This window comes from Ailuropoda melanoleuca, chromosome 1, assembly GCF_002007445.2.
Source record: "Ailuropoda melanoleuca isolate Jingjing chromosome 1, ASM200744v2, whole genome shotgun sequence".
NCBI classification, from domain to species: Eukaryota; Metazoa; Chordata; class Mammalia; order Carnivora; family Ursidae; genus Ailuropoda; species Ailuropoda melanoleuca.
This window is the reverse complement of record NC_048218.1, coordinates 85111140-85255318: the sequence shown is the minus strand read 5'-3', so window position 1 is coordinate 85255318 and position 144179 is coordinate 85111140. Positions and strand designations below refer to the sequence as shown.

Genomic DNA, 144179 nt, shown 5'->3' with positions numbered 1-144179 from the left:
AATACAAGGATTGTATTAACCAATTGCTATGGGAGCACAGGATCAGACAAAATTTCACAAGGGAATCTTGGAAAAACATGGAGGGCTTTGTGAGTTTGCAAGTGCTCCATGCACAGGGCTGTGTAAATCTTCCAATTTTGCCACATATGCTGTAGCACCTGCTCTTTCTATGTTGTTAAGATTGATCCTGAGGTGGGAAGAGATTCTAATTTCCTCTCATCAACTCCTCTTTCTAATATTCCTTGTGCATATAGATGTACATATAACCATGCATCTTACAGAGAAAGAATAATTATAATAAATTTCTAGGTATGTGCTGGATAAGAAAAGAAAGGGACTCATTTTCCTCAACAGGCAAAGTTCAATGTGTGTCAAGTTTGACCGCTCAGCAGGTTATCAGTGTAACTAGGCCCAGTTTAGCAAGTGTTGATTAAATAAACACTTATCTGAAAGTTTTGTTTTTCTTTTCTTTCTTTTCCCCTTCCCTTCCTTTCCCCTCCCTTCCCCTCCTTTCTCTTCCCTTCCCTCCCCTCCCCTTTCCTTTTCCTTCCTTCCTTCCTTCTTTCCTTCCTTCCTTCCTTCCTTCCTTCCTTCCTTCCTTCCTTCCTTCCTTCCTTCTTTCCTTCCTTCCTTCCTTCCTTCCATTTTTTTTTTTTGGCCAAGATTAGAGGCAAAAATGTTTGATTCCCAAAGCACTGTGATACTGATTTCTATCTTAAAAAGTCTGGGATCTACAGTGTTAATTTGTTTACTGATGACTTGGATATGGATAGGGCCATAGATTACTTCTGAAATCACCCTAAAGACTAAGAGACTATTTCTCCAATTGAATCTTTATGCTGTATTTGAGTGTCCTAACTAAGTGGGTGTTTTTCTTGCAGTATAAATGGAACCGTCTAGCTACCAGTAGGATATTGCTGTGGTACTCAAATAATTAGACCAATAGGGAGATTAACAGAAAATATACTTAAGTGGTTGAGTAAATGGCTCCCTTATGATCCTTTTTATCTAGTTGTCCAATCTATTTTTCTATGAGAAATAATGAATCAACTCTTTTCTAGCCTTCATGGATTTCTTTATTAATTTTTACTGCCCTCTAGTTCTCATTTTCCCAGCAATCAGTTTTTTTGTGCCAGAAACTGCTGCCAGCTAACCCCAAATCTATCCATCCTTTTTAAATACAACCCCAGTTTTGTTCATGGTGTCAATGTATGCGGTTGGCATGCACATCTGTCCCCCAGCTTCCCTTACCATAAAGAGTGCTGATGCAGCACTGTCATGGTGAGTAAGTGAAGTCACCAGGTGACCCTGCTGGGACAGCTATTATTATTTTTTTTATATAAAACAGGATAGATTCAGCTAGCATGAGCCTCTTGCTATCACCTTTCATCCCTTCTTCTTGTCCCTAGTGAGGGGCTGGTGACCAGTAGAAGGCAGCACAACTGCGATCATGGGAATTGAGGCCACATTCTAAAAGAGTGGATCAGAAGTGATTTGAAACCTCATTCCCTGATGACTTCTTTGAGCCACTTTGCTAGTGCTGGCCTGCTCAACCCTGGACTTGGTCTTTGGAAACAAGTCACTATTGGTTGGGTCACTGTAGATGTGTTTCTGTTCCCTTTAGCTGAAGGCACTGCTCACTGATTTACTGCTTTTCCCTCTTATTTGGATAGGCCATTTAATATTACAGAATGAGAACTTTGGAGTTAGACAAGTTGCATTCAATGTCCAATTCTGCCACTTATTCGCTGGATGATCTTGGACAAGTTATTGTACCAATGAGTTAGTTTTCTTATGAGTAAAACAAATAGTAATACCTTGCTCTTAAAATTATTATAACATTAAAAGAGTATATAGCAAAACATTTAAAATAATGTATGTATTCAATAACTGTCATTCCTGGTATCCTTTCATAAAACGTCATTACTATCATCATCCACAAATACTTGTTAATTCTGGACTTGTTACAAAGGGCTCTTTGCTTGGAAACACATTTATGGTAAGTTCCTAGAATTCCACCTCATTGCACAATGTAAAACACAAAAGCTAAACTGTGAAGAAATGAACCATTGCCTTCTCATAAACAAAAGCCATAAAAAAGGGAGTGCAGATCTTAAAAAATTTTTTCATTGAAGTGGAGTTAGTTGATTTATATTCTAGCCTTAATCTCTATTTCCTTGAAATTGATGTCAGAAAAATGTCCATGGAAAAAGAAATGGGTATCAGCTACAATAAACCACCATATAATAGATCTCTTTAAAATGAAATGAAATAATTCCTTTTAGAATAGGGTAAAATTTCCTTCACCATAGGAAGCAAGAAGCCCAGAAGAGATGTAGGGAGTTTAGATTCCAGTACGCCCGGGTTCTAAACTCAGATCTATCACTTACTATGTGATCTTGGCCAGGTTCTAGGTCCATTAGGATCAGTTTCTCTTCAGTGAGGCTATATGAGTATTTTAAAAGTTCACACATGTTAAGTGTCTGATATAGTTCCTAAGCACAAGATAGGTTTTTCAGAATCTATTATTTGAAACAAAGGCAGTAGGAGGAACAGATATTTATACCATCATGTGCTGTGAGCCATTCTGAAGCAACTGCCCTTCTGGCCATAAAACCTTCTGTTACAGTGGACTGTGAAACGAGTAGCTTTCAGAGTCATTTTATTCTATCGTGAAAATCTAAGAATCCAGAAAACCCATGCCTGTCTTTGAGGCTACAATCAGCTGCTGGTCGATACTCTTTAAACATCTCAGATTGTTTCTAAATCCCTAGCCACTAGGAGAAATTCACTCCATGGAAACTTCATGGAATGTTCTTTCCTGCCTACAGATTGATGAGAAATCAGAAAATGGGTTTTAGTCATTTTAAACATAGTTTAATTTTTAATTCCCTAGATATTTCTTTTTGGTTTAAAAAGAAGAAGGGAGGAAGGAAGAAAGGAAGAGGAAGGAAGGAAGAAAGGGAGGGAGGGAGGGAGAAAGACAAACACAACACTTTATTAAGATGCTATTTGATGGGAAAAGTGTCTAGAGTGGAAGTGCTCTAAACCGTCCTCCTGCTTGCTTGGTGGCTCACAGGGCAATAGTCCTGCGTATCACTCACGTCTACTGGTTTCCTGCAGGTGATCCCCCATCCACCGGTACAGGTGGAAGGAACAACAGCACCATATATCGCATGTATCCACTGCTACAGATACCATACAACCAAACAGAATGTTTGTCCACGATTATTATCAATTACCTGTGAGCAATGATTTTATAGAAGAGTTTATTGAGTCCGAGCTGTGTTATTAATGCCAGATTATGACAACATGCCACCAAAATGAGAAAAAAAATTAATGGAAATGCTGACACATTACCATTACCCAGAATCTGTGCCTATGAAGGATGCTGTTAATAGTCCCCATTTCCCGCAGGAAAAGCATCTGTCAGTGTGATATGACAGGATGTGGTTTTATCAGGCATAACACTTTTTTTTTTTTTTAAAGATTTTATTTATTTATTTGACACAGAGAGAGACAGCCAGTGAGAGAGGGAACACAAGCAGGGGGAGTGGGAGAGGAAGAAGCAGGCTCCTAGCGGAGGAGCCTGATGTGGGGCTTCGATCCCATAACGCCGGGATCACGCCCTGAGCCGAAGGCAGACGCTTAACCGCTGTGCCACCCAGGCGCCCCAGGCATAACACTTTTTAATGATCTAAATAGGATATAGAACATTGCCATGCAATATTTGTAGAGTAACTATTTATTGATGAATCAGATTCCAGGACACTGGATAGATCCCCAAAAGAAACTGCAGTGAGGAGAATTGATTTTGGAGCTCCAGTAAAAATAATAAAAATATTTCAGACCTGCTCATTATTTTTCTTAGAGGTTTTTATTCTCCTCAATTGCAACAGATATTATTGCAATTCTAGACAGTATTTATTTGTGAAATTATTATGTTTCTTACCACTTACAGAGTTTACTTAATTTAGTCTTTGATGAAATAAGCATCTCCGACAACCCCACACTCGGTCCTTATACCTATAACAGAAAGATGAGCTGAATGCTATTATAAAGGGAGGGACAAGCTAAAAGGGCTTCTGAAGAGATGCTATTTGAGGCAACTCTCCAAGATGCATTGGACTTTGCTGCCCAGAGAATGTTAGAAAGGGGAAACACGGGCAGAGATAATGACTTGTGCAGAGGCACAGAGTAGAGCAGGATTCAGAAAATCATGGGAAGTCCTAGATGACTGGAGTACGGGGCACAGGCAGAATGTAGAGAGACGCAGGACTACAGGGGTGGCCAGGTGGAAAGGGAGGCCAGAAGAGATAAATAGGAGATGATAGATGATGTTACCGCACCTGATCTTAACAGCATCCATGACAATGTGTCATTGTTTGTTCAGCATTTACTCTGTGTATGATAAACACCATATATAATTTAGTATTCTCCAGTGGTCTGTGAGGACATTTTAATGTCTCCATTGTACGATTGAGGAAACCGAGCCGTAGAAAAATGACTTCCCCAAGATCACAAAGCTAGTCACTGATGAAGTAGTAATGCAGCCCAACTCCCAGGGATTTCAAAGCCGATTTCCTTAACTGCTTAGCACATTGCTCCCCAGTATGCTGCAGAGACCTTTCTGGTCCGGACTGAGTTATTTGCACATAATCCTGCAGGTATAGAGAAGGCAACGGAGGGCTTCAAGCAGGAGGGCTTCAAGTGATGTCATATAGAGGACACTGTGGCAAGTGAAGTTGTCCCTAAATATGTTATACATGAAATAGGTACATATATGTATTGTGCTAACTGCTTAGTCATGATAGAATTCTGATGGAAAGCAACCACATGGTGTCAAGAATCCACTGTGGATTTGTAATAAGTGCTGCTGTCCTGTATGCATCTTTGCCAACATATTATAAAGGAAGCATTTGTTCAAAGTCTGCTAGGTACTGGACACCATGCTGAGGGCTCGGGATACAAGAGTGGAGTAACACACGGTCTCTCTGCCCTGGAGGAATTAAACAAGTTTCACTTCTCACTGGCTTTTATTCTCTCCATAATTTTGTACCCTAAAGGGGTCTTTTTCTTCTGTGTCTCATGTGACAGTCCTGCCAGGGAAAGGCTTGAGGTGTTTTAACTAAATTAATCCCCTGATCACCCTATCTATCTATCTATCTATCTATCTATCTATCTATCTATCTAATCCTCCCACCACCTACATCATTGCACTTATGGCTCATTCTTGGCTCCTGCCCCCAATTTCAAGCCCAAGACACCCCTAAAAGGAAATTAGGGATAATAACAAGGCATAATAAAACCACATTGGAAACGCTTGATGAGATATAATTCCAAAAAACGAATATTGGTGCCAATCAAAGTCAAAATCAGGCCAAGTAGCTAAATTTGTATGAGCGACCAAGAAGCAGCAGGATTATGTGAGGAAAAACTAGGGAATCAAGATCTAGTGAGGCATAGTAAACCAGACACACAGGTGAAGGAGACAGGCCCTGTAATCACCTAATGAAGCCTGAGGATAGAGTCCATGGGCAGGGAAGACTGAAAAGGCCCTGACACTTTCTCTATTTGTAGTTTGATGCAAATGTTCAGCTTTGATAAGATAGAGCAATTGAGTAAAGCTAGAATGCCAAATTAGAAAGAGAGGATCCCCTGAAAAATACCCTGCAAAACTGGATATTTCAAATAAAAATGACCGAATGACAGCCCAAATTGCCTCTCAATGCAAGGCAAATTTTGGCTAAGTTATTTGCCCTTAATTAACTCTCTGGGGGGATAAATTGTTTTGAAAGTTTTGTGATAAGAAATAATTAAGCTTTTTCTATTATGGAAATAGGGACCGAATAGGAGAGTGCCTTAGAAAAATAGATTTTATCTCCATATAGTTATAATAATCATCTTAATATAATAGCTACATTTATTAATTAAAAATATTGATTAAGTACGTACTACAGTGCAGATCCTATTCTAAGTGTGATGGTTACAGCAATTAATATGATGAGCAAACCTGTTTCGTAGAGTTTACATTCTAGTGGGGCAAAGCAGAAAATAAACTCAGCAGATAAGAAATTGCTAGAGTGTTTTGAAGGCTGAATAAGTGAGATGGCAAAAGTAAAGCAGGCTAAGGAGGGTGGGAAGTATTGAGGGCAAGAAGTGATTGCAATTAGAATAGTCACAGGAGAGAGGTCTTTTCCTAAAAAAACCTTTCCAAAGGAAGGGGGCTTCAGGCAGAAGTATGTCTGGTGTGCTTGATGATGATTTAGGGGATCAGGGTAGCTGGCAGAGAAGGGGGTGGGTAGTAAGAGTGGAAGTTGGGAAACAGGAGGTGGGTGGAGAGAGGGTAGACCATGGGGCTGTGTGTTTCCAAGAAGTTCGAGAAGAGATGGGGAAACATTGGAGAGTTAGAAGCAGAGGAATAGTGTGATTCAGCTTCTCTTTTAACACACTAGCTGTGAAAATAGATTGCGGGAAGCAAGGGTGGCAGCAGGAAGGCCGGATGATCATCCCTGAGTGATTTTTGTTAATCACCTTCCCAGTGCTGTGAATTTAGCCTAAGATTCCATCATAAGACTTTAAGGAACGTGATTCCATTTTACTGACAAGGAAGCTGAGGCTCATGGAAGTAACAGCCCCAGGTCCACAGCTGGTAATAACTGTAGAACTCTAAACACCATTCGTTTAGATGTTTTCCACACACTGAATTCATAGATACAATTTTTAAAAAAAATAAGTATGCTCCCAAGTCCATAGGGATACAGCAGTAAGCCAGACAGCCATGGTCCATGCAAGCCTATTGGAGGAGGTCAACATTTAGAACTCGATCAAACCAAAAATATATAATGATAAATTATGACTAATGTTCCAGAGAGAATACAAAGTGTTATGGAAATTCATAAAATGTAATTTAGGTGGAGAGGTCAGGAAAGTGACAATGAAGCTGACACCCGATGGAGAAAAAGGAGTTAGGGAAAGAGGTAGTGCAAGATGATTTCAGGCAGATACTTTGCAGTAGCAAGGAGATTAAACTTTGCAGAAACTGAAAAAAGGTCAGTGATGTGCACAGGAGGAGAGAGTGGTGAGTGATGAGTGGGAACAGGAGGCAGAGGACAGACTATGCAGGGTCTGGTTGGCCATGCTGTGGAATTTGGATACTACCCTAAATATGAGATGTGATGAGTATGGTTTAAACAGGAGGTGACAGGATTTGATTTGGATTTTTCAAGATCATTTGTGGTTTGTCAAAGGAGGGTTTTTTAATATCTTAGCATCATTCTTTTCTTCATACCACTTTTTGAGGCCTGGCATACACTAAAGCTAGGACAACAAAATCATGGAGGCAGAGATACTTCTAGAACAGTAAGGGAAAGCCCAGTTTGACAGTGGAAGAGGTCTTCTAATTGGTGTTCATCTGCCCTCCACACTTCTATCTCCCAGCCTTGCCTGGGAAGAGAATGGAACCCAGATGGGAACCCAGTGGAACCAAATGACCATCTCCCATATAAGGAAATGAGGAGAAAAGATGGGAGAGGTTGGAAGGATAGAGGTTAAAAGGAAGAGAATTTATCCATTCATAATGAATGGGAAAGACATGCCCCCAGAACCAAATAAAAAACAGAAACAAAAAGACTCAAACTTACTAAGGAGCCATGGAGGAGGATGGGTTCAAAGAGCAGAGGAACCATTCTGGCCTCCACTCTACAGTAGACCTTCCTTGTGCTGGAACTTGTAGAAGACGATTAAACTAAATTAAATTGAAGGCATCTTAGGGACATAACAACCACCACAACAAAAATAGCACTTACTGATAGTTGCCATGTGGCCAAAGCAATTTTCCTGTCTTAACACATTAATCCCCACAGCAACACTCTGAGGTAGGATTATTATCACTCCCACTCTGCAGAGGAGTAACGAAGGTACAAAGAGATTAGGGAATTTGGCTAAGGTCATTAATTAGCAGGTGGTGTTTATGTAAATACCATGTTTTCTATTCTCTTTGTACCACATCCCCTGCATTTCTCCCCGTCATTTTACTTTCAGGATTAATGTCCATTAATGGGCTGATTTTTCCAAGTGCCACAGCTTCATTCACAACAGAATCTGGATATAGTCAAACAATGTAAAACTACTGGAACGGTGTGTCCTTCACAGCCCTCCTTCTGATTCGCCTCCCCTGCACTTCAATCAGCTCTGAGAGCACTCCGGTAGAATTCCTCAGGGCTAATGACGAATCACTAATGTAATTGATCCTTCCTCTCAGTGACCAGTAATAGTTCTAGTGCCGGGCACATGGTACAGCTCTTACAGATGATTGTTTTAGTTTTGATTACTGTTTCACCCTATTTTTCAAAGTTTTCAGGAAATGTATTTTAGTTTTTATATTTCCAAGGAACTGTACAACTACTCAAGATCAACTGATGAAATCGTAGAAAACAGCTGCCATGAAGACAGTCATTACTGCTGCCAGAAAATGTAGGGCATGGATCTGAAAGGAAGATTAAGTTCGTCTCTCCCTATTGAGGCATGATTTTCTGCATTAGTTGAATGCTTCCCTGAGTCACTGCAAAATTGAGCCACTTAATCAGTGATACAGAAATATTGGGAACATTCAAAAAAGACACATATTACAAGAGGCATCAGCCCTTAGAAAAATGCATATCTTTAATTCTACAATTACAATTTTTATAATTATAGTTTCTTTGTAATGAACTCACAGCCAACTGAATTTTTCTTGTTAGGAATCTGCATACTTACTCAGGTATTAGAGGGCTTACCATGGATCTCTAATCAATATAATTCTACCAACAAACACAGACTCAACTGTTTGCAAAACAAACTATGCTTGGCATAAGGAAAATGGAGATACAGTACTCCACATCTTTAAAGATGGGAGCAAGGGGGCAGCTATACCAAGAAGTAGTTAGAATTCAAAACAAATGAAGTAATTCTTATGAAATAGGTTGAAGGAAAGATCTGAGAGGCTGCCAAAGAGGTAGGATTAAGAGACAGGATGTCTTGGAGGAGATGCTATTGTATAAAATCTTCAATAATCATCTGGCTTCAAGTATGTAATATCTGGCAAATATTAAGTCCTCAAGAAATATTGGATCTATGGGTAAGGTTAAAAAATTCTAATAGGTGGTACAGTCACTTTGGAAGATTTTTGGTTTCTTACAAAACTAAATGTACTCCTGCCATATGATCCTGCAATCGTGCTCCTTAGTATTTTCCCCAAATTGATAATTTATGTCCGCACAAAAACCTGCGTGTGGATATCTCTGGCAGCTTTATTCATAACTGCCAAACCTTGGAAGGAACCAAGATGTCCTATCATAGGTGAATACATTAAAAAATGGTGGTACATCCAGAAAATGGAATCTTCTTCAATACTAAAAAGAAATGAGTTATCAAGCTGTAAACAGAAACGGAAGAGCCTTAAATGCATATTGCTAAGTGAAAGAAGCTAATCTAAAAATGCTACATACCGTATGATTCCCAATTCTATGGCATTCTGGAAAAAGCAAAAACCATGGAGATCGTAAAAAGATCAAGTGGTTGCCATAAGTGAGGGGAGGGATGAACAGGTGAAGCACAGAGAGTTTTTAGGGTGGTGAAAATTCTTTGTATGATACTATAATAATGGACCCTGTCATCACATACTCATCCAAACCTGTAGAGTGCACAACACTAAGAGTTAATCCTAATGAAAACTACGGACCTCGGGCAATAATGGTTTATCGGTGTAGGTTCATCTATTGTACGAATATACCACTCTGGTGAAGAATGATGATCATGGGGGAAGTCGTGCATATGTGGGGCCAAGACCTATATGGGAAATCTCTGTACTTAGTATGCATCAAAAACTACTCGAAAAAAAATAAAGTGTTTTTTTCTTAATAAGAAAAATCAGTGGGGAAGTTTCAGGGTTCAGGAAGGGACAAATGGGGACAGTATTTCAGACTGAGAGAGATCATTCCCTGCATCATTCAAGTAAAAACATAGGCCTACAGTGAGCCTGTAAAGAAGGCTTAATGGAAATACATGTCAGAAAGTGAGGAAACAATTGACTACAATTTGACGCTCTGTATTATTAGGGAGGGTGCCTGGGTGGCTCAGTGAGCAGGGAGTCTGCTTAAGGATTCTCTCCCTCTCCCTCTGCACCCCCTCCACTCGTGCATGCTGTCTCTCTAAAATAAATGAATAAATCTTAAAAGAACAGAAGTGTAGTATTAGGAAGAGTTTGTAGGCATATTTAGAAGATGATTCTTTCTCAGGGAATGGTTTTACCATCCATTCAGCTAGGCAAGTCAGATTCTTAGAATTTGTCCTTGACATATTCCTCTCTCTTAACCTTCCATGAGTTCTTTTAATATTATGTCCTAAGCTGCTAAATGGTCCACCTCTCCCATCTCCACCACCTTCACTGCAGCATTTTTTCACAGTGGCTTCTTAAAACTCCTTCTGAATGGTCTCTCCACATCCACCCGTGCTCTTTTCAATGCTCTTCTCCATGTTGCAACCAAAGTGATCTTTTAAAAGAGCCCATGTCTTTTTGGTTAAAACTCTTTAAGTGGCTCCCACTTAACATGGTACAAAAAAGCCTTCATGATTAGTTCCCTGTCTACATATCTGGTCTTATTTCATACCTTTCTCAAATGTCATTATACATTTTCTTTTATAGAACAAATTATCATTTACATTTACATATTTTTTGTGCAATTACTTTGTCTTTTTCTTACTAGAGGAGTCCATATGCTATATGGACTCTGCCTCTGATTTTGCATCCCAGTTCTGTGATTATGAGAAGTCATTTAACCTAAAGCCATCTCAGTTTTCTCATCACTAAAGCAAAAAATAAGAATAAATCTATCTCATTGAATAGTTATGCAGATTAAATGGAAGTGATTGTCATAAGAGTTTTTAGAACAGTGCCTAGCACATTGTACATGTAGAGTGGATGAGAACTCCAAGTTAAAAAATGTACATTCCATCCCATCACACCAAAATCTATTTGGCATACCAGTGCTTTTGCATGATGCCTGATAAAATTGTTTAATTTCTCAATAAATATTTCTTGAGTAAACAAAGAATAAATAATATAAAAACAAAAATGAATACAATTATATCATGGAATACCATTTCATACTTATAAAATTAAAGGCATAATGTAAATATCTATTGACAAGAAATCCAACGATTTCTGTATTTGGGTTTTACAAGATGATGATGCAGGTACAAATCCTAGGACTTATAGCCCAAGAAACACAAATTTTGTTAGTGTTCTGATTCAGCTCATTTGGTGATCTTCGTTTTCCATAACTAGACTCAAAAGATATGGCTGTAAAAACAAGACTACCAGTTTATTGATTTAGAATGAGATATTTAATTACACAATGTACAAGAAAATTTATGTTTTGGTTAGCACATCCCCTGCTTTCTAGGAAAGTATATAGAAAGCCAAATTATAATAGGAAATAGGAAAGTATATAGAAAGCCAAATTATTATAGGAAATGTATTTGTTAGGCATGGAATCAGAGCGAAGGGAGAGGTTGGATGACATTTGTAGTTACATCAGGCTGTGAAACTGTGACACAACCATCTTCCTCTGGATCCAGACCACCTCCCCCTGGGTTGTTCTGACCCAGTTTTCCTCTTAGTGAAAGTGTATCTTTTGCTAGACATTATAATAGAGGCCATTTTTTTGTGTATATATTTTTCTTCTTTTTCAGATCATTGTTTAGATTGAATTGCTATGGCTATATTCTATTCTTAAGGGAACGATTTAATCTTCCTTTTATTAGACTTAGGTATTTCTTGACTCTCCTTGGTAATAGTTCTATAGTTCTACAGATTCATTTTAAGGTATTTTTTGTTGTTGTTGTCACTTGTTTGCTTTTTTTTTTTTTTTTTTTTTAAGTCTTTTAACCAAGAGCTAGTCTCATTTTTTGTGTCAAGATTGCATTGCTTTCATTCTGGAGCCAACTATTGATGTCTACAATATGCCAAATAACTGATGTTTTTAAAATGACTTTTATTTTTAAGTTTGTACTATTTTGTATATAAGAAGGACAATTGAGTTATTTCTATAGTTGTTGTTTTTAATGTTTACTTATTATGATAATCAAAAAGCAACCTGCCAAAATTCAATTTAGGGAGTCTTGTAGAATAAGTGAGAAAAGAAAGGAACAATGTGCAGACTTGGTGGCAGCATTTTGTACACACCTAAACCTGAGACTTACTCACACAGAAACTAGGAGGTAAGCAAGGATGCTGCTTTCTCCAATTTATGAGCATAGAACTGACTTTTATTTAAAACGATGTAAACCGGGGCACCTGGGTGGCTCAGTCAGTCAATTGCCTGACTCTTAATTTTAACTCAGGTCATGATGCCAGGGTCCAGGGGATCCAGCCCTGTCCAGCTCAGCACTCAGTGGGGTGTCTGCTTCAGGATTCCCTCTGCCCCCTTCCCCCCATGCTCTCCCTCTTTCTCTCTCTCTTACCTAAATAGATAAATATTTTAAAAATAAAATAAAAACTTAAACATTCCTTCCTAATGAATAAATCTTCACAAATTATTGAAACTTTAAATTTTTCTTCTTGTTGGATTACAGAAAGAAATATCATTTTATAGTTTTAACAAATATTCATGTGAGAGATGACTTTAAAACTATTGTTAGGTACAGTAAAATTTCCATTTACTTGGATAATCAGGGAGAAGAAGTTAGTTGGAATGTGATGAAAAGTCTGAAGTGATTTTTATTATCTTCAAAGCTAGTGATAAATAAAACAGGTTAACTCCAGCCTCAATTAATGAGACATTGCAAAGAATTCATAGTTAACATATTGGTTGCTTTAAAATACAATTCATATCCAAACAAGATCTCAGGAGAAATGTTACAAATACTTAAGGGAACAAACAGGACTCCTACTGTTAATTTTTCCAACTTATTTTCCAAAATTATACAAAATGGTATTCTAAGAACCATTTCAAATCACTACAAGGTTGAGGGGCGCCTGGGTGGCACAGCGGTTAAGCGTCTGCCTTCGGCTCAGGGCGTGATCCCGGCGTTATGGGATCGAGCCCCACATCAGGCTCCTCCGCTATGAGCCTGCTTCTTCCTCTCCCACTCTCCCTGCTTCTGTTCCCTCTCTCGCTGGCTGTCTCTATCTCTGTTGAATAAATAAATAAAATCTTAAAAAAAAAATCATTACAAGGTTGAAGTCTGTAAGGCACAGCTAAGGACTTTAAACTACATTGCAAACTTCATAGGTGGAAAGTTGAAGCAGTTATTTTTTTAAATAGTAGCTTCATGTGTTTTATGATCTTTGGAGTTCTTAATGCCTGCGCATTCCTAATTATGATTACAATTACTGGCTCAGTTAAAGTTGAAAGCGTGATTACATGGGAGCATTTCAGGTAATAAGTTAGATATTTTAACTCAGTAATTGCCAGTGATTAATTTTATTTTTCTAGATTGTTTTTTGTTTGAATTTGAAAAGTTGGCTTATTATTTCCTTGAACTCTAATTGCCTCTAAATTATGCACAAGGCTGTAAGTTCTGAGTTAATTATATCCTTGTGAGCTCTTTTAAATCAAACTCAGAAATTTCAAGGTGCACACATCATAAGAACCCGTTAAACCCTTTCACATGTGTCTGGGTGAAGAACCACCATGCATGATTGATGACAGAGGTTTTTTGAAGTCCTTTCAGTTCTGTGATGCCAATCACTAAAGGCATTGAAATTCTTCTCTATTGAAGAATTTATAGAGATTCACAAAATTACAATTATGCCGGTGAATCTCTGGCCAATGCTTCTGGTCTGGATTATGGAAAAAATGTAGGCAAAGAAAGTGTCCGCTTACAGCCGTTTTATTTAACCTATATTCATTATACATCCAAAAATTGAAAAACAAAGTGGCATAATAAAAAGCAGAATGAAAAATCCTGAAGGCAAAGTATGGATATGTCTCAATGATGTTACAATTGATTCTTAAAATAAGTAAGTGGCTGTAATGAAATATTCCTTCACTTACCTGCTCATTTATTTCAAAAGTGACATGGAGTTCTGACTTGAGAGTAATGCAGAAAACTCATTCACTTTTCATTCCTCTGATACTGTATGGAAATAAAACTTTTTTTTTTAAGTATAAACCCTAAACAATGAAGTGAACTGTGAGATAGGGTTAAAGAGTGAAAAAGGAGAAAGATAAACATACTTCTGGAAGACTAAAGCAGTTGGAAATACATTGATGTGTTGAAAGGTATCATAAAGCAAAAAGAGCAACATTTCATAATATGTACAACAAAACTTCAGTGGAGTCAGGACTCTAACTTCCTGGGTAAAGGAGAGAGACTAAGGGCTTGAAAATATGGCACGAATTAATTATATCTTTTTGGACAGCTACTCCAGGTAGCCCCCCACACATATCCTTCCTTCATCTACAAATGAAAAAGAACAAAGAAACAAACTGGTATCATACTTACTATTAGCAACATTGGATGTGAAAAAATAGAACCATTCATGTAGAAAATATTTTTGAAGACTTTTTTGAGGTTCAACTGAATTATTGATCAAGAGTAAGAGCAAGAGTTATTTTTAGACATGAAAGAATTCATAAACTTAACTTTTCATTCACTCTTCCTGAGAAAGGCATTTGAGGATGTACATCAGAAAAACTGGGGATAAAACCAAGAAAGAGAAGTAGTCTTCAAATGAAATGATCATGATGCTAGAAGGAGAGCTTTGAAGCAGACCCGGAAAAGCAAAAACTGAAAATTAAAATAAATAAATAAATCAATAAATGTGATTAAAAGAAATTAAATGAAAAGGTGGAGAATTTGGGCAGATAAGCAGAAATTATTTTAAAAAATCAAGAGGAAATTCTAAATTGGGAAACATCACTGAAATTAAGAATCAAATGGATGTGTTTAGCAACAGGATGGAAATAACAAAAGAGAGAATTAATGATAGAATTAGTAATCATGCATATATCAGAAGAAAATATCCAGACTAAAGCATAGAGTAATCAAAGGATGCGGCATAAGACAGAGTGCCTATGAAGTTTTTAAAAGGCCTAACATATGTGTAAATAGTGTCCAAAAAGTAGAAGAGAAAGAAAATAGTGTAAATACAATATTTGAACAGATAAGGGCTGAGAATTTTCCAAAACCTTGCAAAGACAATTAAATCACAGATTGAAGAAATTCTGAATCCTAAATAATTTTTTTAAAAAAAACAAACAATAAAATACTTAAACTGGTGAAGTCATAGTAGTGAAAAACAAACACATAAAGAAAAGGAAAATGACATATTACATTCAGAGGAACAATTAGAATGAGAGCTGACCTTGAGTACAAAAAATAAAGTCAAGGGACAATGGAATGATATCTTCAAGTATTGAGGAGAGAGGGGCTCTCGCTTAAAATCGCTCTGGCTTGGGATCCTGTATTCATTGATAATATTGTTTAAAAAATGAGAGAAAATAAAGAAGATTTAGATAATGGAATAAAAGGAAATACTGATAAAATTCAGCAGCAGCAGAATCCTGTTAAAGAAACTACTAAGGAGAATTCTTCATACAGAGAAATTATGGAGATTCTGGAAGAAAACAAGAGCAATAGGAAAAGTAAATATGTGGGTAAATATGAATGTTGATTTATAAAATCAACAATAAAATTTATGGGGATATATATTATATATGATATGTTATATATAATCTATGTACTATATAATAATATTTGATATATATAATACCCAAGATTAAAGCATAAAAATTAGAGAGGAGGATATAAAAGCAGTTATAATATTCTAAGGTCTTTGAAAATTGTAACAGTACTAATTTTCATATAGACTTTAAGTCAAGAATATATGTGACATTTGCAGGAACACAACTAACAGAAAAAAAAAAAACCCACATAATTAACAAGCGAATATATACAAAGAGATACGAGCAGAAAGAACTTTAAGCTGATTTGGGATTGTAGAACTGGAGTAGAGGAGAGATGGGATGGAATACTGTTGCTTTCATTATATAAGCTCTTTTGACCTATTTTTTAATATATTAAAATTATTTTAAAATTACATATCAGTGTAGCTGAAAGTTGCATGTCTTTGAATCAGGTAGCTCTGAGTCTAAATTCTGGTTTTCCACTAATTAATCTGTGACATTTGCTACATTACTTAAGCTTCTGAACAGAATATTGTGTATATAAAGGTTATTTACAATAAATATTCAGAGTCTGTTTGTATTTCTCATATATGTTTCATAATTTTTTCACTTAACAGTACTTTATATATGATTTGTCAATAAAACCAATTTTATAATATTGTTTTTAAATGTCAAAAGAATATATTTGTATATAACAAATCACAATTTGTTTTTCAATGCCCTAATTTTAGCAACTTAGTTTCCATTTTTTTTGCAATTATAAACAATGCTATCCATGATAAGCATTCTGAAAACTAAATTTTTGGGGGTTTTTTTGTTGTTTTTTTAATAATATTTTTTATTATATTATGTTAGTCACCATATAGTACATCCCTAGTTTTTGATGTAAAGTTCCATGATTCATTACTTGCGTATAACACCCAGTGCGCCGTGCAATAAGTGCCCTCCTTAATACATATCACCAGCCTATCCCACCCCCCCCACCCCGAAGCCATCAGTTAGATCGGTAGGAGAAGAAAGGGAAGAAGAAAGGGGAGGGGGTAAACAGAAGGGGGAATGAACCACGAGAGACTATGGACTCTGGGAATGAAAACTAAATTTTTATGTATATCATAAGAATATTACTTTAGGATTAAGCACTAGAAGTGGAATTCCTAGGACATATAACATGTGCATTATTAAGGAGTTTATTTCATATTGCCAAATTACCCTCAAAAATTTTTGTAAAACTTTTCATTGTTTATGTTTAAAATAGAAGTGTCTATATCTCTATAATCTTAACAAACAATATTTCTTTATATATTTTGTCAATATCATGTGCTTAAAAGTATTTTCTCCCATCCTCAGTATATCTGTTTGTGTATTTGTGTATTTCTGCACTTTTTAATTTTTGTATTATACCTTAATATATAGTCCTCATTTTGATAAATATTTCTCAAGATATTCATGACTATTCTCAGTAACACACAAAAAAATAATATTAAATGTGTCAAGCACATTTAATTCATTAATTTATTCACCTACTCCCTCATTATGTGTGGTTTGACAAGACGATGTAGTGATGGTGTGGGGTAGTTGTGGTATTTTCTGAAAATGAATTAAATTTCTCTAATTATTGCATGAGTGCATATGGGAGGGTTGAATAGACTAAACAATAGAAGTCTAGTACAAAATGTATATGGGGATTATATTTTTCTAGATCTTGTCCATTATAAAATGTGTTTTCTGTCTCTTTTACACACTTCGGATTTATTGTGCATAAAATTCTTGAGTCACTAACATTTTCACTCAGTCCTCACCATGATGATTGTCTTCTAGCATTTAGTAAAGTGTTAGTCTATATCCTCCGAAAAGCAGATGATGAGACAGAGGGAAGAGAACAAGGGCTTTATTGGTAGATTAGACTCTGAAGATAAAGGGAAAGAAACAGGAGTGAGCAGAGAACATATAGACTGGGACATGGATCAGAAACTTGTGCAAGGGAAGAAGGAAGGAAAGCTAGCTGGGCAGCAAAAGGCTCCGATCGATCAGTTGATGCTGAGTCATCTGATGAACTCTTGGCCAACTCAGCAGGAAATGCCAGAGCGAACAATTTGCTTTCAGGAGTCCCGAGCTGGGTAGAAATAGGGTTTCTGTTTTGTTTTGTTTTTCTCATTCTGTGACTTGTCTTCTCATTGTCTTAACAAAGTCTTTTGTGCAGCAATACTTTTTATTTTGGTAAAGATTTTTATGGACCATGCTTTTGGTGTTATATCCAAGAACTCTTTGCTTGACCTAAAGACTTCAATGATTTTTGACTATGTTTTCTTACAGAAATTTTGTTGTTTTTTTTTTTTTCTTTCACTTTTAGGTCTATGATCCATTTTTTTTTAAAAGATTTTATTTATTTATTCGACAGAGATAGAGACAGCCAGCGAGAGAGGGAACACAAGCAGGGGGAGTGGGAGAGGAAGAAGCAGGCTCATTGCAGAAGAGCCTGATGTGGGGCTTGATCCCATAACGCCTGGATCACGCCCTGAGCCGAAGGCAGACACTTAACTGCTGTGCCACCCAGGCGCCCCCTATGATCCATTTTTAATTAACTTTTATATAAGGTATGAAATAGAGGTTGAGGTTCATTTTTTTGTTTCTTTTTGGCATGTGGATGTTCAGTTGTTCTAGCAATCAGCCAACTTTCCCCCAATAAAATTTTTCTGTCTTATACCAGCTTCGTATATGTGTGGATCTGTTTCTAAATACTTCTCTCAATTTCGTCAGCCTGTTTGTCTATCTTTATGCCAGTAAAACACTTTTAATTATCAAAACTTTAAGATGTTTTGATTTTGTAGGGTGGCACCTATCTCATATTTTTTTCTTCAAAATTTTTTTTAATTCTTTTAGAATCTTTACTTTACTTTTTGAATTTTAGAACCATTTTGTCACATTCCATAAAAATGTCCTATAGAAATTTTTGTTAGTCTTGACCCAAAGATCTCACCATTTTTAATGATTTATCACCACATAACTGGTTTTATTGGAAATTTTTCCTGATATGGGGCAGAACTGCTTGGATGTCTTTTCCATGTAGCTTAAGCATAACAATAAAATAAAGTAATAGTTGGAAAAAATAATTGAATTATAGTTTAATTAGTAGAATTGAATTAACAGATAATGTGGCAAAATTGATATCACTATGATAATGAGTTTGCCCATTCAATAATTTTATATATTTTCCATTTATTCAGGTCTGTTTTATGACCTTCAAAAGTTTACGAATACTTTCCTGAAAGGTCTTACACCTTCTGGTAGATTTATCTCCAGATACTTTATGGTTCTGTTTGCTTTTATAAATCAAATCTTTTGTAAAGTCTTATTTCCTAGATGATCATTGCTACCGTATATAAACAGTATTTAATTTTTCTTTTTACCTTGTATTCAACGATACTGGAAAACATCCTAACTGATTCTAATTATTTACTCTAGAGTTCTTTTGATTTTCTTAGCTGATAATCTTATTTTCATGAACATCTGTATTTTGTGTTTCTCACCTTTTATCTCTTACTTCTATCTTTCTCCTGTTCTTCCTCCTCCTGCTGTCAAGTATTCCAGTGAGATGTTACATAATAGTGACAGTGAATGCCCCAGTTTTGTCCTTGACATTAGAGGGAAAGTTTTTAAAGTTTCAAAATAAGCATTTTCTTTACAATATAATTGATTTATACCCTTAATAAGTTAAGAAAGTTCTTATCTATTACTTGTTAAGAGTTTGTTGGTTTATTGTAAAAAATATTAAATATCAAAAATGGAATCATTATATTAAAGCAAAATTTAATTATGTGTATTGTGGTTACTGATAAACTTACTTCTATAATGTGTTTTTCCATTTTCTTTTTAATGGGAATTTTTTTCTTTGTCAGTGATACATTCCAGACCCCATCCTGGGTCTACTGAATTAGTAACTGTTTAAAGGGTAAGGGGCAGGGTAGGAGTCTGTGTCAAGAAAGAAAACATTTCCAGGTCAAGTGAACGATACGATAGTTTTTGAAGCTATATCTGCGGAACAAAGTGCAAGCTCCTTGCTCCTCAACAAAGAAAACAGTCCCGTCATAAAGACTTTTCCCTATTTCTCCAAGCCATATCTCTTGTCTTTCCCTCTCATGTTTTGTGTTCCTGTGATGCTGAACTTCTTGGGTTATACTGTACTCTTTTTTTTTATAATAATTTTTTTCATTATATTATGTTAGTCATCATACAGTACATCCCTAGTTTTTGATATAAAGTTCCATGATTCATTACTTGCATATAACACCCAGTGCACTATGTAATATGTGCCCTTCTTAATACCCATCACCGGCCTATCCCATTCCCCCACCCCTCTCCCCTCTGAAGCCCTCAGTTTGTTTCCCAGAGTCCATACTCATTCATGGTTCATTCCCCCTTCTGTTTAACCCCCCTTTCTTCTTCCCTTTCTTCTCCTACTGATCTTCCTACTTCTTATGTTCCATAAATGAGTGAAACCGTATGATAATTATCTTTCTCTGCTTGACTTATTTCGCTTAGCATTATCTCCTCATCTGAATGCCTTTCCTTTTTCAGGGTTCCCCAGGTATGGCCGATATCTACTCACCATTTAACAGTCACTCAGTTGTATCAGCTTGGGTTAGGCTGAAGATGTAATTTGTCACTGTCTCTCTGTCACCTCAGAGGGCATTAGAAATCTCTGCTCAGGGCCTCTGTCAGTTCTTTGAGTTTGGGACTTGTGTCTTATTCACCAGTAAGCTTCCAGTGTCTCGCGTAGCGCAAACACATGGTCACTGCACAACACAAGCTTCTGAAATGAAACTAATCTTTTCATATAGAAAGCTCAAAATTGAACTCTCAGGGTTTTTTGGGGTTTTTGTTTGTTTGTTTGTTTTTCCTGATCTCTCATCTGTACTACTTGAGGCAGGTTTCAAACTCCAGCTATGACATGGGGTCTTTTCCAGAGCTCTTCTATAATGCCAAATGAATATTTGATGCACCAGCACTGCTCTTCCCTCAGAGGGAGTTTAAAGTTCATCACTCAAGTCAGTTAACTATTTCACAACAACAAAGTCTTTGAGTGGGAACACATTCACAAGTCAACACACAACTTCTCCATGGGGTGGGGGGGGTGACAGAATATATCTCTGTGTTTCTATAGATAGAGGCACGAAAAACTATGGGGCTTTATTTTTTCCTTTTATATCTTAGCGACATCCATTGACAAGTGTTTTGAAAAATAGGCATATATGAAAGAAGTGACTTTAGAAAAGTAGGAAAAGGAAAAGTTTGAGGGAAGAATTTTAAAATGTATTAAAAATCATCAATAGTTGGTGACAGATAACCAATTTCTATTAGGGAAAAAATACAATGGCATCCTTATTATTTCCTGGCTTTTAGTCTTAGTTACTGAGCCTTCCTGTTCCATTCCTATCATGGACTGAGGTTCGCACAAGCAGGACGTAGAGTTTTCTTTGTCCCAGGGAATAGGCTTTATTTAGACCTTCACCTACAACATCATAGGAACAGGTAATGATTAGTTATATTTGGTTATTATAGTTTATTAAGTCCCAGCAAGCCATTAATGTAGCACACCTGCTCTTTAAAAGGATTCATATTACTTGGTCAAGCACTTTTAAGAATTACACAGGACTAAAACTGTTAAATAAATAGCTATCTTGACTGATAAAAAGATTTCCCAAAATAGAACCCAGAAAGATTCTCTCATACTCACTGTTGGCCCTGCTCGCTGGAGCAGCTTTGACCTCTGCCTGCTCTTACCCAGTGATAAAAAAATCTTTAAAGTTATACAGATCTTCACAATTTACAGATTGTTCTCATGTATGCTTTCTTGGATAATTCACTGAACAACTCTTTGATGGAGGCGCTTTACATCATTTCCATTTTGTTCAGGAATAGCCAAGGCCCCAAGAAGGTAACATGGCCGACTTCACTCAAAAGCTTTCATGCTAACATGCAGACTCAGGCCAAGGGATCCCAGCACCGCTGAACCCAAGCAAGTCATGCTGTGGCAGTGACAGCAAACTCTAAAAGACTGTTTACGTTTTAGATACTATAATATAATATATTCAAAACCATTGTCGAGAGGGTGGGCTCATGACTCTTCCAAATGTCTCTTGCCTTATCATTTGTCATGGAATTTTCACAGGCTGTCAGTGGTAGGAGACAAACAACATGCTTCTACCAAACTTAATTTGTAAGGGGAGAACCAGACGACACTAAGGGCCTTTCCCCTAAATGGAGACTCTGTGACCAGGATGAGAGCCTTATATTACTCTGTACCATAACAGGAAAAGAGATTTACTTAGTTTCTGATCTCACCTAAACAAACAAACAGGGGCACCTGGGTGGCTCAGTCGGTTAAGCATCTGCCTTCGGCTCAGGTCATGATCCCAAGGTCCTGGAATCGAGTCCCGCATCTGGATCCTTGCTCAGTGGGGAGCCTGCTTTTCTCTCTCCCTCTGCCTGCCACTCCTGCATGTGCTCTGTCTCTCTGTCAAATAAATAAAATCTTAAAAAAAAATACTAAAAAAAATAAATCAAACAAACAAAAAGAAACAAATTGTACTCCCCCAAAAGACAACATTCTTCTCTGTGTACCAGCTCTCTCTCACATTTATTTTATTGGCAATGCTTGCAACTTCTAATGGGAACATTTATTTCTAGAATTAGTTTGACCAAATTGTAAATGCCTCCAATGGAACAGCTTGTACTAATAAATAGATCTTCAAAACCTACTACTACATGATTTTTAAAGAGCATTTATCAAAAACCCCTAGACAATCCTCTAACTTCAATTGAACCAATTAATTTTATGCAATGAAAAATCTAAAGGAAGTCTCTTGACTGCCTCCCTGACACTTTATATCCTGTGATATTTCATTTTTAGCAAGAAGTGATTGAGAGCAATAGACATGACTGTTTTTTAAAATGGTATGTGGGACTTCAATCTACATTTTTTTTTAATTTGTTAGCAGTACTCTCTGCCTGACACCCACTCGCACTTTGAAGTCTTACCTCATTGTGTCATAACAATGATGTGTCGTTTCTTAATTTGGAAGATCTGAGAAAGAAATTAGGTTATTTGGAGAAAGGAATTAGAAATATATATTACATAGTAGAGTCCTTGAAGATTTTTACTAACATGCTTTATTATGACCATCTTATTTGATTGGGTGAGCAAGCTTTAAAACCTGGGATAAAACGTAGATTCCTTTGCTTCTTTGTTTGTTTTTGCATCATGATGTTGAACCACAAGCATATAAGACTGCTTTTTTTTCAAGATTTTTTTTAACTACAAAAATGCATTGGCTAATTGAACGTAATAAAAAAATGAAATTAAAAAATGCATTTCTTCAAGTAAAACCTTATATTCCTGGTTATGGTAAGTGTGAGATGCTGTAAAGAGTACTTACTCATCTCCCTTAGATTTTTGCCATCTGAGAATGAAATGCCTGTTATTATTTCTATTATTATATTATTATACAATTGTTACTCAGCAAGTTTTCCATTTTGCTCTAGCAATTCAGAACTTATAAAATCTATGGAACATTTAAAATCAAAACCTTGAGAGGCAGCAGGATACTATCTGAATATTCAGCCCTATAAAACTATTTAGCCAGACTTACCAACACAGAAAAGGTGAGAGTGAGAGAAGAAAGAACAAAGAATCAGTATCAAGAATAAAGAAGGGGACATCACTACATATCTTGTAGGAATTAAAAGAATAGTAAGGGAATATTATGAACAAAGTTATGCCAGTAAATTCGATAGCTAAGATAAAATAGACAAATTCCTTGAAAAACACAAATTACCAAAAATTTCTCGAGAAGACGCTGTAACCATGTGCTGCAGTTGGTTGGGCAGCCAACTCTTGGTTTCTGCTCCGGGTGGTGGTCTCAGGGTCGTGAGACGGAGCCCTGTCAGGCTCTGTGCTTAGCACAGTATCTGCTTGGAACTCTTTTCTTCCTCTCCTTCTGCCTCTCCCCTCCCTACACCTCCTGCTTGGCCCCTCTCTCTCAATAAATAAAATCTTAAAAAAAGAAGATGAAACTGCAGCCTACATAGCTCTATCTGTATTAAAGATTCTGAATTCAGAGCTAAACCCTTCCTACCAGAAACCTCTAGGCCTAGGTGGTTTCTTTTCTTTTTTTTTTTTTTTTTTAAGATTTTTTTTTATTGATTTGGGGGGGGGCAAAGGGAGAGAGAGAATCCTGAAGCAGACTCTCCCTGGGGGTGGAGCCCAACCCTGAGATCATGACCTGAGTCAAAATCAAGAGTTGGACGCTTAACCGACTGAGCCACCCGGGTGCCCCAGGCCTCGATGGTTTAAATGGAAAATTCTGTCAAACCCTTAAGGTAGCAACATTACAAAGATAATATATAATCTATATTAAATATATACTATAATATTGTAATATATAATATTGTAATAAATAATGTATAATATATAATTATATTAGATAATTTATTGTAGATAGCATATAGTTGGAAAGAAATATTCTTTGTATTCAACTTGGTAATAGCTGCTTTTTCATTGTAGTTTACAGAATTTTTAAAAAGTTTTTATCTTAATTCCAGTTAGTTAACATAAAGTGTAATATTAGTTTCCTGTGTACAATATAGTGGTTCAGCACTTCCATACATTACCTAGTGCTCATCTCAAGTGCCCTCTTAATCCCCATCACCTATTTCGCCCCTCTCCCCAACCCCTCTCCTCTAGTAACCATCAGTTTGTTCTCTATAACTGAGTCTGTTTCTTTCTCTCTCTCTCTCTCTCTGTCTCTTTTTTCCCTTTGCTTGTCTGTTTTATTTCTTAAATTCCACATATGAGTAAAATTATATGTTTGTCTTTTTCTGACTGACTTATTTTGCTAAGCATTATACTCTCTAGCTCCATCTGTGTCATTGCAAATGGCAAGATTTTATTCTTTTTATGACTGAATAATGTTCTATTGTGTATATATACCACCTCTTCTTTATCCATTCATCAATCGATGGACACTTGGGCTGCTTCCATATCTTGGCTATTATAAATAGTGCTGCAATAAGCATAGAGGTGCATGTGTGCCCCTTTGAATTAGTGTTTTTGTATTCTTTGAGTAAATACATAGTAGTGTGATTGCTGGATCACAAGGTAGTTCAATTTTTAACTTTTTGAGGACCCTCCATACTGTTTTCCACAGAGCTGAACCAGTTTGCATTCCCACCAATGGTGTACAAGAGTTCCTTTTCTCCACATCCTCACCAGCACATGTTATTTCTTGTGTTGTTGGTTTTAGCCATTCTGACAGGTATGAGGTGGTATCTTATTGGGGTTTTTTTTTTTTTTTTAAGATTTTATTTATTTATTTGACAGAGATAGAGACAGCCAGCGAGAGAGGGAACACAAGCAGGGGGAGTGGGAGAGGAAGAAGCAGGCTCATAGCAGAGGAGCCTGATGTGGGACTCGATCCCAGAACGCCGGGATCACGCCCTGAGCTGAAGGCAGACGCTTCACCGCTGTGCCACCCAGGCGCCCCTCTTATTGGGGTTTTGATTTGCATTTCCTGATGATAAGTGATGCTGAGCATCTTTTCATGTGTCTGTTAGCCATTTAGATGTCTTCTTTGGAGAAATGTCTGTTCATGTCTTCTGCCCATTTTTAAATTAGATTATTTGTTTTTTGAATGTTGAGCTTGATAATTTCTTTATATATTTTGGATACTAACCAGAAAATTTTATTTAGTGTAATTATTGGTATAATTGATTTGAATCTATCACTTTAATACTATTTTCTATTGTTTCATCTATTCTTTGTATTTCCTTTTTTTCTGTCTTCTTTTGGCCTGAGTTTTTTAATTCCATTTTGCTTTCACTTATAACAAGGCTTTCAAACTATATGTATTATATGTGTGTATGTGTATCTGTTTGTGTGTATATATATACATATATATATTATGATTGTTTTAGGGTTTATAATAAACATCTTTATCTTATTATTCTCTACATTTAAATAATATTGTACTATTTTATGTAAGTATAAGAACCTTACAACAGTATAATTCTATTTCCTTTTTCCATCTTATTTGTTATAATTGATATACTTTTACTTCTTAATATGTTAAAAAAATCATAATTATCATTTCTATTTCTGCTTTAGTCAGTCAACTATCTTCTAAAATGAATAAGAGAAATATATTTATATTCATTTTTATTATTTTTAGTACTCCTTCTTACTCTGTACAAATCTAAATTTATCTAGTACCAAAGCTTCTGCCTGAAGAACTTCCTTTAATACTTCTAGCACATATCTTCTGTGCCAAAGAATTCTCTCCACAATTGTTGGTATAAAAAGAAAAATTATGGTTTTGTCTTTATTTTTGAAAACATAGTTTTGGTGGGGATACAATACTGGGTTGACAATTTCTATTTCTTTTCTTTTTTTTTTTTTTTAAAGATTTTATTTATTTATTTGACAGAGATAGAGACAGCCAGCGAGAGAGGGAACACAAGCAGGGGGAGTGGGAGAGGAAGAAGCAGGCTCACAGCAGAGGAGCCTGACGTGGGGCTCGATCCCATAACTCCGGGATCACGCCCTGAGCCGAAGGCAGACGCTTAACCGCTCTGCCACCCAGGCGCCCCAACAATTTCTATTTCTTTATACACTTCAAAAGATGTCACTCCATTGCTTTCTGGCTTGCTGTATCCTTATCCTTGTTTCTTTGTGTGTAGTGTTCCTATGTTCTGTCTGCCTTCAAGATAAAATCTTTTTATTTGATTTTAAGTGGTGTGACTATGATATATATGTGTGTGTGTTTCCTCTGGGCTTTTTAGGTCTGTGGTTTGTTTTCTTCATTTGATTTTGAAAAATTCTCAAAAATTACATCTTTAAATGTGTCTTATGCTTCATTCTGTTTTTATTCTCCTTTTGGGACCCCAATAACATTCATATTAGGCCTCTTAACATTGTCCCAAGGCTCTTGAATATATTGTTCTCTTTCTTCCTTCCTTCCTCCCTGCTTTCTTCCCTTCCTCCCTTCCTTCCTCCCTCCCTCTCTTTCTCTCCCTTTCTGTCTCTTTCCTTTTCTCTTTCTTTCTTTCTTTCTTTCTTTCTCTCTGTCTCTCTTTCTTTTTCTTTCTTTCTTTTTCTTCTATTTATATTTTATTTTGGATAATTTTTATTTACCTATCTTTTAATTCACTGGTTATTTCCCCAGTAGTATCCCATCTGCTGATAAGCTCACTCAAGGAAATCTTCCTCTTTGATAGTATTTTCTTTTTTACTACACATATTTGACTTTTTAAAAATAGTTTCTTTCCTCTACTATAATTCTCATCTGTTCCTATATGTAATTAACCTTTTCCACTAGAAACTTTAACATATTAATCATTGCTATTTAAAAAACCCATCTGATTGTTCTAACATCTGGGTCATTTCTTTAAGTTTTGTTAATCAACTATTGACAGTGGATCTTCTTCTTTTTTTTCCCCTTGCTTCATTGTGTGTCCTGTACTGTTCGGCTGAATGATATTGTGTGGAAAAGAACTATCGACTCTGATGTATGTAGCATTTATGCCAGTAAATGGTAAAGCCTCCACCTCTTGCCTCTTCTTCAGTGAAGCTCTTAGTGTAACGAGTGAATTCCATTATATCAACAGTTGAGCTGGGCTTGGTTTTTTCTTGGAACAGCTGTTTCTGGTGTAGCACAGGTTTTAGGTCTTCCAGTGTTTGGCTTCTATCTGCCTGTGTTTGTTGTGGTGTTTGAGGAGCTGGAGGATTTTTCTCGGTTCACATTCTACTCTCAGATTTTGGTAGCACCTGCAGAGCTGTGCCACAGAGTGTTTCTCTCCTAGCTCTTGTCCAGTGGGACATTGTTTGTCCTTCTCATTTAATGCTAGATTTGTCACACAAATAAGGCAGATTTGGGGGGTTTTTGGTCCATTTTAGGCAAAATTTATGTGTCTGGGCTTCAGGATTGGGGCTTTCTTTCCATTCCTGATTTTCTTTCTTGCAGCAGCCAAACTCTGGGTAGTTGTAGGGAGAGATTTCCTGCCTTTTCCCCAGTAATATCAGATCTCTTTTTGTCTAGAGGGTAGAATGCCAGGTTCAAGTAGAAGGAGTTTTGCTTCTACCTCTAGCTCAGCAAGGATGGATCTCTGGCTGTGTCCTCAGGATGAGAGGCTTCCCTTCCCCTTACAGGGTCACACAGGTTTTATTTCTACTCCTACACCGGAAGCAATGCACATTTACCCGTGCTGACTTCCCCTTCTTAACATATTAAAACGTCTGTTTTGTAGAAGGGAACCATTCAGAGAAGTAGCACAGCTTTAGCTTGGTCACTAACAGCGGCCAAGTCCCCTCCTTTGTGCCTGTGCCACTGAATAGAACCATTACCTTGTCACTTGTCCTGTCTCTGATTTTCGTAGGCGCCTGATGGAGGTCTGTGGGAAAGGTATGAGAGAGTGTGAACTCCTCTTGTGTCTGGCTCTACCAGCTAGCTATTCTAAACTAAGATGCTACACTTGGTCTTTAAAAATTTGTTAGACCTCAGCTCATTTCTTTTTATCATCTTTGTTGTATGTTCTATGCTCTGCAAAGGTGAGTAAGTTTGTATATCTATTTTACTTTATTTTATTTTATTTTAAGATTTTATTTATTTATTTGACAGAGAGAGACAGCCAGCAAGAGAGGGAACACAAGCAGGGGGAGTGGGAGAGGAAGAAGCAGGCTCCCAGCGGAGGAGCCTGATGTGGGGCTCGATCCCAGGACTCTGGGATTACACCCTGAACCGAAGGCAGACGCTTAATGACTGAGCCACCCAGGTGACCCTGTCCTGGCTATTTTTAGATGAGGCATGTCCTTGCGTGGAATTCAGTTGACTTGATTGCCTTATGACTTCAGCTCTTTGCTGGGCTCAAGAAAATGATCATTTTGTAGATTATGTGGCTTTTCCCCAGATTAAGGAGGGACCTCTGCTTTGTATCTTTCAACATTTTAAAGAAAAGTAAGCTTTCGGCTAATTCCATTACAGTGCAAGGTATATAACAAGCTTTTGAAACCATGTTTTTACTATTACCTTAGTCTCCTTAAGCCTCTCTCCTCAAGCTTCTGCTCCCCTTCTATTTTAATATCTTGCCAGAAGCTAGAAGCTATGGAACCACTTCTAGATGGTGTACAGTTAAGTGTAGAGGCAACCTCTATGCCCTTGCACAGACAGTGGGCTTGAAAAGACACAAAGGATCTCTGGTCAGGTGTGCCCTTCTGCTGTCCTCGGGCTTCCCCTCACTGAGCATTGGTTGCTGCCGTGGAAATAGTCATTTCCCTGCCACCCTGGGCTTCTGCAGTGATCAGGATTTTCCTTGCTATCTTGCAAGTTCAATTAAAGTTATATCAACATCATTAACAGCCTACAGCATAAACTCCTTAGTATCCTAAAGTCATTACGTTATTAAATTTCACCTGATTGTCTCAGAAATGTCTTTAATATATTAGGTTTGTTCCTTTTGGGACCAAAGCAAGGAACACCCATTTCATTTGGTTGAAATGTCTCTTAAATTTCTTCTAGTCTGTAATAGTCTCATCTCCTTTTATGATATTTATTTGTTGAAGAAATAGGGTCATTTGCCCCATAGAATATACCATATCCTGGATTTAATAAAAAAAAAGTTTGTAATTACTTAAATCTACTTTATTAAAAATTTAAAAATATAATGTTTTCCTTCTCTTTTTAACAATATGGTAACTAGCCAGAGTATCAGTCAAATGATAAATTAGGCAAGTGTGAAAAAAGAACAGATGGAAGAAAGCAGGGAAGATAGATGCTGACCCAGACTCACTTAGATGAGGTAGAAAACTTGGGGAAGTGAAATTTCATCAGGTTAGGCAACTTTCTCTCTCTGTCATCACCTTGGCCAGAGTAAGAGAAAGGAGTGGTTTGATAGAATGCGTCTCCAACCACAAAATATAACAGTTTTGAAGAATTGGGTATCTGATATCTAACTCCACAAACGTGGTGATAAATATAAGTGACATTTAGCCCTCTTAATAACTTAAATAGCAGTCACAAACATGGAGCCAGATTTTCTGCCACAAAATACAATTTGGGGTTTTACATGGACTTGTTAACTCTTTCCAACTAGACACAGAGGGCACTTACTTGGCTTTTCCAAATGATATGTTGAAAATGAGAATCTTATGTCTACCAGACCTGTTTGAAATAGGTGCTGTTTATGGATCTCCCTGCTAGATCACTTGGCATCTCCTCCACAATTTTTTAATGTTATAATGAGAGATTCAGGTAAATGTTAAGCTCCGCCTGCAACCAGAAATTTTGAATTGCAGCAATAAACCTAACAGAGCCAAGCAGAGGGAAAAAGAGGACAGTCCTAAGATTGTACATATCCAAACTTCAGGTCACTTTTCACGCTGGCTGGGGCAACTCCTCAGCTTCTGTTTCTGTTGCCGTGCTCCATTACTGCCCCATCAGATGTTCTATTGACTTACAACCTCTTCCATTTGAAACCCCGGGCCTTTGTTCTCATCACAATTTCTGTATGCTCACTTAAGTTATGCCCGTAATAGCAAAACGACTTCCGTAGAAGAATCGTCAATCCGAGAATATAGGTATGAGCAAATTTTTTCTTGGCAAAGTAATTTCTAATCATCTAAATGTTCCAGATAAGTGATTCCTTTTCTAGGAATGTTCTGAATGTAGGCTTATGTGAAGAGTTCTATATTTTTAAAGTAGGAGGGGTATTAGTGATCACCTAGTCAATCCAATGGCTGAGTGTCCTTAGGAATGTTTATTCAAGCTTTATTTTGATATCTCTTATTAGAAACTGACCTAAACCAATTTGGATATACAAATTTTTAGGCTCCTTTGAATAGAAATCAATAGCCGATAGTTATACATAGGAGAGGATTAGAAACTGCTGTTATAACATCTTCTTAAGTAAAGAAAGCAGACTTTCTAAGTAATGAAAAATAAAATTCTTCTGGGGCACCTGGCTGACTCAGTCAGATAAGCATGTGACTCTTGATCTCAGTGTCATGAGTTCAAGCCTCATGTTGGGTGTAGAGGTTACTAAAAAAAATAAACTCAAAAAAAAATTCTTCTGCAAATACAGACATTTATTAGCATGCATATACAAAATAGTACTATAAGCACTCTACCGATTTTTGGCTTTATTTATTTTTTTTAGGGTGCCAAGAATATACCTGGGATGAAAGAGTCACTCAAGATAAATATAACAAATGCGATACTATAGAAGTAGGACTCAGATGACTCCTAGTCAGACTTGGATAACCAACATTCTACCAATCCAGTACTCTCAGACAGAGCCCCTGGGAATCAAATCCAGGGTGCCATTCTTAAAGGTAAAGGTCTGGTTAGATTCTTAAACCATAGTCTTGTGACAGAGTAAATATTTCTAAAATATTTTAGCTTCTATTTTAAAATCATTAATTTCAACAGTAATAATATGTAACATTATTTTGCTAATATGTAAATGCTATGATTTTGACCAGCCAATAAAGTCACTGAAAGCACTCCTAGTAGCCACTTCTGATATGTGTCCCTTTTATTATGCTTTTAACTTGTTCCCATTCCAAATTATTCATCCCTCTGTTTCAACAAATATCTGTCAGTGAGAGTAGGGAAGGTGGTAAATGGTACATAAAGGGAAGGTTGATAGGTGGCAGTCTTGGCAAAGGGGGATCAAGGTCAACTGTTCAGAGTGGGGATTTTACCGGTTTTCTGTGGGAAAACTGCACTTTTAATATTCTTCCTAATGAATAAGTTTACAGATTTTATTTTCTCCAAACAATCCCATAAAAACATATTTTCCTTGATATAAAGGAATACTCTACATAAGCAAAAAAAAAAAGTGGTAATAATACCTCAACCTAAAACTCCATTTGGAGGGGGAAGGACCTAAAGTATTGTTCAATTGTGTCGTCTTCTACAGACCAAGTTCCTTGAATCAGTCTCAAAGAAACAAAATGAAACAACCAGACCTGGACATGTTTTTGTTTTATTTTAAGGAAAGAGATTATATGAGATCCTACTATCCACTTGATCAAAAGACCCACATTTAATTTTTTTCCTGTCCTCCATGAAAATGTAAATCAATTTTCCTATATGATCTAAATCTGTAAGGATATACAGAAGTTGGAAAAAAAACAAAGCAAGATTTAATTGTGTTCATTACACTAAACTTATATGAACCAGAATGTGGCTCCATCTATTTTGAAAGGATTTTTACCATTAAAGGTTAAAACAAAAAGAAGCCTCTAGTTAACCTTCAATTAGCCATAGCTGCCTGGCACTTTCTTATTAATCAAGATTTTACTCCTCACATTATATTTATGACATTCAATTTTATTTGGTTTCTTCAATATATTTCTCAGAGGTGAAATAGCTCTATTTTATGGATGCAAATCAAATCAAAACGTGGAAGGCTTTCTGTGTGACCTTCATAAAGTCATCTCCCTGAGGTTCTTTTCTTATTTTTAAAGGGACAATAATGAGGTCAACTCTACTGTGCTATGGAAGAATAGAATGAAATTGTGCAGAAAAGCAGGGTAGTATTCGTTTTGGAGCCAAGTAGACATAGTTTTGACCAATTACGGGCTGTGTGACATTGGGCAAGGTGTTAACATCTCTGAGCCTTTATTTCTTCATCAATAAAATGAAATTGTCAATCCTAATTGGGACATTGTAAAGGTCTTGATATACAAAAGGTAAAGAAAAAAAACAAAAAGGTAAGTTCCTTGGACCGAACAGTTGCATCCCCCCAAATTCCTATGTTCAGTCTTAATCCCAAATATAATGTCAATAATATTTGAAGGTGGGGCTTCTGGAAGGTTATTAGGTCATGAGGGCAGAGCCCTCGTGAATGGGATTTGTGCCTTGATAAGAGACTCTGGAGAGCTCCATTACCCCCTCCACCATATGATGTTAGGGAGAAAAGATTTGGTTTAGAAAGCTGATGCTCACCAGACGTCAAATCCTTCAGCACCGTGATTTTGGTCTCCTGGTCTCCGGAACTATGGGAAGTAAATTTCTGTTGTTTGTAAACCACCTGGCATTTTGTTATAACACCCCAAATGGACTAATACAGTAGCTTTTCTTTTTTTTTTTTTTCAAATAAGAGAAGACCTGGACTATGACTACAAAGAAGTAGGAGAACCAGCATTAGACCTTGTGCGTTTTACTTCTATTTTTTTGTCTCTTCTGGAAAAGTGCCTTTCTCTGTCCTCAATGTCCATATCTATAAACATGTACTCTAAGACTAGTTTTCCATTCGAAAAATTCTTGATCATTTTATCAAGGGTAAAGTTAGGCTTCTGCAAGATCTCACCCCATATGTGTGTGTTTGTTGCTGTGGAGGATGGTCTGTGTACTATGTCAGGACATAAAATGTCTTTCTTGTAGTTTTCAATCAAAAAGTGTGAAAGCCACCTGTCCACAAACCAGAATAGAGGATATGATTGCATGGTAAGTAAGTTAACATGATGTTCCCAACTTGAAATGTGCTCCAGAATTATAGTAGTCATGATTTTACTTTGAAGATATTTAAAATAAGAGATTGAAAAGAAAAAGAAAAGATTGAGAACTGCCTTCTGTGAATTGGACTCCACACTTTATCATGGAGGCCTGAAAATTGCTTATTAATAAATCACTTTCATAACACTGCATCAGGAATTACATATGAATTTGGCATCTCCCTGATACACTAAGCTTTTATGGACTCCAGAAATAGATAAAGAATTGCTAATAGCAGTAATGAAGAGGTGTGAATTCCACCAGCAAATCAGGATTCTGTTCCAGCTCGGGAAACACACCATCAAAATCAAAATTAATTTTCCCCCTTTGGCATTTTTCTCAACCATATGTGGTTTTAAAATTATTATGGTGACTTCTATCACTTTATTGAAAATATGCAGGATGTATTTATCTAAGATAAATATGATTTTACTTGTATGTTTTCTGAAATAATAGCACACAATATGCATCAGAAAATAAGGCAATTATATAATAATATAACTGTTTGTGAATTGTATTTGGTTCTGCCAGGATTTATGAAAGATATATGTTTAGCAGATGTAAATGTTTATATTAGATCATATGGAACATAATTACTCATCTGCCTTTCAAAGAAGTGTGGCGCTCCCGTTTATCCTCGGGAGAGTTACTTCCATATTGCCTTAGGTGGTTAGTCTGTGATTCCACTTCGAATCCTCTGTGAGTCACCTGATGCTGACACTGGCTTTAATAAAGGCAAACAGTATTCCCAAATAACCAAAGTTCATGCTTCGTTTTAATTTACAGGAAATATGATGGGATGGATGGATGGATGGACGGATGGATAGAAAAGATGATAGGTAGGTAGGTAGGAGAGAGATACATACATACATACATACATACAAATATATAAAAATGGTGTAACCTAAATATAGAATTAAACTTTTAAAAGTGATAATGAAGAGAGATACAATTAGGCTTTAAATGCAGAATGAGAATTATGTTCAGGACTAGAATACTGACTAGGTTCTAAGAATATTTTCTCTGTGTATCTTCACCGATTCTCAGTGCTATGTGAAAAAGACCAAACTGTACACATTTTACCGAAGAGAAACCAGATACTGACATTAACAGCCTTGCTGACTCACAAGCCATGGAGGTATTAGGATCTGGAATCCATTTCTGTGGACTGGCTTCAAGTGCAGGCAGCACCCCACTAAATTTCTGCATGAGACAAGCAGAATTCTTCACTGCTGTTAGTCTGTCCTTAAAATCCCCCAATTTCAGGATGAAGCACTTTTGGCCAAATAGTTAAACCCTGATTATGAAATGATTGATAATTCCACAAGCTTCTAAACAAAAACTACGGAGCAAAAAGAATTTATTCTTTTCCTGTTTTGCATACATACTCTCAGCGGAGCTTCCTAAACTTGGTCTTGATGCTTGATGCTCAGAATCAGCCACAGGGCTTTGCAGAAGAGATTTTTGGAAAGCACCCAGACTTGAGTGTGGCCGAGAAATCTCTATTTTCTTTTCTTCCTTCCTTCCTTCCTTCCTTCCTTCCTTCCTTCCTTCCTTCCTTCCTTCCTTCCTTCTCTTTTCTTTCATTTTCTTCTTTTTCTTTCTATTCTTTCTTTCTCTTTCTCTATTTCTTTCTTTCTTTTAGAAATCTCTGTTTTCTTAAAGGTCCACAGCTGTTGTGATACTCAGCCAAGTCGGGAACTGCTGCTTTAGAAAAATGCTTTAGGGTAGTTTTGGTGGAAAACCTATCAGAAAAAATCAAATAAAAGCCAATACATGTTTTATTAACATGTCATAAAGACAAAATAAGTTTTAAAAAAGATAATTTACCAAGCATGTGAAAAGTAATCACAACAAATTATACATTTTTATTTTTTTCATTTTTATTTTTTTAAGATTTTATTTATTTACTTGACAGAGATAGAGACAGCCAGCGAGAGAGGGAGCACAAGCAGGGGGAGTGGGAGAGAAAGAAGCAGGTTGATGTGGGGCTCAATCCCATAACGCCAGGATCACGTCCTGAGCCAAAGGCAGGCGCCCCACCACTGTGCCACCCAGGTGCCCCCAAATTATACATTTTTAAAAAGCTTTAACCTACCACAAACATCATTATTAACTGCCTGACACAATGCTGTGCTTAACAATATCCTGAAAATCACTCCACAGTAGTTCATAAATATCTTCCTCATCCTTTTTAAATAAGAATGTTTACTGTGTGGATATTGCATCGTCTGTTCAACAACGATCTTATGGATGGGCATTCAGGTTGTTTCCAGTATTTTTCAACGACAATCGATGATCTTGTATATATGCATTTTCATATTATTCGGGTGTATCTTTAGCAAAAATTCCGGGAAGCAGGATCACTGGGTCAAAATGTAAACACATGTAGTTACTTTAGGTATTGCTAACTTTTATATCATAATAGTTGTGCTAATTTTTTTTCCCACCAGCAATATATAAAAGTGCCCATGTCTCTGAATCCTTGCAAAAGAATAGTGTTCTTCTTTTCAGTTTTTACCAATTTGACAGGTGAGAGATGGCATCTTAGTGTAGTTTTAATTTGCATTCCTTCTCAGGAATGAAGCTGAACATTTGTTTGTATGTTCAAAGGTTATTTTTATAGATTTACTGTGAATTGATAAGGTATCTTTTAAAATAGAGAACTGAATATTCTGGGTTTTTTCCTCCAGGTATGATAAATACACTATAAAGTCCTATATACTGATTTCTAACTCCATAAAATGCATTTTATAGTTATAATAAATAGTGTAATTATATAATTAAACTATGAATAATGCCTTGTTATTTTCTATTTTTTTAAGATTTTATTTATTTATTTGTCAGAGAGAGAGAGCACATGCAGGGGGAGTGGCAGGCAGAGGGAGAAGCAGGCTCCCCGCTGAGCAATGAGCACAAGGCAGAAATTGATCCCAGGACCCCCAGATCATGACCCCAGCCGAAGGCAGATGCTTAACCAACTCAGCCACCCAGGCATCCCAGCTTGTTATTTTCTTACTGTATCATATGTCTTAAAGGTATGTATCTTAACTTTCATAACTCACAAAGCCAGTCCTAGGAAAGAAAAAAAAAAAAACAGTCAAACAGCCATTTCCATTAATAGGCATTGCCAATTCTTTTTTTTTTTTTTTTTTTTTAAAGATTTTATTCATTTTTTATTTGACAGAGACAGAGACAGCCAGCGAGAGAGGGAACACAAGCAGGGGGAGTGGGAGAGGAAGAAGCAGGCTCACAACAGAGGAGCCTGATGTGGGGCTCGATCCCATAACGCCGGGATCACGCCCTGAGCCGAAGGCAGACGCCCAACCGCTGTGCCACCCAGGCGCCCCTTCCAATTCTTAATTAAGAGTATTTAAGTAGGGGCGCCTGGGTGGCACAGAGGTTAAGCATCTGCCTTCGGCTCAGGGCGTGACCCCGCCGTTATGGGATCGAGTCCCACATCAGGCTCTTCTGCTATGAGCCTGCTTCTTCCTCTCCCACTCCCCCTGCTTGTGTTCCCTCTCTCGCTGGCTGTCTCTATCTCTGTCGAGTAATTAAATAAAAAAAGAAATTTAAAAAAAAAGAGTATTTAAGTAGTCAATCCTAAGTAGTAACTTTTATAACAATATTTAAAAATTTGTTTTACCTGTTTGATCATTCTAGTATCACCATTTAGAATACCTTCTACAAAATCTAGAAATGTTCCACTATTTTATGTCATATTGTGATAATAGGGCCACAAAATAAATGTGCCACAAAACATCCTTCCAGTGTTCTATATTAGCATCTATTTGTCTTTATTTTAAAACTACCTATTGTTCGTTATTTATTCAAATAGTTTTGGTTCTAATAATTGCATGTTTACTTTTGTGAGAGCAAATGTTTTATGTCTAGCGTGTGTGTGTGTGTGCACGCACGCATGCGTTAAGTGAATGCTCAATCACAAACATTACATTGGTCAAAACTGATCTGGAAGATTGGTTGTGAAACACATAAGAGTAATAGCAAAATACTTTGTCTTTAAACTTAGAAAGGGCAATTTTTATAGCCTCTTTTTCCATTTGAACTAATTGTGACATCCAACAAAATTTTCTGCAATACTTCTCCAGCAGAAAATCATAATGAATGATTTGAATCAAATTGTGTTTTTCTAGAAAATGTTCCACTATCGGAAGGACATGATGATAATTTACCAGGCTAATTTTTTAATAAACATAGTAAAGCTTCCAAGTTTTGTATTTTTATTTAATTTTCTGATTTCATGAATATAATTTATTTTATTGGGCAGGCCAGAGTTGCATTTGTTGCTTCTGAGTTGGGAATTTTATATGAGTAATCCTTTATTTTAAATTCTCACTGCTTTGATCATCAATTAAAATTTTCATTTATTGAAGAAACCGATCCCTTCAAATTTTGTTTTTGATGAGAACAATTTCCTTGCTCATTGTCATTGTTGTGATCCATGATTTTTTAGATAAAAAAAATATTTTATAATGTCCTTCTCAAATATGTCATGTGGTTCATGTTTACAAGGTTCTTAAAAAGTTAAGCAGATCATTTCTTTGGGAGTCTAAATTTTTCCTTTACAGGATTTTTCTTTTCTCAATTCCAAGGTATTTTCTATTTCAACCATGATTTGGTGTATTATTCACATTGGTCTGAAGGTAGAAAGGAATAATACAGTTTCATTTGAAGTATATAGAATATGAATAAATTTTCTTCAAAATGTAAATTAAAGCAAATGCAAGAAAATGAAAATTTAAAAGATTTTTGTGTTCTCATAATTCTTTCCAATAAAATATTTTAAATCACTATTAAAATTAGAGCCAAAATATAAATCATATTTAACATATATTAGAATTTTAAGTCAAAACTGTTTTAACACCTGAATTGTAAAATTTAACAAATAATAAAATTTAATCTTTTAACATACTTTCATAAAAATACAACTATTAGCAATCTTACTTGCCAATTTAAAGAATCAGTATTTCCATTTATATGTGCATATATATACAAATTTAGAATAACATAAATTGTCTAATATTGCAAGATTGGTGGCTTTTCAGCCACTGGATACCTGTTGCAGATACGATGGTGATTCATCAATAATTTCAGAAACATGATTTGGAACACAAAGAGAGGCTAAAAAATGGACATTTGTCACTAATTGAAACTAATTCTTCATCACACAAGACCCTCTGGTATGCATGCCCTCTGAGGAGAGGGATGGATTTGCCTTGAGTCCTGCCACCACGGACTCCTCCTGGGGCCCTGAAGCCAGATCTGTCCCCTGTGTCTGCAGCACAGTAATTTTTCATGGAATGCAGGCCTGATAGCTTTCTGTTTTGAGACTATGGGGAAGAGAGAAAGAGAAGCACTTCCCTAGGGCCAGAGTGGTCTTAGTGCAAAGAGGGGTTAAAGGTTGGTGTGCCTGTGTTGTACTTTAGGAAATCACAGGGCTCCCTAAGGTGGCTTTGGAGGGGAGCCTCTCGCTCACCTGGATCTAAGTCCAGTCACAGAGAACAAAAGGAAAAGAACATTCACAAAATTATTTTGACTCTGTAGACTTGTCAATTGCATATACTTGTCACAGGAAGTATGGGATAATCACTTCTCCTTTTCAGCAGCAGCTGCCTTTAATAGAAAAGCAGGATTGTTCTATCTTCCACCTGCTCCTACTAGACCATATTCTTTTGGCAGTTACATGTATATTTATTTTGAATACATGGGATGAGAGAATCACATTATTTTGAATACATGGGATGAGAGAATCACATCCAATAATCAATGTTTCTTTTTACAGATAATGAAGATTGTAGTTTGGAAACACACCTTTTATAGTATATTTTATTAGTTCCACCATGCTTATAAATAGCTTATAAATAGGTCACATAAACTGATCTTTGACTGAAAATTATTAATTAGGCAATTTGCTTTACTTAGGGATTAAAAATAAAGAATATAATGATATCTTACCTATTTCAAAAGGCTCCCTGGCCCTTTAAATAAAGGCTGAACTTCTCTATTATTTTAAAGAGTTCTAGAAGAGGAAACAAAAAAAATTTTTTTAAACCTTCTCTGTTTAAGGTCCATTAAGGTATCAACATCCTGAAAAGAAAGATTAAAGGCAGTTAATTATTCTCCCAGGTGCTTGGCACCGTGAGTTCACGATTTGGGTTCAAAATCCTGGCTGGAGCTCATCTCTTTCAAGTTTTTCTCTCTTTTCTACAACTTCAAACTCCTAATTAAACAGTTTTCACTTCTGGTTATATTTACAAATGAGTCAGCGCTGAAGAGAACTGACTGATCTTAATTGGGAATCAGATCTCCAAGAGACGTGTCATTTCCACGTTCTTAAATACTGCGGACTCGCGGGGTGGCTCAGTCACCAGTACATATAATTATTTAAAATTTCTAATAATGTTCCTATTTGGGAAAAGTTAAGAATTACACAGAATCCAAATGCGCACTGTGCATCAGTCTTCACATGAGCCCCGGAAGGCAGGGGGTGAGACGGGATCGGAACCTGAAGTGAATTTTGCCGTCATGCCCGTAAGACGCGAGATCAGGCAGCGCTAGTCTTCGCAGCCGAAAGAGAGGCAGGTGGGAGCTGTTTGTTCTGCCACTCCAGAGGCCTGCAGACTGGTCCTAAGCTGGACCGTATCTCCGTGGGATCCCTTGCGGTCCCCAAAGTTCAGGGCAATGCTCTTTATTCTAAGAGATTGAAGGAATTATTTCATGCTATTGCGCCTGTCGTGGACTTGAGCTGTCACAAAGCTAAGAGTCTGTGACCTGTTACTACTATAGCCATAGTCTGGGGCACACCCGCTGAATTCTCTCCAAATGTCAATTCCCAGGAATGCAAGCCTAGGAGGAACTAAGCAGGCAACCAGTGCACCTGAGTTACTTTTTAAGAGGCAGCATGAAAGGGAGGGGTAGCCCAAATACGTATGCCCAAATACGCCCCCACGTAGGCCAGCCGGCATAAGGATGTTAATGAGGTGAAAGTAATTGAAAAGACTCAGATACAGGAAAAGCTCTCCTCCCTCCATTTGCCTAAAAAGCAGGACATAGATTCCTAAAGGTGCCTCCATTTCCCTCTCTACCAGAAAAGACCAAAATTAATCACCAAAGGCAACTCTAAGGCCCTTATTAGCCCAAAGACATTGTGAGGAATCTACATAATGAACCTTACTAAAACTAGCCTTTATCTGCCGTTCCTTCTCCAGAATATTTGTTCTCCCACAATTTGCCACCCTCTGAAGCTCAAAGTCCTTTTCCTTAGTCTTCTCACTTCCCTAAAAATGTGTTCTTAGTTAAGATGCCACATAAGCCCGTGTTCTAAGCACCCCTGTAAGCTGTTCATCACTGCGTTCCCATGTATATGTGAGATGCACATATTAATAAACTTCTGTTTGTTTTTCTCTAATTAATCTGTCTTTTGTCAGTCTAATCCATAGAGTCATGGATTAATCAAGTTTTTTGTTTTTTCAAAAGAATCAAAAGGATGTTGCGTTTGGATTTGGAAGACCTGGATCTAGTTCCTAATTCTGCCTTTGCTGTGATCATAAGTCAGCCATCATGTGCCTCAGTTTTCCTCATCCGTAAAATGGGAACAGCAATAGCTTTTGACCCACCTGACTGGACTATTATGAAAGGTGAGATCATGCACGCAAGAATACTTTATAAACTTTAAATGATAAGGTTAAGTGTTTTTGCTCCCTTTCTAGAAGTCACTTGAGGGCAGGGGTTGTGGCTTATTCAGTGGGAAGTAAGTTGATTGTTATAAATGTATCTTTGGCAATTCTAGTGTCCTCTTAATCATACTTTCTGGGACCATTGCACCTCTTTACACTTACCTTTGTGCTGGCTCTTCCTATCTTTCAAAAATCTGCTTTTGATAAATCTACAACTCCAGCCTCTTGTGTCTTGACCAGAATAGAGGCAGACGCAGGCCTGAGACATACTGAAGTTCAGTGCATGGGCCACTAGGGAAGAAAAGGCCTAGTTGACCCTTTTCTAAGGAAAGCCCCATAGGTATAAATGGTAGGTAAAAACTAGGATGAGTATCCGGTTATTAAAAGGGAGTAGCAAATTCGCCTTGCTTCCAGTTAATACGCACTGGAGAAGGTTCTAAATAAATGTCAAAGCCCGGTGTGACGGAGTAACAACGTGTTTCCAGGCAGCCCATCAGCCAGAATTGGGAGATTAGCTTTAGGAACCAGGTAACAAGGAATCGTACATTTTTCATGGGCCATGAAACTGGGCCAGAGTTTCATTTGTGTTGTACAAAGTTAACTGAAATTCATCTTACTTTATTTTTAACTTAATGTGTGGTCTAATTGTTTCTTGTCAACATATTCTTGAGTTTCTAAATTTTAAAATTGGCTATTTTATTTGCTTCTAAAATATTCATGGTTACTTTTTATCAATAGCTGTTCTCAAATTTAATGAATTGTATGTTTTATGAATTAGTATCTCCCAACCGTTTTCTTCTTTTCTCTGTGTTGTTGGTAAATATCCTTTCCTCTCTTTTCTGACATTAATTCTCACGCTTTGTTTTGTTAAGAAGGGGGATGGTTTGCTTTTACTTTTGCCCCTATGAAGAGTTCTGTCTTTTCTGGGGGTGGCTCAGACTACTCACAATTATTATCATATCTGATATGTCGATCTTAATCTGTCCATCTTTTCAAATGCTGTCAATTTCCTCTATTATTTTCTTTTTATATGTGACATATTTTGTTTGCTTTTACTTTCTTCTGTGATTTCGACTACAAGCTCTATGTTTTATAATTATGATAGAAGCCACCTTTGGGTATTACAAATATTCTATATTTTTATAATATAGAATATTACATAATTAAAATAGGAAGTTTATTCCACTTGAATTTTCTTACCCTCTCTCATTTCTCTACCATGATTCTCTTTTTTTTTTTTTATAATTAATTTTATTTTATTATATTATGTTAATCACCATACAGTACATCCCCTGATTCTTGTAAAGTTTGATGCTTCATTAGTTGCGTATAACACCCAGTGCACCATGCAATACGTGCCCTCCTTACTACCCATCACCAGTCTATCCCATTCCCCCACCCCCTCCCCTCTGAAGTCTTCAGTTTGTTTCTCATAGTCCATAGTCTCTCATGTTTCATTCCCCCTTCTGATTACCCCCCTTTTCTTTATCCCTTTCTTCCCCTACCGATCATCCTAGTTCTTATGTTCCATAGATGAGAGAAATCATATGATAATTGTCTTTCTCTGCTTGACTTATTTCACTTAGCATTATCTCCTCCAGTGCCGTCCATGTTGCAGCAAATGTTGAGAATTCGTTCTTTCTGATAGCTGAGTAATATTCCATTGTATATATGGACCACAGCTTCTTAATCCAGTCATCTGTTGAAGGGCATCTCGGCTCCTTCCATGATTTGGCTATTGTGGACAATGCAGCTATGAACATTGGGGTGCATATGGCCCTTCTCTTTACTACGTCTGTATCTTTGGGGTAAACACCCAGTAGTGCAATGGCTGGGTCATAGGGTAGTTCAATTTTTAACTTTTTAAGGGACCTCCACACTGTTTTCCAGAGTGGCTGTACCAACTTGCATTCCCACCAACAATGTAGGAGGGATCCCCTTTCTCCACATCCTCTCCAACAATTGTTGTTTCTTGCCTTGTCTATCTTTGCCATTCTAACTGGCGTAAGGTGGTATCTCAGTGTGGTTTTGATTTGAATTTCCCTGATGGCTAATGATTTTGAACATTTTTTCATGTGTCTGTTAGCCATTTGTATGTCTTCATTGGAAAAGTGTCTGTTCATATCTTCTGCCCATTTTATGATTTGTTTATTTGTTTCTCGTGTATTGAGTTTGAGAAGTTCTTTGTAGATCTTGGATACCAGTCCTTTATCTGTGGTGTCCTTTGCAAATATATTCTCCCATTCCGTGGGCTGTCTCTTAGTTTTTTTGACTGTTTCCTTGGCTGTGCAGAAGCTCTTTATCCTGATAAAGTCCCATAAGTTCATTTTATCTTTTATTTCTCTTGCCTTTGGAGATGTGTCGTGAAAAAGGTTGCTCTGGCCGATGTCATAGAAGTTGTTGCCTATGTTCTCCTCTAGAATTTTGATGGATTCCTGTCTCACATTGAGGTCTTTCATCCATTTGGAGTTTATTTTTGTGTATGGTGTGAGAGAGTGGTCAAGTTTCATTCTTTTGCATGTAGCTGTCCAATTTTCCCAGCACCATTTATTGAAGAGACTGTCTTTTTTCCACCGGATGTTTTTTCCTGCTTTATCAAAGATTAGTTGCCCAAAGAGCCGAGGGTCCATTTCTGGGTTCTCTATTCTGTTCCATTGGTCGATGTGTCTGTTTTTGTGCCAGTACCATGCTGTCTTTGTGATCACAGCTTTGTAGTACAGCTCGAAATCCGGCATTGTGATGCCCCCAGCTTTGTTTTTCCTTTTCAACAGTTCCTTGGAGATTCGGGGCCTTTTCTGGTTCCATACAAATTTAAGGACTATTTGTTCCAGTTCTTTGAAAAATGTCCTCGGTATTTTGATCGGGATAGCATTGAAAGTGTAGATTGCTCTGGGTAGTATGGACATTTTAACTATGTTAATTCTTCCAATCCATGAGCATGGAATATTTTTCCATCTTTTTATGTCTTCCTCAATATCTTTCAAAAGTGATCTATAGTTTCTAGCATATAGGTCCTTTACGTCTCTGGTTAAGTTAATTCCAAGGTAACGCATGGTTTTTGGTGTTATTGTAAATGGGATGGATTCCCTAATTTCTCTTTCTTCAGTCTCGTTATTCGTGTATAGAAATGCAACTGATTTCTGGGCATTGATTTTGTATCCTGCCACCTTACTGAATTGTTCTATAACTTCTAATAGTTTGGGAGTGGATTCCTTTGGGTTTTCCATATAGAGTATCATGTCATCTGCAAAGAGAGACAGTTTGACTTCTTCTTTGCCGATTTGGATACCTTTGATCCCTTTTTGTCTTCTGATTGCTGTTGCAAGGACTTCTAGTACTATGTTGAATAATAGTGGCGAGAGTGGGCATCCTTGTCGTGTTCCTGATCTTAAGGGAAAGGCTTCCAGCTTTTCCCCATTGAGAATAATGCTTGCAGTAGGCTTTTCATAGATGGCTTTTATGAGATTGAGAAATGTACCCTCTATTCCTACACTCTGAAGGGTTTTAATCAGGAAAGGATGCTGTATTTTGTCAAATGCTTTTTCTGCATCAATTGAGAGGATCATATGGTTCTTGAGTCTTTTCTTGTTGATATGATGTATCACATTGATTGATTTGCGAGTGTTGAACCATGCTTGCATCCCAGGTATGAATCCCACTTGGTCATGATGGATAATCCTTTTAATGTACTGTTGGATTCTATTAGCAAGGATCTTGTTGAGGATTTTGGCATCCATATTCATTAGAGAAATCGGTCTGTAATTCTCCTTTTTGAGGGGGTCTTTGCCTGGTTTGGGGATCAAGGTAATATTAGCCTCATAGAATGAGTTTGGTAGCTTTCCTTCTGTTTCTATTTTTTGAAATAGCTTTAGGAGAATAGGTATTATTTCTTCTTTGAATGTTTGGTAGAATTCCCCAGGAAAACCGTCTGGGCCTGGAGTTTTATTATTTGGAAGGTTGTTTATCACTGACTCAATTTCTTCATAGTTAATTGGCCTATTTAAGAAATCTATTTCTTCCTGTTTCAGTCTTGGTAGTTTATAGGTTTCCAGGAAGGCCTCCATCTCTTCCAGATTGTTTAGTTTTTTGGCATATAGCTGTTGATAAAAGTTTCTAATAATCCTTGCAATTTCAATGGTGCTGGTCGTGACCTCTCCCTTTTCAGTCATAATTTTAATAATCTCAGTCCTTTCTCTTTGTTTTTGGACAAGTTTTGCCAGTGGTCTATCAATTTTATGGATTCTCTCAAAGAACCAGCTTCTAGTCCTGTTGATCTGCTCTACTGTGGTTCTGGTCTCTAATTCATTGATTTCTGCTCTAATCTTGGTCAACTCCTTCCTTGTCAGTGGGTTAGGCCTGTCCCTCTGTTGCTGTTCCAGTTTCTTGAGGTGAGAATATAGAAACTGCATTTTAGATTTTTCTATTCTTTTGAGTGAGGCTTGGATGGCTATGTATTTCCCCCTTAGGACTGCCTTTGCAGTATCCCATAGGTTTTGGACCGTTGTGTATTCATTCTCGTTGGTCTCCATAAATTGTTTAATTTGTTTTTTGATTTCCTGGTTTATCGAGTCATTCTTGAGCAGGATGGTTCTTAGCCTCCAAGTGTTTGAGTTTCTTCCAGGTTTTTCCTTGTGGTTGAGTTCCAATTTCAGAGCGTTGTGGTCTGAGAATATGCAGGGGATAATTTCAATCTTTTGGTATTGGCTGAGACCTGTTTTGTGTCCCAGAGCATGATCTATTCTTGAGAATGTTCCATGGGCATTTGAATAGAATGAGTATTCTTTGGTTCTGGGGTGTAGTGTTCTATATATATCTATGAGGTCCAACTCGTCGAGTATGGCATTCAAAGCCTTTGATTCTTTGCTTAGTTTTTGCCAGGGTGTTCTGTCTATTTCTGATAGTGGGGTGTTGAGGTCCCCTACTATTACTGTGTTCTTATCTATATGTCTCTTTATTTTGGTTAAGAGTTGGCTTGTGTATCTTGCTGCTCCCCTGTTGGGGGCATATATATTAATAATTGTCATATCCACTTGTTGAATACTTCCTTTAAGAATAATATAGTGCCCTTCTGTATCTCTCTCTATGGCCTCTAGTTTAAAATCCAGTCTATCTGATATGAGAATTGCTACTCCAGCTTTCTTTTGAGGTCCATTTGCGTGGAAGATGGTACTCCATCCCCTTACTCTAAGTCTGAATGCATCTTTGGGTTCAAAATGAGTCTCTTGTAGACAGCAAATGGATGGGTCATGTCTTTTTATCCAATCTGCAACCCTGTGGCGTTTTATGGGAGAGTTTAAGCCATTTAGATTGATAGAGATTATTGACAGATATGATTTTAATGATGCCATTTCTCTTTAAAGTCTTTGTATCGGTTGTGACTTGCTGCTCTGTATCACTCTTGGGGCCTTTTTACCTTTATAGAGCCCCCCTTAATATCTCCTGTAGGGCTGGTTTCGTGGTTACGAAATTGGTTAATGATTGGCGATTTTGGAACGTCTTTATTTCTCCATCAATTCTGAATGACAGCTTTGCTGGATAAAGGATCCTTGGCTGCATGTTTTTCTCTGAAAGAGCTTTAAAAATGCCCCCCCAAGCCTTTCTCTCATTCCAGGTCTCTGTAGACAGGTCTGACGTAATCCTGATACCTTTGCCTTGGTACGTGAGAAATTTCTTTGCCCTGGCCGCTTTCAATACTGTATCCTTGGATCTAATATTTGCGAATTGCACTATGACATGCCGTGGCGTAGGTTTGTCCTGGTTGAGCTTGGATGGGGTCCTCTCTGCCTCTTGGACACGAATGCTTGTTTCCCTTGCTAGATTAGGGAAGTTTTCAGCTACAATTTGTTCAAATATCTCTTCTAGACCTCTGTTTTTCTCCACCCCTTCAGGGATGCCGATGATTCTGACATTGGATCGTTTCATAGAGTCAGTAATCTCCCGTAATCTACATTCGTGGGCGTGGATTTTTTTAAGACCAGCTTCTATTTTCGTTTTTTCTTCTACTAACCCATCCTCCAATTCGCTAACGCGTTCCTCTGCCTCGGTGACCCTGGCCGTCAGAGCCTCTAGTTTTGACTGTATTTGGCCCACTGAGTTTTTAATTTCTGTCAGATTCGCTCTCATTTCTGCCCTTAGGGATTCTATATTCTCAGCAACGCTTTCTCTGATGCTTTTTTCAAGTTTACTCATCATCTTGACCATTGTTGCTCTGAATTCCATTTCTGATAATTGGGATACATCCATATGTATTAATTCTGTGGCCGAGGCCAATTCTGTGGCAGAGGCCACAGACTCATTATCTTTTCTTTGCTGGGGGGGACTTCTCCTTCTCGTCATTCTGATGAAGAGAGATTGCAGGGTTGTCCAGAGCCCAAGTGTTGACTGGGACCCAGGCCGTGCGCCCTTGTTTTATAGAGATCTTAGGGATGTGGGCTTCTTCCTTAAAGAGTTTATTTATTTATTTGAGAGAGAGAGAGACAGTCAGCAAGAAAGGGAACCCAAGCAGAGGAGTGGGAGAGGAAGAAGCAGGTTCCCGGTGGAGAAGCCCGATGAAGGACTCCTTACGGAGCGTTGTGATCACACCCTAATCCGAAGACAGGTGCTTGGTGACTGCGCCACTCAGGCGCTCCGGGTTGTGGGCTTCTTGATTTTTCAGCCTGCCTTCTGGGGGAGGGGCCTGCCTGCCGGTACTCAGAAAACCCTGTTTGGGTAGAGTCTCTGTGTCCCTTGCGAGGGGGGATGGGGATGGGCACCCTGTGAGCCGGTATTTCCGGGCTTTTGTTCTCTGGCGGCTTTCCCTGGCGGTTTGCTATGCCTCTTCTGAGAGAGCAGCAGCGGCTGAAATTCAGCCTCTGTCTCAGAACAGAGGGATCGCGGATCGTTCTCCACTGATGTTCTGGCCACTTTAACTCTGTTTCTGTTGGTGCTGCTCAACCCTGCAGCATCCCGGGCTGTGCGCCCCACACCCGGCGTCCCAGCCCTCACTTCCAGGGCCGGCACGTCTCTGTCCTTTGTGTTTCCAACCCCGCCAGCCGCCAGCCGCCCCGCGCGGGCTCCCGGAGCTCCCCGTCTCAGTCTGGTGTCTCACGGGTGCTGACCGCGAGTCCGCCTGCTCCCCCGTGCAGGTGGCCCTCCAGCCGCCAGCCGCCCCGCGGACGCTCCCGGAGCTCCCGGTCTCAGCCTCGATCCAGTGAGCACACCGGAGCTCCGGAGCTCCGTGAGATGCTTGGTGGTGCACGCTCCCGGCTCACGGACTCAGTCTGCCGTTTCCAGAGTGCGGGTCCGCGGTCCGCCCGCTCCCCGGTGCAGGTGGCCCGCCAGCCGCCCTGCGCGCGCGCTCCTGGAGCTCGCGTTCTAAGTCTGTTGTCTCGCGGGTGCCGTCCGCGAGTCCGCCTGCTCCCCCGTGCAGGTGGCCCGCCAACCGCCAGCCGTCCCGCGTGCGCTCCCGGAGCTCCCTTCTCAGCCTGCTGTCTCAAGCGTGCGGGTCCGCGGTCTGTCCGCTCCCCCTTGCAGGTGGCTACCGCTTCCCGGCGCCCTGACACGGCGGCTCCCTCCCCCTTCTGTTTAGCTTCCGATATCTGTGCGCGGTTTCACGGCTCCCCGCTTCGTACCTCGATACTCAGCGCTGGAGATGTTCATTTGTAGAGATCCAGATGTATCTTCCTGCGTCTCAGGCTGATTCCGTGGATATTCCCTGCTGGTCTGGTACCTATCCAGCTCAACTCAGGGGACCGGCTGAAAAAGGGGTCCCCTACTCCTCCGCCATCTTCAATCCCAACCTCCCTACCATGATTCTCTTGTTTCACTTTTTCGTGCCTGTTTGTGTAACTGAACTCAGGTAATCATGGGTGAAACATGACTCTCCATTAACTATCTTTTATTTTAAGCAATCTCTTGATATTTATTTTTTCACTATAAAAGTTTTCATTAGATCTAGTTCTATGTTTAACATGTTTGAATGCTCATCACTGCCTTTTTAAACATACCCATAGTCTTAGATTCTCTGTTGATCACTTTCAGTAGTTGGAATGCTCCGTCAAAGACTGTTTCTTTCAACAACGGTTGGTAATTGATCTATTTCTGAGTCTTTCTATATCTGAATATGTCTCTATTGTCTTCATCTATGAAGAGAAGCTTAACTGCATGTGAAATTCTTTGTTTTTCTCCCTAAAATGTGAGTACATATTATTTTATTTTATTCTTTTTTTTTTTTTTTTTTTTTTTAAAGTTTTTTTTTTTTTTTTTTTTTTTTTTTTTTAAAGATTTTTTATTTATTTATTTGACAGAGATAGAGACAGCCAGCGAGAGAGGGAACACAAGCAGGGGGAGTGGGAGAGGAAGAAGCAGGCTCACAGCAGAGGAGCCTGATGTGGGGCTCGATCCCATAACGCCGGGATCACGCCCTGAGCCGAAGGCAGACGCCCAACCGCTGTGCCACCCAGGCGCCCCTATTTTATTTTATTCTGTGTTTATTTTGCTGAAGGCAAATGTGAAGTTTTCTTCCTTTTTTATGATAAACAGTTTTGAAAATATATTTTTCTTTTTTTGAACTATGTTCAATAAAGATTCATTGAGCAACTAGTATGGGCCAGGCTTTTATCTTGTCACTGGGGACTCTGTGGGGAATTAAATAGACAAATATTCTGTCCTCATGGGATTACATTTTTTTCTCTTAAATGCTTACATGATTTTAAATGTTATGATTGTATTTAAATTTTTGTTCTTGGGCATATCTTGTTTGACCGATCTTTTCATAAATTCTACGTGAACAAAAACAAAGGTAGCTTTCTTAAAACAGCAAAAGCAAATATATTTTCAGCTCCAGACTGTCCTTTCTACTGAAGCCTCCATTTTTCAATATTTTTTTCCCATGGGGCAACCTATGATTCTCAACTGCATCTTTATTTTCCATTATAAATGTCATCTTTCCTCTGAAAATTTTTATAGACTTTTCATTTGCTTTTGCGTTCTGAGAGCTATGCAAATTAGTTACCCTACACAACTGATTAGCTTTCTGTGTGTCATTTTTGCTATTCAGTGTTTCATTTCTGGTTATATTTCTGCTTTTGCAGTTTTAGTTCTTCATTCCCACCCTGAGCCTTCTTTCATGTATTCTATTGCCTTTCTTCCCTGCGGGTTCATTAGTCATTTCTGTCCCTTTAGATTCTGTTACTGCACTCAAATGTATGTACAGAACAGTATATGTATCAAAAAAATGCACCCTGATGGATTTTTACTTTGTACAAACAACTGTGTAACCAGCTCCAAGTTCAAGATTCAGAACATCACCAGCCTCTAGAAGTATCCTTCATGCTCCTTTCCAGTCACTATTGCCCTCAAAAGTTACTCTACTGTCTTTTCTTTCATGTTTTTCCCCCTTATTTGTTCTCTTTTTTTTTTAATAGATGCCATGTCTACTTATATCTCAGGAAGGATCCAAAATACTATTCTTACACTTTCTCCAGGTTCCTGTAGTAGATTACCTTCAGAGATAAGTTCTATTACTTAGTTTTCATGAGGCTTCCTTTTTCCCTTTTGTTAGTGTATTATCATACCCCCACCACATTTTTCTTTTTCAAAAATGAGGAAACATATTCAAACTCACAGTTTGCTAAGGTAAGTTACCTGGATTTCCCGTTGGCTCTTATGTTTGTAAACTGCCTACCGGTTGCATCCATTTCTCAGGTCTTCCGCTGATTATCAATAGAACGTAGTTTATCGTCTCTTGTTGCCCTGTGGGGGTGAGATTCTCCACTCTTTCCACTGCCTCTTTCTGTGGTGTTACGATCCAGGTAAGAACTGAAACACTAGAATCTCTACTTGCACCCTGGCAAAGCTCAGTTTTAAGACTCCTACGCTGTGCTTTCATTGTCGGTCCACACCCATCAAGGTGTACTGTGCTCCCTCTGCCCTCACTTTCTGTATAACTGCTCCAAGCCACCACGTTTCAGTCTCGACATTATGCAGAGCCATGGGGTTGTACTGTGGGCATTTGTAAATGTGATAGCCACAAAGTAGTGAGAAGACTGGTGAATATAGACTCATCCAGGGCCTTCCTTCTCCCAGCAAGATCTCCTGACCAGGAACATTAGCATTCACCTGGGGCTACTTTGTGTGTGTGTGTGTGTGTGTGTGTGTGTGTGTGTGTGTGTAAGATTTTATTTATTTGAGAGAGAGAGAGAGGTGAGAGAGCACAAGCGGGGGTGGGGGAAGGGGCAGAGGTGGAGGTACAAGCAGACTCCCTGCTGAGCAGTGAGCTGATGCAGGGCTCCACCCCAGGACCTTGGAATCATGAGCTGAGCCAAAGGCCAATGGTTAACTGACTGAGACACCCAGATGCCCCACACCTGGGAATTCTTTGAAGTCAGATCTCACCCAGATCTACTAATCAGAATCTGCATTTTTACAAGATGCTTTAATTCCTATGTACATTAGAGTTTGAGTAGCACTGATTTAGAAACTTTTGAAAAATCTTGGTACCTGGCCTTATCCCCCAGATATGGATTGATTTTAGAGTGAAGCCATATACTGGTGTTATATTGCTGCTGGAACAGGTTACCACAAACTTAACGGCTTATAGCAACACTCATTTATTAGTTCATAGTTTTGTAGGCCGGAAGTGTGAGCTCAACCGGTTCCTCCACTGCAAGTTCTCAAGGTTCATATGAAGTTACAGTCAGGGCTGTGTTCCTTTCTGGAGATTCTAGGGGACATAGCTTCTGGACTGGCTTGTTGGCAGAATTCCTTTCTGTGCGCGGTGGAACTGAGGTCCCTGTTTCTTTGTTGACTGTGGCTGGGGTTCATACTCAACTTCTTGAGGCCTCCTGCATGCCTTGATTCCTGGCCTCTTTGTCTTCAAAGTGAATAATGGTGGGTTGAGTCCTTCCAATGCTTCGGATCTCTGTGATCTCCACTTCTGCCCTATCTCTCCTGCCTTCTCTTCTGCAGTGTGTCTCTCATTCTTCTGCCTTTCTTTCTGCTTCTGGGATCTCACGTAATTTCCCTGGCACACCTGGGTAATCCAGGATCATTTTTCTATTTTAAAATTATTTGACTAGTGACTAGCCTTAACTCCATCTACAAAATCTTTCCCAGCCATACTTAGATTAGTGTTTGATCAGATAACCAAGGCATGGGAATGCTGAAGGGGGGTGGGAGGCATCTTTAGAATTCTCCCTACCTAAGGCCATCTCCAGGGGCTTTTAATGTATAAGCAAGGTTGAGAATTACTAGTAGGGTTCTCTGATCTAGGAAGAGAGCAATCAGTATTTTCCCACCTTCTTTTAGGTATGCAAGAGTGCTATGTTTTATGAAGTAAAGAAAAGAAAAGAAAAAAACTCTGTCTATCTATCTATCTATCTGGCTACTCATTTTCTTCCCCCTACAATTGACACTGGCCTTATTCTTGGAAGGAACATCTCTAGTGGTTATCTATCAGCGTCTGCATTTGGACACTATCACAGAGCATCTGGGTGTGGGTGTATGCCTAGATAGAACTGGGGAGAGGCAGTTACCAGGCTAGCCCGAGACCAAATTAAGCCAGGCATCTCCACTAATTGAAGCTGTGATTTTACTACTTTATTCTTGATTTTCCATCTCAACCAGGAAAATCAGAACTTGAAGAGATTAAAGGCTTTTGCAAAGGAGTAACGTGGCCTGCTGAGACATCAGCCTTTACCATTTCCCTTCTGGGGAACTGAGCTGTATTTTGTGCAATCTACTTTTATTTCTTTTGAATCTTTAACACATGATTGTATCTTGGGGTGGGAAATATGTGATCGAGTCTAAAAGATGCATTTTTGACAGGGCTGGTTAAATTTCTGTGAGGATAAGGGGCGTTTGAGGGTGGAGAAGCCCTATGCACACTCCTGAGAGTAGTTATTAGCAAAGAGGGAAAGGTCGGGTTTGGATCTAGTGCAAAAGTTCGGGGTCTATCGAGATTTGGGATTTCATAACCCAGGGTCAAGACTGAGTTCTTCTAGTGTCTAAGTCTTAGAGACAGACCTTTAAGAGAACTGTGTATATTTCTACTTTTTAAGACCCTTGATAGAAAAATGAAGCCATCTTTTATGGTTCCCTTCTCCACTGGTGAGCCCTGTTTAAATAATGGATGTCTTTGTTTTCGCTCAACTATAAACTGGCATATTTAATTAGCACTAATTCTTAATTATTGGTGGTAACAGGAAAAGGGGGGAAATTAAAACATATAGAATCCCTTGATAATCATTTTAGCCACAGGAAAAAAATCAAACTATTCCCTCTCTTCCTGGTTCTTTATGCCAGACTTATTCACATGCACAGCGTGCCTTAACTCGCACTTGCTAGATCCTGACTTTGGAATAACTCAGAAACTTCTGATTCTTTAATTTATGATTTCTTTTCTTTTACTCTTGTCTCTATGATCCTGAAGTTTGACTTCATTTTTTTCTTTTAGATTTCAACCTTTGGTCTCACGAAGTCGCATGATCTTTCTTTCTTTGCCTTTTTTTTTTAAAGATTTTATTTATTTATTTGACAGACAGCTAGAGAAGAAACACAAGCAGGGGGAGTGGGAGAGGGGAAGCAGGCTCCCCACTGAGCAGGGTGGTGCCCCTTACATGATCTTTTTAACCCTCTCTCTTGCCACCTTGGACCTGGGCATGATTGCAGTTTCTACTTATTCCTTTCTAAGGCTCTATTTTATCATCTCATTATTTATATTTTATTTTATCTTAGTTACTTTATTTATTATTTCTAAAGATTGTCTATTTATAAGGCTGTAATTCTCTTGGTGAGGACTTCAGACTCCACTTCTGATTACAACAAATAAACCCAGAATGGTGGCCTGACTTGGCCAGTTTTAGCTACCCTTTAAAAGGTACATCTGAGAACAGAGTCAGTCATTACTCTCTGATCACTAGAATTAAAAACAGAGATCTAATTTTTATCAATTTTCTCTGTTATTGTATACCCCTTCATTATTCCACTCATCAGGAGCAAAATGGGTTTAGTTTTGAAAACAACAGTATGGATAATAGCCACACTGTGTAATTGGCTATATTCCATCTCATATTTAGGGAGATATATTCTAGGTTAACATTAGGAACAAAACCTAAAATCACAATTTTAGAACTAAAATATTTCAGTGATAAGCAACATGGACTAGTATTTGGTGCATGAGAGTTTCTTGAGCTTCCCCCCACCCCGGAGATGCTAATGAAGGAAGTTAGGTAGATGAAAGACAGATGGGTAAATGGGGGTGCTGCCAGCTGGAGAGGGGAACCCTCACCCAATTTCAATAGCATCATCTTGTTTTGCCTATATAAGTTCCAAGAAAGATTTTTGTTTGAAAAAAGCTATTGTGAATTGAAAATATTAACAACTGTGGATCTGGTTTAGTCTATCATTCTCCACTTGAGGAAATAGAGGTCTAAAGAAGTCAAGTGGATAAGATCATAAGAAGGCCAAAGACTCCACTCCTAGGCCAGCACTCTTCCTATTGACCCACAGGGTTTTCCCCAGGCAATTAAATGCCAGCTATAATACTCATGCCTCCTTGGATAACCTAGTAAATGCAGATTTCACACGTATAAACTGTTAAACAAGTTCTCTAATTTAATATTTACATAGGAAGCCTGGAGGTTTTTCTGTTGATTTTCAGAAATCAAGGAACATTTCACTGTTTTTCATTCCATAAAAATTTAGCTGCAAGGTGAAGAGAATAGCAAAATAAATAAAATGTGTTCCTAGACCTTAGGAAGTTCATTGTTTAATGATAGAACCTATTTTTGGGGGTAAAAATTATGGAACCCCAGAATCAATCATAGACAGTCAAGACTGAAGCTGTTTAATATAATTTGCTTTAAAATAGTTTAATCAATTCACTAAAACTTAAACAACAAATTATTTGCATGAATGAATGATGTCACCATGCAGTGTTTCCATTTAATTATCTTAAAATTGAAGATAATTTTTATCCTTGCCTACCACAGCCATAGACATGAAATTATAAAAATGATATTATAAATATATCAGAAGGTAAATGCCAGGATTTTATCCATTTCCATTTTTGGAAACTATGTCATATTTTCTTTTTTCAACTTCTCTATTTCCTTGGAGTATTTCTGAAAAATAGCATTTGGTTGCCTCTAAATTGGTTGCCCTAAATCTGATATTTCCAAATATATGAAGGCCACATCTTGAGTCAGTTACTATCAATAGTTAATTAATGTAGTTAATTCCTAGGCATAGTGAATTCACTTTGTAAAATTTTGTATGTACTCACATATATTCTTATAAATATTGCTATTTCACTAATTCATTTACTAATTTAACAAATAATTTTTGCCCTTTCCCAGGGACTGTGCTGGGAAATATTTTCACTCCCTTCAAGAAATGTGCAGGAAATAGCAGTTTCTTTTGTCTTATGTTTTCTTCTCCCAATAAAAATAATGAATTGTGCATTGGAAAAAGAAGATGGTGTCAACAAATTACAAGCGTATAAATACATAATGAAAGAAAACACTTTCATATAAAGTAAACATATCATTCTAGAATAGAATACACCATGGATGTCTTTTGAATTAGAAAAGAAAATATGTTCTTTTGCAATACAAACATATAGGGATAAACCCTACCAATGAATATAAGAGCTATAGAGATCTATTAAAAAGTAACTCTTAAATAAACTGAAATCATATGTTGGATAGATTTACCAGCTACCAAGCTAAAGGTAGTAGCAACAGAATCTCTATAACTCAAAATAAAATCGACACATTTTCCTTCTTAAGTGAGGGTGGCAAAAGGAACATTCTTGACCCATTTGCAAACTTATACATAGTAATTTCTGGTTTGATATTTGCTCTTTCTCACCTCCCTAAGGTAGCATCTTCTAGATTGCCTCAAGGTAGTGGTGCACAGGAGACCACTTTTGGGGGAATTATTGGGCCTCCAGTGAAGGGAATCAAACTGATCAAAGGAAAGGAAGTGATGCCTTGAATTGTTTTGTAATGACATTAATTCCTCAGTGACTTTCCACCGCACCATCCAATTTAAAAAAAAAAAAAATCAGCACAATGTGCAACTCTGTCCGTGAATGCAGGGGGCGGAAAAGAAATTAGGCATTATCAAGGAGGCTTTCAATGTGTTGTCGCCCAATCAGAGATTTAGGACATGATAGTTTAAATAACTTTGAGCCTTGGTGCCCTACACTGCTATTAAACACCAGTTAGTGTGTAGATGTGTCCTCAGCTGGCAGATGAAAAGGTCCAAAGTTCAGATTGTTTCAAGAAGTCATAATGAAGCCACAAGAGCCATGTTCTTTGTGAGAGAAATGTCAGCTCCTGGAAAGTCTCTTAAACTGTAAAGGACACTTCATTACATAGACGAACTGACTTAATATACTTTGCAAATGACTTCATAACATTCAATTTTGAGAATCATTTCCATTCTTTTATTCACAGTACATAGGGAAATTAGCTGAAATATTTATCTTTGCTTCTCTCTAAGTTTTATAGCACTAGTCAAGAACTAATTAGACTCTGGCAATTAAATCCTGCATGTATGCTTCTTCTCTCACCCCACCCCCACCCCCCAAAGGAGTTTTCCTCCTTATACAACTTCCTCTGTTGCAGAGAGTGTCCTATTTAACTTAAAGGATTAGGTTTTGGTTTTTGTTTGTTTGTTTTAATGTCAAGCTTATTCGTTCTTTTCCTGTATATCTGATAGGTAGTTAGGAAAAGAGGAAATGAAGGGAGCCAGTCACCAAAACCAGTAAGCAGTTAATGAAACATGATCCATAAAGGAGTAGGAAAGATTTCTCATCATTCCAGGTCCCTAGGCAAATAGGAACCCTCCCAGAGTTGTCCCCCAAACCTTCTTTCTACCTGAGAAGGCAAGGGCCACTATGGGCAAGTTCAAGTATAGTATTAATCCTTAAATTTAGGGTAAATAAGTTTTCCCCTCCCCTGACAGTTTTAAAATATGTATATCTGCATGCCTTGCTCTCCTAGGAGTTCTCCTCATTGAAATGACTTGATCTGGTGGCTGGCTTCCTCTTTTGTACGATAGATGGGTCCTGGGTGACTTCCGAAGGAGGGGAGCACTCCGGAATAGGAAGGCTTAATAGTCTGTGAGTTAGTTAAATGCTGCTCTCAGCCCAAGAGAAAGACACTAACTTTGCTTCAGTGCTTCCCTCATTGCCTCCAGGGATTCCCTCTGGCCATCTGAGAGGCAAGATCATGAGGGTCAACATTGGGATGTGAATCTGTCATAAATCTGGCAAGACATTTTGGTTTTTGTTCATTTGGTTTTGGTTTTCCCTCGGTTTTGGACTAAAGGCCAAATATTTTCACTGTAGCTTGCGAGTGATTTGGTCCATCTCGCCAGAGCTGGGGTTCTGCAGAAGAGTTTGTGGCCACAGCCACATGAAGAGTGGTATTCTGCAGTAGTAGGTCTTCTATTCAAATTTTCGTAAAGAATTTGGTGATAGGAAGATAATTGCTAAACATTGGAAACCTGGAATCTCCAACATCTTTCGCTTTTTCCTCAGAAACTTTAACAGTACTAATTTTCCCCACCAACAAAATAAATGGAAACAATAAAAAAATACACTACCATAAACTACACTAGGCACAGGCTTAATTACTCTTAGTCAGCCTATGTCAGTGAGATAAGGGCACCCAGTTGTTGTTTGTTTTTTGGTTTTTTTAGGCAAAGATTTATATTTTCTTTCTTTTTTCATTTTTTTCTAATTTAAATTCAATTAATTAACATATAATGTATTATTTGTTTCAGAGGTACAAGTCTGTGATTCATCAGTCTTATATACACAGTGCTCATTACAACACACACCCTCCCCAATGTCCATTACCCAGTTACCCCATCCCCCCACCCTCCTCCCCTCCCCTCCAGCAACCCTCAATTTGTTTCCTAAGATTAAGAGTCTCTTATGGTTTGTCTCCCTCTCTGGTTTTATCTTCTTTCATTTTTTCTTCTCTTAAGGGCACTCAGTTTTAAACATATGTAAAGACATGTAAGAATTTGTTGTATGATTTCTGTTGAAATGTATTAGGAGAGGCGCCTGGGTGGCTCAGCCGTTAAGCGTCTGCCTTCGGCTCAGGTCATGATCCCAGGGTCCTGGGATCAAGCCCCGCATCGGGCTCCTTGCTCCTCAGGAAGCCTGCTTATCCCTCTCACACTCCCCTTCCTTGTGTTCCCTCTCTTGCTGTCTCTCTCTGTCAAATAAATAAATAAAATCTTTTAAAAAAGAAAAGAAATGTATTAAGAAAGACAGAAAAGTCATTGCCCCTGTACTTTATACATTTACAACCTAGTGATGGACATAGCTGAATATAAGAACGGAGAAAGACGGAGAAGTCAGAGCTAGAAACATCCTCAAGTTTAGACACTGGCAAAATTTAATTTATCCATTTAATTGTTAATCAAATATTTCAGTGCCTTCTATTTCAAGACACTGCGTTGGTCCTATGGATGATGTAAAGATAAATCATACATGATTCAAAGAGTTACTTATCCATGAAGGAATAAAATATTTCCACAAATAACAAGACTACTCTAGGGGAAATACAGATAGGTTGTTGTGGAAAGAAGGAGATGGAAATAAACCTTGAAAGCAGGGTCAGATACAAAAAGGGCATTTAGTTAAAGAGAATATGTATGGAACTTACTTATAAATTACTAGCATTAGAGAGTGTCAGCAACTTTTGATATTTAGAAAGTTCTGTTTGGTTCTGTGTGGTAGGCAGAATTCTAAGATGACCACCAAGATTCCTGCTTCCTGACTTCATGCTCCCTATTACCTTCTCCTTTCTCTATGGATGGAGTCCCGTAAATACTGTAGGTTACATTCTGTGCTTAGGTTAAATTAGGTCATTAGGTCATATGAAAAAGAGGAAGGGATTTTTGCAGATGTAATTAAAGTCCCTAAATAGTTGACTTTGAGTTAAAAGTCAAAAGGGAGCCTCTGCTGGGTGGGTCTGACCTAGCCAGATGAGCCATTTGAAGAGGGTTTAGCAGTCAAAAATTCAAAGCAGGACAGAAGCGTTCTTGTTGACCTTGAAGAAGTAAGCCATCATGAGCTCCTGAACTGCAGGGAAATAAATTCTACCAACAGCCATGTGACCTTGCAGGAGGACCCTGAGTCTCAGCTGAGCTGTGTCTCTGGTTGACACCTCAATTGCCATCTGTGAGACTCTGAGGAGAGGGCCCAGTTAAGCTCCTCCCAGACTCCCAATGCACAGAAACTGTGAGATAATAAATGGATGTTATTGCAATCTGCTAGTTTGTATTAAATTGTAACACAGCACAAAAAAACCCCAATATACTCCAATACAGATTACGTCAGGACTTTCAAACTGAGGTGCATGTGCTCCCGGGTAGACAATGGCTTCCTAAGCATGCAGGGGCACAGACAGTTTTAGTGGAATCATTCCCAGACACCCAACATATACATGTCTTTCCCCACACTGATCTGCCTGAAAATGTGCTGTTTCCTTTCTCTCCTCACCTTTAACCATCACCTTTCTTCTATTTTAACAAAGAAAGTTCAGCTCTTGCTCTCCCTGAATCTGACTATGGTAAGATTACCCTGGCTGAAAATGCTATGAGGTGACAAACAGAAAGCAAAACAAATGTTTAAAATAGTGGGGTCTGCAAAGCCTCCTGCCATCAAGTCATTGTCTGTGGTAGGGCTCCATATCTTCTCTGTCTTATGTGTGTTAAGGTTAAGCCAAAGCTTGGCATTAGAAACAGGATATTGTGAGCTCGGTCAAGATGATAGGAATCCATAAATCTTATAGGATTGGCTAGCAGAATTGATGATGAGCGATTTTGTTTAGCAAGCTGGCTTCTTCCATCCCCTAAGTGTTGTCAAGTACTGCATTTCTTCTGAGGATCAGTCCTGGCAGTACGAAGTAGTGAAGCTGGTGGCATCTTTTTTCATCCATGCACCAAATTCAAGACAATGCTCAATATATCTGTCTAGCTTGGTATTAGAATAATACAGATTTGTAAAAGGCATACTGGTAAATACCAACCTCTTGTGCCCTCTGCACGTTCACCAATCTCAGTCTTGACAGTTTGGTGAGTGATTACATGTCCCTGTGTCTGTCGGCATCTCAGGGGCATACTTTTGGATGATTTCAAGGAAAGGGAGAAAATGAAACATCACTTCCAAAATATTATTACATATTAGGGAAAAAGAATGCATATGACATGCAAATTAATATTTTGTATTTCATTGAAAAGTTAGCTTCAGGGAAGAGTGTTGCCATCTACGTTGACCCCCAAAATACTATATTATTGTAACTTTAGTATTTAATGTTTAGTCCTTTATGGTCACAGAAAAAACTATGTATCTAGATAGATGGATAGTTGTTGCAGGGACACAGAATGAAATGATCAATAAAAGGCTTTCAAGTATAAAACTACATTAGGATAAAATTCTGAGGAAGAAGTATGGAAATATGAGTGCAAGCACAAAAGTGAGTGACATAAAAATTCTGACTGTTAAAGAAGATCATGTTTAAGTGCCTTTTAAATAGGTTTTAGTGGTTATCAAGTTACTACATTATTTAGATTTCACTGGATACATATAAAGTAATATAATAATTATACTGTATAATATAAACGTTATTACAATGCTTATTAAAGACATAAATACTTAGAATTACATTTTTATAACTATTTAAACTTATAATAACATTTTTTTCAATAACAACTTAAAAGTCTATGACAAGATCCTTGATTTCACAACATTCTCTTAGATCTGTGAACAAAAAGTTTCAAGATCAAAGGTGAGAGAGACAATGTTGAAAGGTAATTTAGTACTTAATTAAATCTACTGGGATAAAGCAAATAAATTTTATTCGGTAAGGAACAGGGAGCCAGCAACCTGGGAAACAAGGATACTGTTTTATATGGAATACCTTGAGTCTCTCATAGGTGCCAAAGCACTCTGCAAGTCTCTCTGATCAGTTGTGCTTCAAAAAAGTCTGAGTCATACCCAAACCAAACTTCATAATCTAAGCAAAGTTTTCACTATTGAATTTTGGGGGAGAAGGAGAAACTCCTGAATTATTTTCTGTTGACTCTATGTTTGATCAACTCTATGGCTGGACCCAACCCTTCTGAGCAATGCTGAAGGCCATTTCAAGGCTGGTACCTTTCCAGGCCAACTTACCCAGAGAGCCAGAGGAGTAATGGCTCTTGTTCACCCCAGCCATGAATTCGTGGACACCCAAGCTGAGAAGTAAAATAGGCCAGACGTTGCATCACTCTTCTCCTATACTGACTTGAGCAGAGTCAGTGAAAAGACCAAGAGGTCAGTAGCACTCAGATCTGAATACTTATATTAACCTTTTTATACAGACATCAAATTCTTAGCCTTCATGCTGTCATTCTTTGTGGCACAAACCTTCACTACACATTTCCCAAGATCTTTCATCAAGTTTTTAGGCCAAGTGTTTTGCTGCCTTGTATTACTTGTTTATCTATTTGCCTATGGTTTTTCTCATTATAATATCACAAATATGCTGTCATCATAATGGATAAGGGTCCCCACATTGTATCTTGGGAGGATAACATGAGCAGCTTATCCTCAGTTGGGCTTTCTGGTTTATTAGATAAAAATCTTGACTCACCCCACTTTGGTGATTACAAACATTCTGTGGTGTAACCATCCTTACTCTGTCTCTCCAGTAGGTCTTATTAACTTGACACGTAACCTCAAATTCACTCTTTTACAACATCTGTAGTGGCTAAACCCCTCCCTCCTTTATCCCTTAATGAATTCATCCTCTGATGAATGATGTCTCTGTCTGATAAATGATTTATTAGAAAGCGATCTATTCACCTTATGACTTTAAGGAGAGCTGTATTGTTCAGGGCAGGGAGAGGATTTGGAAAGGTCTGTGAGTGAGGGCAAGTAGAAGAATTTGAGTTTTTCCATCAAAATCAGATAAATGAGTACAGTTCCCCCAGGTGATTTAAAGGGTACATTGCCACTGCCTGAGGACCTAGAATGGAAGCATGCAACTAATGGTTGCAAAAATAACCTGAGATCTTTTTAAGGGAAGAAAAAATGTGCTATTTTAATATGCAGCAGTATCCTCCTCCCCAAATTCTATTTATATTTTCATATTATAAAAGGGTAAAACATGACTGAATTTGGGCAAAAGAGCTTCTCTTACTTATGTAGGTCAGGGCTATTTCCTACACTGGATACTTTATCATCTGACAGACTGGTTGTTCTCCGGAAGGCCCTCATTTGTTTCCTAATTTAACATGAGTCTAATCAAATATTGGTGTGTATCTATAAAAAGATCGTAAGAGAGGTTTGTAACTTGGTCACATTCAGCTTAGTAAAACAGAATTCTGTTAGCATAATTGGTTTGTTTCCTCACAATTCGATATTCTCCCAGAAATTTCCAATGTGATTTGTTGCTCATCTTTCTATTTAAAGATGGATTGATTGTCTTGTTTGAAGCTGTTTGCCTAGATATCTAGAAAACAAAGTGAAAGAATCAGGTTGTTATCTTAACAATTGATGAATCACTATTTATTGGTGTTAGCACTGTTTTCTGACATCGGGATCCTAAAAGGGCCACCACACATAATACGGGTGCTTTAAAAGAGGTGTGCTGTTTTTCACACAAAGGCAGTTGAAAATAAAGTGCAACTTGTAGCAGAGTATTTTATATATAGCCCCATATTTATATAGCCTTATTTTTCCTTGATGATACTAAATAATAGATTGTATGATGTATTTTGATACCTTTGTTAAGGAGATAAGTTTGAATTATCCTCTTACTAGTTCACTAAAGTCTCATAGCATAATCTTCATTAGAAAAGCTAGTTACACTTGATATATCTTTGTCACACCAAATTCTGTTTGCTTTCATAAAATGGATTTGTATTCCTGTTGCATATTTAATTTTGTGCATATTATAAACCTAAGTTCTGCATTTTAATTGCCTATTCATAATAGCTGATTGACTAAATAAATTTCCCCCCAAAATCCATCCCACTAATTAGCTACTTTCCTGCTTGTATAACAAGTGTACACATTTATGCTGCTGTGCAATGAATATAAAAAGATTTATTTATTTTCTACTCACCTGACATAAATTTGCTATGAATATAATTGAGTGGAGATTATAATAAATGATGTTGTATTTTCTAAATCCTAAAATTTAATTTGTCATCTGAAAAAACTTTTGAGTGGAAATGCTGGGAATGGATTTACTTATAGACTTCATCAGGGGAAATAGACCAGAACTTTTTCTGAAATGTTGAACAATAAATTAAATCTTTAAAATTGATCAGTAACAATTAATCGATAATGACTTAAGAAAACTTTTCTTCAGACTCTACAAGAAATTTTATGAATGGAAAAAATTGTCAAATTCTAATATAATATACTATAGGGCAACAAAATATATTAGAAAAATGTTATAATGCATGTCATATTGAAATTATATCCATAATTTTGGATATATGAGTTGAAATTGGGTTTACCAATGCAAAGCAAATCTCAAACTCAAAGGCAGTATGACAGGAAACATAATAGTTTCAGTATTCCTGTTATCATTCTTTCACTAGGTCTTAGAATTTTCTGGAGGGTTTTATCAGGATGGAAGAAGAAAGGAGTAATTGCCCTTGTCACAGGAAATAAAAGATTATTTAACCCTTCTTAAAAAAAAAAGAAAAGAAAAAAAATAGCACATTGCTTTTAATCAAACCTTTTCTAATAAGATACAAACCAACATTTTCCTATTGAGGTCAGAACTGTATTTTATGTATGTATGTTAGCCATGTATTTATTCTCCCAAATTAGTAAATTATAAGAGCATTCAGATGACATAAGGTAAAGTTAGAAGTAGTTATGATTTTTATTTTCTCTACTTCTATACTATTTGCAAATTTAACAAGAAACAATACTTTTAGAACCAGTGAAAATAAAGATAGTAGCATTTCTTAAAAAAAAAAAAAAAGGAAAGAGTAATTGCTGCTTAATAGAAAAATGGATGACCTTTAAGAACAAGTTAGCTGAACTTTCTTCCTCCTTCTGTGATGCCATGAAATAGCATAGCATTTGGGATTTTTCTTTAGAGCTAGAAAGTGGCTCCTGGACAGAGAGCAAGCACCCCTTTTGCGGCAGTGTTCATTATAAACAAATGCAGAAAATATTTATTACAAATCACACATAGGTAATGTCTCGTTTCACAGAACCATGTAAAGGAATTGATCTCTATGTATTTTTTTTTACTTTGAGCAGAAAATACCACTGATGAACTCTGTTTTATAGTGATTAGTACTACTGTACAGATAAGCACAAATCTGTTTATGATAGAAAAAGATCACCGATGAATATATGTTCTAAATTATAAAACAGCTATCTTGTTGTTCTTGCTCTGTGGATTGGCATCTTGGAGTTATCATTGTCAACTAAAGACATAACAATTGTTTTGATATTTTCCTCGGCAATTATTTGAATGTATGGCGTTTGCAGTTGGATTAGCTTGTGGAAAGATTAAACATGAATATTCTAAAATAACTGCTTTTCTTCTGTATGGATTACTTTAACATTTCTTAGTCTGTTTCTGTCATGTAGCCTATGTGAATTGTCAATAATTATGGTGTGTGATTGATTTTAAGGGCTTATGTTCTGGATAAAGATTCTAATATTTTGGAAATAAGCAGATAATTAAGTATGCCAAATCATTTTGATATTTATTGGAAATATAAAAACTTCATTATTTAAAAGCACAACTTCCTTTTAAGGAAGATGGACCCTTAAATAAAATCTGAAGGTCATTGCTGACTGAGCTGCTAATAGAGGGAGGGCCTTCATGTGAACAGCTGGATCATTTGTAGATATTCAGAAGTGTTCCTGGGACTGAGTTCAAAAGATAGCGCCAAAGAAAGATGAATATTAGAGTGAGGAGAATTTGGCATTAGAAGCAGCCTGGGAATGATGGAATGGGTCACAGAGACAAAATGAGGGTGAAGGATGAGGTGAACAACAATTCTACAGAAGCCTGGATGCTCCTTGGGGTCACGTAGCTAATGAAAAATTTCCAGTTACAATAGGCCAAATGAAAGGGGTTTCAGAACAAGAAAACATAGCATTCAATTTTCAGTCGTGGCCTTGTATACATTTTTAAGTAATGACCAAGATCAAGCACCCTTTGTATTGATACAGTGAAGAAAAGCATAACACAGCCAGACTCCTCTTAAAATAATTCTATAGAAGCAAGAGCTAACTAAGGTCAGAGGTAGCCATGGAAAACATGGCTAGAAACATGCAGACATCTTTGGAGGAACACTCATCTTCCCTCAAGGCATCAATAGGGAAAGGGCTTCAGGCAATCATCCTTCCTTCTAAAAAGTCTGGGTAACTGTAGCTGACACTTGTGTTTCATAAATATTTAAAATCATAAGGAATCATGACATAGGCAGGTTGATGAAGTTTGAATTCCACTCTCTGTAGTTCTAAAAATTCTAAAAAATCTAAAAAATTCTAAAAAATCCCTCATATAAGACTTCCAAGACCAATATCTTGTTATATCATGCTAGCACTTTTATTAGACTATGCACTCCTTCATCTGTTTGTTAAATGCTATAATGGGCTCAGTCTCCACCAGTTTACACTGCATTAGGCCCCAGAAATACAAACATGAATACGATCATTACTATCCTCATAAATCTCATCATCAATTTAGGAGAAAAACAAGTGCGTAATTACAATTCAATGTGATAGAATAAGAATAGAGTTATATAAAAACTGTGGTAGGGTTAGATGGAATGGAAAGTAATTTTTGCTGGGACCATTGGCAAAATCCTCAGAATAAAGATAAAATGTAGTGGAGACTTCAAATTCAAGGTGAGGGACTGAGCACTTACCTTTAATGTGTTCTTAAATCTCATTGAAATGACATAAAGAAACCCATAGAAATCCTGAAGAACTGGGAAGGATGCCATCAACAGGTCAGAAACTGAGAAAATGAGAAACAAAGAACAGACCCATCAGGATTGACATGGGGGGGGGTGCTATAGTGGTTGAAAGACCACCAAAAAATCAGTGTTGCTTTCCCTAAAAAAACACTGAGAGACTCTAAGAATAAAGCACAGCCTGATGTTAAGCACAGGAAAACTTTCAAGTAAATCTCTGAAAGATTTCCAGTTAACCACTTATATTTTCCAGAACACCTAGATTAGTTTCTACCTCCAGATTATATCTACCAAGAATAGATCTCTAAATGAAATAGAGTTTGCAAGAGTGGACTTCCAGCCAGGGCATTAGGGCTGGAGGAATAAGCAGAACTAGTAACTCTTGGCTTCTAGAATTCATGTCAAGAAAGCGTCATGAGCATGAAAGGAAGCTCGTCTGTCTGTATGTTCCATCTCCCTCCCACCATATGGCTCATGCAATTTTTGAATCATATTCACTGAAAGGAGAAGAGTGGTTTTTCACAAGTGCTGAGGAAACATAAGCTATCAAACCCATTAATTCCAGACATTCATAAGTAAAATGAAGAGATAACCAAAAGTCACTTGAAGGAAAAGAAGGCAGTAATGTGAACAAACAAAAGATCTAATCTCTGAAGAAACCATTACTGCAGGAAACAAAATAAATTCTTCAAACAAATCTATTTAATATTCTTAGAGTGTTTTTTATGGAGATACCACACCCATAGAGAAATAGTAGGTTGTTGGAAAAAAAAAAAAGAGAATTGAAGAATAAACAAAGTTTGGGTAAATTAAAAGCATATTATCATTTAAAGAAGTCAATAGAAAATTTGAATTGCAAAAGGAACATGACTGACAGCTAAACCCTTAATCTGGAAGCTAATGTATTAAGTACAAATGCAATAATAAAAAATGATTAAATCATGAGAAAAGAGACAGAGAACAGATCTAAAACATCTGAAATCAGCTTAACAGAAATTCAAGAGGAAAATGTAATTAAAAAATAGTTTATTAGAAGAAAATTTTCCTAAGCTGAAGAAATTCAGGTCTTTCTTCACTCTAAAGAGCCCTTCAAACATTTTAAGATAATATTGTGAATCAGGAGAAAAACACAATTTTGATAAAGCTTGGTAAAATTTTTGAATTCCAAAATGCAAAGAAAATCTAGGAGAAAAGAGGATCCTTACAAATGAATTATTAGTTGTTAAGCTGGGTGCTAAAGGATTGTGGAGCAATGTTTACAACTTAATAAAAGGATTTTATTATATAATTCTATGCCAAAATATGACAACAAAATAAAATCAATATGCCACTAGGTGAGTACTACAAAAAAATTATTTAAGGTAATGCTTCAGCAAAACAAAAAAATGAATTCAAGGGGAAGACCTCGAAAGTAGAAAGCCCTGGCTAGAGAAGTATTCAGTAAAACTTCTAACTGAATGTAGGCAGTTGCTGATACTATAGTTATGAAATTTAAAATGATTGTTAAGAAGGAACTCCTGAAATATGCGAGGGAGAATAGACAGTAAAATTATAATCAATGGGGAGTTAGAATTCTATGTGAATTTAGCACAATGGTGGAGAATGGGGGAAATGAGCTTGTTGGAGCTCCTGCCATATAAGATGCATATGATTGGTTTTACAATTAAGAGAAAACATTTTAAATACATTTTTATAAATTTAAGATGCAATATATAATGCTATAAAAATAATATAGAACTGCCCTATCACTCAAAGTAACCAAAAAGGTAAAGGAAAACTTGATCATAATCAGAAAAGTTTGGAAGGAAAAAGAGAAGCACAATGTTGATAATAAAACAAGGCAGAAAAACTTTAGAGCAACCTCACCTATGAATGTAGAGGTAAAATTTTAAATAAAATGTTAAAAACACATATTAGGAATGAATTAAAATTAATAATACAATATAATAAACCATGATTTTTATTTCAGGAATGCAAAGTCAGCTCAACAGTAGGAAATGTATTACCATAATTTCTCCCCTAAAAGATTAAAGGAGGATAGGATCATTTATGTTACCATCTTGGATCACAAAGACTTTTATGTTTGTACTTCTGCAAAGAAACCACTAGAAAGTTACGTTAAAAATATCATTCTCAATAGCATCGGAACTATAATTATAAGCTTAAGAAATATTTATGACCTATATGAACAAAACTGTAACACTATGCAAAAAGACATTAAAGAAAGATCTTAATTAAATCCAAATATTTTGTTCCTTAATAAATTCAATATTGTAAAGATATTATCTATCCCAAATTACCACATAAACTCAATGCGGTTTCAGTTAAAATTACAATGGGACCTTTTCTGAACTTTGCAAATTGATCATATTTTTCTGGAAGTGTAAGCATTTATAATAAAAATTTAGAATTCATCAAATTGTTTATTTTAACATTATGTATAATAGCAACCCCCCAGGATTGATTAGCAAATTATGAAATATGTGGAAAAAGAATATTCATCAGTTATTGGACATATTATGAATCCTATAAGACAATGGAAAATGGTAATGATTTTAATGCTACATGTGAAAGCAAAATGTCTGTACCTGATAATGGCAAACGTAAAAATATGAATACATGAGGACAAAAAAGTCAGATGACATGAAAAGTAGTGTGTCAGAGATAAAGAGAACACTTCTTACTCTTAAAATGTCTAGTAGAGTTGATGTATCATTTTTCAATAAAACAAAAATGAAAAAAACAGCAAGTGGGGTCCTAAATAATTTATAAACTCAGAAAACATTAATCAAGTGTTTATTTTTCTTCTAACGTCATATATTTTAGAATGCTTTATTTTCAGTTGGAAGAAATAAAGTGATAAAAATAACCATGAGCTTATTCTCCCTTACAGCTATCCCACACCCTTAGCCGAGAATCATGGAGGCCTCCCATGTTCCCTTGGGGGTGACCTGCTTCATTGCTAAGATCCTCTGGCTCTTCTATTGTGTATGGAATCACACAGGCTTAAGTTCTAAAAGAAATGCTGCAGGTATTTATGATTTAATCTTTTACCTAATGTCTCTGCTTGAAGATTTACTTTTAAGTTTGATTTGTGAGGCTGACCAATCCTTCCAGGATGGTTCTAATTACAATTTTCTTCCATGTAATGAACCAAATCTTTGCCTCTGTAATTTGTGCCCACTGGACCTAGTTTTATCCTTTTAAAACATATAGAAGAATTACTTCATGTGGCAGGCCTTTAGATGTTTGGAGCCACTTTGATATTGTCCTTTGTCTTCTTATCTCCAGTCCCAACATCCTCAACCCCTTCAACCCTTTCTCATGTAACACCTGAACGGAGCAGCATTTTCTTTATCTTCCATGATAGAACCTTAGCTTAGCCAACTCAGATCAAATACGCTTTCCAGATGTAGACCAGCCACTATAGAGGCCAGTGGGAATGTTGTAAGTTCTAACATAATACAGTTTAAATTGCATTTTTTTAGAATAGTTTTTGGCTCATGTTGAGCTTGCTGTTCATAAACATATGTCGATTTTTTCACATGAACTACTTAAGGTATACTTCACCTATTCTTCAGTTGAGTGAATTATTTTTTAAGGCTCAAGGTTGGATCTGTAATATATCTCTAATGTAATCTTATTACTTTTCAGTCTGTTGAAATAATTTTAAATGTTGATTGCTACTCAACCTGTTACCTGGTTAACTCAGTTTTTAATTATCTACAAATTTAAATAGCATGTAATTTATATATGCTTTCAGTTTGGTGACCAAAATATTGAACTGGCCAGGATCTCATTGCCATATCCCTAGAGAACACCAGGTTGAAATGGTAGTCCTGTCTGTCTAGCTAGCATGACCTGGCTGACTGTCCTCTTGTCCAATTCACACTTTATTTTCATAGTCTCAGAAGTGTCATGAGAGACTTTATTAAATCTCTTGCTGTAGGAAAAATACTTCATCAATAGGAAGGTTTTCTGATTGCTAGTTTTTTTTTAAAGAAACAAGATTTCTTTTTAAAAATTACAATCTTATGTGGAATAATAATTTATACACATAAAAAAGTGGAGCTACCGTAGTTGAAATGTGCATGTAAAGATGGGACACCACATCACCCCATTCCTCTCACACTCTTCCTAAGCCATGGCTGTCCCCACACCTCAGGGCTCCAAGGAAGACATTTGAGGACACAGATGACATCCTGTCATAACTATCAGTAAAGTCAGCCTCACCGTGAAAGACATGAGACTAATTCAGTATGGCATAAACAAGACTAATACATGCTCATGCTTTGGGGTCCACTCTTCTATTTGAAGTTACTTCTTAGAATCTGTTTAATAATTTTATTAGATAATACAATGTCTAAGAGAAATATTCCAAGCTTACTGGTCTATGTGTTCACCTTTTATAATAGAGGAATTATAGTTAATGCAGAGGTCAGATCCTGGTGTCTGGTATATCCTCTTACAATTCTCACCTAAATACTTATGTGAGAGAGCTTGATAAAGATCAATTAAGGGGCCAAAATTGCAATGGCTTAGGAAACTAAAAATAAGAAAAGGCCATATGGTGTTGTGTGAAGGGAATTAGCAATGACTTGGAATACACATTCTGGTGTAGATATAGTCCATTTACTGTACCAGCATTGCATAAACAGCTGCATCTCTAGGGTCTGCTCCTAACCTTGTAACTTAAGAAAATGTTGACCAGAAAATCTGGCAGCCAACTAAACCCTGATGCCTCAAAACTTCAATAGATTCTCTTTCTCTCTCTCTCTCTCTCCATCCAGCCACATTATTCCTAATGAACACATTGCTGCAGGTCTAGATCTAAAAGCAAGAATTCACCAGTATGCAATATGCTGAGTATCTAGACAGGAGTAGTGTATGTCTTCTGTATTCTGCAAAATAAGCATCAGCATGGAAGTATCAAATATGAGTAAACAGGTAGTATTAAACAGCATGACAAAGGGTTTATGGAAAAGCGTTTCAACATAAAGTCAGAGAACTATCCTGAAGATTCAAAAAACAAACTTCAAAAGTAATTTTTATAAGAATAAGTAGGAAGTGCTTGAGAATATTTGCCTTACTCTCCTAGTAAAAATCTAATAACATGACCACTACAAAGAAGAAATAGAGGCAGTATTAATTAGTATGTTTTTGCTTACAAGTAACAATTCTGATGTGGCATGGTTTAAACAATAAACACGTTCTTTTCTTTTTTCCTTTTTTTTTTGTTTCAAGTTTTTATTTAAATTCTAGTTAGTTAACATATAGTGTAATATTAGTTTCAGGAGTAGAATTTAGTGATTCATCACTTACATATAACACCCAGTGTTATATCACAAGTGCCCTCCTTAATACCCATCCCCCATTTAATCCACCCCCCCACCTCCCCTCCAGCAACCCTTGGTTTGTACTCTGTAGTTAAGAGTCTGTTTTATGGTTTGCCTCTCTCTCTCTCTTGCTCTCTTTTTTCATCCCCTATGTTCATCTGTTTTGTTTCTTAAATATGAGTGAAATCATATGGTATTTGTCTTTCTCTGACCAACTTATTTCGCTCAGCATAATATACTCTAGCTCCAACTACATCATTGCAAATGGCAAGATTTCATACTTTTTGATGGCTCAGTAATATTCCATTCTATATATATACCACCTCTTCTTTATCCATTCATCTATCAATGGATTTTGGGGCTCCTAAAGTAATTTGGTGGGCTCCTTGGTGGCTCAGTTGGTTAAGCATCTGCCTTTGGCTCGGGTCATGATCCCAGGGTCCTGCAATCTAGCCCCATGTTGGGGTCCCTGCTCAACAGGGAGTCTGCTTCTCCCTCTTTCTCTGCCTCTTTCCCCTGCTCATTCTTGCTCCCTCTCTCTCTATCTCTCTTTCATGCATGCTTGCTCACTCTCTCTCAAATAAATAAATACAAATCTTTAAAAAAAAGTAATTTGGCTATGGTTGATAATGCTGTTATAAACATCAGGGTGCATGTGCCCCTTTGAATCAGTATTTTTGTATTCTTTCAGTAAACACCTAGTAGTGCAATGGCTTGATTGTAGGGTAGCTCAATTTTTAACTTTTTGAGGACCCTCCATACTGTTTTCCAGAGTAGCTGCACTAGTTTGCATTCTCACCAACAGTGGAAGAGGGTTCCCCTTTCTCTGCATCCTTGACATCATCTGTTATTTCTGTGTTGTTAAATTTAGCCATTCTAACAGGTGGGAGGTGATATTTCATTGTAGTTTTGGTTTGCATTTCCCTGATGATGACTGATATTGAGCATCTTTCCATGTGTCTGTTAGCCATCTGGATATCTTCTTTGGAAAAATGTCTATTCATGTCTTCTGCCCATTTCTTAACTGGATTATTTATAATTACATTATTTTCTTACATAACTAGAATATGAAGGCAGAATGGATTCTCATGTAGGGTCATTACAGAGGTCAAGTTGTCATCAGGGCCTTTGTAGTTCTTCCAACCTAATCGTGTTGTTTTTTGTTTGCTTTCTTGTTTTCAGGCTGGCTTACCTCAAGTCTCAAAATGACTGCAGCAGTCCCATGTGTCACATCTATGCATACTAATGTGCACATGATAAAAAGGGATGAATCTTCCTAAGTCTCTTTATTAGGAGAGAAATGTATTGTGCAAAAGCTCCTGGTCAGCTTCTCTTCACATTGATCTGAATTGAATTATATGAATGTTCCTTAGGCAATTAACTGAAATGTGAAATAAAACAACTATGACTGGCTTAGACAAAATACTTGGGAGATTATCACATCCATAACAGGGCTCTATAGAGAGAAAAAGATGGTATGAAGTAGTAGGTTACAGAAGGGAACTACCTAAAGAGAAAGTTTAGAATGCAGACTGGAAAAAGTAAAGAACAGGAATGAAATTGAGAACATTGGATTGTCAATAAGAAACTTAAAAAGCCCTCTTTGTGTGCCCAATAAAAGGACCTAGACATTTTAGAAAGTTAAAAAAGATATGGAAGGAAGAGAAGAGAGACTAAAAAATATGCTTATTATGATAAATAAAGGGAAAAATTGGATGAAAGACTATCAAAGACTTCAGAAGGAACATTTTCATGGGTGAAAATTGACTTGAGCCTATAGATTAAATGTGACCACATATGTTCCAGGGAAAATGAATAGTAAGAGACCCATCCTTTAACATTGTTAAATCTTACAAGTACATTGTCAAGGAAATTAAAAACTACATAAAAAGGGACAAAAAGTGTACTAGTCTTAGACTTTTATTGTGCGGTACTAAATTGTAAACAACAACACCTGTAGAATTTTTAGAAGAAAAAAATGTAATTTAAGAGTTCTATGTGTAGTACTATAGTCAATCCAGTTTGAAAACAAAAGAATAGCTGTGTTTAAGAACTCTAAAAATATATTCCTTATTTTCCTTTCCTTGCAATTAAAGATATATGTAAGTGGATAACTCAAGCTAGAGAAAAATGTGGCATTGAATTTTTTTGAAGTTAAGTGGTAGGGATACAAGATTCAAATACTCATCTAAGATGTCATTCAAATGTAAAGACAACAGAAGAATTTTCTTAGGTATTAAAAGCCCCATTCAACACAAGACTTATGTATTCTTTCAGAAAGAGACATTTCTTAGTCACTTTAAGAACCTAAGAATAATAATGTAGTAACATAAAAAGACTGGTTGTTGGATTGTAAGCAACCTAATTGGATGAAGTATAAATAGCTATGGTAGTATGATTATCCGACTGAATGCAAAGTACAAAACTATTGAAAGTGGTGTTTTATATAGTAGAACAATATATACTAATAAGCAGTTTCATAACTCTCATTCAGAAAAATTAAAATAAATAAAACTAAGAAGTGGGTAGGAAGGGAATAACAAGGAGTGATAAATTCCTTTAGCAAAGAAATGACTCAAAGTCATCATTTCTTTTTGCCCTTGAGAAATAGAAAAATACAAGTTTGAATATATAAAAGTGTTATCACTAGTAAAATTAAGAACAAAAAATAACTTCCCAAATGACTATGAAATAAAACAAAAAACAGACTTGCAAAAATAGAAATAAAAACCAACCGAAGTGTGTGGAAGCACATCAAATTAGAAGGTGTAAAACAAATTAAGAGGTATAATTCAATCATATAATGGTTATAAATATAAAGGTTACAAAAATGTTCTCTATGTTGCTTAGAACAGGATGTCTACAAGAAGACAGACCAAGGATATACCAGAAATAAAAAGAAGATACTCAGTTACTGATAGCAGACAAAATATCCAAACAAAAAATAATGGAGATCAGATTTTTTTGCATTGATAACCTTTTTTTTTTACCCTAAAACAGAATAAAAATTTCTAGCCTCATATGGAGATATTTATAAAAAAATGATGATTAATACAAAGAGAGAACTAATGACAGGGCAAATATAAATGGTTAATAAAACTATCAAAACTCTCTTCCTCACTGAGAGTCCAAGAATGCAAACCAAAATAACAAGATATTGTTTTGACCTTTAAGTTGCAAAATCTTATGTAATTGTGATAGTCAATTTTTTGAGGCTACCATGGCAAGGTATTCTCACATATGTACATTGAATCAAACTCTGGAAAGCAGCTAAATAACGCACAGAGAGACATTTTACATAGTCATTTTACTCCCAATTATAGTAAAGGAATGAGTGCGAAGGCAAAAATCTAAAAAGGTAACATATTCATATGTGATGATGCTCATCACACTTTACAACAGTCTAAAATTAGAAACATATCACTGAAGAAGAAGAGCACTAAATAAATTATGTATAACTCAGTAACCACATATTATAAATATTCACATGATTTAATAATTACATATTACATCATATATATGTGATAGCATGATATATATATTATACAGTAATTAGATGTTTTTGAAGAGTTATCATTGTGTTGAAGAATATTTATGATTTAAAGCTGAAGTCAAGAAAGCCTGATGAACAATTGTGTAGTCTATATTATCACAACTATATAAAAATGGATTTGAAATTTCCGAAGAAAATATGCCAAAAGGGTATAATTATAAGTGAAATTAGAGGTGATTTCTGCTTCCTGTGACCTTTCTGTATGTTCTCAATTTCCTATTTCCAACATGGATTATCTTAATAAAGAGAAAACAAGATGCCAGTAATTGGAAGAAAAAAATTGCTTTTCTTCCACTTCCAATTTCTTCCATTTTTAGGTGTTTTTGAAGATTGTGGAGGTTTTGTAATCAAATCTCTAGCTCTTTCATTCCCTGAGATGTAATTTTTCTGAGACTGGAGGATTAAAACGGCTCTATATTTTCACGCTATATCCTTGCCTATCTTGGTTTTCAATTTCCTCTTAACCATGTTTGCTCTCCTTTTGCTACTTTGGAGATGGTTTGCCTGGTTGGAGAAGATGAAAACTAAATAGGAGTTAGTAGATTAGTCTTGTTTGCTTTTTGTCGTCTGTTAGCATTGTGTGTGCCATCTGTTACCAGCAGATTGCCTTCCTTCATCTCCTTCTTGCTCAGACCATAGCAAAAAGGAAAACAGTCCACCATTTTGTCTTCAGAAAGTTTTTGCAAAGTTGAACTCACTTTGAGTATTCAACCTCCTTAGGGATACTAACTGATCTTCTGATTTAATGTTTAGTTTTAGGGCCTTTCCTTCTCTTTGAAAAACTTTCCGATGTTCCTTTAGAATATGACCTCATCAGTGTCCTTTGCAACTACAAAGGGTTTTGCATCTGTGGCCCTTGAAACCAGGTCAGTCCACTAACCTATCACACATGCAGGCTACAGTTGCTAACTGTTTTTCTCTTTTTGGTACCTTTTCCTTCTTTGCCAACTGCTTTGGGTATTATGCTCTTTTCCTTGGATCCCAGTGTTTGACCATTCTTCACAAATTCAAAACCTGCAGTGCCCCAGCTAGTAAAAAGTGAAGAATTGGAGAGCCCAGGGTCCATCTGCAAAGAGGGCGGCTGTTACTCATCTACCTCCAGCTGACTGCTCACAGGACTGATGGCCCATTCTGGTGAAACCCTCTGATTTTTTGAAGATGCTGAATATATAAGTGTGTGTGTATAAGAGAGAAAAAGAACTAAAGTGAGAGAGAGATATCCCCAGCATTTTAATGTAAGTAGTTAATTTTTTTAAAATTCAGGTCAATACCCCATGTAAATCACACACACACACACACACACACACACACACACACACACACACAATATGTAATGAGATAAATTCAATCGGAGACCTCTAGTGTTCATTCTTTATTCTATATCCACTGTCATTTCTCAAGGTTCTCCCAAGAAGCAGAACCAGTAATATATATAGGAAAAAATAAGGAATTGACCCACACAGTTATGGAGGTTGAGAGGTCCCTCAATCTGCCATCTGAAAGCTGGGGACCCAGAAAAGCAAGTGGTAGTAATTCAGTGCAAGTACAAATGCCCAAGAACCAGAGGATCCAATGGTGAAGATCCCAGTATGAGGAGGATTGGAACAGATGAAATGAGATGTCCCAACTAAGCAGTGAAGCAAGAAAGAGAATTCCTCCTTCCTCTGCCTTGCCTTTTGTTTTATGCAAGACCTGAGTTGATTGGATGGTGCCTACCCACACGGAGGAGGACGATCTACTTTGCTGAATCAACCAGTTCAAATGAGAATCTCATCCAGAAGCACTCTCCATAGACACACCCAGAAACAGCTTTTAATCTGGGTGCTTCATACCCAGACAAACTGACACATAAAAGTAACCATCACACCTATAATGAGTTTATTTTTCCATTTAATCCCCCAAGTTTGGCATTTAGATATCAACTTTTGTTTTAAAATAATTTGTTTATTTACTGGAGAGAGAGAGAGAGCACACGCAGGGGAGGCGTGGAGGGAGATGGAGAGAGAGAAACTTGAGCAGGCTCCACGCTGAGCACCCCACCGGGGCTCAATCTCACAACTCTGAGACCGTGGCCTGAGCCAAAACCAAGAGTTGAACACTCATCTAACTGTGCCACCCAGATGTCCCAATTTCGACTTTCTTAATAAGTATCTTCCATAGCTCTAAACCCTGCTGTCACCAACTTATAAGGTGGATATGTGTGTGTTGGGGGTGTGGCTACAGATGTATGTGAAGTAAAAGGCAGAGTATTTTGTATTTTGCTTGTTTCCCAACAGTGGCCTCCACTGTCTTGGAATCTTTGTGATCAGATAGTAAGAATTTAATTTATTGAGTTTCAAAATCTACATGATCCTTAGTCACACCATGTGGCTAAGGACATAAAACAGACTCTGGAAACATGAGGTCCCAGGTGTTAGTTGCATGGGCCCTTTAACTTCCTCCCACCCTTGCTGTCACTTCTTTTTCTGCTCCAGAGTCCACTCATTTCTTCATCTTTAAGCTTTGTCCCATGCCTCTACCCCAACCTTGCCCCTGAGACTCATTGACTGAATTTGATTCCCTCATTTTGACATTTGGTCCCTTGAAAACACATGACTTTCAATCAGCTTCTGGTGCTCCCTTCTCTTGACTACTGCAGGTTACCACACTAACCCTAGGTCCAGTGCCAGATGACCTGGATGGTGTCATAAGTGAATATCCCCTGACACCCAGTGAAGTGGGATCATCCCCTGAAAACTTCATCACCCATCTTCCGTGCATTAGAGAATGCACCTTCTCTACAAATTTTTCAAAAATAACTTTCCTGAAATTTAAGGTACACATCAGTTGATATCATTATTGTTATTATGAGCTTGCATTTACTGAATATTTTTATTGTGCACTGTCCTAAATACTTCATAAGTAGTAACTCATTCAATGATCACAGCAACCCCATGAATTAAGTACTTTGAGCATCCCTATTTGCAAAAGAGGAAACTGAGGCATAGAGTGATTATGTGCACACTTCGGTCTATCCAGCTGGTGTCAGAGGTAGAATTGAAACCCAGCAAGTTGCACTTCAGAAGTAGACCCATAATAACTGCACAATATTATTTTTCTCTTACATTGTTATAAACTTAAAGATGACATAATCATTTTCTCCCCAGGTTCCCATCAGTTCTCATTGTTGATCAGTATTAGGTGCCAATAGCCAGTCCTCTCATTCTGCCTTTATCCCTCTGCCTTTTGAGCCATGAAACTATCAGCAGGGCATGTCAAGAACTTTTTGATGCTCTACCTTTAGCAAAATAAGGCTTCCAGCAGCTATATTGATAGTTGAAGCTACTTTATCTTGCCTCAGCACCAGTTTTGTGATTTATTGATCATTTACTTTTTATCTCAAAGCTCTGAAGTGTGCTTCTAAAACAGCATCAATACCTTTTTCTCCCCTCATTTTCAGCCAGATCATATACTTCCACTTTATAAATTGTAAATTTCCATGCAGGCTAATGCTATGTTTATATATAAAGCTACTTCCCTTCCCCTTTACTTCTAAGTCTCTCTGACTGACCTTATATGCTCACTCGAGACTTAAATGAACATTTCTATCTCTGTGATGTGAAACCCTTTATCTCTTCAACTCTAGGTCCACCATGAATCCTGAGCTGCAAACAAACACGGGCAGGCGACTCCTGGACATCTCCACCCTTGGGCACCGCAAACACAGTCTGCTCTCACCTGAACTCATAGTCTCTCCCCATCACTGCTCCTTCTGTTGTCCCAAGTTTGCCATCTATCCAGTTTTTCCAGCTTGAAATATTGGCCCCAATTCTCTGCTCATCTTCACAAGAAAACACATTTAAATAGTTTTTGGTAATCAACACACACATTTACTACTCACACACCATTCTTCACTCAAGTAGGTTTCTTTCCCCACCGCTGAAACTGAAGCTATACCAGCGAGCATCACCCGCCTCCACACTGAATCCAATGGCCACTTTCCTGCCCTCACCATACTGTGCCCCTCTTGGGTACATTTGGTAACAGTCACTCCCTTCTTTCTCTTAGTTTTCATGATGCCACCCTCTCCTGGATTTCTTATTCTTTTATTGGTTGCATGTCCTTGGGCTTTTTGGTCGGCCTCTAAGATATTGAAAGTTCCTAAGACCAAGTCCTTCCCTATATTTCACTTTTTATTGTTGCCATACAGAATTACCACCAATTTAGTGACTGAAGATGGCAAACTTTATTATGTTACTGTTCAGAAGTTTGACCCAGTTCTTCGACTAAAAGCAAGGTGTTGTCAGGGTTATGTTCCTTTCTGAAGGCTCTTGGAGGGAGCCACTTTCCTGTATTTTCCACCTTCTAGGGATGTCTGCATTCTGGCTTGCTGATGTCTTCCCCTGTCCTCACAGCAGGCAATGTCAAATATGTCATGAAACCTGCTTCTGTAGTCACATCTCCCCCAGATGATACCCAAGAAAAGTTCTCCACCTGGAAGGCCTCTTGTGATTACGTTGGGCATACCTAGGTAATCAAGGAAAATCTCTCCATCTCACAGTCTTTAATTTATTCACATCTGCGAAGTCCCCTCTTGTAGGGTAACATATTCTCAGATTCTGTGGATTAGGACCTGGAAATCTTTGGAGGCCTATTATTCTGCCTTTCACTTTCCTCTATGGAGGCGATCTTTTGAGTCCCACATTTTCAAATGCCATCCTTGTGGGGATGATACCTACCTAAATCTCCAGCCCTGATGTTTCTGAGACTTCAACATATATGTCAAAATACTTACTTAATTTACACTCTCCATAACCTTTCTTCCCCAAATCTTCATTATTTCCACAAATGGCACCATCACACTCCCAGCAGATCTAGAACTAAATGTGGTGGCCATGTCTGGCTTCTCTCTTTCTTTTATCCCCAACCATAAGTAACAGAAGGTCCTCTAATACATCCCTAACTTCTCTAAGTCACTGTCTCTGCTGCCACCTTAGACCAAGCCACAGAGTCTGTAGCTTCCCAACTCCACTTGCTACTTCTCTCTTGATCCCCTTACATTCACCTAACATTTTTTTAAAAATTCCCACAAAAGAGTCACAATGAGATTTTCTAAAATAGTCAATTGGGTTATGTTATTTCCCTGTTTAACACCCTCCAGTGGTGTTAGAAGAAGCATGCAGGTAGGTCAAGTTCCAGTGGTGTTAGAAGAAGCATGCAGGTAGGTCAAGTTCCTCGTGACCTAACACTTTGACTTCATCTTCTACTACTCTTCCACTTCCACTAAGTTTCAGCCAGACCACCAGCCTTCGGTCCATTCCTGGGGCATGCCAAACCTATTGCTGCCTCAGGACCTCTGCACTTTGTCTGGAACCCTCATGCTCAGATCCTTGCATTGTTGGCTGATTGTCATGGTAAGGAGTTGACTCTAGGCCCTCCCCGGCCACGTCGTCCAAAGTCAATTTCTCTACTTCTCTCCCCTTCTCTATCCTCTGACTCTCTTCTGATTCCTTCCTAGCACTAATCACTGTCTAAAATTGTCTTGTTTATTTCTGTCAACTTCATGGAAATGAAATTTGCATTAAAAATGCACATATTCTTTGTACACAGTTTGCTGAGTTTGGAGAAATACATACACCTGAGTAGCAACAACCTCAGTTAAGAAGTAGAGCACTTTCATCACTGCCAAAAGCTCATTTATAAATGTTCCTTGGCAGTCAGGTCCCTATGCCCACACAGGTAGCCTCTGATCTGACTTCTTATAGCCACTGATCTCATCAGTTTTCTTGTTCCAGAGCATCTCTGTCAAATAGAAATATAATAAGAACCATGTAGGTAATTTAAAATTTTCGAGAAGCTTGCATAGCTTTGTCCTAGAACTCCATACAACTTTATATAATTCTATAGTGTCTGTTTGCTTTGGCTCGGCATAATGCTTTTGCGTTTCATCCTGGTTGTATCAGTAGTTCATATTTTTACATCGGTGAGTAGTATTTGATTTCATGAAAATACAATTTGTTTATTCATTCTTCTATAATTGTATTATTTCTCTGTTTGAGAAAAGCCACTATGAACCTTCATGCACAAGTGTTTTTGGACATATGTTTTTATTTCTTTTAGGTAATATAGTAAGTTATTTAATTTTACAAGAAACTGCCCAATTGCTTTCCAAAGTGTTTGCACCATTTTGTCCTACCTCTAGCTTTGTATAAGAGTTCTAGTTGTTCCATGTCACTAATACTTGGTATTTTGTTCTTTTTTATTTTAGCCATTCTAGTTGTATCCTATGGAGGTTTTTATTTGCATTTTACTGATGACTAATGATGTTGAATATCTCTTTTCAAGTGGTATTGGTCATCTGTATATTTTGTGTAGAGTCTGTGGCAGAATCTTCCCTTAAAAAAATGTTTTCTATTTATTGAATTGTAAGACTTTCTTATGTATTCTGCAAATGAATCCGTGTCATATATACATGCTGCAAATATTTTCTCCCTTACTGTTGCTTAATTTTCTTAATAATGTCTTTTGAAGAACAGAAGGCTTTAATTTTCCTGAAGTTTAGTTTAAATTTTTTCCTTCTATGGTTATTGCTTTTTGTGGCCTCTTTACAAAATTTGTGCCTACTCATGGTATCAAAGAGTTTCTCCAGGGTTTTCTTCTAGAAATTTTATGATTGTAGCTTTTATGTTTATAGCAGCTTCTTAAACCACTCTGGTGATCTTTTTTTTTCTCTTTTTCCCTTCTCTTCTCTTCCTCATTTCTTTGCTCTCCTTTCACTCTCATCTGTTCACATGAAAGATCGAGCACTCTGTCTGATCTCAGTTTCTGACCTTATTTCTCTTCTTCTCTAATGCCAGTGAGCAAAATAAAGGTTAGTAGTGGCAAAACCTGAAAACGATGTTTCCCCTTTTGAAAGGCAGTAAGGTGGAGTGGCAGGAGGGGGGGGTGATATATACTTCTTCCTCTTCCTTTTTTTTTTGTCTTTTAGACCTTTCACTCAAGAAATTACAATTCCATTTCAGAAAGGGTAGTGCTTAGACAGCAGTGGGCACAGAAGGATGTGAAAAGATGCTGAAAAGCTGGTTGGTGAAAGAAAAGGGTGTAGGCCAGAGCTGGAGAGACATTTTTCCCAACTTATGTCCAATAACCCCAAGAGAGAAGGAGAGGGTTCTCTGAAATGCATTCTATATTATTTGTAGCTCGTTTTCATATGCGATTCCATTTGCCCATGGTCAAGGTAGACCAACCTGATAAGTAAAAAAAAAAAGTAACACCGCAATGACAGTATGGCTGTCTTTTGTTCTACCTTCTTTTTTGAGGGATCTCCAGCCACCGTCCAAGTCTCCCCATTTTCTTGTAGAACTCCCAGAAGTCACTTCATTCATTGGGTTCACAGGCCCAGTCCTCAGGAATATACTGATTTCCTCTTTTGCTATTCTAGTTCTGCCTTTGTTAGGTGATGTCTGTTGCCTTTGGATCCCTTTGAAAGTGCTGCCGCTATTATTCACACCATTTTCCACTGCGGCTTGTCGAAACAATGCTATGCCAACACCATGTTGTTCTGAAGCTGTTCCACTCTGCCAAAAAAATATTGCTGTGCCGCGGATGCATCAGTTCTCCTGATGTACAAGATCGGCCAGCATTTTCTGCTAGACAAAGAAGAATTCCCCTTCCTACTCTGGGTACCACACTCCTGTGTATGGATTCTAAAGCACCTCATCCCGTGCTCCCTGTAAAGGAGAACGGTTCTTTCCATCTGACTTGTAGCTTTCTCTCCCCAGATGGGGCTTCTTCACTCAGAATCTTAGACCATCGTTTTTCGTTTTTGTTGTTTTTTGTTTTGTTATATTTTGTTTTTATTTCTGAGGATCCAGGTTGGGATAATAAGCTGAGGTACAGTTGATGTCCTGTACTGACGATTATCCTTCCAGAATATGGTGCATTGAATGAGCCACATGAATATGTCTGAGTCCGTCTCTCCTTACAAAGAATTCTTTGTCAGAAAGCACCTCAGCACCAAAGGCTCGTACTCCCACCCTTTTCCATTCATGCTCAGCTATTCTAGTTCATATCTAAACCATTTGAAAAGCTGTATGTAATTCTCATTCTATCATGTGGGATCAGTTGCTATCAAGTAATTAATCCCTTTTGTTTTCTTGTAAAGTACTAAGTTAGCAGATGATTTACAGTACTGTTTTGGGTAGGTACTTGGCTCAGATGAACTCTGACAACTGTAGACAATATTCTGGTTTTACTGAGTAAATGGTGCTTGCTAAAGAATAATGCTATCAGCTTTTTCCTTCCTTCCTTTTTACATTTTTTTTTCTTTTCTGAATAAGTTGTTTGTGGAAGGCAACAGAATTCCACATTAGCCTTGTCAGCCATATGAATGGTTAACATGGTTGCCTCAATATGAAGTCATCTACCACCCTGTGAGTTGCATTTTCCTTGGTTGGTGATGGATAACTCCCATATGCTAGGACCTGTGGGTCATCACTATTGTCTGTGGCAATGCTGAAGGAAGTCTGTTTCTTTTGACGATGAACTTCACCCTCTATGATAAGTTTCTCAATCTCTCTCTTTATTTATTTATTTATTTTTTCATTATCACTCTCCTTTTCCTGCCCTCCCCCAACATCACCAAGAGCCTTTTTAGGATTTTTTCCTAATCATTTCCTTCATCCCCAGTAATATTTTAATATCACAGATATACCTTTCATCTGTTTATGCACCATGGCCCTCCAACCATTGTAATAACTAAGGTTTTTTTTCACCTCTCCCTAGGAATCAGTTTTTACCCTTGCAGCAATCAGTATCAATCCCCATGTAAAATGCGTGCTCTGTGAAAAGAATGGCATGGGTACTGGAAAACTCTGATAGTGTTTAGTATCATTTTCTTTCTCTCTCTCTCTTTCTTTTCTTTCTTTCAAAGATTTATTTATTTATTTATTTATTTGAGAGAGAGAGAGAGAGACTACAAGTGAGGGGAAGAGTAGAGGGAGAAGAGAGAGAGAATCTCAAGCAGAAACCCCACTGAGCAGGGAACCTAATGTGGGGCTTGATCTCATGACCCTGAGTTCATGACCTGAGCCAAAACCAAGAGTCAGATGCTTAACTGACTGAGCCACCCAGGTGCTTACTTCTTTTCTTTTCTTTTTTTTCTTTTCTTTTCTTTTCTTTTCTTTTCTTTTCTTTTCTTTCTCTTTTCTTTTTCTTTTTCTTTTCCTTTCCTTTCTTTTCTTTTCCTTTCCTTTCTTTTCCTTTTCTTTTCTTTTCTTTTCTTTCTCTCCTTTTCTTTCTTTCTCTCTCTCTCTCTCTCTCTCTTTTTTGGAAGGAGGCAATTTGATATAATGAAGGATTGGTGGCTTGGGAGTCAGAGAAGTGGAGTCCTGATTCTTCCACAGCTAGCTGTCTGATCTTAGGAATATATTTCTGAGCCTTATTTCGTGAACAGTAGAATATAGGAAACTATACTTTGTTCATAAGATTGGGGATTAAATTTTAAAATCACTGTGCAATTCTTAGCACAATGCCTCTCATGTAAGTTTAATTCTCTGGTTATTATTTTAGTTTATATTGGTCAACTCATCAATTTATTGATACCAATTACCTTCCATCTTCTTAGGGTCATATTCTTCCTGGATTATTTCATGCACTCTATCTTATATTCATCTCCATAAAATTGCTGCAACTTCTGCAGACATTCTTGAAATGAGTTCATTTTCCCTTCTGGAAGGAAAAATGGTGTATATTTATGGCTCCCCCAACCCAAATCACATCTGGTAGAAAATCAAACAAAACATAGGTAGGTAGGAAACAGTTCCAAAGGTGTTCATATTTCCTGGGCCTCAAATTGAACAATAACTTTTGGGTTTCCGCTTGAAATTATGGAGTCTGTTTAGTAAAATGCATTTTTTTATACTTCAGATAGTTACAGTATTTTTTTATTCTTCAGATAGTTATTTGAAGTAACTACTTACCAGAGGTTCTTGGGAACTTTCTTTTAAACCTTTTAAACCTTCCTAATCCTTGCTACTCAAACTGTGATTCAGAGACCAACAGCTGGAGTATCCTCTGGGAACTTGTTAGAAATGTAGATTCTCGAGTCATACCCAAGAATGACTGAATCAGGATCTTCATTTCAATAAGATCCCCAGCTGATCTGTATGCACAGTAAAGTTTGAGAAGTGGTTTGCATAATCATTTTTCTTCCTCTAACTGCATCCAATGACTGTTAATCTTTTAATAAGATATAATTAACACTATTTGCAAATACTGTTATTACCTATTCGTACCTATCAACACTATTAACTAAGTGCTTTGCCTAGCTTTCTTCAGTAAACATAGTATTACTCACTGACCACACCCATAGAGTAATTCTAAACTTTATATGTTTATATTTAGTATGTTTAGGAAGTCTGCCAAAAATACAGGAGACAGCCCACGGAAACTAGGATTCATTAGCTCTGAGATGACGGCCAAGAATCTGAGTTTTCTGCAATCATTTGTTTTCCTTATGTAAATGGTCCATGGACCATAGTTTATGAAAAATGGTATTACACTCTTACATTAAGTCACTTACCCTTTCTTATCCCTTTAATCATGTCACTTGATAGGAATTTCTGGACACTATAGTGTATACATTAGGCATTAGGTATGCAGACAGCCCAGGCAACATGTACAAAACCAGGCTTTGTGAAACATTTACTGGTTTCTGATGTTCTTCTCATTCTCTCTGATGTTGTAACTCTTCTCTGGAAAAGAACATCTGAGAATGCTGCTGCAAAAGGCGGATTGTAGTGTATTGCAGTAATGAGGGAAGACAATGACCAGTGCAAAGATCACTAATATTTATTATGTATGTGTAACTCTTTTTACAAGTGTGAAGAAAGGAGGAGGAAAAGGTTTAAAAAAAATCAGGTGCCTCACAGTGCTTTGAGGAGAATTTTAAAGTGATTATTAAGCTGGCAGTATATACTATTTTGCATATGTTGGTCAGTAAATAGTTAATTCATAGCCATAGCACCCAGCTTATTTTTTCCACTAGGATTAAGGTAATAGATGAGATGCCTCAGAATTGTTTCGGAAGTTGATGCACAAAGAAAACACATTAATAGAAGTACAATGCACAATTTAAAAGATAGCAGATAGTCTTTCCCATCTTGCTTGAGAAACAGATGCTGACTAAATCATCACCTCACACAAGTCTCCTTCAGAAAAACCAAATGTAATTAGCAGTGGCTGTTACTTGGAGATAGAAATAGAAATATAACAGCAAAGGTTGTCAGCACGTATTACATGGAAGGATTAAATGATCCTCTATATATTCAATACTACATAAAAGACTTTTATATTCAATAGGTGAGCCTATCAGGTAAGAGATCTAAGTCAGTGAACTATATTGGAATTACCTCTTGGGGTCAGATATTGTAAATTTGACTTAAGATGTTAGAACTATCTTTGGGGATTCTTAGCATCTTCTTTCATACTAGACTTAATCCAAAATATGGAAAGATTGTATCTAAGTATCTATCTACCTGTCTATCTATCTATCTGGAGGAAATGAATGTATCTTAAAGGTCCCTTTCCCATTTAAATCAATTTGATTCACAAGATTCTATGGAGTCATTTCTGGAAGCTATTTTGCAGTTAATGTGGTAGCAAATAATGAAGGTCTGATGACACCACAGGAAATAGAGTAGAGCAGAGTAAAAAAAGCTAGGGGTCATGAGGAAGTAGATGGGCTATTTGAGGACAAATCTAGGAAGAAGACTATAAGCCCTGAGAAGGTATTTGTTCCATTATTAATTGTTAATTGAAAGCATGTTAAAAATATATTCTTCATCATCCCTGTTCCTATGATCTGGTCTCTTCAGGAAAACTTGTTTACCTTTTCTATACATGAATGGTTATAAAAAGTAAGATTACTGGCAGTACATCCAAGTGACTACAGCTGGTTTTCCTTAATCCTTGAATTGTGATTGGTAAAAACCAAGTAGAGTTGGGGAAATGATTAGATTGACCATTTCCTTAGGTGCAACTTTATTATAACTTTTGGATCAGCTTTAAAGGGATTGTCTTTACTTTGGCTAAGCAGAAAGACAGTGTTTTTTGGTTTTTTTCCCAGTGTTTTTCCTTGTCCACATCTGGTCCTACACAGAACAATTACTCATATCAGCCTTTTGGATTCTCAAGACATGATGATTTATACCTTCCCAGAAACTCTTAATGGCACCAGTTGTGTTTACAGCTAGACTAATGGGGGAGTTGAACATTGAGTTTTTTCACTGCCTCCCTGCTGCCCCTGGACCTCAGTTATCAGAGATACCTAATGGACTGCAGTAGACTGTGCTGATCCAGCTTCATTCAAACTGTGGGGATGAGAAATCTCCATGAGCACACCATGGTCACAGCAATTTACAGATATGAACGTCTGGTGGATCAATGCAGATGATAAAGCAACCTCTTTTTTTCTTTCTTTCTTTCCTTTTTTTTTTTTTTTTTTTTTTGAAACATATGGGTAAGATGTGGATTTAAGGAAGCCTGGATATGAGAATTTAAAGTTGGGTTTTTAGTTAGATTGGGTTTGTTTAGAAGGTTCTTAGAATTAGAGTGATCTACTGAATGAATTTGAAAATAAAAGTAAGATAAGATTGGATACTATACAAAAAGAAACAGAGCAGTGAGATTGCGATTCAGAGAAATTAGAACACTTTGCTGTTACACAGGAAGTAGCTTTGCAAAAATAGTTTCGCCTACAGTTACTGGCATTTTTCCAAAATCAAACACAAACAGTTCTTTGAATTTCAAGAGAGAGGATCATGTAGGGTTATGGTTGCAGTGAGTACTTTGGGAAACAGGAAAACTTACCTTTCCAAACAGGGGGTGAGAGATGGCTCTGAGATATCCATCTGTAGTTAGGTATCAGTTTGTTATAGGGAACACTTTAAAACAGAGACATGTTGAAATGAGCAGTGGTTCAACCTAAGGTATGGGACCTACACGTGAAGTTGATTAAACAGTTTGGGAGAGATAAAAGAGAAGCCAAACTAAGACCAGTAAAAGCAACTGAGGCTGTAGAAAGGCCCATGGATTATAAAGAAATTAAGAATGAGAAAGCTATTACAAAATAAGTGCATTGTAAGGCAGCTTAATTAGGTATGCAAATGCTATTAAATGCATGGGGGTATTTTATGTAATATAGAAATATTGCATGCTATTATTTAAATCTAATATTATCGCCCACATTTAATTGGTAGTTTTCTGCAGGGAAGATCAGCAGTAAATGCTTAACCCCTTAGTCCTCAGCAAGCCGGACCCATTGAAAAAAATAGTTGGGTCCTTCCATAACAGTTAAGGAACTAGGTAAAACCCCAGAATGCTTTCTCAAGAAGGAACTAGCAAGCATAAGCCTCATGGATAAGGACTACCCTATTAATATAAAAAGCATATTGCATTAATCTTTACTATGTTTGGTGCCTAATGCAATGCATGGCATGTAGTTTTTGTTTTGTTTTGTTCAATTTCACAATGATTTTATTGTGTGTATGCCCTAGGATGAATCAGCATAGTGTTTTCTTTTTGTTAATGCTAAACTGAAATCTTAGCATAATATCCTTTAAAACATTCTTTAGGTTGCTCCTCTCCCCCCAGAAAAAAATCTAAAAGGGGAAAAACATAAATGAAGGAAAAAAATAAATTAGAGTAACAAATGAAAAGATGAGAGAAAGCCCAAATATGAATAACTGTGTGGATGGGGAAAAAACCCGTATGAATAATAGCAGGAACATTACATACCTAATTAAACATATTTAAAATTGGGGCTATGGGTTAAATTGGAACATTGATGTTCAGCAAAAGGAATTCATTTGCATGTAGAAATCAGGTTGTCATCAACTGCTCTTGTAGTTTTAGTAAGTCTTTAAATTTCCATCTTTTCCCTTTGTACTTTTCCATTACACACAACATTATAACCAGATCAGTGGGGCAGCCAAGAGAGCAGAATTTATATTTCAAAATGAAGGTTGATAGTTAATAGCCTAGCAGCATAATGAGCCACATTTCTGGTGGAGAGTCCAAGCTTATACAGATCGTTCAAGTCAAACAGGGACCCTCCCAAGCCTGATGATCTCCACGGTAATCCCAGATGGCCTATGTGAGGCCCTTCAGAGCAAGCCTAGCTATCACTACTGCTGGGGACACGGAGAAGCAGCCATGTAGGGTTTCCTCAGTGGTAGTGAGGGAGGCACTGTAACCCCAATTTAGCTTTCAACATGATTCCATTCATGGAGGAGTTGGGTGTATTCAAATCACCTTTTCCTCTTATTAACATTGGAAAGCCAAATCCATGTTTTAAAATGAAGCGTTTTGCTTTAGCACAATGTAGGGAAGAGGAATATAGTAGTCGAGGGTGGAATTCCTGGTAACGACCATAGCTTATGTTTATTAGATGCTTTCTGTGAGCAAGGCATTAGGTTAAGCCCCTTTCGTGTATTATACCATTTAATCCTAACAAAATCCTAATGAGGTAAGTGCCACTATAATCCTCATAGTAATGGAAAAGAAACTGAGGTTTATAAAGGTTAAATAACTTGCTCAAGTGGCACAGCTGAGATTTGAACCCCAATCTTGTCTGATACCAAATCCCTTGCTTTTTACCATAGTCTACAGGCTTTTCTCCAAAATGTAAAGGAGCAAGAGACCTCTCGAGGCTGTCTCTGGGCAACACTTTTAATGTCTTTGGTTAATACAGCATGCTTCTTGTAGAATTCAGGGAAGCTAAGACTCATTTTGTAGAATCCCTTCTGTTCCCATATGGAAAGGAAGAGATCAAGAATGAGTGCTCTTCAACAGTGATGATTGTCCTGGCCTCTCAGCACTTCCCCCCATTGTCAGGCTCAAGTCACCTGTCTTCTTCTCTGAGGAAACTTCCAGAAACACCCTCCACCTGCAGTCGGCAGTAAGCACTCTTTCTTGCCTGCACAGCCCCACCATGCTTTATGCGTATCATCTCCTCTTTCCTGTGCTTTTCTCTGTAGATTTCTAGAGGGCAACATCTATATCCCACTTGCAGCTTCATTTCTTTTTTTTTTTTTTAAAGATTTTATTTATTTATTCGACAGAGATAGAGACAGCCAGGGAGAGAGGGAACACAAGCAGGGGGAGTGGGAGAGGAAGAAGCAGGCTCATAGCAGAAGAGCCTGATGTGGGGCTCGATCCCATAACGCCAGGATCACGCCCTGAGCCGAAGGCAGACGCTTAGCTGCTGTGCCACCCAGGTGCCCCTGCAGCTTCATTTCTAAAGCACAGTGCCAGGCTGGGGAGAGATTGTCCAATTGAGTTAAATCTCATTTAAGACATTCTGCTTCTATTTCATATATTTAGACATTTTTATTTTCAGTTTTAAAATGCCTAAAAAATGAGAAGGAACAAAGGACAAGTTAATGGATCAATTTGTATAAAATAACTTGAGCCCTGACCAGGTGCCTTTACCCAGGTGAGCCATTTGTCCCATGGTTCCCAGGTAAGGATATGCTGAAGAGTATGTTCAAATTCACAGCAGGATAGAAAATATCACAGGCACAAGGTTTGCTGTGGCTGATGGGCCAGCACCTCATCTATCATTTTAATTAATTAGATTAATTAATTAAATTAACTCAAGCAGTCATTTAAGAAACATTCCTTGTATGTTCAACACCAGGTTGGGTAGAGATCTGAAGACTGAGGGGGTTTTCAGAGAGGGAAATTACAAAGATAAATATGATGGCAAATATGTCTGTTTTCAAAGGCCTCGCTTTCTATTAGAGAAAACACACAGAATTCTGCTCTCACCTATATTCAGCGTTTATTTTGTTCTATCACAAAAACAATTTTTATTTGTATACACTTGACAGTTTACGAAATACTATCACACTCATTTATTGTTTCGTTTTTTAAAAGATTTTATTTATTTAACAGAGAGAGATAGCACAAGCAGAAGGGAGCAACAGAGGGAGAGGGAGAAGCAGGCTCCCCGTGGAGCAGAGAGCCCAATATGGGGTTCGATCCCAGGACCCTGAGATCATGACCAGAGCCAAAGGCAGACACTTAACCAACTGAACCACCCAGACACCCCTGTTTCATTTTGTTTTAAAGTAGGTCCCCAACCAGCATCCCACTGATGGTGAAAACCAAACACACTTGTTCTTTCTTGCATCTAGTTCGTAGGAATTAGAAGCAACCAATGGAAAGTCGCGGTAATTTAAGATCATGCTGACAACATAAAGAAGAGGCTGATCTTTTGTTATAGACTTTAAAAGCAAATGTCCTAGACTAGACTTCTATCTTGTATTAAATCAGTTCCTGGGTTCATTTTTAGCTCTTAGCCTAAGGAAAAAAATAAAAATAAGTCCTACCTTAAAAAACACTGGCATTGAAACCATACCAACTCTTTCATGCTAGATCACAACTTCTCATCGTGATGCTATCTCCCACTGAGCTGCTGCACTTCAGCCCATTCCTGCACTACTGGAGCCAACTGTCATCAAAAAGTCAAGAAAACAGGGCAGAAGCTTTGTATTGTGTCTATTGTTTTGTTTTTAAGATAGAAAAGCAGAAGGGGAATAACTTTGACAACCAGAGAAAAGCTTTTACAGAGAAATGGCATGTTTACATGCATTATTTTTTTCTATCATAAAAGGCCCCAGATCAGTTTCCCTCTAACTGAAAAAAGTTGATTGTATTTGAGAGAATGACACATGGCTTCAAGGATCAGTTGAGTAAATTTTATTAAGGGCCAAAGGGGTAATAGGAGATTAATGTTTGCTTTCTTGGCAATATTTCTTTCTTGCTTTCTTGGGACTAGAGTCACCAGCTTCCTCCCAAGAAGGAAGCATGATGTAATTCATTGAGCAGACACAGCAAAGATGAATTCCTCAGCCAGTTGGACTCTGATGGTCTCATACCCCAGTGATAGCTCTGTCAGTGCAACCATATCCCACCTAATAATAATACAGCCTTAAATTTAAGGATGGCTGCGGGCCCAGTAATTTCTCTTTCAAAATGGCAGCTGACTCACCAACCTCAGGGAAAAAAGAAAGATTTTGGAAGAAAACCAGAAAGTTAAGGTATATGCTTGCTCAAGGATGAATATTGTCCTCCACAGTAGAAATGTCCCACCGATACAATGAGCACCAAAAGTCTGAGTAAAGAAGGAGAAATATTGACAAAAGAAAGTGGTTCATCACCTTTCACTAAAACAGGAAAAGCTAAAAGTGAGGATCCAGGCTTTTTATTGGTTTGTTTTCTCTTTCCCAGACTAAGGAAATGAAAGGAACTGAAATGCCATTTTTTTGAACAGATGTATAGATGTCTGTGTTTTCATCCTTTTAACATGGTCTTTTGGAGTTCAGTGTTTTAAAATTTTGTTCAGATGCAAATTATCAATTTTTCCTTTTATGGTTCAAGTTTATGAACTCTTTATCTAGCCTTAGATTCTGAAGATTTTCTCTTATTTATTTTTCCTAAAAGTTCTACAGTTTAAGGTTTTATATTTAAGTCCATAATTCATTTTGAGTTAATTTTTGTGTAAGGTGTGAGGCTTTGGGGGGTTTCATTGTTTGTGTGTGGGTATGTGTGTGTGTATTATATGTTCAGTTGTTCTGGTGCTATTTGCTGAAAAGACTATATTTCCTCCATTGAATTACTTTTGTAACCTTCTAAGGCTATAACTTTTAACGTAAAGAAGACACGAACTTAGCTAAATTTCCTTATACCTAAGCAAAGCAATAATTCACGCTTAGAGAGTGCTAATTCTGTGCCTAGGCATTGTGCTCAGGTCTTTTCGTATCTTTACTCCATTAACTGTCTCAGTAACTCACAGCTCATTTAATTGCCTTAATAATTCTTCAAAGTAGCTATTATTATTGTTCCCGTATTACAGATAAGGGAACTGAAACTTTGCCAGGTTAAATTATTTGCTCAAAATCATAAAATTGGAAAGTTGGGAAGCCAGGATTTGAACCCAGGTAATGTACCCCTAGAGATTGTGCTGTTAACCTTTGAGAGAAATGCGTTATTTACAGGGTATCAGATGTTTAGCAAAATATCGAACATCTTGCCATTTTTCTCACTGTTATCCCAAGATATTTCAACTAGTGTAGGAATGAAAGACTCTCCACACATCACTCTTTTTAGGCTTCATGTGTTTGATGTTTTATTCATATCAAAACCCACATATCCATGAAAATACATCTTAAGAGTCAAAAAGCATCACATTATTTTCTAAATTTGGAGACTGTTTCACAAGCTGAAGCTCTTAGTGTTGACACCTTGACCTTTCTATTACCTGCCAACCAACCCTTCCCTAGAGGGGTCTAAAAAACAAAACAAACCAACAAACAAATCATGAATCCCCTGGGGAATCCCAGTGCTATTGTCCTTATCCAGTAACAGAGCTTGGGGTTGTCGACTAGAATCAACTCTTTTTTTTTTTTTTTTTTTTTTTTAAATTTTTTTTTTTAAATNTTCAAGTTTGTTTCCTGGCTTCTTAGGATAAACACAGAAAGTATTCATGAAAAATAAAGTCAATGCTAGCAATGCTGTCAGAGAAAAATGAAAGAAAAATGGCAACGCAAAATTCCCAAATGGTAAATATTTTGTTTCAAATGCAGGAAGGAAAATGGAATTTTAAAATATAAACAACAATGGATTATTCAAAAATTTATATTCTCAGTAAAAACAAGGTATTTTGTTTTTTACTGTAAGGGCATTTTGGAATCTTTATTTCAAAAAGCGTTTCTAAAGTTACATAATCTGATGCAGTTGAAAGAACCAGTAGTTCTTTCTCTAATGTGAAATCAGACCGACTTGGGTTATAGGAAAGCTGTTAAACTGAGTTTGAAGAATTCCTCATTATTCTGTTTACCTGTTCATGAAGTAACTTGTCATATTTTTCTCTTAAGTGAGAAGCACTGTCCTAGGATTGGTGCTTGTGGTATTTTGCCTTATTGAGAGCAAGAAATGGGATAAAATCTGGGCAGAATGTTTTTGAAGTCCCAATATGAAAACTAGTTGGTGTGATCTTAAAGTCACAAGATGTTTTAAAGTTGTCATCCTGATTTTCAAATATGTCTCAAACTAGATTTCCAAGCCTCCTGAGTTGTTTCTGTCACTAAAATTGGAAATATTGTGCATGTTATGTATCTGAGAGATTGTTTAGAAATTGCAGGGTACTACAATTGATGAAGTTGTTACCAGGTAGCAATGAAGGGGTTTATGGATTATAAACCACGCAGTTAGGTTCTTCTGAAGCCGTAAATAAATAGTATAAAATATAGCACTTGGGGATCTTGAGTCTACTTCCTACCCCTTCTTTTCCCATTCCCACTCTTCCTCAGCTCTTAGTCTTTCTTCTCTTCTTTGTTCCTTGTCTTACCTTCCATATGTGTAGAATTTGTACCATGTATTAAAATAATGCTAATATTAAAATAATGCCTATATTTAATTCAACTCTAGATTTATTTATATTTATATGTAAGGCAAATTCTGAATTACAAGTCTGTTGATTGTAAGGGTCCTTGGTGAGGCAGAAAGGTGGAGCGAACATCGTATTTTATATATTTTTAAAGGACTCCCAGAACTATAAAGAAAGCAAAGTCAACATTGTTCTTATTGGCTTAGGATGTAAGAAATTTGGGGCATAAGGAAAAGGCCAGCTTTTTAAAAAAATTAGTTCTCTCTCTGTTTTTCTTCTCTTCAGATAAAAAGGCTTAGTATTGCAGCAAGACATTTAACTGTGTAGGTCATTTGTGTTTTGAATTTCATTATGAAAATCAAAAAGGGCAAAAGTAAAGTAGAGTGTAGTACATAGAATCATCAGTGTCTCTGAGACAGTGGTGAGACAACTTCAAGATAAAGAGTAAACCAGACAATTTACCTTTTTTCTATAACCATATACAATTATGACCTTCCAAATGGCCTACTTACTTTGGTCAAGTCTATTCTTTACAAGATCCCCTGAGTGGTCCTTTTGAAATGTAAACCAGATCATGTCAAGCCAGAACCCTCCAATGAGTTTTCATCTCAGAATAAAATCCAGAGTTCTGCCAATGACCTTACAAGGTCCTATCCAGTTTGTATCCTCTGTTCCACTTACCTCCTTTCTCTTCTTAGCATCTTCAAATTTGCTCATCCAGGTGCCTAAGCTGTTTTCCCTGAAGATGTCCCAACGGTTTGTTCTCTCATCTCCTTTGGGTCTTTGGTTGGCTATTCCTTTTTCAGGGATACCTTCCTTGGCCACTTTATGCAGCCACCCTCTACCTTGACTCCTATTGTTTCTTATTTCTCTTGGCTTTATTTTTCTCTTTAGCACTTTTCAAAATCTAACACTAAATATATTGCATGTTGGTTTTCATTTGTTTGTTTTGTCTTTCTATTCCCTACTAAAATGCAAATCTAAGTGTAGGAATCTCTAGCTGATTAGTAAAGTAATGCATCTAGAACACATATAACAAGTTCTGGCACATAGTATGGTAAATGTTTGTTGATAAATGTTTAATAGATGAACAAGTCATCTGTCAATAGAAGCTAAAAGAAACCTGCCATTTCTCCTTTGATATTTATAAAGAACTATAGTCCAAAGGAAGCAGAACAGGCAAAGTCACTGGTTGGATACCTAAAATTAATTTTTTTGAAAAAGATTATTTATGTAGTTTCCTTCTTTGGGATATAATTATGAGAAAGGCCTGGGGAGACTTCCACAGATGGTGGTGTAGGAAATCCTGAATCACCTTCTCCCACAGACATACCAAATCTATAGCTAAATAAGGATCATTTCTTCTTGGAAGAGATCTGAAATCTAGATGAACTGCTTCTCCACAACAAAGGATATAAAACCACATGGGGATGGCAAGGAGAGGCAGAGACAGTCTCACCAAAAACCCTACCACCAGTGCAGAAATACATAATAGGGAAGAATCTCACCCGTCTGCACTTCTTCCAAAGGAGCAAGGGGTTGGTGCCCCAGATCAGGCACCCCAAACTCAGGGATCTGCACTGGAGAGACAAGTCCCCAAAAGTCTGGGTTAGGAAATCAATGGGGCTGACGTCAAAGAGACCCAAAGTGCTATAGGAAACTGAGATTCTCTTTTTAAAGGACTCACATGGAGTCTCACTTACTCTGAGACTCAGTGAAAAAAATAGTAGTTTAAAAAAAAGCACCTAGACTGTATGTGAAGGAGATTCATTTGCTAATCTAAAAGCAACCGCTGGAGAAACAGTTGAAACTCTCCCTAGAGATGGAGGAGATGGCAGAAGCCAATTTTGCACTCTCCACCTACCTTGCTAGCACCTGTAGGCAAACTTGGATGTAGAATCCCCTCCCCCATGTGCCTTATTAAGACAGAAGGGACAAGCAGTTACAGCTCTACCTGGCTACCTGCTGAAGGTGGGGAGCATAGCAGTTGCAGCATTCCACCCTACTTGGCTGGGGCAGGCAAGTGTGAAGAACGGTCATTCTCTCTCCCAGCCTAAAGCCGGTATGTGCCCACAGACAAGGCACCCTCCCACTGCATTCCTGAAGCTCATGGGCATGTGCAATCAAGACATTTTCCTGTTGCCTTTCTGATGCTGATGAGTATGCCCTGCCCCCTACACTCTCCAACTGCCTAGTTAAAGCCAGCAGGCATGCACAATCCACCAAGGGGATACCCCTTGATTGGTTCTGGTGGGCAAGGTGGCTAGTGTACCTGACAGCCACAAGAATGCAGCAATCAGTAAGACAGTTCTTGGCAGGCCACCACCCATAGAGTACTGCAAAGACAGCAGACTGAAACACACACCCAGTATTCCTGTGAAAAAGGCCTATTATGTTGAAGCTTTAGCCTAATGAACAGGCTTTAGGTTTCCCACACATCTAGAGGAGAAGAAGGCACTTCCAGGGAACGTAAGGAGGGAGACACATCATCCTTGTGCACCCCCTTGGCTTTTGTATAGCCAATGATACCTACCAGAAAAGAACTTATGCACTCATGTGGAGCCCAAATACTTGCAACTATCATTCAGGGGGCATCTCTAGATCCCCCTGTTCTGGAGGTCAGGAGGGATTATAATTGTATATATCACATACTTTAAAAGCTGCCTCCTGAAGGTCTGGCTTACAATCAGCCCAAAACTAGGTGTTAAGTGAGATTCCTCTCCTTAGAACACTGACACGTCTTGGCACACCCTCAACAATTGGGCCATATCAAGAATAAAACGAGCAATTTAGACAATCATAATGGTTTGAGAGACAACTAAGAGGACAAGATTGAATGAGAAGGATCATGACCTACTCAAGGCCACTCCTTCAAGACTAAAGGAAGTAGCTGTTTGGAATAACACACAAAACGAGCACAAAGATTCAAGCCAAATGAAAAAAAAAAAACAGAGAAATACATTCCAAATGAAATAAGAAGATAAACCTCAGAAAAGAAAAAGATAAGTAATCTACCTGACAAAGAATTAAAAGTAATGGTGGTAAAGATGCTCACCAAACTCAGGAGAAGAATGGATGAGGACTTCAACAAAGAGAGAGAAATTATAAGAAAGTACCAAACAAAACTCACATAGCTTAAGAATACAATAACTGAACTGAAAAATACACTAGAGGGTTTAACAGCAAACTGGGTGAAACAGAAGAATGGGTCAGCAAGCTGGAAGACAAAGCAATGGAACTCACCCAGAGAAGCCAAAAGAAAAAAAAAATTATGAAGAAAATTTACAGAACCTCTGGGACTAACATTTGCACTATGGGGTCCCAAAAGAAGAAAAAGAGAGAGAAAGGAGCGGAAAACTTATTTGAAGAAATAATGGCTGAAAACTGTCATAACCTATGGAAGGAAACAGATATCCTGGTCCAGGAAGCCGAGAGTATTCCAAGTAAGATGAACCCAAAGAAATCCATACCACAACACATTATAATTAAAATGTCAAAAGTTAAAGATAAAGAGAGAATCTTAAAAGCAGCAAGAGAAAACAAATTGCTGCATACAAGGGAAACTCCAGAAAGCTATCAGTAGATTTTTCAGTAGAAACTTTGCAGGCCAAGAGAGAGTAGCATGACATATTCAAAGGCCTGAAAGGAAAACCATTCAGCCAAGAATACATGATCTGGAAAGATTATCATTCAGAATTGAAGAAATATTGAGTTTTCCAGACAAACAAATGCTAAAAGAGTTCATCACTATGAAGATAGCCTTACAAGAAATGTTAAAGAGACTTCTTTAAGCTGAAAAGAAATAGCACTAATTAATAACAAGTAAACATGCAAACATAAAAATCTAACTAGGAAGGTAAATATGCAGTAAAGGTAGTCGATTAATCACTTATAAAGCTACTGTAAACATTAAAAGACAAGAGTGGTAAAATTAGTTAAGACTACAATAATTAGTTAAGGGATACATAAAATCAAAAGATGTAAAATGTGAATTCAGAAACATAAAAAGTAGTGGGAGGGTAGTAAAAATATAGTTTTGGAATGTGTTTAAATTTGAGTTGCTATCAACTTAAAATAGAGTGCTATATACATAAGATGTTATATGTGAACCTCACAGTAACCACAAAGAGGAAACTTATGGTAAATACTCAAAAGAAAATGAGAAAGGAATTTAAACATAACAGTAAAAAAGGAATCAAATCACAAGGAAAGAGACAAAGAGAAGTGGAAAAGAATAGAGAAGAACTACACAATTGGCCAGGAAACAAGTAACAAATGGCAGTAAGTGGATACCTATCAATAATTACTTTAAATGTAAATGGACTAAATTCTCCAATCAAATGACATGAAATAGCTGAAGGGATTAAAAAAAAGAATACAAGATGTATCTATATACTGCATACAAGAAACTCACTTCAGAAGTAAGAACACACACAAAATCAAAGTAAAGGGATGAAAAGAGTTATTCCATGCAAATGAGAATGAAAAGAAAGCTGGTGTAGCTATACTCATATCAAATAAAATAGACTTTAAAACAAAGACTGTAATAAAAGACAATGAGGGATACTACATGGTGATAAAGGGGTAAATCCAGCAAAAAGATATAACATTTATAAATACATATGCACCCAACAAAGAAGGATCAAAATATATAAAGCAAATATTAACAGACCTAAGGGGAGAAATTGACAACAAGACAATAATGATAAGAGACTTAAACACCCACCCCCCTTCCATCAATGGATATTGATGTAGATCATCCAGACAGAAAATTAATAAGGAAGTATTGACCTTGAATGACACATTAGACCAGATGGATGTATTAGAGATACACACAACATTCCATCCAAAAGCAGGAGAATAAACATTCTTCTCAAGTACATGGACATTCTCCAAGACAGATCACGTGCTAGGCCACAAAATAAATCTCGGTAAATTCAAGAAGATTGAAATCATATCAAGCATCTTTTCTGACCACAGTGGTATGAAACTAGAAATCAATTACAAAAAAAACACAAAAACTACAGATACATGGAAATTAAAGAACATGTTACTGAATAACTACTGTGTCATAGAAGAAATCAGAGGAGAAATTTAAAAATGCCTGGAGTGAATGAAAACAGAAACACAAACATAACAAAATCTATGGAATCCCGTAAAAGTGGTTCTAAGAGGGAAGTTTGTAGCAATATAGGCATACCTTTAGGTAGAAACAAGAGAAATATCAAGTAAGTAATTTAACCTAAAGGAATGAAAAAAGAACAAGTGAAGCCCAAAGTTAGTAAACACATAGGGCTACGTCAAACTAAAAAATTCTGCACAACAAAGGAAACCATCAACAAAATGATAAAGCAACCTACTGAATGGGAGAAGATATGTGCAAATAATATATCTAATAAGGGGCTAATATCCAAAATATATGAAGAACTCAGAGAACTCATTAACAACAAAAAAAAATATTCTGATTAAAAAATAGCGGAAGGATCTGAATAGACATTTTTCCAAAGAAGACATGCAAGTGAGCAACAGATACATGAAAAACTGCTCAATATTATTAATCATCACTATCATTAGGAAAATACAAATCAAAACTATAATGAGATACCACCTCACACCTGTCAGAATGGTTATTATCCAAAAGACAAGAAGTAGCAAATGTTGGAGAGGATGTGGAAAAAAGGAGACCCTTGTATATTGTTGGCAGGAATGTAAACCAGTGCAGCCATTACAGAAAACAGTAGGGGGATTCCTCAAAAAATTAAAAATAAAACTATCATGTGATCCAGCAATTCCACTACTAGATAACTATCCAAAGAAAATGAAAACACTAATTCAAAAAGGTACATGTATCTGTGTGTTCATTGCAGCATTATTTACAATAGTCAAGATATGAAAACAGCCTCTGTGCCCGTGGATGGATGAATGGAAAAAGAGGTGAGATTATATATATATATATTCTATAGAATATGTAGATTATTAAATATATATTTTAGAATTATTCAGCCATTAAACAGAATGAAATCTTCCCATATATGACAACATGGATGGACCCTGAGGATATTATGCTAAGTGAAGTAAGTCAGACAGAAAAAGACAAATACCACATGATTTCACTTATATGTGAATTCTAAAAAATAAAACAAACAAGCAAACAAACAAAATAAAACTTGTATCTCTTAGAGGAACCGAGTGGTTGTTACCAGAGGAGATGTGATTGGGAGGGTGAAATGGGTGAAGAGGATCGAGAAGTACAGACTTCCAGTTATAAAATAAGCCGTGGGAATGTACGGCATGGGGAATATGATCAATAATATTGTATTCATTTTGTATGGTGACAGATGGTAACTAGACTTTTTGTGGTGACCATCTTGCAATCTCTACAAATGTCAAATCACTATGTTGTGCATCTGAAACTAGTATAATAGTGTATGTGAATTAAATTTCAATAAAAACAAAATTATGAGAGAGGCCTACAGGTCTACCTAAATTAGTTAAGTAATTTAAATCTCTATTTCCATTTTGCTGCAGAAGACAATCCACTTGTAGCGTCTCAGCTCAAGAAACAATGCCCTATTGATTGAATAAAATAATTGGGCTTGAAAGGAGTTTTGCCTCACACAAGAATACACTGGATGAGAAAAAGTATCTAAGCAGCTTTGAGGTTGGTCAGACTTGGATTTGAGGCCAACTGCACCCATGATTTTTAATGTACACTTGGCTAAGTGGCTGACCCTTTCTCAAATTTTATTTTTTTCCCTTAATGAATGGGGAATTCTATGGGGTTTTGTATTAGTTTCCTCTGGCTGCTGTAACAAATTAGTACCAACTCTGTGCCTTAGAAAACCCAGAAATTTATTGTCTCATGGTCAGAATTACTGGGCTAAAACCAAGGTGTGGGCAGGACCACACATCCTCTGGATTCTCTAGGGTAGAATTTTGTTTTTGTTTTTGTTTTTTGTTTTTTGGGTTTTTTTGCCTCTTCCAATTTCTTGGAGCTGTTGGCATCCTATTGCTTGTGGCAATGGGATGCCAACTCTAATCTCTGCCTAATCTCTGCCTCTGTGTTCATATAGCCTTCTCTTCTTTTGTCAGCATGATTGCCCTTGACTTCTCTCTTATAAAGATACTTGTGATTGTTTTTAGGGCTCACCTAGATTTTCTTTCTTTCTTCTTCTTTTTTTTTTTCCATTTTTTATTTAAATTCTAGTTAGTTAACATACAGTGCAGTATTGGTCCAGAATTTCAAAATAATCTCACCATTTCAGGGCACCTGGCTGGCTCAGTAGGAAGAGTATGCAACTCTTGATCTTGGGGTTGTAAGTTTAAGCCCCACATTGGCTGTAGAGATTACTTAAAAAAATAAAATCTTGAAAAAAATAATCTTACCATCATCAAGATCCTTAATTTAGTCACATTTGCAAAGACCCTATTTCTTAATCCTGCAACATTTACAGGTTCTATAGATTAGGATGTGGATATATTTTGGGGGAGGGGCATTTTTCAGCCCACTAAAGGTATCCTCTTCGGGTTTCTATTACAATGTCTAGCCCTGTTTTATGAATTCAATAAACTTCCCTTTCCTGTTCCTTTTCCCTCTCTTCCTCCAAATCTCCATATCTGTCCTCCATAGCACCTCCTTCTACCTACAAGCTAAATAAAACTATAAAATAGGCCATGCCTGCCCTTGGTATCCTGTGCCTTCCAGTCTTTCCTTCGTAATTAGTCAAAACCATTGGGGCACCTGGGTGGCTCAGTCGGTTAAGCATCTGCCCTCAGCTCAGGTCATGTTCTCGGGTTCCTGGGATCAAGCCCCACAGTGGGCTCCCTGCTAGGTAGGGAGTCTGCCTCTCCCTCTCCCTCTGCTTCTCCAGCTGCTTGTTCTCTCTTGCTTGCTCTCTGTCAAATAAAATCTTTTTTTTTTTAAATCTTAAAAATAAATAAAATAAATCTGTAAGTTCACTTAAAAAAAACCAAACCACTTATGTAGTGAGTCTAAGTGCAATACCTTAGACTTCGGGGGATTAAAAAAAAAAGAAAAAGAAGCAGCATTCCCTAAGCACAGTAGCTTACTCTCTGGAGTGGGAGATGGCTAGTTAAACAACCGCTTGTAATGTAAGGGAGAAGAGCATATGACTTACACAAAAGTATCTGCAATCCACAATAAGGTAATAAAGAAATTAATGATTGTTATTGAGAGGTAGAGATTAGAGAAAGTATTTTGGAGCCAATGAAATTTGAACTGGGCCATGAAGATAAGAAGGATGTTAATGGGTTAATAATGTTGGAGGAATTTTATGGGCAGGAGGAAGGCACAGAGGAAAAGGAGCTCTCTCTTTTTCTCTAGAAAAATCAGTATCTTCTCACTTCCCTCTGGCTGCCTTAAACATTCCCCCTGGGTCAGCCTATCCAAACCTGCTTTCTCCTCAGGGCACTATGTGGGAAAATATCCTCTTCTTTAAATCTCCCTCCAATTAGCTGCTTCAATCTAGGTGTTGAAAGGAAAATAATATGATTAATCTAATTCACTATATGGTGTATGTGGCTGATAGCTCCTAAAATCCCCTAGAACAATAAGGGGAGTTTCTTAACACCAATAAATTTCTGTTGGGATTTTATGCCATGTGTAAAATTATATCCGGGAAGAGTGTGTTCCTAAATCACTTCTATTAAAGAAGATTACTCTAAACGAAGAAAATGATAAGCATAGGAAATATTCCAAGTGGTAAAAGTGCCTAATTAAGCAGCAAAGATTTTGAGCTGTAGAAGACCACTTCCTTATTTTTTTATTCTCCATCATGCCAATGTTGTCAGAAGAATTCTGCCTCCCGATCTCATTCCTACCCTACTCTCCAAAAAGAGGAAAGAAAAAAAAAATCTTATTTTTAATTTTCTCTTTGCATCTTCTAAGAGGCAACTTGGGAAGCAATGGACAGAAACAAATCAGGCAACCCTCCCTTTTTTTTCAGCTAATTCAGAATGAATTGGATTTACACAAGCAACAGTGCTTAAGTAAAACCGTTCCTATGGTTACACAGAAGGCTTTCTAAATGTGGCACAAGATGCAGGCAGCCAAAATGACTTGACTGTTTATGTTAAATATGAAGTCTATTCCCTATTGAAATTTAATGATCTACTAGCTGCATTTTACCAGCTTGCACCCTGATAAAATTAACATTTTGAATACATTTGCAGAGATAAATTGCTTGAGCAATTGGCGAGTATTCACTCATTTTTATTTGATCACATCAGTGATTCCGATGAAAGCATTTCCCCTGTACTATTAGAAATTGGGTCTACAAATTATCCTCATCTCTGGGCCTGCAAGTCCCCAAGCACGTTTTATTATCTTTTTGCAGGTTTGCTGGTGCCAGATGTTAAACCTAACACTTGGCAAGAGAGCTCAGGAAAAAATCTGTATTTTTACTTTGATAGCCACCAGGAAGAATAGAATCAACACTGTTTCCTGTGGCATCTCTGGAGCCACCCAGCAGTTCTCAGATATCCAACAAGGTGAGCAGTTCAGCCAGGGTGAAGGCTGCTCCCCACCTCCCCCTGCTTCTCCTGAATGAAAAAGACAATCTGTCTGTTTTGAAAGGCTGACAGGAAATTGGAGCCGGAAAAGATATATTCGCTGAATATTTTAGCTGACACCATTCAAATTTGCTACATAAGGGCGTTCCTTGATGTCTGTTAGTGGGAACCTCCCATTCAGCAAAAACAGAAAATGAAAGCAGCCTACAGGATGCCAACCTCCTGTATGTATTTACATATTTAGTTCAATTCAACTAATATTTATTAAGCATCTTTTATAGACTAGGCACGATGTAAAAGACTATGGTTATAGAAATACAATACATAGTCCCTAAACACAAATAGCCCTTGGTCAAGTAGAGAGATGGTCAATGAATTTTGTTATGCCAGGTCTTTCTTCTCAATAGCTGACTATGTGTATCTCCATCTCACCGTTATCATCTCATACCAAACACGAACATTTCACTAAAGATTTGAGTTGTCAGGGAAGGCTTACCGTATACATATCACCTGGAGTATCTCCCTAACTCATTTCCCCTATATCACTCATCAGTAAGGTCACCCACTGGGGAATTTCCACTTCCTTCCCTCTTCTTCTACAGAGCCCCAGTTCACTAGCATCTGTCTCTTTACCCCAGGATCCCCCTGCCAAAACACATTCAGGCTCAGAAGAGGTGTGAGCTTTTCTATCCAGCGCTCAAGTCTTCATTTTCCAAGCCTGAGAAGTATGAACATTGGGATCTTAATAGATGAGGTATATGAGATTCAGCTACAATGCATTTAAATCCTTGAAACACAAGTTTATCAACACTTCTCTAGCCTTTGCTTGTGAGAGGCAAAATATTTCATTCTAAATCACACACCAGACAAGCTGGACATTTAATAGTAGTTTAATTATGGGGCGCCTGGGTGGCACAGTGGTTAAGCATCTGCCTTCGGCTCAGGGCGTGATCCCAGCGTTATGGGATTGAGCCCCACATCAGGCTCCTCTGCTATGAGTCTGCTTCTTCCTCTCCCACTCCCCCTGCTTGTGTTCCCTCTCTCACTGGCTGTCTCTATCTCTGTCGAATAAATAAAATCTTTAAAAAAATAGTTTAATTATAATTTATCTCTTGAGATGAATTCACTTAACAAATTTGACACTTGAGAATTTTAATCTGTTTGGGGAAATTTATTTTGAATTGGCAAGTAGAAATACATTCATCATATATTGATTCCCTTGTCATGGTAATTCCCAAATTCAGGTTACCTCTTAGAGCTCTAATTGGTCATTCTAGAAGTGATTCATTATGGTCATTGTTATTAATATTTTTGTTGGAATTTTTAGTAAATTTCTCCCTGTAGAACGTTCATTGAATGAACACAAGATGCAAATTTGTCCTTTTATTTTTGAAAAAATAGCTTCAAGATCTATTCTTTCAGAATAAGTTTCGAGGGACTGGTCTCCAAAATATGAGAGACTTATTGATGTGTGTTTATAGACTTTACAGATAATGTTCTGAAGTCTGACAGTGATTTGAGTTTCAAAAGTGATCCATACCTTTTAAGAGAGTAAGTTCTAACAACTGAGTGTAGTTCAGAGGAAGTCTACTCTGCATTTCATAGCTTGGGGCATATTTTGGAGGAAAACTGCTTTCTTCAAACCCCATTTCTCTAAAAATATGGGGTTCCTGAAAAGGACTTAGAGTTTGTTAGGTAAAGAACTGAATAGTCTCCTAAAATCCAGCTTCCACATCATCAATTATTCACTGAAGTTCTACTTTTTTTTTTTCTGTTCCTAACAAGTCCACAACTCCATTAGAATATTGTTCTGATGAAGAAGAGAGTGGAGGTAAATGCAAATTTCTTTTTCCTGAGAGACTAGGTCTTCATAGAGAGTTCCATAATGGTAGAACCTGGGTATAAAACTACAGAGTTGGGGGTGCCTGGGTGGCCCGGCGGTTGAGCGTCTGCCTTCGGCTCGGGGCGTGATCCCGGCATTGTGGGATCGAGCCCCATATCAGGCTCCTCCGCTGTGGGCCTGCTTCTTCCTCTTCCACTCCCCCTGCTTGTGTTCCCTCTCTCGCTGGATGTCTCTGTCTCTGTCGAATAAATGAATAAAAATCTTTAAAAAAAATGTTTAAAAAACTACAGAGTTGGATTTTCATCCTGCAGGAATGGCTTATGTGGTAGATAAACACTGAAAATTTTTTAGTAGAGGAGCGAAATTATCAAACGTGATTTTGGACAGATGAGAATATTACAAAGGACATCACAAACTTGACAGCATGGGGTCATACACATGAATGTTACGCAGAATCAGAGAGCCGCATGGTTTTAACTGCAGGAGACAGATCATTTCTATGTACCCAAATGCCAAGAAGAGCATTGGTCTGCAAAAACTGTTTTTCCAAGAAATGATGAATCATTTTCCTGTCTGAAATTCACTATTTCAAATTCAAACAGGAATGTTTATTATGCAGTATCTTGGAATACATATTTGCTTTTTCCATCCTTGTTCTCTTTGCCCTTTTTATTAAAAAAAAAAGTGGGGTGGGGGAAGACAAATGATAGGTCTGAGTATCAAATGGATTTTAAAATAATGACTCTAAAATATTGATGTCTCAAGTACAAATATAAGGAACTTTAATAATTGTTTTCAATATGCAATTAAGGAGATTTAAATAATATTTTCAGGGAGTAGAAACAGTTAATTTTCCAGGGCTTATTTCCAGTGTTCACATCAACAGTCCATGCATAACATAATGTAAGATGTATTTAAATACCCAAAAGTAATTTCATCGGGCAATGAACCACAGTGTTTTTCCCGTTTGTTCTTACTGGGAACACACTCACCAGTTCACTCGGCATCCATCACTTTTATTTTGTATCAGATACTCATTGTCTGAAGTAATAATGGATAAGTGATCTAAAGAATAGTGTATTGCTTTGAACTGCTGACACATTGAAGAATGCAGCATTATGCAGGATTGTACTGCTAGCCAGAATACCCACGTTTAGCTCATAGCTCTTTCCAGAAAGCATCCCATTGCTCCCCCATTTCTGTATAATAGGTATTCTATAGTGGGTGATTAAAAATGGAAGGTTTTCTCATTTTGTTCAATTGAATGGGAAATGGTATACAATGTATTTAATTTTAATCATATCACTCCATGGACACATTTTTCATGAACTATGTTTGAAAGCCTGTTTTTCATTTCTTTAGTGTAAAATATCTTGACATAGTAACCAGTGTGAGACAAAAAATGAGAGAGTGCTTTTATATTTTTATGTGAATTGTTTGGGATGCAAACTTGCATTATGTAAAGTTAAAGTTGTGGGGGGAGGGTGGAATCTATCTCACCAAAACATGACAGACTAACCACTGAAACATAGAATCAAAGTAGCACCTTTCATTTTGCTATTTAAGCAGGATTCTGGATTTGTGATTGTGTTCTAATGACCCATATTCAATGCAATGACACAAACCCAGGAGATGTCTATCTACAACATGAGACTATTTGCATGAATGTTGTGGCAAAGTGGACATAGTTTACTGCAGAAAACAGAGAAGACATTTTTTTCTTGGTACCACAAAGGTGAAAATCTGTGTATGTTTTGGAATGCTAGAAATGTGTGAGTGTGTGTGTGTGTGTCTATCTGTGTATTTGTGTGTCTGTGTCTGTATCTCTGTGTGTGTGTATGGGTATCATTTTTAAGAGATGTAGAAATTAAATGGAGTCTTAAATTCAGGGAAGAGGTAGTATGTTTTTGTTCATTGAATTTACAAGTCACCAGATTGTTAGTGAGAATTTCCCTGGCCTTTCTGTGAGCACCAAAGACCGTGACTAGCATAGAGTTGTGTGAGCTCTTCCTTTGTACGTGGTGAGATACACATTTTGGTTTTTTTCTACCATTTGATTGCATATAATATTGAGACTATGTCTGTGTCTTTGATGATTTGGGAACTTGAATTTCTGCATGGTAATACAGTGCCTGATAGCCCAGATCCAAGTTTCACTTTCCAAACTACAAAGAAGACCCTGGAAATGGGAGGAATGGGGAAAAGGCCAAGCTACAACTGTCGTGTTGAGTGGATGGAATGGAAAAGGATGTGCAGCATTATAAAATTGTCTGGATAGCTGAAAAATATTGGTCTCTAGACTTGAAGTTGTGGGAGATATATAAAATGCATGTTAACCTCATGGCATTATGCTTGACTTACTAAATATTAGTATTATAATTTGCCTTTCCAATTCTAAAAATTGAATGTGTCCATTATCTCATTGTGTTTTCTTGAAAGTTCTTTCTAGTTGAGTTATAGACAATTGATGCTTTTCTATATTTATACTTATGAAAAGTCATAAACCTCCTTCATCACTGCTTTGAAATCCTCTGAATATTTTCTAGAAAATATCATTTGCAATAACAAAAGTCCTTAGGTTTCAATCATACAAACTTATTTCTTGACCTGTTACAATTTCAGTTGGATATTTTGCTGCATGATACATGAAATGAATATATTTGATGAATTTTAGTGTTGACCATGTTGGAATATTTGGAGGCATTTTCCTCTGAAATTAATTTACTTTCAGCACCCAATAGCTACTATTTTCCTTTCTAATGAAGAAAATTCTACTGGCCTTTATAGTAGAAGAAAATGACACTATTGCCTTCCCATCACAGGAGGATTTTTACTTGTTTCTCCATTAGTGTGAATAGATTCTCATTGATCCATTTGCACTCTGTTACTTTGTCTCTCTTGTGGTTGAAGGCATGGTTTCTGAAATGTTGACCAGGGTAGAAGGAGCCATGTAGATAGCTGAGTACTGCCACATTCTCTGCTGGAAGTGATCTGGCTCTGATATTATCCAGTTTCTTGGGTAGGTCACTTAACCGGTCCCACCTCAGCTTTCTCCTCTCAACTGAGTTACTTGGAATAGATTATTCTTTGTTCATATAGAATTTTGAAAAACCATATTTTTGTCTCTCCCCTGCCCCAATTTTATTAAGAAAACCTTCATATATAAAGACAGATAAAAGAACAATACAATGATCTGTTATTCACTCCACCTATATTTAAAAATTGTTAATATTTTTCCATTTGTTTAAATTTTATGAACCGTTTAAAAGTAATTTGCAGACAACATGACACTTTACTTTTAAATATTTCATCATGAATCTTCTAAGCATGGCATTCTCCCACATCACTATCATACTTTTATCACAACTTTAAAAAGTGACAATAGTTAAGCTAACTGTGTTTCTTATCCAAATCAAATTCAAATGTCCCCATGTGTCTCAAAATTGAGTTTTCTATTCCCTTTGCCCCAGCTTCACTTAGGATCTAGTTCTGTTTCTTACATTACATACGGTTGTTATTTGTGACAACTTATAGTGGCATAGATTGCATGGGCTTTCACGTGACGGTTGTTTTGCATTCCATACCAGTTGATTAAGAAAATATATAAGTGGCAAAAATAAATAAATGAATGAACAAGGATACCTAGTACATGGTAGGTATTTAACATTTTCTTGCTGAATACATGAATTTGGTAATGTCTTTAGGTGTCATTGCATTTTACTAAGCACAACTGCAACTGAATATATTTGCAAAACAATAAGACATGTCTGTGTGAGAGGCATTTTTAAATTCAGTCCCTAGACTCTAAAAATTGCTAATGTGATTTTGATCATGGACTATGCACCTGGTGTGGAGCCAAGCGCTGAGGATTAGCTCATTTAATCTTCACAACAAGCCCATAGAGTACCATTTTATAGATGGAGAGACTGGGCATATTAAGTATTTTGCTAAAGATTTCAGAGTTAGTAAGAGAAATAATCTATACCAACCTGAGCTTGAGACCTTATCACAAATACTATAGTACTTTGCAAGACAACACTTGCTGCATGAGGGGAGTTCATCTGTCCTCTCACAATTCCTCCTCAGCCCCATCTAGCAGATGGCTTGGTATCTGTCCACTCAACTGTCCCAGCAGAAACACCGGCAAACACTTAGTTATTGCTGTGGCTTTAAGGGAACTCATATCTCTGCAAGGAAGCCCTTTGAAATACAAAGGATCAGTGCACAGCTTTTTGTTCAGAAAGATCTTTGAGCAAGGTCATGTGTGTTTCCTGAATGAACAGGGTTAGGATAGGAAAACTGGGAGTTTCCCAGCTCCAAGAGAGCCAAGTTTTCACTGTGTCATTTCATTCTTCTCTTTGAAGTAAATTCCCAGAAAATCAGACACACCCATATCCAAACTTAAGTACAAAACACATCCTACAGCCAACTGGGCATGATTCAGGGAGTCTGCCGCCATTTTGGATTGCCTGTATTTTTGTTCCCTTTCATTAGTGAAGATAATCGCATGTTTCCTATAACTTCAAAAAAGTGCAGATTAATCCAGCACAGGCATATCACTGTAAAGGATCCTAAATTGTAAAGAGGATAAGTCAGAAAAAGGAAGAGATCAACTTTACTAAACATCCGGTCCCATCACAGCTGCAGATTTAGTTTGGTCTGTTCTTTCAAACTGCCTGTATAGACTCTCCCTTATTTTTATGACTTCATTTCCCATGAAGTGAATTTTTATTGTTGATTCCGTAAATTAGTGGTCTGCTAACTTAAAATAGATATATTCATACTCTTAAGGAGAGAATCCTTCCTAAAAATCCAAGTAGATGAATTGAGAAAAAAAATAGTCCCCAGATAAATGTCTGGCCAGCAGTTGGCCTTCTTTGTGGGATTAACTTCAAATCTGCTAGCACATTTTTTTAAAAACACGAATGAACTAAATTAAATGTCAACAAAAGTCAGAATTAATCATAAGAATGATCAATACTATATGTGAGAGAGACTTGTTCATCTGGATATAAAAACACTGTCTGTGAGACACATATTTTTAGATGCCTTATAAACTAAACTTACAGAGAAGAAATCGTACAAGGTTTGACCACAGATGAAATGTGGATCAGTCCCATGACTTTCTAGTCACCTAATTTGTAAGTGCCCTGAATGCCTCTCATTCTGGGCACTCAATAAATACTAAACAGGGCAGCAATTTCCTTTCCTGTCTAGTCAGGCTATCATTATTTCTGTACAGTCTCTGAGCTAGTGAGCACATAGAAAAACACAGTTCACCACAACTTGAAATATGCCTTTTGCTCTCCCACCTCCTCTTTTCCGTGTGCCTTCCATTGCTATAAAACCTACTGGAAATCTATGAATGTTAGCTCTCAGTTACCACTTATTAAACCTTAACCTTTACTCTCCCAAATGCCAAGTTCTAGCGGGTCTAATCAGCATATTTTATGCCCTTTTCAATCAGCCGTTTGGTGATGTTGATTTGCTGCTAAAGGAAGTTTATAAAAAAAGAAATCCACTAGCTTTTGAACATGTCTCAGTTCCTTAAGGAAAATGGCATTTTATGTAACTGCTTGTCAGGATGTTTTCAGTAGTTGCTTTCTCCATTTTGGAGATCCTTGGGGAGAGTTCACTTGTACCTTTCACATCTCTTTCATTTATTAAAGTCCCCAAATCCCCAAATCATTAACAACCAAATATACTTAATACCCATGGCATTGAGCCACCTTTCATACTGCTGGGCAGCCATCTCTGTCACTACACCCCATGACAGAAGTCCTATGCCTCAAACATTCCCTTGCCTTCCAGGATGCCACACTTTCTACCTCATTGGCTTTTCCTTTGCAGCCTCTTTAACTGGCTCTCCTCTCTCTGTCCTTTAAATGTCAGAGAGGTTTAGTATTCAATTCACTAGCTTCTCCTGTCTAGGGACATTTGCTCCTTGGGAGAGCTTCTCATCTCTCTAGCATTACATATCTAAAACTTCTCAAGTTTTTCTCTCCATTTTGGAGCTCTGAGCTCCAGATTATAATACCTTATTCAACATCTTAACTGAGTGTCTGTCAGGTTTTACTGGTTTACCACAACAAAAAGTTGAACTTTTGATATTTTCTCCAAAAGTACACTTCCTCTAGACTTCCCATTTTAATAAAATATGCTACCATTCATCCGGCTGGTCAAGCCAATATCATATGGGGCATCCTTGGTTCCTTTATTTCCTTCCTTTTCCATATACAGTAAAGTGCGACTGTCTCTTTCTCCAAAATATATCATGAAGTTGTTCCCTTCCATCTCCACTGACAGGACCCTCACCCAAGCTACCATCTTCTCTTCCCATAAACTACTGAAGTAACCCCTAGGCTGCTTTCTAGCTTCAGTCTTTCCCCTCGACAGTCTATACAACTGAATGATTTAAAAACATAAATATGCACGTAAGATGATGTATCTTGCTGGTCGAAACTCTACAATCGCTTCCCATTAGAAGTCAAGGAAAATACAGCTTCCTGACAAGAGCTTACAAAGCCCAGCATGGCCTCCCTGGCCTCATCTGCTGCCACTTTCCCTTCACTTACGCTGTTGCAGCCACTCTGGCCTGCTTGCTCCAAACACACAAAGGCCAACCCTGCCTTGTGGCCCAATACTTGCTTCTTTCTCTGCCTGGAACACTCTTTCCTCTGATCTCCACAAGGTTCCTCCTTTACATCATTCAGGTCCTTCCTGAAATACCATCACAGAGAAGTTTCCCCTGCTCCCTCCCCCTTTGAAACTGCTCTGCCCTATGTCTCCAGTCTGGTTAAACTCAAACTCTATGTGCTGCTTTACTTTTCTTCATGGCATCATTATTGCTTGGAAATATTTATTTTTTTAAGCAGTACATCACCTGCCTCCTCTACGAGAATGGAAGCTCAGTGGGGACAGTGACTTCCTGTCTCGTTCAGAAGTCCTGGGTGAATAAGATAATCTAAGTCATCCTGTGACTTGTTTGGTTCTTTATGAATTATGCTATTTGTTCATTTGTTTGTTTTGATATCAGTGGTCCACTAATTTAAAAAAGAAGATAGCTACACTCTTACAGAGAAACCCATCCTACAAATCTGGGTAGATATGATTTAAACAGCAGCAAGAAACAAAACAAAACAAAACAAAAAACTGTTGTTATTGCTGAAAATTTGGATTTATGTTGTCACTTAGTCACCTGAAAGTTTTTTGTCCAAATCTCTAAACAATTATGGCTTAAACTTTAATGTTCAAAATACTCAGCTAGGAGAGCTAACTTTATGGTAAATCTGGTTTTACTTCTAAATCTTGATTTGTTAATAAACCCCCAGGTGATGTTGACATAGCTGCTACTTGAACGGCTTTCAGAAATACTGGGCTGTGGGGTTTGTAATTCCTTTCATAATTTTGAGAAAAATAGATACATACCTATCTGATTTACCTCTAATGGAGAAACAAATGTTGTCACTTAGGTGCTGGTGTTGGGTTCCCAAAGAGCACAGCTCAGTCGTGGGAGATATCTGTCAACCATGAGGAAGCCCAGGTGATGAGTAAGTTGAAAGCAAAAACTTCTGGACATTGCATTGCAAGACCACATGGAGAGGATACATAAGGAAACAGAGACAGAGACAAAGAAACCAGAAGACCAGGAAGACACTAACAGGAGGAAAAACAAAGCCTAAGATGGGAGCAGAGGTTTTCTTTCCTAAATGGGACCCAAGCTCTTCAGAAACTGCCTGGGGCAGGTTAAACTTGCCCAGGCAATAACAATGCAAACAGAGTTCTGCCCCCCACAGAGAGTGCACCAGGAACATGCTGTGACAATATAAAGTAGTCAGCAAGCCCTCCCCTAACAGGTCACTCAGAGTGGGAGGGAACTGGATAAGAGTTTTAGCCAGTGAGACAAGGTCGTGGATATTTTTTGCACCTCGCACACTTACTGTGATGTGCTACACAAACTGGGAGGTAGGCCGGGGATTGGAGAAGGACAGTTTTTGAGTTTGACATACATTCTGTGATTTCAGTTCTCGCCAGTATGCCATCTTAATGTCATTAATACCACACATCATCATTTCCCATTCCCATACATTCAGAGGGATTAATTCTATTGCTTCTTATTTTTCTTTCATTTTATAGCGAAAATGTCCTGAGCACCTCTTTTGGGTCCTTTGAAGTGTAATAGCAATTTTAATCAAGTGGTTATTACTGACATTCATTGGAAGCTTACAGATGAAGGAACTGAGGCTCAGAACTGGGAATTCAAAGGTAGGTCTGCCTAAACGAAGCCTGTGCTTTGAACAAACTGCCTGGAGTCAATGCTAGCAGTCCAGCCTTGCTTCCCCTCTCCCCAGCGCTTCCCCTCCTCCCTACCCCACAAGCTGGGGGTACCAGAAGCCCCATCCTCCAGGAGAAGTCCCACCCCACTACCCACCTGGAATTCTAGGAGCGAGGAGGGGCTATAAATAGTCAGAGGTACTATACTGTACCCGTTGTTCTTGGTGGTGAATATTCTGGTCTGGTTAGCAGCATTGACATCAGGCTGAGACCTCCCATCTTCCCCATCAGTGTTTGACCAGTCTGCCCACCTGGAAGTCTGACTGCTTATTCCTTCTCTGTCCCACTCCCACTCCCTGAAAAGTGAGCCTAGTCCAGAACTCCAGCTGTCAAACTTTGGTTACTTGAAACTTCTGCCTAGTTCTTGTTAGTAATTTTCCTTGGTAGTAGTCACCGATTCCAATATCATACCAATGATCCTACACTGACTTTTCTTACCTATATCTTGGACACCTGCCAATTGCCAATGAGTAGCCCTTCTAGAAACCCTGACACTACCACTGTCCTACCCTATCAGCATATGATACTACCCCACTCTGTCTGGGTTCTCTGCACTCTCTCAGATACTGTGGTTTGCACTGGGGAGACCCATGCCTTTAAGACTGATTTGTGGGGGCACCTGGGTGGCACAGCGGTTAAGCGTCTGCCTTCGGCTCAGGGCGTGATCCTGGCGTTAAGGGATCGAGCTCCACGTCAGGCTCCTCCGCTGAGAGCCTGCTTCTTCCTCTCCCACTCCCCCTGCTTGTGGTCCCTCTCTCCTTGGCTGTCTCTCTCTCTGTCAAAAAAAAAAAAAAAAAAAAAAGACTGATTTGTGGGCAAGAGGGATGAGATCTTAGTTAGATTTGCAGTGAACTTGTCCTAGCAAATAGGCCAATCTCACTCCCTGTTTTCCGGCCAGCGAGGATAGGGACCTGGAACATGAAAGGATTTGACAATCAAGTTAAAGGTGAGTTCAGATTTCTAGATAAGATATGCTTCAAACGGTGTTTATGCTGTTTGGACATCAGGCTCAGGAAACTGAGTGGGGAAGAAACCTGTTTCCTTCCATCACCTGGCTAAATAGATAAGACACAAGGGGAAATCCGGATGTAGAGCTATTCCTGTCACAGGGAGGCAAAGGATCCTGAGTGGAAAATGGAGCAGACTTTTCCATTTTTTATCCCCTCTTGCCTTTTATCCTTTAGCAGAATTTATCGCAGCGATTTGCCTAATTGTCAGTCCTCCCTGGGATAGTGTGATCCCCCGGAGGACCACCGGGGGCCCCTCTGCTCACCATCCTGTCCAGTGTTGGGTACAAAGACTGTGCTCAATCCTTGCCAGTTGCTGGAAGCAATGAATCAGTGAATGTTCAAAAGAACAAAAGACCCTCATATTAGCAAATAAACTATATTGAAGGGAAGACAGGTCCGGACTCACTTCACAGATACTAGAAGGGATACCCTTAAGTCTTGTTAAAGCCACCTCTGCAAGCATTTTAAAAGTCAAGATTATAATGATAAGCAACAGAAATGTGCTCTTCATACGCACATTTCACTTTTCAAATGACAACTGCAAAATATCTTGCTACAGTCCTTAAAGCCCAGAAATAGTTCTATTTGAGGTCTATGCCAACAGAATGGATATATTTAATACACTGCTGGCTAAAAGCCATGTAAAACTTCTCTTTTTATTTCCCCCTCACTCTTCTCTCTCCCCACGTTAAGGGTAGACCTAGGCACCATGGTGCAAAATTCTACAATAATATCACTCCTGGAATTACATGGCTTTGGTACATTTGTACATAACTGTTCTAATGTAACAGCGCGAATTTTTCCCATCCTGTTTATTTCTCTGAAGCTGTAATAAGCAATCCTGTGTGACATTGCCTGTGGAGCCGTTGCCAGGCAGCAGAAAGAGATCTACAGTGGGAGGCAGGAGAGCTGGGGGAGGAAGGGAGAGCAGGGAGAGAGGAGGAGGGGAGGAAGGCTGAGCCAGTGGGGGCTGGGTTCCCAAACTGCTGAGCCAGAATTCCATGTCCTCGTCATCCTTCATGTTCCTCGAGCATAATGAACCAATAAGCTGAACCTTAGAGGGGAAATAAAGATGGAAAAGAAACAGTTGAATGTTGTCATTAAATAAGGTGTCAGAAATGTTTCTTATTTTGTGAAGAAAGGGTTTCAGATCAGGTTTGTGTTTTTTTGTTTTTTTTTTTCCCTGTTGAACTCTGCTTCTTGGGAAATGCAGCTCTACAAATATCATAAAAGAGCCGGCTTCTCAGTGGGCTTGCTTTGCTCTAAAGCAACAAACAATTAGCACATAATATCTCCCAGCACTGTTCATGGGGCACATACACATTATGACTTGAAAGGTTTCAACTTCTCTCGCGGCGTGGAAAAGTAAAACACAGAGAAATGGTACTCAGCCCTTTACAGAATATGCAGTACTGGGAGGCACCAGCGTGCCTCTGAGCCAGGAGGTTATCCAAGGTGTTTCAAGAAGCTGGCTTTCTCGGTGTGAGGCTTTGTGTAGTTTGCAAAATTGGGAGCTACAGCTGAATCCCATCTCTTGGCTTTATAAGAATCTTGCTCTAATGAGATTAAAATGATTGGACTGGGATCTGAGCAGAAGGGGTGGGGGCAGATGGCACACAGGTCCCTCCATACTGGCCTGGATGTCCCCCAGCACAATGCATCTTGCCTTTTGCCAGCCTTCCAAGCTGTCTGTGACTAGTTGGACACTCTCCAGTGGTAACAGACAATGATTTTTATTTAGATGTTTGATTATTCTTGTTAATCAAATAGAACCAGAACAGAAGGTTTGTTCAAAACAAACAATGTATTTACAGATAGCTCTATTTGTTGGAGGCACACTTTAAGGCTCTGAAGTTGCTAGTCATTCTTCTCAGAGGACAGAAACCTGCCATCTGGGAGAGAAAATGGGACAAAACATGTTAAAATGGCAAGAGGATCCAAATGAACCTGGAATAAATGTAATGATGACCAAGTTCATTTTTCACTTTAGCGATGGGAACTAAGGAGGGGAAGGGGAACGTAAAATGGGGATGATCAACCCCGAAAACTGTGAAAAGCAACACATGGGCTCTCTCCCCCATTCCCTATTGTATATTCAAGCTTATTTCTCCTGTCCAGTGCCTGGCCTTTTAGTCCCAACTAAGATCATGAATGAATCAATCAAGGATAATCAGTGATTTTCTGCACATTTTAGGGAAAAGGTTAAGCGTCAGGAGAAAAATACTCTTTAACATAAACCACACAAAGAGATAAGAAGGAGGTACAGATATGGGATGCAGCAAAGAGGTGACATGACCGAAAGTGAACCAGCAAACCAAATCCACCAAGAACCAGGGCTAGATGCAGGCACAATCTCACTCTGCTGGTTTTCAGAAGGCTAACAACTTTTCCTATGGAACTGCAAAATATTTACAGACACTTGACAGTTCTCTAGGTAGCACAGTTGGAGAATGGACACTCAAGCTCTATGGAATGTCCTGTGATTGAGGTTTTGTCTATACGGCACAGCAGGGGAAACTAATCAGGGAAGCTGCTGGTTCGCCTGACCACACTGGTTAATGACCGTCTCCAGAGAGCCTCCCTGGAAACGGGAGATGAAATATCACACTATTTCATGTGAAATTGCAGTTTTAATCAAAGCAAAACGGAAAAATACTCTGGAGTCACTCTCATAGTTGTGCCACAATGGAAATTTCTACCAAAGTCTACCATCATTGTTTTTTATTCTTTATAGATTTTATCTCTTAAGTTTAGTTTTTATTTTATCAGAGTTATGCATGACATAGAAAATGTTAATGGAATTTTTCCGAACCTCTCGAAGTTGATAGTAATGGATGACAAAAGGCTCACATTCTAATGAGAGAAGATAGACCCTATAGGCAGGACTTGCCAAGAAGTAGTCAAAACATGGTATTGTGACCTTGAAACCATATCTACCTCCAGCTTAGTTCTAAGATAATAAAAGATAATGAAAGGCCATTTTTGTAATAGAGCTAAGTCTAACATGAATGCTCTAGCATTACCCCTTCATTTCCTTATTCTTCCCTCTCCCCAACCATGTAGAAGGATTCCACAGGACTTATGTCACCACAGGAAGGAGCATGAGGGGATTCTTAGGGGAAATGGACTTGTGTCTCCTGATATTTAGGCAGCCATGGGTTTGAAGAACAGGAGCATTTGGCATTGAATTTGTCCAGAATGAAACAAAGGCATCATCCTGGATCATGAAGAAAGTAACACAAGAGGATGGAAACATAAGTGGCTAACTTTTTATTACTAAGACAAAGGTTCGGTCCAATTGAAATTCAAAGTGAAATACATCTGGTGGATTTAACTCAGTTGGAAAAGACTAGACAGATTCAATTTTCTACATGTCGATAATAATGCTTAGGGAAGGACTAAGGAATGGAAGAGATCAAACACACAGCCTCCTTGTAAACACACCTGTGCACAGCACTTAGAGTGTACACAGAATAGTCAGCATATCTTTCCTCGTGAGGTTTAGATTGTTGAAAAGGTGTTAACGCAATTCACAATGGGGTTGTGTTTTTTATTTGCAGTGCAAATAGGAAAGGACTTTTGATCCAAAACCTTCCCAATGCAGAAGCAAGACATAATTTTCAGGGTAGGAAAGATAAAGAAAAATAGAATCTGCATCTCCTTTTGAAGATTCCAGCTCTAGCTGCCAAGAATAACAGAACAAATAGATTCCTGTGAGAGGATAAGCACCTTTTCAATCCTGGGAGCTCTGTCATTTTTCAAAACTAGCACATTTTTCATAGTTTGCCACAGTGATCTTCAAGTGGATAAATGGATATGGTCAGAAGCAAGTTAATTCCCATCTAGTCCCTTTTTTAAGGATAATGGATATCCTCAAAGAGAAGTGGCAAAAGGCAATGGTAGGTGAAGAAAATAAAGGCACAGTCAGAAAAGGAGTGGATTCAGAAATCAATTAAAATAAAGCACGGCTTTAAAAGATTCCTTAAACTATTCACGTGTTGCACTACTGGAAAAGCACGGTTCCTCTCAGCTATTTCTTCCTAAATATTTTGTTTTTGTTTCCAGAAATACCAGGTTTAATTAAATGTGCAGGATACATTCAAATGATCCAGACTAATGCACACAGGGATTTTGAAGTCACTTAGAAGATTTTAGAAAGGATTTTGATTTGCTGGGCTCAGATACTAATGAAGAAAGCTGGTCTTCAGGGAAAGAGCATGAACGCTGTGTATGGCTCTGTTACCACTGTCAAAGCCACTTATTACATTATTGGGAAGGAATGGTTTTGAAAGTAGCAAACATTAAGTAAACTGGAAAGGAAATTAGCTTTATTAATCTCCTTATATGTGCCAAGGTGTTTTCACATGCACTATTTCAATTAAATCTTAAAACAACCCTGAGGAAATGGATATTATTGCCCCATTTTTAAAGGGGCATGAGCCAAGAACTTAAGAAAGCCAAGAATTTAAGAAAGCCAAGAATAGTAGGGTATGTGGACCCAAGGCATCTCATGGCAAATCCAGTTCCCTTTCCATTACATTGACTTGTCCTCCATGCTAATGAAGATTCATGGTTAGTAAATGGTGCCCCTGAACAAGAGATCAAGGTGTCCAGTAATGCACTAAAATATTCTACCCTTTGAATACAAAACAACAATATCCTTGAACAGCCCAGTTAGAACACATTTGTATGTTAAGGATTGTAATGCAACATCAAGCATTCAGCAGAATTCAACAGAAACGGTCACAAAATGTTGACAGTAAGATTTACTGAACTTGAATACAAATGCTAGTTTCAGGAACACATAATGTGACCTCAAGAATTATTTTTGTATGAGAAAGGAAAAGAGAGAGTGAGAGAGAGAAAGCTGCAATCAGTCAAGGCCACTGGAACTATCTGCAACTATGTTGCTATTTATCTGTGATTAGAAATTTGAAAACCAACTGTATAAATAACTTAAGTTTTAAAAGGAATAAATGCATTATACATGTCACTAGTAGTACCGTCTTTTTCTATAAGCCACAAGGATACTGAATGAAGCGCAGCACATACAATAAGTAGGTCGCACGAGCTTATATTTTATTACTACACAGAATAAATAGCATAGCACCCTGGCAAGTCACATGGGTGTTTAGCACTGGACTGTAAGTCAGGAGACTTGGCCTCCAGTTCGATTAACTATTCACATGAGATTTTTTTCAAGTGAATTGGTCTTTCTTGGCCCCAGTTTCCCAGATGTCATATACAAACAGACGTTAATACACATCAGCACTTACGAGGATGTATAGTAAGTGGATTCACAATATGTATTTTTAAATGAATTTATACAATAAGGAGTTGGGTTAGATTTTTTCTAAGGTCCCATAATAATCTAACTTTTTATTAACTGGGATTTATTGAACATATCCAGATACCGGATTCTTCCAGAAGTTATTCAAAATAAAATACAAGGATAAATGAGCTTTCCTCCGAGTTCTCTGCCGAGGACACAAAGCATGTCAGACTTTTTCAGCTAAACAAATGTGACTGGAAATAGGACATGAAGTGTGAAGAGAAAGGAGGATGGATTTACAAAGAAGCTAGAACAACTACATAAGACTTCCCATGAATAATGTGTTATGTCGTAGGAAGGGTATGGAGACAGGAGCCAGCACATAGATCCGATTCATTCCTGGTTCTAGCACTAAACATCTCCATGCCTTTGGCTGTCATTTATTCTCTCTGGTTCTTGGTTTCTTCAGCTGTAAAATGAACTGTAGCAGCATAATGTGGAGGTAAAACGAGGGATGGGCCAAAATGCCAAATAGCCAGGAAGAGGAAATCTTTGAGGAAAATCCACATTGTGAAGAAAAGCACCATATTGAACCAAACAGAAAGACTGATGTCATGTAATCATATCGGTGTAACAGTTAGAAGGAAATTTCCTTATTATTGTGATGATGATTTTCCAGTAATTTCATGTTTATCCACAAAACAAACTAGTATGAAAAATATTGGAATTCTTTGCAATTAGAAATATCATCCTCCAAATACTCTTTTCAGTCTGTTTATTTATATAAAAAGTAGGGGTCTGGAATAACTAAGTTGCAGAGAGCTGGGTAAAGAGAAAACAGAATGAGATGGCAAATACAAATTTAAATATTATTCAACTGCTACAAAAAGGAGTGGGTCTGAATGTACTGGTGTTAAAAGATGGTTTTTATATTGCATTAAAAAACAACTTATACAACAAAACATTGATTTGTTTTAAATATGTATATGGAATATATATGTATATATTAATATATATATTTATATATGTATATATTAATATATATTTATGTATATATATTAATAAAAATGTATTTAAAGATTCTGAAAACTGGTCCCCACTGGGGAATTTACCAGGACTGGATACTGGGCAAAAGAAGTGATGTGAAAGCAATTTTCACATTTACTGCATATACTTCAAATTGTATGGACTGTACCCAGTGAGAATATATGTATGCATTACACTGTCATTTAAAAAATAATTTTAGAGGGGTGCCTGGGTGGCTCAGTCGTTAAGCGTCTGCCTTCGGCTCAGGGCGTGATCCTGGAGTTCTGGGATCGAGCCCCATGTCGGGCTCTTCCCCTGGGAGCCTGCTTCTTCCTCTCCCGCTCCCCCTGCTTGTGTTTCCTCTCTCGCTGCCTGTCTCTCTCTCTGTCAAATGAATAAATATAATCTTTAAAAAAAAATTTTAGAGACACTAATGAAAAAAAGAAACAAAAAGAACATGGTCTGCAGAGTCAGATAGCACTGGGATTTATCCTAACCCTATTCCTTATTAGCTCTTATATTTGAATAAGTTAATTAACTTTTCTCACTGACATTCTTATCATAGAACAGAGATAAAAAATAACTGTCTTACAGTGTTGTGATAAGGATTAAAGATAATGTATGTAAAGCACCTGGAACATATTCAAAATTTAATAAATTGTAATCATTATATGAAGAAGATAGATGAGATCATCTTGGTTTTATTTTATGGATCAATGAAATAGATTCTCATTAGAACCCTTTATTGCCTGATACAAACCCCTCTCCTCCTGCCCACTTGGTTAAAAAAACATTGGAGGATGGGAAAGAGAGACTAGAAGATGAGCGACAGAATGGATGCAGCCACACAGCCTTCTGGGGCAGCTCTGCAGAGCATGCGCAGATCAAAGCGGAAAGGAGAGCATTGCACAGGTCTTTGCTCCTGAGAAACTTGCAGCCGTGTGGCACGTGAAAGAGAGATGACAGGATGAGTAGAGACTTGAGCACGTTTCCTATGGCCGCGTTCAACATCCCATTGCACAATTCTGTCTCCTTACGGCTTTTTTTCCTCCTTTCCTCACTCCTCCTTGGAGATGTACTTGGCGGGAAAGGAGAGAGGCTGTGATTTGAGGCAGCTGGTCATCCGACCAACCAGTCTCAGCTAAACCATCAAGATCAAAACATGGAAAATGCCTTTCAGTCTGTGAGGCTTTTCCTAGCAGGAAAAGCAAAGCAGCACAACCAACACAAAGTAAAGAGTTGGGGGTACCCAGTTTTCTGCAAACTGATGTAACGATGGCTCAGAAGAAAGATTGGAGCTTGGCAGAAGGAAGGAAAAATGGTTGAAATATCGAGACCTGTTTAATATATCAGGGGACAAATAGATATTTTTGCTTTTAGTTTTTAGAACCAACACATGAAAATGGCTCAGAGGCCCTGGACTTAAGGAAAGGAGATGATCAAGGAGATAATGGTGAGTGCCCCTCAGGAACTCTGTTCCTCCCTGTGTAGGATTAGGGTCACAGATACACTTAGTCAAATTTCTTACAGTTCTTACTTATTCAAGATCACCCTTAGCTCACATAGTATGTAAAGAAAAATGTATTACTTCCTCTGGGCAGATGAAACTATGCCAGGGAAGATGGCTGTGCGAACAGAATATGGGCTGGACTTTAGCCTCACTTGCCCCTTTGGGCTGGCACACTTGTGCAGTGAACAACCTGCACAACACTATGCAGCAGCCCTACTCTCATTTACACAAAGTGCCAATCAGCCTGGAACACATGCTGTGTTTTGTCATCTTCTTACCTTTGTTTATGTGTTTTCCTTCCTCTGAGCTTGAAACTGGCCAGAACTATGGTAACTATGGTAACTGCTTTGAAATTAATCCCCCCAACAATCCCAAGAGTTAGTATCATCCATTTCTTCCAGATGAGAAAAGCCAAGCTTCAAAAACGAGTTGAGTTAGTCACCCAAGGCTGCGGCATGCTTCATTAGTAACAGAATTAAGTTTGAACCCAACTTCGTATGGCTCAGGAGCCCATTTTTAACACTGAACCTCAGTCCCTTTCTAACCACAAGGTCGAATTGATATTCAAGCTCTTTGAAGTAAAATAATTAAAATTTCACATATTTAAGTATAAGGGAATGTCCTCTCTCTAAATATTGTTAAGAATTCCTTTGAATTGCCTAAATAAAGGTCATTTTTGGAAGTAATCATAACATATAGGCATTTTATTATATAGCTATTAAAAGGAATTCGTATGGCCTACCTCAGTGATAGGGATGACAATGTGCACCAGTCTCCAGTTCAGAATTCAAATAATTCTCTCTGCCGTCGTCTGAGACTCTCAGTTGACTTGACCTCTTGTCCCCAGTTGCATATTTCTGTGTGTTAATGTATCAGCCCCGTGTTGGTGCAGATGGAAATAACCCACCCTGTGAGCTGTTTCTTAACTCCAGGTCGAGGAAGGACAAAAGACTGTAATAGATGGAGGAGACTCTCCTCCACACGTTAACTCTTTGTCAGAACTTACACCTGACCCTGAATTATTAAATAAACTATTGGAATATGAAGAGCCTTGGGGGAAAAAAAAAGCCCAATTTCCAACTCAAGATCAAAGAGGCTCACTCAACCAGAAAACAGTCAGATTGCTAGGACGATGCTTTAAAGCAATTCTCCATCTGGTCTGCTTTTGAAAGATTAGCAAATTAATCACATGGAAGTATGAGCAAACAGAAAGTGTAAAGCCATCCACAACAAAAACAAACATACAAAAGACATTCGCAACACAAAATAAAAAGCAAAAGGAATGCAGATAACTGTAGTCCAAACTCTATACCCTAAACTACCTTTTCTCACATGAAAGGGAAATTTTTAGAAAATACAGGTGAACTTATGGCAATAAGAAAGCGTAAGGAGAGACGACAATCACTAGTGCTACCCACCGAACATTTTCAGTCCTCTACCTTTCTGTGTATGTGGTACGACTCTGTTTGCAGTCCCTTGTCGTTAGGTGGAGTTATATAACTAGTGTGAACCAGTGAATTCTGCTCAGAAGTAATATGCATTATTTCAGGGCTAGAGCGTTTATTTGACATACCTTGCAAAGTGCACATTTGCCTTTAGCACCAGATTGGCAATGTTTGCTGATTTATCACCCTGAGTCCCCGTGTGGCTACCACGGACAGGACCCCAGTGGCAACCCAAGATGATCACGGACAGTGGCCAAGGAATAAACTTCGTCATTTTAAGCACCTGGAATTTTGCTATTTGCTACTGTGGCATGAACTAGTCTATCCTAACTAATCAAACATTAAGCAAGACCAAGCAATAAAGAGAACAGCAACTGAAACACTGAGATAATTGTTGAATTTAGTAGTTATTAGAAATATGATAATCAATAAGCACAAAAGAGCACACTAAAATGCAAGACCAAAGAACAAATATGGAAGATGGAACCTGAAAACATTATTTGTGAAAAATAAGAATTCCTAGTAAAGACAAAAATAATTCAACTAATCTTATTAAGTATAAGAAATTAAGACTTTGAGGGGATTAAAAGCTCTTCTTATATCAAAAGAAATTACTGAATGTAATAAAATAAGAATATAGGTTACTAGAGTCACATATTAACAAGCCAAAAAAAAAAAAAAAAAAAAAAAAAAAAAGAGGTGGGGGTAAAGCTAAAAATCTGAGATTGGGAAAAAGTTTATCAATAAAACATAAATTTAAACATTTAAAACAATCTAGGTATTTAAAAAAGAGAAATGATTAATTATGGTGCTTCTACTTTATACAGTATTATATATACATTAAAATTATCATTTTAAGGATCAGGTAAAAACAGGATAAAATATGTATCATATAATGTAACACTTAAAACAATGGAATCCCTAGATTTTAGTTTCCTTATAAACATAGCTTTTCTAGATTTTGCATTTCAAATGGGCAGGAAAGTGAAATTTTAAAAATTGTTATGCTAGAGCAGTAGAAATAGAGATTATCAAAATATTTATTATAACAATAAACTATAGTAAGCATTTAAGTTAATACACCAAGACTGAAGAGCATAAAGAAAGGCCTCTTTATTTCTTGAATAGTTGATTTAAACGAGACAGATTTTATGCCTGAGTACTCATACGTAAGCAATATCATAAAGCCAAAAATTTTATAAGAAATTATCTCCAACTTTTCTATCAGAGGTATAGTTTTTGACTGTTTTTTTTTTTTAAAGATTTTATTTATTTATTTGACAGAGAGAGAGACAGCCAGTGAGAGAGGGAACACAAGCAGGGGGAGTGGGAGAGGAAGAAGCAGGCTCCCAGCCGAGGAGCCTGATGTGGGGCTCAATCCCAGAATGCCAGCATCGTACCCTGAGCCAAAGGCAGACGCTCAAGGACTGAGCCACCCAGGCGCCCCTAGTTTTTGACTGTTATCATTTATTCTGAGGTAAAGAAACATGGAAGTGTAAGGATTTACTATAATAATCACTTCTAAGAAAAATACTTAATTCGGGTTGACACAATTTTAATCATTTTTGTAGTATTTCTATCATCATAATTAGTCTAATGCATTATGTTTTCATTACAGGGTGGCATAATTCTTTTTTAGCAAGATTATTAGTTTCTGTTGGACGTGGTGGGGCCATGTTCCACTGTTGTGTTTGACCTATGTCAAAATTCTTTCTTATTGAAGAGTAAATCTTATTGTTGATTGACAGAAGCTGACAAAAAGACATCAGAAGCTTGATGAAGACAGTACTTGTTGGACTTTTAGATACTGAGGTCATGCATAATTTCTACATTTGCTTCAGGAATTTTGGTAGAGTTACATACTTAAGGATATAAAATACATGTTACGATCATTATTACTGATAGTATCTTTAATGAGTACTGAGCACACAAATCCAGGACTGGCCAGATACAAAGATAAATATGCGTTGGTTTAGTAGCTGTAATAGATATTGCAAAGGCTGCTGGATATACTTCAACATAGATCACTGACTTCCAAATCAAGGCTAAATGGCTCCTATGTTCCCAACATAATGTGATGCACATTCAACATCATTTCACTTCTATTGAAAAAATTATGTTATAAATAAATACATTACATGATGGAAGAAAATGCACTAAAATTTAAATATGGATATTACTGGGAAGTGACTTTTACTTTCTTCATTTATTTTACTAGTTTTCTGTAATATCTATAAAAGCATGAATTATTTTTGTAATAAAAAAATTAAATTTAGGCTATGCAGAAAGTCACCTTAAAAAAAGCAAGCTAACAGTCCTATTTTTTAGAATTTATTTTATGTCATTTTATTTAAGTATATATGTGGTATAATTCTCATTCCAGAGTGTGGAGCTAGTCTTTGTAAATAAATCATTTTATACATCAAATACCTTTCTAGTAGTGACACTCCCCACTGCACCCCCACCCCACACCCCACCTTCGTCTAGTTGCATGGAGTGTTTGGTGTTGCATTATATCAAAGGAATCCCGGTGAACAAAACGACGTAGGTAGAATCCTTCACCATGTTCTGTCTTAGCGAGGCTTATTTTTTTTTCCGGTATGCTGTACAAATACACTCTCATTGGCTCTCTACCCCCTGCAGTCATCTTCAAGGACTTAGTATTAACTGTGACCTCTTCCCCCTGTGAATATGGAAAATTCATTTCAGATCACACTCTGTCATTTTCAGTGATTTTAATGAATTATGAAAGTCTGATCTTATAAGACTCCGCCACCTACATCCTCCCCCAGTTCTTCACACTTTGCGTTTCCCATTGCCTCTAGGCCTGAAGTTTCATTCATTTGAAAACTATTCTTGGAAAGATCTCCCCTCCTCCAGCTGTTAATCTGTCATTAATGGACCATACGTCATTCAGATATACTGCACTATTATGCAACTTCAACAGAGTGGAAAAAATCATTTGCTTTACTGTCAATGTAAAAACTTTTATCTTTTTTGACAGTTTTATTCAGAAAACCTCAGCTTTATTTTAATTTGATTCTAATGATGGTTTTCAGAAAATGAGTAAGTAAAAGTTTAGTGCAATGACAGCTGTCATGATTTCTGTAGTGGTTTCTTTCAGGGGTATTTACTGAAAAGATGCATTCCAAATTCAGTGCATTACTTTTTGGCACAGTGGATGTGAGTTAATTATTCAGAGCTGATAATGTGGTAGTATTTACACAGTCAGGAATTTAAATGAGGAAGGCCCATTCGTTTCATCTCCTCTCTCTTTTCTAGCTAGAATTTCCTTGAGCAAAACTTAGATTCACAGATAACCCCATAGCTTTGAACTTATAGCAATTGTTGTTAATTGTAAGGATGAGGTAAAATGACCTTCACATTTTCTATTCATAAAAAGAATGACATGAAATGCAGTGGAAATGAAATGGCGTTTTGCTCTTTCTTTTCTTTTTTCTTTTTTTTAACTGTGAACTGCTGTATTGAAATCAAGGGTAGAGGTAGATGTACCAATCTGAGGTTGCTCTGTTTTGGACATTCATGACCTGAATTGAGCATAACTGTGGTTCCACCTGTCCTTTCAAACTCATTTTCATTTAGTGGGGAAATATTAACCACACCTGAGTTGACAAGTCGGGAATGAATTTATGCTTGTTTGGTAGTGGTTAAAAGACAGAGACTAAAGCCTATATTCTAAAAAGGATTTTATTTGGAAATATTTACATCAGCTTTTCACAAAGTAATATGACCAGCTGAAGTACATTTGCCCAAGTAATGGAGTATCTAATGGCAGTTCATTTGGTTATCAGTAATTTTGCTGCAGAATATCATCCTTCACGGAAATTATGGCAGTGATAGCTAAGGAAACAAAGCTATGCACGTTTTCAGTAAAGAAATCTATGTATGAGCAATCTGAAAAATGCATCACTGTACAACTGCTAAATTAATAACACTTTTAAATGATTTTAACACTTCATTGTGGTTTCAAAGAACAGCTAGCTAAGGTTAGCTCAGGAATGAACATTTAATAGGTGGAGTTTTTCCTCTCAAAACTTAATTTTATTCAGAATTGCAATGACGTGAAACAGGTAACAAATAAAATACAAGTCAAAGAGGAATAGTTCTTTTGTTTGTTTTATTTGTTTCTTTACCTGGATAAAGGCAAAGGTGGGTGATAGCTGCCATGGAACAGTTGTAGAAAAAGCCTGGAAGAGGAGTATCCTCAAATATTACACACAGGTGTTTCACACAGTTACTTGCAGCATGCATTGTCCCTGGAGAAATTGACATAGCCCAATAAAAGGTAACAGTAACATCATGTTCTATATTTTGCAATTTTGTTATTTGGTATTAAGTGAAAAGGAACAAAGCTCTTTTCATTTTTCTTTCTTTTTTTTTTCTTCCAGATTGCATCTTTATGCTAAGTTCCTCAGACTTCACTGCAGAAAAAACATGTTAGTGAGAGGATTATGTTCCCATTCCACCCTAATTATTTTAAACTGAAAAGTTCAAATCAAACAATGAAGCTTTTCTAAATCTGAAAATGTTTCCAATCTGAAGATCTAAAGGCCCTAATAGTTTATAAGCTCTGACTGCATAATTTAGGCAGGATGGTAAACACAGCTTCGAGAAATTTTAAGCCACGCTTTCTAGACAGCCTTAGCTTTTATCCTCACTAGATGAAATCTTATAATACCTTACTGAATTGCTCCATTGTATTTAAACAAAAAAACATACAGATTTAGCAAATGTTAAAAAGGACATTAATTTCGCTGTACTTAAGAAAAGGCAATTCACTACTTAAGAGAAAGTTATACACGGGACAACCATCTAATTCTTGTAGGCATATGTTTTGTTAATTAGCACAGGTGAAAGTTTGCTTTGCAAACATCTAATGGGCGGGGTGGTATTCCTATCAGAGTAATCCTGGGAAGGAGGTACTCTGATGCCTGCTATAATTTCCAACGGCTTGCATTTAATCACTTTTTGTCTATTTAGCTTGGGTGTGGGCCATTCATCATTGCACCAAATGTCCCTTCTCTACAGGAGGGATGGGCTCTGCAAAGTCAGTCCTCTGGACTTCATTAGCAGATGTCAGAAGGACTGAGAGGGAGGAGGGGGAATCATTCCTTCTCATGCACAGGCATGGTGATGTTGCCCAGCTGTAGTCCACCCAGACATCAGAGCAGACACACCAGTTCCCAGCTGAGTGTTTCCAGTGTCAGAGCCAGCAGACATTTAAAAGAGAAATACTTACTACCCATCCAGTCCTTCGGGACTGATTCCATATTTACATGCACAGCAATCTCAAGCAATTATATTGTTTTGATTCGTTCTCAGGGTGTTTTTTAAATGTTACTTAGGGGTCCTGAGAGCCTGTTTAAATCCTTACAGATTTTTCAGTTCCATTTGCCTTCCATGATTTTTCAGAATTTGTTTTCAATTAGTTTGGAGAGTGAAAATCTGGTTTGGAATTTATGCAAGTTTGAAGAGACCACTCAGCTATTTACTGCCAATGCATATATTGTTTAAAACCATGAGATAAAAGTGTTTATTGGAAGGAGTACTTTTAAATAAACAGGTTATTTTCAATATCTGAATAAAATTACTTGGATTAACGTCTTTGAGGTAAGGCCATGTTCATTCTAGCCTTGATAATTCTCTGCTCTACCCTGAAGAACACTATCTTTCTTTTTTTGCAGTTAGACCAAATGAAGACATATAATAAAAATTGTTACTATTTATTTATTAGGAGCTATATATACATTACTTAATTTAATTCTAATAACAAGTATATTACCTGCTTTTTATCCTTATTTCACAGATCAAGAAACTGAGTCTCAAAAAATATTTGATGGAAGTCTATCTGGGTCTAATGCCAGGGCTTCTAACCAATCCACACTATAATGTTTGAATACAAAGAAATATCCTGGCATTGGTTGGAACCACTCCATCTTTTCCTCTGCAAACTCTCTTCAGGCCTGGTGACAGGTATGGCACTTTCACTTTCTTTTTCAGTTTGCTCCTTAAATTGGTGGCAATACCACATAGCAAATAAGGCCACAATGCTTGGAGTCTGGCTGAACTTGGGTTTCAATTCTAGCAATGATTTCATGAATATGAAACCAGAGGCATAAGCCACAAAAGCAAGAATAGATGGCACCACATTAAATTAAAAGGCTTCTGCACAGCAAAGAAAAGAATCAAGAGAGTGAAAAGGCAACTTACAGAATGGGAGAAAATATTAGCAAACCATATATCTAACAAAGGATTAATCTCCAAATTATATAAGAAACTCCTACAACTCACTAACAAAAAAACTAATGACCCAATTTAAAAATCAGCTAAGAACTTGAATTAGACATTTCTCCAAAGAAAACATGCATATAGTCAACAGGTATGGGAAAAATTGTTCCATGTCACTAATTATCAGGGAAATGCAAATCAAAGCCACAATGAGATATCACTTCATACCTGTCAGGATGGCCATTATCTGAAAAGCAAAAAGACAACAAGTATTGGAAAGGATGTGGAGAAATTGGCATCTTTGTAAATTTTTGGTGAATGGAAAATGGTGCAGCAGCTATGGAAAACAGTGCAGAGGTTTCTCAAAAAATTAAAGGTAGAAGATATATGTTGTAATCCTAGAGAAAACACACACACACACACACACAGAACAGGCAAAGCAAAACAGAGAGGTATAATGAAATACCAATTAAGAAGTGAATGGGAATAATAAAATATACTTAACTAATGCAAAATAAAGCTATAAAAGAAGGAAAATAGCAAAGAACAAATAGAAAACAAATAACAAAATGGCAGGTTTAAACCAATCACAGCAAAAATTATATTAAATGGAAATAAATAGACTAGGTGCTCTTCTGGAATGGCTGAGTAGCTCCGACAAGATGGTAGCCTCTCAGATAACCACTATAAGGTCTAGACAGAATACTATATAAACAAACATAAAACAAACCCAAAACAGTGCTTGAAGGCAATGAAGAACTAGTAACAAAAGCAGTCAAACTCTGAAGGCAAGTAGACATCTGAGAAAGGCAACAGCACAGGGTGACTTACCGGGCTTTACATCTTTTATCTTGAAAGCAGGTGAAATTTGGAACACATGGGGTGACTAAATTTTAAGTAAAATGCACAGACTTTCTAAACTGAAGAACTAAAAGATAGAATCTGGGAAAATTCCAGCTGCTTAAAAGAAAGTATGCATTTTGGAGCCCCTGGGTGGCTCAGTCATTTAGGCATCCAACTCTTGATTTTGGCTCAGATCATGATTTCAGGGTCATGAGATAGAGCCCCATGTCAGGCTCCACGCTCTGTGGGGAGTCTGCTTGAGATTCTCTCCCTCCCTCTCCCCCTCCCCCTCATGCATGCACTCTCTCTCTGTCTCTTTAAAATAAAAAAACAAATCTTTAAAAAAAAAAGTATGTACTCTGATAAGGAGAGTGAGAGACTGGGAGTGCTAACTTTGTGTAAACTCTGCCCAAATCTCTGATTTTTCTCTGAAATATGCATGTGTGGGACACACTCCAGTTAAGGAGGGAGGGGGAGAAAAGCAAAAAACAAAAAGGAAAAAAAACAAAAAAAAAAACAACAAAAAAATCCCACAAAAAAACCCAAAAAACAAAAACAAAAAAACTAAAGTTTGAGATGCTACCAAGAAAGTCTGGAGTATAAGACCAAGTTGAAATTTCCAGGTTCCATATTTTCTACAATATGACATTCAAATGTCCAAGACACAATCCAATTTTACTCATTTAATAAGAATGCAGAAAAACATACCCATTTCCAAGATAAAACAGCAATCAAAGGAGACAGACTCTGCGAGGATCCAGTTCTTGGAATTCACATACATGGATTTCAAAGCACTACTATAATTAACATCAGGTTGTTTTAAAAAATGCTCAAGTGAATGGAAAGAGGACATTTAAGCAGGAAAAAAAAAGTATATAAAAAAGATCCAACTGAAAGTTGTAGAACTGAAAAATACAATATGCTAAAAAAAAAAAAGTTCACTGGATGGGATGATCAGTAAAAAAGGAGATGACAGAGTAAAGAGACACTGAACTTGAAAATAGATAAATAGAAATTACAAGTTTTGAAGCCTAGAGAAAAAAACATGTAAAGAACAGACCTTCATGGACCTCTGGAACAGTATCAAAAGACTAATAAGTGGAACTGAAATTCCAGAAGCAGAAGAGAGTGAGAAGAGGACAGAGAAAATATTTGATGAAATAATGGCTAAAAATATCCCAAATTTTGTAAAAGAGATAATTTATAAATTAAAGAAAACTAGCAGACCCTAACCAGGACAAATACAAAGAAAAGCATGACTAGAAACTTCACAGTCAAACTTCTAAAAACCCAAGATAAAGAGAGAATGTTGAAGTAGCCAAAGAAAAATGACACATTAGAGAGGGAGCAATAATTGGACAAATAAAGACCAGAAGACAGCGGGGAAACATCTTTAAAGCGCTAAAAGAGGGGGAAAAATCCAAAAATTACCTGTCCACTCCAAATTCTATATCCAACAAAATACCTATCAAGAAAGAAAGAGGAAAAAAGACATTTTCATGGGGAGGGGGGCAAAAACTTTTAAAAATTCTCCTCAGTAGACCTACACTACAAAAAATGATAAAGGAAATTCTTCATTATGAAATAAAATACAGTTGATCCTTAAACAACACGGGTTTGAACTGCGTGGGCCACTTAATCACAGGTTTTTTTCTTTTCTTTCTCTCCCCTCCTCCCCAGCTCTGCAAAAAGCTTTCTTGTTTCCATTTGATTTGGGCTCCAGGGTTGTTAAAAAGTTGCCACGTGGCTGCGGGGAAAGGCGAGGCAGAGGCCATGATACCAGGGGGATGCCAAGGCATGTCAGGGGGTGCCAGAGGGGCCCCTCAAAGGCGGCTGCGCGCTGGAGGCTCCTAGTCTTGCTCGAGGGTGAGCCTTTCCAAGAGATACTCGTCCAGCGCAGCCTAGCCTCGCGGCCAGCCAGCCTGCAGCGGTTAGTCAGGTGGTCGCCCATCTTCCTGACGAGTTTCACCTCCTCATCCAGGAAGCGGTTGTCCGGGAAGTCACTGCGTCTGCGCAGGCAGAGCCCGGGGCGCGGAGATTTAAAAGGGCTTGTTTCTTCTGCAGAAGCACGGGAGTTTGCATGGCGTTCAGGATTTTACCTCCTTATCTTGGGTCAGCTTCCGGGCGTCCTGCAGAAGGACGCTGCCGGTGCTCTGGTTTTGCAACTTCAGCCCCTTGCGGCTCTCCTGCCTCTCCTTTGCCAGCTCCTAGAAGTGGCCCCAGAGCCCGGTGGAAATAGACGCCGGGAGAGAGGTAGGGGTAAGGGGCTGGTAGATGCCTGTCGACCAGGTGGTTGATGGCGGCCTCCATCTGCATGCGATAATTCCAACAAACCTGGGAGTTCGCGGTTGATTAGCAGTAAGGAGCTACTTGGAGGTGGAGGTAGGGGATGGCTGAGAAAGTCATTTTTAAGGTTGCGACTGGAAAAAATGTTGGAGGGTGGTTGGAGGCTGGAAGAAGTGGCAATCTTCGGTTCTGTTCCACCTGAATATTGTGGAAACAAAAGGCAGATCCAGGGGACCACTAGGCATACTGCTTACATATAGATGTTTTACAGTACTGTAAATGTATTTTCTCTTCCTTATGATTTTCTTAATATTTTCTTTAGTTTATTGTAAGAACACGGTATATTAATACATGATACGAAATATGTGTACACGAAGTAAAGTATGTGTTAATGGGCTGTTAATGTTACAGATGACTTCTAATCAACAGTAGGCTGTTAGTAGTTAAGCTTTTGGGGAGTCAAAACTTATACATGATTTTCCACTGCCCCAGGGATATTGGTGCCCCTAATCCCCATGTTGTTCAAGGGTCAATTGTAATACCAAATGAAAACTCAGATCTTCAGGTAGGAATTGAGATTGTCAAAACTGGTAAATAGCTGGGCAAATTTAGAAGCCTATTTCTTTCTATCTTAATTTCTAAAAATAATTAGGACTAATTAAATCCAAATTTTAACACGGGTATATAATGGTGTAGCGGTAATGCCTATGACAACTATAGTATAAGGGAATGTGAAGAGGAAAATGGATCTATAACATTGCAAGGTTTATATATTTTTCAAGAACTATTACAATATTTATTCTAAGTAGGGTGAAAAGTCAAGTATACATATTGCAATTCCTAGAACATGCACTAAAATTAATGCAAAAAGTTGTAACTAAACAGTCAATAGATAAAATTACTTTCCAAGCATGTGAGTAATCTAAATACTCCAATTATAGAACAAAGATTATCAGAATAAAGAAGCTTTTTTTTTTTTAAGGAACATGCACATACTAATTTTAAGAAAGGTACAGTAGCTATAGTAATATATTAGAGAAAATAGATTTCAGGGAAAGGAGTATTACTAGAGGTAGAGAGGAACATTTCATAATGCGAGGAAGAACAGTTCTTCAAGAAGAATAAATGTGCATGCACCCAGTCCAATAGCAGAGTTTCAAAATGGGGCAAATATAGCAGAAAATAAAGGAAAAACAGATGTATCTACAGTTACAGTATGATATTTCAAAACTCCTCTCAGCAAATGATAGAACTAATTGAGAGAAAATCAGTAAGAACGTAAACAACTTGAAAAACTTTATTCACCAACTTAATGGAATTGACATTTATAGAGCACTGCATCTAACAACCTGAAGAATACTAATTCCTTTTAAACAAATGCACACAGAATATTTACCAACATAGGTAGGACATATCCTGAGCCATTTAAAAAGTCTCAGTTTCAAAGATTGAAATTATTCCTAATATATTTTCTTACCACTGTGGAATTAAAGTAGAAGTCAATAAAAAATGACATCTAAAAAAGCCTCAAATATTTAGAAATTAATCAACCCGTAAGAAACTTATGAGTTAAAGAAGAATTAACAAAATAAAAAATATTTAAAGGTGAATGATAATGACAAAAATTATGATTTGTGGAAGGTAGTTAAAATAGTGCTTAGAGGGAAATTTATAGCTCTATGTGTTTAGTTTGGGGGGAAAAAAAACAACAAGGTTTACAAATCAATCATCTGTCCTTCCAACATGAGAATTTAAAAAAAGAAGCAAGTTCAGATTGAAGTAAGTAGAATAATAAAAATGAAAGGAGCATAAATTAATGAAATAAACAATAAAGCAGTTAATGAAATTAACTGTGGTTCTTTCAGAAGTTTGTTAAAATTGATAATCTACTTATGTTCACCAAGATAAAAAGAGAGTACAGAATGGCCAATGTCAGTAATGAAAAAAAATATGCTAGTAATAAATCTTATACATATTAAACAGTAAAGAGAAATATTAAAAACATTTATGTTAATAGGCTCAACTATTTTGATGAAATGGGCAAATTCCTTGGTGGGGGGAACAAACTGATAATAGAAAAAAATAGAATTTGAATAGCCTAGTATCTCTTAATGAAATATAATTATTAATTAAAGTAATACCCCAAAGAAAGTTCCAGGCCCACATTCCATCACTTGTGAATTCTATCAAAAATGTAAGCAACAAATAATACATATCCTATATAAACTTGTTTACAAAATAGAAAGGAACCCTACAACTCATTTAGTGAAGTCATCATTAGCCCAATAACTAACACAGAAAAAGTTATGACAATAAAATATGTCTATAGGCTGAAATCCCTCATAAGCAAAATTCTTTAACAAAACAGCACCAGTATACACACAACACACACACGCACCCATGAACGGCAGTGAGGTTTATCCCATTTCTGCAGGTCAGCATTCAAAAGTCAATGTAATTCACAATTTTAACAGAACAGTTCAGAACATTCTAGAAGATAGATAAGCACCAAAATAAATGCACTGAAAACATTTGACACAACCCAGAACTCATTTGGATCAAAACTCTCTCGAAACTAGGAAAAGAAAAAGACTTCATTTTGAAGAGGAACATCTAAGAAAAGCCTATAGCTAGCATCATACCTAATGATGAATGACCGAACACTTTTCCCTGGAGTTTAAGGCTAGCATATCTGCTTTACCACTTCTATTCTACTTTGTAATTTAAATTGTAACCAGTGAAATAAACTAAGATTAAAAAAAAAAAAGTCCTGTAGATTAGAAGTAAACCTGTCTTTATTTACAGACAGTATGATAGTACATAGAGAAATGTTAAGCAGTTCACCAAACAGCTACTTAAATAAGTGAATTAGGCAAAATTTTATGATACAAGGTCAGTTTATTTCTGTATGGTAGCACTGAATGAATGGAAATGATTAACAAATACAATTTACATTAGCATTAGAAAACAAACTACTTAAGATAAATTTAACATTAAAGTAAGTACAAAGCTTGTATACTGAAAACAGCAAAACACTACTGAGACAAATTAAAGAAGACTTAAATAGCGATATATCATGCTTATGTGTTTTGGAAAATTCAGAACTGTTAAGATGTAAATTCTCAAATTGAACCATAGTTTCAATACAGTCTTAACCAAAATTTCATCCATTTTTTAAGATATAAACTGACAAGTTACTTCTAAAATGTATGTGGAAGTGCGAGGACTTAGAATTTTAAAAAATCTTGACAAAGGAAACAGCGATAAACTTTGAGTACTTACAAAAGATTTGAAGACACAAAAAACTAAAAAGATAGTATGCTTTTGACATTAGAATATATTAATGGAGTAGGTTAGAATCCAAAAATAAACTCATACTTTAATTGTGACGTTTCAGCTAACACTCCAGATTATTCCAATGGGGAAAGAGGTGTCTTCAGTAAATGGTGCTGGGACAACAGGCTCGTGATATGGAGGAAAAACCTTGTCTCATGCCGCACTTCATATATAAAATTTAACTTGAGATGAACTAAGAACCAAACATAAAAGCTAGTAGTATAAAGTTTCCAGAAGAAAACACTGAATAGTATTTCCAATACCTTGAGATACACAAATATTTCTCAGGACATAAAAACTCAAGACATAATTACAAAAAAAATTATTAAAATGCACATTATCAAAATTGAACACTTCTTATCAAAAGACGGTATTCAGTAAGTGTATAGATAAGCCACAGACTGGCAGAAAATATTTGCAATGCATATATCTGACAAAGAACTTATATCCAGAATATACCCCCAACTCCTAGAATTCAATAAAAATAAAGACAGACTGATCAAAATGTAAACAAAATATATGTGGTTGCCTCCATGAAAGAATGGTGAATTTATTGGCTGGAAGGACACGGGTTTTTCTGGGGTGTTAAAATGTTCTATACCTTGATCTAGGTGTGGATTACATGGGTATATGTTATTGTCAGAACTCATCAAATGATACATTTAAGATCTAAGACCCTCTCTTTTTGTAAATTATAAATGAAAAAAAAATAAGGTGTTACTTTAATTTACAAATTTGCTACAACACCAATCTGGTAATGATTTCCTCTTTTGTATCATGTAAGTTAATCACAGGTCAAATAATTTATTTTAATAAAAATGCAATACATTTAAAAAGATCATCATTGTTATGTGCTTAAATCTAGAAAGCCGATTTGCTGGAGGTTGTATGGAAACAAAGCTATCACCTGAGCTCAGGTTATGGTAAATACTGTTTTGCTGTGGTTAATAGAAGCGTTTAATTCTCACTTAAAAAGTAAAAATATATATACTCATTAATCTTTCACTTGCTAAAACAATAATAAGATCTGACTTTAAGAATGAAAAAATGATTCTTCAGGCAACATGATAGAGCAAAAAGAACAGTGGACCAAAGTCAGGAAATCTAACCTGTATTCTTGGCACTGCCACTTTGTAACTGTGCATTGAACCCTAGAGAAGTCTCTAGCTCTTTGGCCTTCCCTTCTCTCATTTACAAAATGAAGTGATTGAACTGAATGACCTCCAAGTTCCTTCCTCCCTCCAACATTCTTTGATCTATGATCCATTGCTTGAACTATGATCATAGGTGTCCTCTGTTTTGACATTTTAATATGTCATGGCACTTATGCTTATTTTCATTCATTATATCGTTATTCAAAGTTCAAATTCAGGAAGCTATTTTAAGCATATCAGAAATATAAATTAATTTTAGTTGATATTTATGATCCTGTTAGCACATTATTTGTTGTTAAGGTCATATAAAGAACTAATCATTCCCACTTTGATTCCAGAGGCATAGTGTATATTACAATAACATAAATCATATTAATGTGAATGTGAGATTAATTTCAAAAAGAGACAAATTACATGCTTTGCTTAGAATTTCCATATTGCATGTTATGAATTTATTTCTTATTCATGGTAATGACATTAATTACAATAAATTTGTTTTATATTCATGTAGACATCACACACTTCTGGAATTTAACATTTATAATACATGAATAAATGGCCACTAGCCTTTTTTGCTACTATTTCAAATGTAGTTACTCAAATGAATAGTCACAAAATTAACAAGCTATGAAACCAGGAAAAAACAATCTGGTAATTGCATTTTGTTGATTTTTGTCACAATATCAAAATATATAATTGCTTACCTCTGGCATTTATTTAGTAATTTCATGTTAATTATTTATCAATAGCCAATGGCCTAACTGGAAATTACTTTGATTTGGGTTCAGCAGTTTAAGACGCTGGTTTAAGAGGGCTGGGTATTCCGCGAAACCAGTATTCTTATTAAAATATAGTCTGGCTTCATGTTTATGCTCCTTCACATCTCCTAATTTTGATGAGAAAGGATATGATATAATGCAAAGGATTAAAATCAAGACACCAGAAAATGGGTTAAATTTAATTTGTACCCCTTAAAATAGGCTTATTTTAGGCACGTTTCTCAACTTCTCTAGATAGGCAATATGCAAGTAACATATCAATGTGATTCCAGTTGTGAATATACCTGGAACTCTAGAAGTAGCCAACATTAATTGGATATAGATTTGCATCCCACGGCTTCAGCCTAACCCCTACCTTCTGTTTTCTTAATCCTTTCATTTTATAATTACTCTATTAGATGAAAAACTCTTCCTCTATTTCCTCCCTCTGTGTTCTCATTAATTTCCTATCCAGACTACTATATACATCCCTGCCGTGTCATCGAGGTTCCCAGCTCCTTAACAGTGGGCCTGTTGGCTCCCACCAACAGGGACAAATCATCCTCTCCCCTCAGCCTCTTCCTGAAGCACTTGTGCTTCATTTGAGGATGATACCCTTAAAATGCCACTCTTCATTAATGATATTGGAACTCCAAAAAATACTGCTGAAGAAAATTCTTCCTTCTCCAGTTCTTAATAGCACTTCATTGGACACCGAACTAGCTTTCTCACTTGCATGCTTTATTTTCCCTTAGCCCATCATTCATACAGCCACCTGATTCATTCCTGAGTCACTCCTTATATCGTTCCCGGGCTCAGAGATCTTTATTGACTTCTTATGGCTAACATGATAAAGTCTAAGTTTATTACATGAGTTTTAAGGGCCTCTGTTAATCTGCCTTTCAAATCCTGATCTCTATATCTTCTTGCAAGACTTTTAGTCAAACTGAACTGTTGTTGCTTGCATACCTTTTCTTCTTTATATTTTCATAGTTGTGTTCACATTCTCTCTACCAAGAGAGTATGTTTCTCTCCTAACCCCGCCTGCTTAAATGATGCCCATTTGTCACATACAGACTCCAACTCAATCTCTTCCTGAAGTTTTCTTGGGTCACTGTAGGAAAGACTCTCTTCCCAAGAGCATGTTGGTTATCCCTCACACTTTCCACACATGCCCATCTGTTGAGATATATGTCTTATCTCCGCACATGTTCCTCGGTTGCAGAACCCATGTATGATTTAGCTGTGACTGTCTAAAATGATAGCACATGGTTTACAGAAAACAGCTTCAATCAATGAATGAAAGAAAATAGCTCTGTCTTATTAAAACAAAATGTCTTCCCATAAACTTTGCTGAAATGGCTATTTGCTGCAGAAAACAGACATTTATATCTATAAAAGAACACCAGTGGAACTAGATTTGGCAAAAAGGCTGAATTTATTATGATGGTAGAAGAATATCTCAAGTACTATAAGGGCTGCGAATTAGCAGGACTTGGGGATGAACACAACCAAACACGGTCCACTGTGGGAAGACTGGGAAATCATTTCTCTCCATTTCTTATCTGTGATTCTTTCTGAATATCTGACATTGTTTGATCTGTGTCACCAAAAACTGACTTTTTTTGCTTTTCATCCCATATTACAGATCTTGGCTGCAACAACTTTGAATTTTCACTTCTAATCTATTAAAGAATATTTATACTGGAACTCAGATCTCTTAGTATAATTCCCATTCTCTAATGTACCTGGCATTATCAGTGCCCATCTTTAATCCTGAATCCTTGATTAGAGAGCAGAATCACATTATCAGACTTTTCTGGAGAAACTGCCCTTTCCCCAAAATACATATGATTATAGTATACACCACGGCTCCCTTTTACATCCAAGGATGTCTGTAATCATTTGCATCTTTGGGAAAGAAAAGCTGCTTGAGAAAAGTGTGTGGGTGGCACAGGCAACCCACTAGGTGGCCATGCCTGTGGCCAGACTTCTAAAGCAGCCTGTAAATTATAAAACTTAATAACCCATTAGTCTGCAATTTTACCTAGCTGCTAGTTCTTCAAAATTATTTTCTGAAGTACTATTCCTTTACATTTTGTTCCAGATGCGTTAATTCAGTCATTGGAGCCATTACTATTGAAAGGTTCAAGTCAGAGTTAAAGCTTTTGATGAAAACTTATGAAATTATTCTGACTGCTCCAGGCTGTTTATCTTTGAAATTGGCAAAAGATCGCTTTTGTCACCAAATTCCCAAAATAGCCCTTCATCTTAAAATGAAGATAGAGTCATCCAGCAAGGTATAAAGAATCATTATTCTTCCATAGGCTAGAGGACAACTGACCTCCAACATAGGATTTCATGAGATTGAAAAGGAAGATAAATCAGTCTATTCGAAATACAAGTTATTTTGGCCATTAAATGTTCATTGGTTTGGCAGCCAGTTTCAGGCATGATTGGAAAGGATTTTTTTTAACCCCTAAATCTGTCTGATCCCCTTCTCTGGTCAGAAGATCAAGTGAGGTGAAGCGATCCAAGGACCCATGTGTCAGGGGAAGGTAGGGGCAGAGGTTGAGGTGTGAGGTGAGGAACTGGGGGCAAGTTTGGGAAGTTGTTTCCTGGACCTGGGAAAAGTCAAAGGAAGGAGAGTATGTCTCAGTTGGGATTAAGTGAAGGACTGGAATCTAAGTGGGGTTTGAATATTGAGTGGGATGGGGATGAGGCAGAGGTAGGTAATGAGGAATCTGAGAATGAGGGTCATGGAACAAGCAAATGGGTAGTGGTCTATAGAAAAATCAAGAGTACTCACAACAGTTATTTACTCTGTTCATGCAGTCCTGCTTTCCTTACTTAGGTTTTGTTTTGTTGTTTGGTTTTCAGTGGTCTGAAATGGTATATACAAAAGTTCATTCTCACATGGCTCTCCTGATGTTGGGTGCTGCTGTTTGACAGGTGGTGGGACATAAGGGATAAGAGAAGAGTTAAACAAGCACATGGGGAATTGGACATTAGGCCCCTGACCGCTCCCCTGTGTCCCTGGAAGTGAAGGCAGACATATATTCGAAACCCTACTTTTAGTCCTTTTTATTATGATAGGCCACAGATGATAGCAATCAATTAATCTGGTGGGAAACTTGTTAATTTAATAAAATTATAATATTCAAGTTTCTGTTTAGCCTCTTATGTCAGCAAATAATGTATTCAGTTGCAATAACTGAAACTCTCGAATAGGACTTGGTGTCTATAAAAAAATTCACAAGTATGGACAAACCGGGGCTAGTGACAGTTCTGTGATGCCATCTTTCCTTTCCACCATCCTTAGAGCATAAGCCTTTGACTTGTGATAGTCACATCTTGGTTGAAGAATAGCTGTTGTACCTTCAGAACCTTTGTGTCTGCCTTCCAAGATGAAAAAATGAGACTGGAAGTCTGGGTTTCTGATTGTCCTAAATAGAATTGAGAAGCTGTTAATTAGCAAGCAGAGAATAAAATTTGAGGAGGCAAGTTAGTGATATTTGCCTTACCCTTCCTTTGATCAATTAAATCCATACCTTTTTCATTTTTTCTTCTCTTGTTTTTTCTTCATTAAAAGATGAAGGTGAACTATGAGATGAGGTTGGTGTATGGCTTATAACCAGTCCTAGGGACTGGGAATTGACATTGCCTGGGTTCAACAGGCCTAGTCTCTACTTAATTTTTCAAAGGCAGGTAAGGTCTTCTGCATTATTGGTGGTTCATACAATGTCTGCAAGTCCTTTAACTTGACCCTCTGCACATTAGTCATGAAGGAGGAAGAGGGCACAGGTGTTTGAAAAAGAAATGACCGCGTTGTGTGGTGTGACCATGCGTAAAGCTGTGGCTCAGTGAGGAAATGGAAACCTGTGTGCTGGGGAAAGGTGAATTAAGAAAGGACTACATCTGGTGTGTGAAGTGGCTGGAGTTTTTCTTATGACATTAGAGAACTTAGGAGGGATTTAAGCAGTTGAACACATGAAAAGCCAGAGGAATCCCCAAGAGGTGAGTGGGATGATGACAAAAAGCACTCACTTTTTTTTTTTGTACCTGTGCACTGACTGTGAGCATTTGAACTCAGAAAACTTAAAACCTATAATGCCCTTATTCTTTATCTCACCACCTTAGACTTCATAGGAAGTCACGTATCAAAGTAGTTTTTCTTTATACCCTTACCTGAATTTAAAGTACTCTTTTTCTTCTCTGTTTAAAGAATCACAGATTGATACATATTCATACTTAACAAAGTAATTCAGTTTGGTTCAGAATTGGAGGGCAAGTGGGGAGAAAAACCAGGTATCAGAAAGATACCTTCTCCACCAGCAGCTTGAATTTATACAAGCGCTATACCTCCGTGGTATCTGGGGCCCACTCCTCACATTAAGGAATTTGTTGCTTTCTGTTCCAGACAACCGAATAAACTACAAACTGTACTGGGAATAAAATTACCTCCTGTGTTTGAAATAGCCCAAACAACAGCTATAGACGAAACAAAGACACACTGCCTCTACCCCAAAGGAAGCAAAGGCCCAGATCTTTACACTAAGCCAAAATCCATAAAAAGGATCAAATAAAGCCTTTAATCAATTTAGGTTTCTTTTCCAAAGAGAGAAGTTGAGCACATTACTATTTCCTGAATTTAAAATTTAAGAAAAGAGTACATAAAATTTTATTTAGTTTATTTTGTTTGGCATTTGAGATGTATATTTCTCTGGGCGGCTATGACAGTTACCTGGAAAATATTATGTTGAAAATAAAAAAGATCAGTTCAATTCAACAGATCTAGATATCTAATCTGCCATTTTACAGTCAAGCTGCGTTAACTCAGGAACTCAAAAATTCTCTGGTGCTCTTTTACCTATACAATGGGATTTTTTTTTTTTCTCCATTCAAAAATACTCCATTCTTTGTTTCTTTCAAGGAAGATTCGACCTAATCTTTCAAGCTGCTCAGCCAAAGTATGAGCAGAGTAAGCAATTCCCTAAATAATGTGATCTAAACAGTAGATTATATTCCTTTGGATATGAGTATATAGTCAGTTGAAATATATAACTTCAATAATGATTCATTAATGATTCATTTTTTTTTTCTTGAGAGAAAGCACAAGCAAGAGGAGGGGGAGAGGGAGAGAGAGAGAATCTTAAGCAGGCTCTATGCTCAACACAGTCAGTTGTGGGGCTCGATCTCTCGACCCTGAGACCACCACCTGTGCTGAAATCAAGAGTTGGATACTTAACTGACTGAACCACCCAGGGGGTCCTATAGGTGCAATCAAATTCCAACCGACATGGTAAGTTTTATGTGACCTGAGGAGTGGTGCTGAAAGGAAACAGGCTTCATGTTCAAAAAGAATTTTAATGCCTTTTGTTGTAACTTAA

The 144179-nt window shown here is 37.4% G+C and overlaps 1 long non-coding RNA gene across 1 annotated transcript; it reads left to right on the top strand.

Moving 5' to 3' along the window:
* Window positions 1–36117: 36117 nt before the first annotated feature.
* On the top strand, window positions 36118–130594 carry LOC117802694. Its single transcript, XR_004626155.1, has 7 exons — window positions 36118–36261; window positions 40721–40881; window positions 68765–68902; window positions 113039–113116; window positions 113703–113831; window positions 122589–122661; window positions 129991–130594. It is a non-coding gene; the product is annotated as an uncharacterized LOC117802694 (long non-coding RNA).
* The last annotated feature ends 13585 nt before the right edge of the window (window positions 130595–144179 follow it).